The sequence below is a fragment of the Pantherophis guttatus genome, chromosome 3, assembly GCF_059756535.1.
Source record: "Pantherophis guttatus breed Tessera chromosome 3, ASM5975653v1, whole genome shotgun sequence".
NCBI classification, from domain to species: domain Eukaryota; kingdom Metazoa; phylum Chordata; class Lepidosauria; order Squamata; family Colubridae; genus Pantherophis; species Pantherophis guttatus.
In genome coordinates, this window is record NC_142065.1 from 4,268,765 (window position 1) to 4,405,881 (window position 137,117).

At 44.6% G+C, this 137,117-nt stretch overlaps 4 protein-coding genes, 1 long non-coding RNA gene and 2 other non-coding genes across 7 annotated transcripts; 4 read left to right on the forward strand and 3 right to left on the reverse strand.

Moving 5' to 3' along the window:
• The first annotated feature begins 19,813 nt into the window (after positions 1–19,813).
• CSNK2A1 (casein kinase 2 alpha 1) lies at positions 19,814–74,695 on the forward strand. The gene is made up of 13 exons (XM_087888986.1): positions 19,814–19,950; positions 44,073–44,286; positions 47,198–47,309; positions 52,389–52,490; positions 59,112–59,162; positions 60,453–60,512; positions 61,709–61,792; positions 63,039–63,149; positions 64,913–65,014; positions 66,734–66,834; positions 68,940–69,088; positions 70,589–70,675; positions 71,581–74,695. The coding sequence occupies exons 2-13, from the start codon at positions 44,186–44,188 to the stop codon at positions 71,694–71,696; spliced, it is 1,176 nt and encodes a 391-aa protein (XP_087745112.1). The 5' UTR covers positions 19,814–19,950; positions 44,073–44,185; the 3' UTR covers positions 71,697–74,695.
• Positions 74,696–76,051: 1,356 nt separating this feature from the next.
• Positions 76,052–86,092, forward strand: LOC117659385 (uncharacterized). Its single transcript, XR_015732948.1, has 4 exons — positions 76,052–76,160; positions 76,657–77,184; positions 81,034–81,280; positions 84,305–86,092. It is a non-coding gene; the product is annotated as an uncharacterized LOC117659385 (long non-coding RNA).
• On the forward strand, positions 80,053–80,185 carry LOC117659389 (small nucleolar RNA SNORA5). Its single transcript, XR_004589442.1, has one exon. It is a non-coding gene; the product is annotated as a small nucleolar RNA SNORA5 (small nucleolar RNA).
• On the forward strand, positions 82,950–83,084 carry LOC117659388 (small nucleolar RNA SNORA5). The gene has a single exon (XR_004589441.2). It is a non-coding gene; the product is annotated as a small nucleolar RNA SNORA5 (small nucleolar RNA).
• Positions 86,093–89,870: 3,778 nt separating the features above from the next.
• On the reverse strand, positions 89,871–100,463 carry LOC117659382 (immunoglobulin kappa light chain-like). Its single transcript, XM_087888864.1, has 4 exons — positions 100,335–100,463; positions 94,680–95,030; positions 92,491–92,805; positions 89,871–89,893 (listed from the first exon to the last, which is right to left on the reverse strand). The coding sequence occupies exons 1-4, from the start codon at positions 100,432–100,434 to the stop codon at positions 89,871–89,873; spliced, it is 789 nt and encodes a 262-aa protein (XP_087744990.1). The 5' UTR covers positions 100,435–100,463.
• A 2,214-nt stretch (positions 100,464–102,677) lies between these two features.
• Positions 102,678–116,820, reverse strand: LOC117659383 (signal-regulatory protein beta-1-like). The gene is made up of 4 exons (XM_087888988.1): positions 116,616–116,820; positions 108,251–108,574; positions 106,647–106,970; positions 102,678–103,692 (listed from the first exon to the last, which is right to left on the reverse strand). Exons 1-4 carry the CDS (start codon positions 116,713–116,715, stop codon positions 103,529–103,531), a joined length of 912 nt encoding a protein of 303 aa, XP_087745114.1. The 5' UTR covers positions 116,716–116,820; the 3' UTR covers positions 102,678–103,528.
• Positions 116,821–123,013: 6,193 nt separating this feature from the next.
• On the reverse strand, positions 123,014–131,099 carry LOC117659141 (signal-regulatory protein beta-1-like). The gene is made up of 5 exons (XM_087888865.1): positions 131,009–131,099; positions 127,350–127,691; positions 126,865–127,185; positions 125,462–125,849; positions 123,014–123,185 (listed from the first exon to the last, which is right to left on the reverse strand). The coding sequence occupies exons 1-5, from the start codon at positions 131,097–131,099 to the stop codon at positions 123,014–123,016; spliced, it is 1,314 nt and encodes a 437-aa protein (XP_087744991.1).
• Positions 131,100–137,117: the final 6,018 nt, after the last annotated feature.

Sequence of the window (137,117 nt, forward strand, 5' to 3'; positions counted from 1 at the left end):
CCGGGAGCATTTCACACCTGACTTATTCTCCAAAGCATCAGAAGGCAGGACAAGAAGCAACGGATGGAAATGAATCAAGGAGAGAAGCAACCTGGAACTAAGGAGAAATTTCCCGACAGTGAGGACAATTAATCACTGGAACAACTCGTCACCAGAAGTTGTGGCTACTCCAACACTGGAGATTTTTAAGAAGAGTGTCAACTTTAGAAGCCATATTAGCCCCGGAAGCTTCCATGCTGCCACCTTCAGCCGCCCTGAGTCTTTGGAGAGGGGCGGTATATAAATTGAATTAAATTTTAAATTAAATTCTCCTGTGTGGGAAAGTAGGAGGGGGGGATTTTCGTAGAGGGATTGGTTTTAGACAAAATAGCATTCTTCCTTTCGGTCAAGGTCAGGACGATCCTGCATCTGGAGAAGGGAGTGGATGGAGTGATGTCTCGAGATGGGACGGAGGGTGATTGGAGCATGTGATGGACTGAGGATTTGGGGGGTTTTGATTTACTGAGGGGAAAACCCGGAATTCTCAGATTCGGGTTTTTCCCAGATGTGCCAGTTTACCTACTCAATTGAAAAAAAACCTTGAGAAATGCTTGCTTCGGAGTTTTTAATTGGAGAGGGGTTGTTGACAAAGAGGCTGGACAACTATTTGTCGGAAATGGTATAAGGCAGTGATGGGCTAACCTTTTTGCTATCACGTGCCAAAAGTGGGGGGGGAGCGCAGAGTGGTCATGCGCGCGTGTGCCCATAACCATAATTCAATGCGCCTCACCCCACACACATGTGCGTGCGACCCCCCCCTCTCCCCGCTTTTGGCACATGATGGCACGGTGGGCCCAGGAGGCCCATTTTTCACTCTTTCCAGGCTCCAGAGCCTTTCTAGGAGCCTGGGGAGGACGAAAACAGCCTTCCCCACCTCCCGGAGGCCGAAAACAGCCCGTTTGCCAACTTCCGGTGGGCCCGGAAGGCCTGAAAATCAGCTAGTGGAGCTGAGCTCACGTGCCCACTGATACGGCTCCGCATGGCACCTGTGGCACGCGTGCCATAGGTTCGCCATCACGGGTATAGGGTCTCCTGCAGCGGGCTGGACTAGAAGACCTCTGAGATCCCTTCCAACTCTAATTCTGGAAGGGTCTCCTGCCTGAACAGGGGGTTGGACTAGAAGACCTCTAAGGTCCCTTCCAACTCTGTCATTCTGTTAAAAGCCCAAATAAAAGCTCAGGGAATCTGATAACGGGCTTCTCCTGATCTCTCTGAAAGTTCACTTGCGATTCTCCTTCCTCCTCCTCCTCCTCCTCCGTCCTTCTTCCAAATCCCAGAAGGGGACAGGGTGTGAAACCTACAGCTAGGGGTGAACATCAGGTTAATTTCCAACGGCAGCTTCCCTCGGAAAACAATAGGACAATGCGTTGCCTACGTAAACCAGAGCAAAAGAGGGGAAGTTGTAAGATCTGCATGCAGGGCTGGTGAAATGAAACCCGGAGAAAGGCCCCGCTTTGCGGAGACAATTAGTGGCCGACTTGGCCGCCGTCCTGCTCGAGCTGTCCAGGGAAGTCCCGGGGGCCCACTCCGGCTGGGCTTGAAGGTCACCTGGCCTGCCTTCTCTTCAAAAACAGCTTCTACCTTTGGGCCCAAGGAGACGAAAACAAGGGGAAGCTCATCTGCGAGGCCATCCCCAGCCTTGCAAGATGAGATGACACCCCCCCCCCCTCCTCCCTTCCGGGGATGGATGGAGGCCTTTCGCAACGCGCCCGAATGCGGAAAGCCAAGACGGGGAGAGGAGAGGAGAGAGAGCCAGGATGTGCAGTTGAGTTCATTGAGTTAACGAATTCTTCACTTAGTTCAGTTTCGGCGATTTGTGCCTTCCTTCCTTCCTTCCTTCCTTCCTTCCTTCCTTCCTTCTTCCCTCCCGCCTGTCCTCCCTCCCTCCCTCCCTTCCTTCCTTCCTTCCTTTCCTCCTCCCTCCCTCCCTTCCTTCCTTCCTTTCATCCTCCCTCCCTCCCTTCCTTCCTGTCTGCCTCTTCCTCCTCCTCCTCCTCCTCCTTCTTCTCCTTCTCCTCCTCCTCCACCTCATTCTTTCTTTTCTTTCTTTCCTTCCTTCCTTCCTTCCTTCCTGTCTGCCTTCTTCTTCTTCTCCTCCTCCTCCTCCACCTCATTCTTTCTTTCTTTTCTTTCCTTCCTTCCTGTCTGCCTTCTTCTTCTTCTCCTCCTCCTCCTCCACCTCATTCTTTCTTTTCTTTCTTTTCTTTCCTTCCTTCCTGTCTGCCTTCTTCTTCTCTTCCTCCACCTCCACTTCATTCTTTCTTTCCCATCCATCCATCCATCCTTCCTTCCTTATCTGCCTGCTTTCTTCTTCTTCTCCTCCTCCTCCACCTCATTCTTTCTTTCCCATCCATCCATCCTTCCTTCCTTCCTGCCTTCCTGCCTTCCTGCCTTCCTTCCTCCCTCCCTCCCTCCCTCCCTTCCTGTCTGCCTTCTTCTTCTTCTTCTTCTTCTTCTTCTTCTTCTTCTTCTTCTTCTTCTTCTTCTTCTTCTTCTTCTTCTTCTTCTTCTTCTTCTTCTTCTTCTTCTTCTTCTCCTCCACCTCCACCTTATTCTTTCTTTTCTTTCTTTCCTTTCTTCCTTCCTGTCTGCCTTCTTCTTCTCCTCCTCCTCCTCCACCTCATTCTTTCTTTCCCATCCATCCATCCATCCATCCATCCATCCATCCATCCATCCATCCATCCTTCCTTCCTTTCTATCTGCCTGCTTTCTTCTCCTCCTCCTCCTCCTCCTCCTTTCTTTTGTTTCCTTCCTTCCTTCCTTCCTTCCTTCCTTCCTTCCTTCCTTCCTCTCTCTCTCTTCTTTCTTTCTTTCTTTCTTTCTTTCTTTCTTTCTTTCTTTCTTTCTTTCTTTCTTTCTTTCTTTCTTTCTCTCTCTCTCCTCCTCCTCCTCTCCTTCCTTCCTTCTTCCCATCTGCCTCACATCTCTCCTCCTTCCCCTTCCCCTCCCTCCCTCCCGCCCTCCTTCCCTCCCTCCTTCCCTCCCTCCCTCCCATTGAATCCAACAGAGTCGCAACAGCTATTCATCCAAGGAAACATCCGTAGCAGCTACATATATCAGACAAACACAACCAACAATAAGTACGAAAATAACAACTGCTATAAGAATTCCAAAGTGGTCTTCCGTGTTTTCTGAAAGCCGGGGCCGTTTTGTCCCCAAATGGGCTGCGGCTTCATTGACCCCGGGCTCTCCTATGTTTTGCTGGGAACTGAAAACAGAGGCAAGCAAAGGTATCTCCGGGGCCAGCAGGAATTCAGCATCCAAGGGGTAGAAGGGGGACTCACCAAATTTGCAGATGACACCCAAACCGGAGGGAATGGCAAGCCCTTTGGAAGACAGGCCCAAGATTCAGAAGGACCTTGACAGACTTGAACACTGGAGCCTTTCGACCAAAGAGAGAAGCCACCGGGAATGAAGGAGAAATTTCCTAACAGTGAGGACAATTCATCAGTGGAACTGCTTGCCTCCAGAAGTTGCGGGTGCTCCGTCAACTGGAGGCTTTTAAGAAGAGTCATTTAAATTGGTATTTGGTCTCCTGTTTGAGCAGGGGGCTGGACTAGAAGACCTCCAAGGTCCCTTCCAGCTTCTATTCTATTCTATTCTATTCTATTCTATTCTATTCTATTCTATTCTATTCTATTCTATTCTATTCTCTCTCCTGTCCTGTCCTGTCCTGTCCTGTCTTATCCTATCCTATCCTATCCTATCCTATCCTATCCTATCCTATCCTATCCTATCCTATCCTATCCCTTATTCTTTTCTTTTCTTTTCTTTTCTTTTCTTTTCTTTTCTTTTCTTCTACTCTACTCTACTCTACTCTACTCTACTCTACTCTCTCCTGTCCTGTCCTGTCCTACCCTACCCTACCCTACCCAACCCTACCTTACCCTATCCTATCCTATCCATTATTCTATTCTATTCTGTCCTGTCCTGTCTTATCCTATCCTATCCCTTGTTCTGTTCTGTTCTGTTCTGTTCTTTTCTTTTCCACTCTACTCTACTCTACTCTACTCTACTCTACTCTACTCTACTCTACTCTACTCTACTCTACTCTACTCTATTCTTTCCTGTCCTGTCCTGTCCTACTCTACCCTACCCTACCCAACCCTACCTTACCCTATCCTATCCTATCCATTATTCTATTCTAGTCTGTCCTGTCTTATCCTATCCTATCCCTTATTCTGTTCTGTTCTGTTCTTTTCTTTTCTTTTCTTTTTTCTTTTCTTTTCTCTTTTCTTCTCTACTCTACTCTACTCTACTCTACTCTACTCTACTCTACTCTACTCTACTCTACTCTATTCTGTCCTGTCCTGTCCTACCCTACCCTACCCTACCCAACCCTACCTTACCCTATCCTATCCTATGCATTATTCTATTCTATCCTGTCCTGTCCTGTCCTGTCCTGTCCTGTCCTGTCCTATCCTATCCTATCCTATCCTATCCTATCCTATCCTATCCTATCCTATCCTATCCTATCCTATCCTATCCTATTAAGTGAAGCTCGGTGTAGAGAAAAGTGAGGTTCTACATTTAGGCAAGAAAAACCAAAAAGCCCAGGTGTAGTATCGGTAACACCTGGCTCAATGGCAGTAACTGTGAGAGGGACCTTGGAGTCCTAGTGGACCATCACTTAAATATGAGCCAGCTGTGTGTAGCAGCTGCTAAAAAAAGCCAACACAGTTCTAGGCTGCATCAACAGAGGAAGAGAATCAAGATCACATGAATTTATGTATTTTTACTGTTTGGCTCTTCAGTCCTTCAGGAGTATATTTAATATAAATTAAATTAATAATAATAATAATAATAATAATAATAATAATAATAATAATAATAATAATAATAATAATAATAATAATAATAAGTGTTAGTACTGTTTTAAACTCCACACTTCTGGTGCCCAGGTTACACAAAAGATGCTGAGAGACCCTGGAAAGTGTGCAGGAAATATGAAACACGGATGATCGGGAGTCTGGAGGCTAAACATATGATCAACGATTGAGGGAACTGGGTATGTGTAGCCTAACGAAGAGAAGGAATAGGGGGAGATGATAACTGCTCAATATTGGAGGGGCTGCCACAGAGAAGAGGGGGTCGACTTACTCTCCAAAGCATCTGAGACCAGGACAAACAGTGATGGGTGGAAGCTTGTCAAAGAGAGATCCAATCAGAGGTGGGTATCAGCAGGTTCTGGCCAGTTCTGGAGAACCGGTAGCGGAAATTTTGAGTAGTTCGGAGAGCCGGTAGTAAAAATTCTGACTGGCCCCACCCCCATCTATTCTCTGCCTCCCGAGTCCCAACTGATCGGGAGGAAATGGGGATTTTGCAGTAACCTTCCCCTGGAGTGGGGAGGAAAGGGAGATTTTACAGTATCCTTGCCCTGCCACACCCACCAAGCCATGCCACACCCACCAAGCCACGCCCACAGAACCGGTAGTAAAAAAAAACTGAAATTCGTCACTGGGCGGGAGATTTCGCCCACTGACCCGGATGTCATCATAGGTGATTTGCGCATGCAGAAGAGAGCACGCGGGCGTGATGCGAACCGGTAGTAAAGGTAAGTAGAACCCACCCCTGTTACCAAGGCTTTATAAAGTGGTATTAATACTTCATGTGGTTTTGAATCTATCCAGTTGTCCGAAAGCGGCTTTTTCAAGAGGCAACTGGATTGTCTTTATTTTTCCTTGAAGGCGAACCGAAGAAGCTTCTGGGATGAGAAGCAAAACCTTTTCAAGACAAAACAAAGACAGTCCTTGAAAAAAAGAAACCCTTTGGGACTCCAATGTTGGAGCACTCACAACTTCTGGAGTAGTGATGAAATCTAAAATTTCTTATTACTGGTTCTGTGGGCGTGGCTTGGTGGTGGTGGGGTAATGTGACTGGGTGGGCGTGGTCAACTTTTTTTAAACAAAAATTTTAAAACCATTTTTTCTACAACCTCTTCGGCAAAGAGGTTGTAAAAAAATGCTTTCAAAAGGCTCTGACGACCCCAGCTGAGTTGCCGGATCAGCAGAGGCTCTTTTTCTTTTAAATGCCTCTGACGATCCCAGATGAGTTGCCTGATCGGCAGAGGCTTCTTTTCTTTTAAATGCCTCTGACGATCCCAGCTGAGTTGCCTGATCGGCAGAGGCTTTTTTTCTTTTAAATGCCTCTGACGATCCCAGATGAGTTGCCTGATCGGCAGAGGCTTCTTTTCTTTTAAATGCCTCTGACGATCCCAGCTGAGTTGCCGGATCAGCAGAGGCTCTTTTTCTTTTAAATGCCTCTGACGATCCCAGATGAGTTGCCTGATCGGCAGAGGCTTCTTTTCTTTTAAATGCCTATGACGATCCCAGCTGAGTTGCCTGATCGGCAGAGGCTTTTTTTCTTTTAAATGCCTCTGACGATCCCAGATGAGTTGCCTGATCGGCAGAGGCTTCTTTTCTTTTAAATGCCTCTGACGATCCCAGCTGAGTTGCCGGATCAGCAGAGGCTCTTTTTCTTTTAAATGCCTCTGACGATCCCAGATGAGTTGCCTGATCGGCAGAGGCTTTTTTTCTTTTAAATGCCTCTGATGATCCCAGCTGAGTTGCCTGATCGGCAGAGGCTTTTTTTCTTTTAAATGCCTCTGATGATCCCAGCTGAGTTGCCTGATCGGCAGACGCTTTTTTTCTTTTAAATGCCTCTGACGATCCCAGATGAGTTGCCTGATCGGCAGAGGCTTCTTTTCTTTTAAATGCCTCTGACGATCCCAGCTGAGTTGCCGGATCAGCAGAGGCTCTTTTTCTTTTAAATGCCTCTGACGATCCCAGATGAGTTGCCTGATCGGCAGAGGCTTTTTTTCTTTTAAATGCCTCTGATGATCCCAGCTGAGTTGCCTGATCGGCAGAGGCTTTTTTTCTTTTAAATGCCTCTGACGATCCCAGCTGAGTTGCCTGATCGGCAGAGGCTTTTTTTCTTTTTAATGCCACTGACGATCCCAGATGAGTTGCCTGATCGGCAGAGGCTTTTTTTCTTTTAAGTGCCTCTGACGATCCAAGCTGAGTTGCCTGATCGGCAGAGGCTTTTTTTCTTTTAAATGCCTCTGACGATCCAGGCTGAGTTGCCTGATCGGCAGAGGCTTTTTTTCTTTTAAATGCCTCTGACGATCCAAGCTGAGTTGCCTGATCGGCAGAGGCTTTTTTTCTTTTAAATGCCTCTGACGATCCCAGATGAGTTGCCTGATCGGCAGAGGCTTTTTTTCTTTTAAGTGCCTCTGACGATCCAAGCTGAGTTGCCTGATCGGCAGAGGCTTTTTTTCTTTTAAATGCCTCTGACGATCCCAGCTGAGTTGCCTGATCGGCAGAGGCTTTTTTTCTTTTAAATGCCTCTGACGATCCCAGCTGAGTTGCCTGATCCGTAGAGGCTTTTTTTCTTTTAAATGCCTCTGACGATCCAGGCTGAGTTGCCTGATCGGCAGAGGCTTTTTTTCTTTTAAATGCCTCTGACGATCCCAGATGAGTTGCCTGATCGGCAGAGGCTTTTTTTCTTTTAAATGCCTCTGACGATCCAAGCTGAGTTGCCTGATCGGCAGAGGCTTTTTTTCTTTTAAATGCCTCTGACGATCCAAGCTGAGTTGCCTGATCGGCAGAGGCTTTTTTTCTTTTAAATGCCTCTGACGATCCAAGCTGAGTTGCCTGATCGGCAGAGGCTTTTTTTTCTTTTAAATGCCTCTGACGATCCAAGCTGAGTTGCCTGATCGGCAGAGGCTTTTTTTCTTTTAAATGCCTCTGATGATCCCAGCTGAGTTGCCTGATCGGCAGAGGCTTTTTTTCTTTTAAAAGCCTCTGCCGATCAGGCAAGTCAGCTTGGATCATCAGAGGCTTTTAAAAGAAAAAAACCTCTGCCGATCAGGCAACTCAGCTGGGATCCTCAGAGGCTTTTAAAGCATTTTTTCTACAACCTCTGAAGAGGTTGTAGAAAAAATGCTTTAAAAGCCTCTGAGGATCCCAGCTGAGCCGCACGATCATCAGAGGCTTATTTTTTTTTTACTTTTAAAAGCATTTTTTCGGCCAAAGAGGTTGTAGAAAAAATGCTTTTAAAAGTAAAAAAAAAAAAAAAGCCTCTGATGATTGTACAGCTCAGCTGGGTATGGGTGGCAGGGGGGCAGGGATTTTTGCTACCGGTTCTCCGAATCACCCGCTTCCATCGCTACCGGATCGGGCGATCCGGTCCAAACCGGTAGCATTTCACCCCTGTTCTGGAGGCAAGCCGTTCCACCGATTTAATTGTTCTCACTGTCGGGAAGTTTCTCCTTCGTTCTCAGGTTGCTTCTCTCCTTGACTGCAGAAAATACGACTTCAGCCACAGAGTGGTCAATGCCTGGAATGCACTCCCTGACTCTGTAGTTTCTTCCCCCAAAACCCCCAAAAATTTGACCTTAAACTGTCTGTTGACCTCACCCCATTCCTAAGAGGTCTGTAAGGGGCCGTGCATAAGCGCATCAGCTTGCCTTCCGTCCTTGTCAGGGTGGATTTGATTTAAATCGAGTTGATTTAAATCACAATTTAAATCATGATTTAAATCACTGGTAAAAAGGCTTAATTTAAATCAACTCGATTTAAATCATAATTTTTAAAGAGCGACTGTCATCTCTGCTACTCCTTTGACCCACTGTCGACTCACCGATAGTCCCAGTGTTGCAGAATATACAGCCTCGTGCTACATAACTAAGCTCCATTTCATGCTGAATAAACTAAATTATTCATGTATCTTAAATAGAAAACTGTCTTACGATAGATTTTTACCCCAAAAGTTTTTTATTAAAATAAATTCGATAAAAATAAAAAAAAATCCGATTTAAATCAAAAAAATCTGATTTAAATAAAAAAGATCTGATTTTTTTGATTTTTTTTTTAAAAAAAATCATTGATTTTTATCCACCCTGGTCACTGTCCTAATATTTTTTTTTTTAATTTGATTTATATGCTGCCCTTCTCCGGAGACTCAGGGCGGCTTACAATTACATATTTATACAAAGTCAGCTTATTGCCCCCACAAACTGGGTCCTCGATTTACGTACCTTAGAAAGGATGGAAGGCTGAGTCAACCTTGAGCCTTGGCGATATTCGAACCAGCAGTAAATTGCAGGCAGCTGTGTTAATAACAGGGTGCTTAGACCACTGTACTATCATGGCTCTTCTACTCTTACTCTTTTACTCTTACTCTTTTCATGCATTCAAATTCTGTTTATTACTTTTACCTGTTATCTTATATATGCTTGACAAATAAACTTATGATTACGATTATGATTGGTTACTTTCCATCCGTTGCCATCAATCTGGAAGGTTTTTTTCTTTTTCTTTTTTTTTTTTGTTATTAAAAATTCTGTCGAAGAATTCTCCGCGGCTCCCAGGACCCTCCTGGTTTTCCACGTCAAACCTCTTTGCTGGAGGTGTCCAAAACAATCCGCTTGATAAGGCGGTCTATTTTTAAAGCGAGGATATAGCCAGGATTCTGACAATGGGGGGAAGGGGGTTGGGCTTCTCCTTGGGGACCACTCGGTAGCTGTAAGGGGCCGCGAGGTTTCCTCAATGACTTAGAGCCATACAATGCAAGGAAGATGGAGCCGAGAAAGACACGGACCAGGCTGGCCGGAGATTATCTGCTCCTTTACCCAAAGCGGTGACCCCTGACCGGACCAGGGAAGCAGGCGCTGCCGTCAGAGGGTGGGCGAGGCGGCTGATGAGCCAGGAAAACAAGGTGAAACCAACTCAGCTTTTCCATCGGACTCCTCCAAGGTGGTTCGTCGGGTTAGCCAAGGAATTTTGCTGTTTTTATTGTCTTTCGATCGACCGATGCTACCTTCGGCTCCACCAGGAAGGACACCGGAGTCACGAGCGCTGCCTTTAGAATAAACAGGGAAAAAAAAAATGGAGCGGGAAGGGACCTTAGAGGTCTTCTAGTCTGACCCCTCGTCCTGCTGAAGCAGGACATGCTAGGCAGGTAGTCCTCGACTTTACGTTCGTTCAGTGACCGTTTGAAATGACGACGGCACTGAACAAAGGGATTAATGACTCTTTTCCCACACTTACGACCATTGCCGTATCCCCGTGGTTGCAGCAGGGCCTACATTCGGATGCTTGGCAGTGGGCTCGTATTTATGATGGTCGCAGCGTCTTGGCATCCTGTTTTGCAACCTTCTGACGAGCAAAATCAACCGGGAAGCCCTATTCACTTAATAAGCATGTTACTAAATGAGTCATCGCAGTGGGGTCCTTGGTGCAAGGGGGGGGGTTCTAAATTTTTTTACTACCGGTTCTGCAGGCATGGCTTATTTTGTGGGTGTGGCTTGGAGGTCATGTGACTAGGTGGGCGTGGCTAGCTGGTAAGAGTCATTTCTGGAAGGTCCTTGCACTTACGACCAATCCTCGCACTTACGACCCAACTCATTTGTTTGCTTTTAACACTGATCAGCTGTAGGACGGCCCTTTGAAGCCCCCCGGCAAGAGTTTAAACAGTTTTTTTCCCTCTAGCCATCAGCTGGGACTCAGGAGGCAGCAATAGATTGGGGGTGGGACCAAATAAAAGGTAAGAATAACGTGGGTGGGGGGGTGGGGGGGGAGGGCGGGGGGGGGGAGAACCGGTTCGGTGACATCATATCGTCACCGCTACCGGCTCAGCCGAACTGGACCGAACCGGGAGGAACCCACCACTGTCTTGGTGCTCTCTGAGCTTGGTTATTTTCTTGCAGACATTTCATTACCAAACTAGGTAATATCATCAGTGGCTAGCAAGGAGTTCAGTTTGCACAACCACTATGTAGGAAAAAAAAAAACACAGGCAGAAGGGATGATGCACGATTCACTTAACAACGCTTATGGTTCACTTAACAACTGCAGCTGAAAAGATTGTAAAATGGGGCACAGCTCCCTTCACAATTGTCTTGCTGAACAATGGACATGTTGCGTTCTACTGCGGTCGTAAGTGTAGGACTAATGCAATGCACACTTTCCGCCTCCAACATGGCCGAGAAGAATATTAAATGAAATGGACACATCTGGAATAGAATAGAATAGAATAGAATAGAATAGAATAGAATAGAATCAGGAAGAAGAGGAGGAGGAGGAGGAGGAGGAAGAAGAAGAGGAAGAGGAAGAGGAGGAGGAGGAGGAGGAGGAAGGGGAGAAGAGAAAATAATAGAATAGAATGGAATAGAATAGAATAGAATAGAACAGAATCAGGAAGAAGAAGAAGAGGAGGAGGAAGAAGAAGAAGAAGAAGAAGAAGAAGAAGAAGAAGAAGAAGAAGAAGAAGAAGAAGAAGAAGAAGAAGAAGAAGAAGAAGAAGAAGAAGAAGAAAAAGGGGAGACTAGACTAGACTAGACTAGACTAGACTAGAATAGAATAGAATAGAATCAGGAAGAAGAGGAGGCGGAGGAGGAGGAGGAAGAAGAAGAAGAAGAAGAAGAAGAAAAAGAAGAAGAATGGGAGAATAGAATAGAATAGAATAGAATAGAATAGAATAGAATAGAATAGAATAGAATAGAATAGAATAGAATAGAATAGAATAACAGAGTTGGAAGGGACCTTGGAGGTCTTCTAGTCCAACCCCCTGCTTAGGCAGGAAACCCTATATACCATTTCAGGCAAATGGTTCTCCAACATGGAGAACGGGGAAAAACTGAAAGAGAGATGGATTCTGTACAAATGTCCATGTAGGCTTTTTGACAACATTGTGGAATTCTGGGGCGGTTTGTCAGCTGTCTAATGTGGCAACAACAACCCTTGTGGATGTTTGAGGATTTCCCACACTTATCTTGCTTAGCGTGGGAACAATGGGGCTCAGAACATTGGGCCCTCTCTAAGGAAAAAATGAAATTCAATGTAGAGAATGTAGAGAAAAATAAGGTTTCACACTCTTTTTACTTAGGCAAGAAAAACCAAAGCTACAAGTACAGATTAGGCGAATGGCTCTAAATATTGTATATTTATGTTTTTAATCTTGGCTGTACACCGCCCCGAGTCCTTCGGGAGAAGGGCGGTATATAAATAAAATAATAATAATAATTAATTTATTATTATTATTATTATTATTATTATTATTATTATTATTATTATTATTTAATCTTTAGTGAGATTCACAGCCTTTGAGGCTGGTTAATAGCTCAGCAGCTCGAGTCCTAACCAAGGACCTAGGAACTGTTAAGGTATCGTCGGAGGATGTAAGTAAAGTGGTTTTTTTGTAGAGTCAAAATGTTCAAGTCCGGCAAATTTAGAATTTCTAAATAGCGGGGTAGCCCTTTGGGTATTGCTCCAAGGGCTCCAATTACAATCGGGACAACACACAATTTCTTTTTCCACAGTCGCTCAACTTCAATTTGCAAGTCCCGGTACTTTGTGATTTTTTTCTTGCTGCTTATCTTCAATTCGTGCATCACCAGGTATTGCAATGTCAATGAACCGTACTTTTTTCTTTTCAACTATTGTTACGTCAGGTGTGTTGTGGACCAAGTGCCTGTCAGTCTGAATCCTAAAGTCCCACAAGATCTTGAGTTTCTCATTCTCTAAAACTTTCTCAACCTGATGTTCCCAGTGGTTTTTGCTGTACTCAAATCCAAACTTCTGGCACAATTTCCAGTGAATGATTTTAGCAACGCGGTCATGGCGTTGTAGGTTGTCAGTTTGTGAAATTTTGCTGCACCCACTGATCAGGTGGTCAACTGTCTCTTCTTTTTCATTGCAGAGGCGGCATTTGCTGTTGGTGGTAACATGTTGAATTTTTGCCTTCATACAGTTTGTGGCTAGGGCTTGTTCTTGAGCTGCCAAAATAAAGCTTTCAGTTTCTTTTTTCAGTACTCCTGATCTTAACCAGTTCCAAGTTAGTTCCATTATTATTATTATTATTATTATTATTATTATTATTATTATTATTATTAAAACAGTAACTGGGTGAGGGACGTTGGAGTTCTAGTGGACGATTGCTTAAACATGAGCCAGCCGTGTGCGGCAGCAGCCAAAAAAGCTAATACAATCCTTAGTTGAATAAACAGAGGCCTAGAATTAAAATCACATGAAGTATTAGTACCACTCTATAAATCCTTAGTAAGGCCACACCTGGCATCCTGCGCCCAGTTTTGGTCCCCACATTACAAAAAAAAAAGATGTTGAGACTTTGGAAAAAGTGCAAAGGAGAGCAAGTTAGATGATTAGGGGACTGGAGGCTAAAACATACTGTAGGAAGTTAGCACCCACCCCTTTCCTAGAAGAATGAAATATTTTAGGAAATATTAAAAAGGCAGAATATTATGTTTTCCTGGATGAGAAATGGAGAAGCATGTTTTAAAGACAAAGCAGCTCCCATCTTCTTGCCGCCCCCCACCACCCTTTGTCAATGGGCCAGAGGCAGAAACTCAATCTTTGTCAAAGGATCATCATCTGCAACACAATAGGACCCATCTAGTAACAGAAACTAACACAATAGGACCCATCTAGCAACAGAAACTAACACAATAGGACCCATCTAGCAACAGAAACTAACACAATAGGACCCATCTAGCAACAGAAACTAACACAATAGGACCCATCTAGCAACAGAAACTAACACAATAGGACCCATCTAGCAACAGAAACTAACACAATAGGACCCATCTAGCAACAGAAACTAACACAATAGGACCCATCTAGCAACAGAAACTAACACAATAGGACCCATCTAGCAACAGAAACTAACACAATAGGACCCATCTAGCAACAGAAACTAACACAATAGGACCCATCTAGTAACAGAAACTAACACAATAGGACCCATCTAGCAACAGAAACTAACACAATAGGACCCATCTAGCAACAGAAACTAACACAATAGGACCCATCTAGCAACAGAAACTCACCACATGGCACCTGGGAAGATTACATCAGCCAGCAAGGCTAGGTAAGACCCCCACCCTCTGGGAGTCTGACAACCAATCAGGATACTCTTTCTGGGCCTCAGGAAGTTCAAACCCAGAGTGGGCATAAAATCCAGGGACTCATTGCGTCTTGGCCCTTTTCTGCTCAGGAACTCAAACCATGTGATCCTGTCCATCATTAAATCATCTTTCCAAGCAGTCCCCATGTTTCCAGTGTCTTTTTCCCCACTTGGAGCTGAACCCAGAAGGATATTTCTTCTTACAATACGATGAGCGGTTGCAAGAATTGGGTATGTCGAATCCAGGGGTGAAATCCAGCAGGTTCTGACAGGTTCTGATAGCAGAAAGTTTGAGCAGTTCGGAGAACCGGCAAATACCACCTCTGGCTGTGTCCAGAGTGGGGTGGGAATGAGGATTTTGCACTATCCTTCCCCTGGAGTGGGGTGGGAATGGAGTGGCCCCTGGAGTGGGGTGGGAATGGAGATTTTGCAGTATCCGTCCCCTGCCACGCCCACCAAGCCACACCATGCCCACCAAGTCACGCCCACAGAACCGGTAGTAAAAAAATTTGGATTTCAGCACTGGTCGAATCTAATGAAAAGAAGGACTAGGGGTGACAGCGTAGTAACCTTCCAATATCTGAGGGGCTACCACAAAGAAGAGGGGGTCAACCTATTCTCCAAAGCAGGGGTCACCAACCTTTTGGATCCTCAGAGACCACTAAATTCATAATTTTAAATCCCGCGGACCACGAATATGATTCTTTTAAAAAAGATAAATAGTATTTAGTGCAATATAAAAAATGCAAATAATTTTTCTGCGGACCACCCACCAAAATTTTCTCGCGGACCATCAGTGGTCCATGGGCCACCAGTTGGTGACTGCTGCTTCAAAGCCCCTGAGGGCAGGACAAGAAGCAACGGATGGAAACGAATCAAGGAGAGAAGCAACCTAGAAATAAGGAGACACTTCCTGACAGTGAGAACAATCAATCAGAGGAATGAGTTGCCTCCAGAAGTTGTGGTTGCTTCATCACTGGAGGTTTTTAAGAAGAGATTGGATAACCATCTGTCTAAAATGATATAAGGTTCTCGGCTGCATCAACAGAGGGACAGAATCAAGAACACATGAAGTGTTAATACCACTTTATAATGCTTTGGTAAGGCCACACTTGGAATATTGCATTCAGTTTTGGTCGCCACGATATAAAAAAGATGTGGAGACTCTAGAAAGAGTGCAGAGAAGAGCAACAAAGATGATGAGAAGATAAAACATACGAAGAACGGTTGCAGAAATTGGGTATGTCTAGTTTCATGAAAAGAAGGACTAGGGGAGACATGATAGCAGTCTTCCAATATCTCAGGAGTTGCCACAAAGAAGAGGGAGTCAAGCTATTCTCCAAAGCACCTGAGGGTAGAACAAAAAGCAATGGGTGGAAACTAATCAAGGAGAGAAGCAATTTAGAAATAAAGATAAATTTCGTGACAAAACAATTAATAAGTGGAACAACTTGCCTGCAGAAGTTGTGAATGCCCCAACACTGGAAGTTTTTAAGAAGATGTTGGATAACCCTTTGTCTGAAGTGGTGTAGGGTTTCCTGCCTGGGCAGGGGGTTGGACTAGAAGACCTCCAAGGTCCCTTCCAACTCTGTTATTCTGTAAGGGGAAAACTTGTTCTGTAACCAGCTTTTAATCTCAGTCTGTATGGCCCACTGCTGCCATCTAGCAGAGATAGAGGTTAAACTTGAAAGCTCTTGTTTAAAACTTCCAGCGTTGGAGCATTTACAACTTCTGGAGGCAAGTTGTTCCACTGATTAATTGTTCTTACTGTCAGGAAATTCTCCTGAGTTCTAGGTTGCTTCTCTCCTTGATTAGTTTCCACCCATTGCTTCTTGTCCTGTTTCTGATGCTTTGGAGAATAGTTTGACTCCCTCTTCTTTGTGGCAGCCCCTCAGATATTGGAAGACTGCTATCATGTCACCCCTAGTCCTCCTTTTCATTAAACGAGACATACCCAATTCCTGCAACCGTTCTTCGTATGTTTTATCTTCTCATCATCTTTGTTGCTCTTCTCTCCGTTGGCTATAGAGTGCAGAGAAGTGTGTGTTTTTCCAACAGAAATGTGCTTTGGGTTGAGTTTGAGGTGCATACCTTTTATGTATTTATATCAGAGGTGGGTTTCAGCAGGTTCTGACCAGTTCTGGAGAACCGGTAGCAGAAATTTTGAGTAGTTCGGAGAACCGGTAGTAAAAATTCTGACTGGCCCCACCCATATCTATTCTCTGCCTCCTGAGTCCCAGCTGATCAGGAGGAAATGGGGATTTTGCAGTATCCTTCCTCTGGAGTGGGGAGGGAATGGAGATTTCACAGTATCCTTCCCCTGCCACGCCCACCAAGCCACGCCCACCAAGCCACATCCACAGAGCCGGTAATAAAATTTTTGGAAACCCACCACTGATTTATATATTTATTCTCCTTTATGGATACGTTTTATCACAACACAGCACTTTTTGTTCAGCACCAGGAATTAATTCTGCATTGTGTAACTCCGCACTGCATAACATGCACGTTGTAGCGTAATTAGCATTGGCTGAGAATGCAGCGTGGCGAAGGGGCATGGGTAGAGTTCAAATGCCCTCTAGTGGAAAATGGTGATTGGGCGGTGATTGGATTTGCAAAATGCTAACCTGTTTGGTTTGTGAATTTAGGTCTTTCTCTTTCTCTCGGGCCTAGAAGGAGGCAAACCATTTCTGAAATCTTACTCAGAAAAGTTGAAAGATTTCTCCAGGCCGAGAGTGTGTTTCCCTCTGTTTGTGTGTGTATTGCGTTTTTTTTTTTTTTTAAATTTGATTTATATGCCGCCCTTCTCCGGAGACTCAGGGCGGCTTACAATGCGTTAAGCAATAGCCTTCATCCTTTTGTATATTTATACAAAGTCAGCTTATTGCCCCCACAAACTGGGTCCTCAATTTACCTACCTCAGAAAGGATGGAAGGCCGAGTCAATCTTGAGCCTGGTGGGATTCGAACTTACAGTAATTGCAGACAGCTGGTGTTAATCACAATGCTATCAGTCTGCTGAGCCACCAGGCCCTATATTGGGCCTGGTGGCTCAGTATATGAAATACCAGGCGTTTCCTTTCCACCTGTCCCACTCTTTTTAGCTTTTGTCGTTCATACAGGTCATCTTCAATTTACGGCCACAATGGAGCTCAAAATGTTTCCGTGGCTAAGCGAGACCGTTGTTAAGTGAAAAGCCACAGTGGTGCAGTGGTTAGACTGCAGTACTGCAGGCTATTTCTGCTGCCTGCCGGCCACAGCTGTTAAACGAATCACTGCAGTTGATAAGTTAGTCACAGGGTTGTTAAATGAATCTGGCTTCCCCATGGACTTTGCTTGTCAGAAGGTCGCAAAAGAGGATCACATGACCCCGGGACACTGCAACCCCGTCATAAATACGAGTCAGTTGCCAAGCCTCCGAATTTTGATCATGTGATCGTGGGGATGGTGCAGCAGTCATAAGTGTGAAACAGTCATTTTTTCAGTGCCATTGTAATGGTCACTGAATAAATGGTTTGTCAGTCAAGGTCTACCTGTATATAAATTTGTTTAATGAATAATTAAAACAAATAATAAACTTCCCATAGGTTTTGGGAATCAGGCGGCATCTATCTATCTATCTATCTATCTATCTATCTATCTATCTATCTATCTATCTATCTATCTATCTATCATCTATCTCTATGTAAGTTTTCACGGGTATATATGTGTGTACAGTTAATATTTCGGGTTTCTTCCCGTGTAATTGTGAACATATCCCTAAAAAGGTAGAAGCGACGTTTCGACAGAATCTCATCTGCCATCATCAGGCTTATGTGAGGGGTCTTTTGCAGTAACTGCCGTTAATGTAAATGAAGCGGGCTCTGATAGATGACCACTGGATAACTTTCTATTCACTCTATTCTAAAAAGCAATGCATCCGGTTGGAAAAAGTACAAACTCAGCCAAAATCCTTTTGGTTCCTCTAGGAGGCCTCTAAGTTGTCAGAAGAAAGGAACCTTCTAATGACATACAGCTTAAAGGTTGGTTAGGTCAAGGGGATCCACATGAGTTAAAAGTTGTCTATCGTCAGAAGATGATTTGAGTCTATGCTTCAGTAATCTACAAAAAGAATTATAACTGTTTTGCAAAGAAACTCAGTAATTAGGAAATGTCAATTAAAAATGACAAATGTATATGACCATATGAATTGCTGAGTTAACAGAATCCTTTGTCTAGAAGGGTATAAAACCATTGTACCTAATTTCTGTCTTTGTTCAAGGCTTCATGTACAGAGCTTTGAACCTATTGTGCAATATACAAATTGTCTCTGATTAACCCAAAAGTTGTGTTGGTCTTATTAAATCCACACCACCATTACTATTTCAAATCTGGTGCTGGTAGTCTGGGATGGCTCAATATATATATATATATTAATAATAATAATAACAAAATGCTGAATCCAGTTTGAACATCTGGCGGACTGTGCGATGAACCACAACCACAAAATTGAAGAATTGAGGAAGCTTCTTGGATGAGAAGAAGGGAAACATCTTCAAGGAAAACAAAGAAAGTCATCCCCATCGTTCCCAGCCAGACTGTCCCGAGGCCATGAAATGAAGTCTATGGAGAGGAGGAAGGGAGGGACAGAGAAATTGAGAGAGAAATTGGGAAAGAGAGAGACAGAGAAAAAGAGAGGGAAAGAGAAAGGGAGGGGGAGAGAGAAAGAAATTGAGAGAGAGAGAATTGAGAAAGAGAGAGACAAAGAGAGAGAGACACACACACACAGAGAAATTGCGAAAGAGAGAAAAAGAGAGACAGAAAGAGAAACTGAAAAAGAGAAAAAGAAAGAAAAAGAGAGAGGGAAAGAGAAAGGGAGTGAGGGAGAGAAAGAAATAGAGAGAGAGAATTGAGAAAGAGAGAGACAGAAAGAGAGAGGGAAAGAGAAAGAGAAAGAGAAAGACACACAAAGAAAGAAATTGAGAAAGAGACAAATTGAAGGAGAGAGAGAAAGAGAGGGAAAGTGGGGGGAGAGAGAGACAGAGAAACTGAGAGACAGAAAGAGAGGGAAAAGGGGAGAAAGAGAGGGAGAGAGAAAGAAAGAAAAAGAGAGAGAGAGAGAGAGAGATGGAATGGGGCGGAGAGACAGAGAGAGAGAGAAACTGAGATAGACAGAAAGAGAGGGAAAGGGGGGGGAGAGAGAGAGACAGACAGAAACTGAGAGATAGAAAGAGAGGGAAAGGGGGAGAGAGAGGGAGAAAGAAAGAAAGAGAGAGAGAGGGAATGGGGCGGAGAGACACATAGAGAGAGAAACTGAGAAAGACAGAAAGAGAGGGAAAGGGGGGGAGAGAGAGACAGAGAGAAACTGAGAGACAGAGAGGGAAAGGGGGAGAAAGAGAGGGAGAGAGAAAGAAAGAAAGAAAGAAAGAAAGAAAGAGAGAGAGAGAGAGAGAGACGGAATGGGGCGGAGAGACACATAGAGAGAGAGACTGAGAAAGACAGAAAGAGAGGGAAAGGGGGAGAAAGAGAGGGAGAGAGAAAGAAAGAGAGAGACAGAAAGAGAGAGGGAATGGGACAGAGAGACACAGAGAGAGAGAAATTGAGAAAGAGTGAGAAAGAGAGAGACAAAGAAAGAGAGAGATACTGAGAAAGACAGAAAGAGAGGGAAAGGGGGAGAAGGAGAGAGAGAGAGAAAGAAAGAGACAGAAAGAGAGAAAGAAACTGAGAAAGAGCGAGACAGAGAGAAAGATAAATTGAGGGTGGGGGGGGAAATAAGCCAGGCCGTGCCTCCCAACCAAACTCCATCTCCCAGCATCCAGCGCGGGCAGGCGGAGAAAGCATAGAGCGCGAGGGCGAGAGCGGCCAGGCGAGGAGGGAAAGCGAGCCGCTTCCGCTTCCGGCCAGCCTCGCTTTGGGCCCTGCGGTGGCGGCCGAGCCTTGTGCCGCCGCCATATTGTCTGTGTGAGGCCGGTGAGGCGGGTGGACGGTGGGGCGCCCGGCGGCTGCTGAGGTAACGGCGAGGCGGGGACGCTCCGAGGGGGGGGGCGAGCAGGGCGGTGGAGGGGGGAAACCCTTCCTGCAACCCCTTTGGCAGAGGGGCGGCGATGAATGGGGGGGGGCGCCGCTGTAGCCTCCAGGAAGGGAGGGGGAAAAAAAGGGGGGGGTCCGTGAATGGGGGCGCTGCTCCTGCCAACCCCTCCCCCCCCGCCCATGAGGCGAGGCTCCTTTGGGGTGGGCCTTTCCTCGCCCCCCCTCCCCCATTCCAGTGCTCCTTCCCCAACCTGGCGCCCTCTAGCTGCGCTACGTTCACCCCTCCCCCCACCACCAGAATGGGGTGGGGGGGGTGGATGGGAGCTTGGCAGGCGGGGCTGGGGAGGGAGGGAGGGAGGGTCTTCCACAAGGGGGAGAGGGACACACCCCTGTTTGCAAGGAAGTCTGGTTGGGGGGGCATTCTGGGGAAGGGGGGGACCAAGGACCCCTCCCCATATATCTAAACTAATGGGAGAGCAGGCAAGGGGACCCCCCCCCCAATAGGGAAGACTCATAGATTATGGGTTAAGATTCTCAACCGTGACCCCCCCCCCAATATATTTAAACTAATGGGGGAGGAGGCAGGGGGTCCCCCCCACGTAGGGAGGACCCTCAGATTCTGGGTTAAGATTCTCCCCCTCAACCAAGACCCCCCCTGCCCCATATATCTAAACTAATGGGGGAGCAGGCAGAGGGACACCCCTTCCCCCAAATAGCGAGGACCCTCAGATTCTGGATTGTCCACCACCAAGGACAACCCCTCCCCTAATCCTAGACCCTCTCCCCCCATATATCTAAACATTGGTGTTAGCATTAGATTTCCCCCCTCATGCTATGTAGCATATGGGGCAGGATCTGATGCTAATGCTACCACCAATATTTGGATATATGGAGGGGGGGGCTTGGTTTACATGGGGGGCTTAGTGGTGGAGAGTCTTAATTCAGAATCTCTATATGGGTGGGGGTGGGGGGTTATTTGCACCCCCATTCATTCATTCATTCCTCCCTCCCTCCCTCCTTCTAGGGCCAATTCGGGGAGGGGGGGTATGTCTTGGCTCCTGTTGAGATCCTGGCATCTGGCTGGAGGGGAAGGGAAAAAAAAAAGCTGCAACTCGTTGGCAGTGTGATATTGGCAGTGTGATATTGTCGTTGTGCGAACGGGGAGGGCGAAAGGGAGGCTGCCTGGGAGGTCTGCAGTGCTGCATCCTCCCAGCAATCTTTCTCGGGGTGGGGTGGGGGGGTGGCTGTGGGGTTACCAGCTGGGTTTCGTTGGAAGGGACTGTTAAATCCCAGTTTGCATCCTGGTTTATTATGACTGGGGCGCAGCAGGGCGTCCCAACACGTGTGTCATTTTGCTTGTGTGTTCAGGATCTCTTTCGTTGCTTTGAGGGATCTTTTTTCCCCCTCCTCTTTGATCAATTTTTATTTTCCTTCCCTGTGGTTTTCTGATAATTGAGCTGGGTGTCTGAGTGGGGCTCCAGTGTCTGGCAGCGGTAGAAATAATTATGGGTGGTTTAAATCATGCTTGTGGATCTCTTGAGTCAGAAGACCCTTTGCTCAGGAGTAGTTTCACTCTGAGGTTGTTTTCCTTTCCTGCTTTAAACTTTGTCGTCCCCTCACCCCCATCGCCCGGTTAAAAGAGAATATTTGTAACTCTGAACTGGGAGGTTCTTGGTGCTCTCCGAGCTTGCTTGTCTTCTTGCAGATGTTGCATTGCCAAACTTGGTAACATCATCAGGGTTGGAAGGGAGTGGGGTTTGTGGAAAGGAGGAGGAGCAGGACAGTAACAACAGAGGACTGTGGAGTCCTTGGTGCTCTCGGAGCTTGGTTGTTTTCTTGCAGACGTTTCGTGACCCAACTAGGGAACATCTTCAGTGCTACAAGGAAGTGGGGTTTGAGGAGGATTATGCTTGGTTTCATGACCCAACTAGGGAACATCTTCAGTGCTAAAAGGGAATGGGGTTTGCAGAGCAGAGGATGATAATTATGGGGTCACTGGTGCTCTCTGAACATAACAGTTCATGACCCAACTAGGTAATATCAGTGCTAATCTAACACTGATAATGTTATCTAGTTGGTTAACAAAACATCTTCAAGAAAATCCAGCTCAGAGAGCACCAAGGACCCCATAGTTTTCCTCCTCCACTCCACAAACCCCATTCCCTTATTTTTTTTTTTTAATTTGATTTATATGCCGCCCTTCTCCAGAGACTCAGGGCGGCTTACAATGCGCTAAGCAATAGCCTTCATCCTTTTGTATATTTATACAAAGTCAGCTTTTTGCCCCCACAAACTGGGTCCTCAATTTACCTACCTTAGAAAGGATGGAAGGCTGAGTCAACCTTGAGCCTGGGGAGATTCGAACTTACAGTAATTGCAGACAGCTGGTGTTAATCACAATGCTATCAGTCTGCTGAGCCACCAGGCCCTCCCTCTTTCCCTCCCTCCCTCCCTTCTTTTTCTTTCTTTCTTTCTCTCTCTTTCTTTCCCTCCCTCCCTTCTTTCTTTCCTTCTTTCTTTTTCCTCCCTCCCTCCCTTTTTTCTTTCTTTCTCTCTCTCTTTCTTTCTTTCTTTTTTTTAATTTGACTTATATGCCGCCCTTCTCCAGAGACTCAGGGTGGCTTACAGTGCGTTAAGCAATAGCCTTCATCCTTTTGTATATTTATACAAAGTCAGCTTATTGCCCCCACAAACCGGGTCCTCAATTTACCTACCTTAGAAAGGATGGAAGGCTGAGTCAACCTTGAGCCTTGGCAAGATTCGAACCTGCAGTAATTGCAGGCAGCTGGTCTTAATAAGCAGCTTAATAACAGGGTGCCTTAGACCACTGTACTACCAAGGCTCTTATAACACTGATGATGTTACCTAGTTGGGTAATGAAATGTCTGCAAAAAACCACCACCACCAAACTCAGAGAACATCAAGGGGCTTTTTCTCCTTACTACTGGTTGAATGTATTCAGGGCATCATTACTCCATCCCTCCGTCGGCAATCTTCAAGAGCCAGCTGGTGATTACTAAGCAATCCTGTGGGTTTAAAACAGTTAAGCAAAACTGTTTGGAAACTATTTCTTGTATTTAAAACTTGTTGAGGCTTTTCCAAGCCTGTTATTATAAGTAGAAATGTTATACAGGTAGTCCAGACTTTCTGTGGCTAAGCGAAACAGTGGTTAAGTGAGCATTGCCCCATTTTACGACTTCTGGCCACAGTTGTGAAATGAATCACTGCAGAAAGTTAAGTTAGCAACGGTTGTTAAGTGAATCTCCCTTCCCCATCGACTTGGCTTGTCAGAAGGTCGCAAAAGGGGATCACATGATCCCTGGACACTACAACCGTCTTAAAATATTGCCAAGCGTCTGAATCTTGATCACATGACCATGGGGACGCTGCAACGGTCGTAAGTGTGAAAAACGGTCCTAAGTCGCTTTTTTTCGGCGCCGTTGTAACTTCAAACGTTCACTAAACGAACTGTTGTAAGTGGAGGACTACCCGTAACGAAGATGGGGTGTTCCTGATCCTTGCAATTGAGGACGTAACATTTGCCTCTTACTCTCAATTTACTTCCGAAGGTGCATTTTTCCTGCATTTCCCAAAGTGTGTTGTATGTATCCTCCCTCTTTAATCATTGTGGGAAAACAGTCCTGGTTGCCAGGAATAACAGTGAAACTTGGGAGAGCCACATCCCACTGTTTTCCTAACAGGTGAGGGAGTGTGCCAAAAACATTGGTGCCAATAGTTCAGATATTGTGTAAGTTGTTCTTCCTACGATTCTGGAAGGATATGTAGAACATGCCTATATTTGTTGGATAGATTTGTTGATTTTATTATACCGTGTTTCCCTGAAAATAAGATCCCGTCTTATATTTTTTTGAACCCTGAAATAAGCGCTCGGCCTTATTGCCCTGCGCTCAAAAGCCCGATTGGGCTTATTATCAGGGGATAATGTCTTATTTTGGCGGAAACAGGGTAGATAGATAGATAGATAGACAGACAGACAGATGTAGTTAGGTAGGGGTAGGTAGATAGGTAGATAAGAGACAGATACGGAGATAGATAGATAGATAGATAGATAGATAGATAGATAGATAGATAGATAGATACTGTGTTTTCCTGAAAATAAGACCCTGTCTTATATTTTTTTGAACCCTGAAATAAGCACTCGGCCTTATTGCCATGTGCTAAAAACCCCGATTGGGCTTATTATCAGGGGATGCCTTATTTTGGGAGAAACAGGGTAGGTATCTATCAATCGATTGATCAGTCATTATTGTCTATCTGTCGTATTTCCATCTACCTATCTACCTACCCACCCACCCCTCTATTGTATATCTGCCTGTCTGTCTGTCTGTCTTTTTCCATCCATCCATCCATCCACCCCTCTATTGTATGTCAGGCTATTTCCTTCCTTCCATCCATTCATCTATCTCTCTAATCGTAACCATCCATCATCCATCTCTATTGTATATCTGTCTATTTCCATCTAGCTATCTACCGTGTTTCCCCAAAAATAAGACCCTGTCTTATATTTTTTTGAACCCTGAAATAAGTGCTTGGTATTGCCATGCGCTCAAAAGCCCAATTGGGCTTATCAGGGGATGTCTTATTTTGGGGAAAACAGGGTATTAATTTATTTTTTTAATAAAAAAAATAACCAAATGGATTTAACGAAACACAAATTGAACTTAATGGACAAAAAGAAGAACTAGCATGGGAAATTAAAAGTGCAAACAAACCAGGAAGATGGCTGGCATATAAATTAAAAAAAAGAGGAAAAAAAAAGAAAAATGAATTTATTATATGAATCTTCTTTTATTAGTTTTATTGTTTTTATATGAAGTTTTATATTCTGTAAGCCGCCTTGAGTCAGTCACCATGTGCGAATAGGCGGCAATATAAATTCTTTTAAATTAACTAACTAACTAACTAACTAACTGTGATAAATACAGGTAGTGCTGAACCTAGAATCACAACTGAGCCCAAAATTTCAGTGGCTAAGCGAGACAGTTGTTACATGAGTCTTGCCCCATTTTGCGCCCTTTCCTGCCACAGTCGTTAAGTGAATTGCCGCAGTTGTTAAGTTAGTCACACGGTTGTTAAGTGAATCTGGCTTCCCCATTGTCTTTGCTTGTCGGAAGGTCGCAAAAAGGGGATCGCGTAACCTTGGGACACTGCAACCGTCATAAGTACGAGTCAGTTGGCAAGCGTCTGAATTTTGATCATGGGGATGCTACAATGGTCGTACGTGTGAAAAATAGTCATAAGTTGCTTTTTAAAGTGTCATCGTAACTTTCAATGGTCACTAAGTGAACTGCTGTAAGTCGAGGACTACCTGTATAGGTAGTCCTCGACTTACAACCACAACTGAACCCAACATTTCTTTTGTTAAATGAGACAGCTGTTAAGTGAACTCTGTCCCATTTTAGTGCGTTCTTCGATTCTAAGTAACCGGTAGGGAAAGGGAAGGATTTACAGATAGTCCTCGAATTATGACCACAATTGAGCCCAACATTTCTGCTGCTAAGCGAGGCATTTATTAAGTGAGCCTTGCCCCATTTTACGACCTTTCTTGCCACAGTTGTTAAGTGAATCACTGCAGTTGTCACTTGGTTGTTAAATGAATCCGGCTTCCCCCATAGGCTTGCCAGAAAGTCACAAAAACTGATTGCATGACCCCAAGATACGGCAACTGTCATAAATATGAGGACCCAGTTGTGGGGGCAATAAGCTGACTTTGTATAAAATATACAAAAGGATGAAGGCTATTGCTTAGCACATTGTAAGCCGCCCTGAGTCTCCGGAGAAGGGCGGCATATAAATCAAATTTTTATATATATATATGTGTGTGTGTGTGTGTGTGTGTGTGTGTGTGTGTGTGTGTGTATATATGTATATATATATGTCAATTGCTAAGTGCCCAAATTTTGATCACGCGCCCATGGAGATGCTGCCAAGGTCATAAGTGTGAAAAACGGTCATAAGTCACTTTTTTCAGTGCACTTGTAACTTCGAACGTAAGTTGAAGACTACCTGTATGAGGAACCTGCCATATGTTTTGTGCTACTCAGATTTCTGAGGCGGGAGATTATAGAATCACAGAATCCCAGGGCTGGAAGGGACCTTGGAGGTCATCTAGTCCAACCCCCAGTCCTCATACCATCTCAGCTAAATGGTTGTCCAATCTTTTCTTGAAAACCTCCCGCGATGGAGCACCTGGAAGGCAAGCACTCCCACAGATTAATTGTTCTATAACTTTTTATACTACAATTTAATATATTCTTGATGATCTTGATGTTTTTCCCCCCTGTTTGTTTATAGGTATGGCTTCCAGGTCTCCATCAATACTGTGGAGAGAATGGTTCCTTCTCATACAGGTAGTCCTCAACTTACGACCTCAATTGAGCCCAACTAAGTGAGAAATATATTCAGTGAGTTTTGCCCCATTTTACGACTTTCCTTTGCCAGCGTTGTTAAGTGAACCACCGCCATTGTTAAGTGAATCTGATTTTCCCCTTGTCAGAAGGTCTCAAAAGGGGATCGCGTGACCCCTGGGAGACTGCAACTGTCGTAAATGCGAGTCTGTTAAGTGAATCACGTGGCCACGGGGATGTTGCAACGGTCGTAAGTGTGAAAAACGGCCATCGGTCACTTTTTTCAGTGCTGTCGTAACTTGGAACGGTTACTAAATGAACTGTTGTAAGTGGAGGACTGACTACCTGTATGAAGTTTTTGGTTTTTTTTTGGTAAACATCTGATCTTAGTGTCTTGGGAGGCTTTGTATCCTCTCCTCCTTAAAAATGACATGGATCTGAAGGCCCCACATTTAGCTGAATGTAGAAAGGTCTGTTTGAGTGGCATAAGGAATCTCCTAGTTTTTTTTTCCCCTTGTCTGTTTGATCATGGACTTTATACCGCGGCAAAAAGCTGTAAAATCGTGAATCAGCTGGAAACCTGTTTTACCTGCACGCAAAGGCATGTTGAATTGGCGAGTCCAAATTTGGTTGAAGAACTCAAAAAGAGTAGATTTGTTCATGGAATTCTTTGGATGGTTTATTTATTTATTTATTTATTTATTTATTTATTTATTTATGATTTGATTTGATTTGATTTGATTTGATTTGATTTGATTTGATTTGATTTGATTTGATTTGATTTGATTTGATTTGATTTGATTTGATTTATATGCCGCCCTTCTCCGAAGACTCAGGGCGGCTTACAATGTGCTCAGCAATAGCCTTCATCCTTTTGTATATTTATACAAAGTCAGCTTATTGCCCCGCGATTTGTTCATTCTTTGTGGTAGGAAAAAGCAAAATGGTAGTACAGACTTGGTAGTACAGTGGTCTAAAGCACCCTGTTATTAAGAACAGCTGCCTGCAATTACTGCAGGTTTGAATCTCGCCAAGGCTCAAGGTTGACTCAGCCTTCCATCCTTTCTAAGGTAGGTAAATTGAGGACCCAGATTGTGGGGGCAATAAGCTGACTTTGTATAAATATACAAAAGGATGAAGGCTATTGCTTAGCGCACTGTAAGCCGCCCTGAGTCTCCGGAGAAGAGCCGCATATAAATCAAATTAAAAAAAAAAAAATCACTGGCCTCTTTTATTTTATTTTATTTTATTTAGAAAATCCATATTGCTGCCATCTCGCACACGGCGACTCAAGGCGGCTTACAAGGATATAAAAACAGCCCATAAAAGAAATTAAACTAATAACACCCCTCCCCTATTAATGAAGTAATAGTTCTCGACTTACAACCACAAATGAGCCTAAATTGTTTGTTAAATCTTTGAGCCTAAGGCCAAGTTATCAAGTGACTTTTTACCCCACAGAGTCCCTCTGTGAGGGAGACGGACGGTTTAAAAACCTGACAGATAGATAAATAGATTTTATAAAAGCGCTATTGTATTCTAGAAACCTTCAAACTCAGACAAACAGGGAGAACTGAGACTTTCTGTGGGCTTATTTTCAAAGTAATCATAACCTTAATCTGTGCAGCCGAGCAAAGGAAAGTGTGAATAACAGGTAAATTCAGCTTCTTAATGTTATTTACAGAGAAGGTTAGCTCCCAAGCAGTTCTATTTTGTTGCCGTTGGGATGCCTACAGGTCAGGGTGGATAAAAATCAATGATTTTTTTAAAAAAATAAAAAAAATCAGATTTTTTTGATTTAAATCGGATTTTTTTTATTTTTATCAAATTTATTTTAACAAAAAACTTTTGGGGTAAAAATCTATCGTAAGATAGTTTTCTATTTAAGATACATAAATAATTTAGTTTATTCAGCATGAAATGAAGCTTAGTTCTGTAGCAGGAAGCTGTATATTCTGCAACACTGGGACTATCGGTGAGTCAGCAGTGGGTCAAAGGAGTAGCAGAGATGACAGTGGCTCTTTAAAAATTATGATTTAAATCGAGTTGATTTAAATCAAGCCTTTTACTAGTGATTTAAATCATGATTTAAATTGTGATTTAAATCAACTCGATTTAAATCAAATCCACCCTGCTACAGGTAGTCCTCGATTTATGACCACAATCGAGCCCTACATTTCTGTCGCTAAGCCAAACAGTTGTTAAGTGAACTTCGCCCCCTTTTGCAACCTGTCTTGCCACAGTTGTGAAATGAAACGCTGCAGTGGATATAAGCTAGTAACCCTGTTAAGCGACTCCAGCTTCCCTGTTGAGTTTGCTTGTCAAAAGGTCACAAAAGGGGATCAATCACATGACCTTGGAGCCCAGCAACCGTCATAAGTACGTGCCAGTTGCCAAGCGTCTGAATTTTGAAATCGTGTGGCCATGGGAATGCTGCAAGGGTGGTGTGAAAAACAGTCGTAAGTCACTTTTTTCAGTGCCGTAAAAACAGTCCCTAAACGAGCGGCCGTAAATTGAAAACTACCTGTATTTAGTTTTCTAACTTGAACCCAATGCCCTTCCAGTGGAGTTTCCTCAAACAATCCAGCTTTACAAGGTGAACCAATTAGTTGCCCATAAACCAAGTTTATTTAAACTTACCCTTAGTAAGAACTAGGAGGGGTTTTATAACATCTGTTAAACGCCGTTCCTGCTTTACCATTTTTTCTGAAAAGTTTTTCCACTGCAGCCAAGATTGGCATGGCGATGCCAACTAAATTTAAGAGCCGAGGTTGCCAATTGGGCATGTATTTCCCTGAAAATGGCTTCTTTTCATGAAATAACTATTATAGAATTTACTTCGTTTCTAACTCAGTTGTCTGTGTGCGTGTTTTTTTTTTTAAAAAGAACATCAAAAAGGCATACTTCAGTTAAAAGAACATTTGTGCCAAAAATGGGAGTTTGGGTGTCCAATAATATTGTGTTTCCTCGATAATAAGACCCTGTTATATATATATATATATATATTTTGCCACCAAAAAAAGGCACCAAAAGGTCTTATTTTTGGGGGGGATGGATGGGTGGAAATAGCAGTAGCATTTAGACTCATATATCGCTTCACAGTGCTTTACAGCCCACTCTAAGCGGTTTCCAGAGTCAACATATTTGCCCCCAACAATTTGGGGTCCTCATTTTACCAACCTCGGAAGGACAGAAGGCTGAGTCAACCTTGAGCCTGGTGAGATTTGAACTGCCAAATTACAGGTAGCCAGCAGTCAGCAGAAGTAGGCTGCAGTACTGCACTCTAACCACTGCACCACCGTGGCTCATAACACTGACACACCTCGCTCGTGTTGCCTGCAGCCTCCTTTTCACTGTCGGAGGCCTTCAGGAATTACTACTGCAGCTGGCAAGATTTTCCTGGAGGCTTCGGCAGCCGATAACAGAGCTCTGGATCGATCCGGAGCTCTGTTATCGGCTACAGAAGCCTTCCGGAAAGGCTTGTCGGCTGCAGAAGAAATGGGCTGGCAAGGGAGGTGTCAGGGTGTGCGAGGCCTGGCTGCAACTATCCAAAAGTAAGTAGTAGGGCAGCTCTCCCCACCCCCCATCCTCACCCTAGCTTAATTTTTACCCGTGCACCCTGGAGTAGGCAGGGTCTTAATTAGGGCTTATTCTCCAGCAGCGTGCCGAGAAAGGACATTCAGGTAAGACAACGTCCGTTTTCAGGATAGAGCTTATATTGTACACAGGTAAAAAAAAAATCAAGCTAGGACTTACTTTTGGAGTAGGTTGTATTTTCGGGAAAATACGGTAGGATAAGTGCAAAAAATGAAATTGTAGTAAAACAGAGATCCCAGGAACTTTCCCGGCTTTGTGGACTGGCGGGTGCGAGGGAAACGGTTACGCGTGAGCGGCGGGCGAGCACGTGGCAGCTCCATTTGCGCGAGGGACCTGGCCCACACTGCTCGCTGCTCACACAAATGGGAGCTTGCTCGCACACGCGGAGCTGTGTGCACAAGTGGAGTTGCATGCACGAATTCCTCAAATCCAATTTAAGTGTATCTCAACCATGGCGACTTTAAGATGGGCGGACTGCAACTCCCAGAATTCCCCAGCCAGCCATGGTTGACTGGGGAATTCTGGGAGTTGAAGTCCGTCCATCTTAAAAGCCACCAAGATTGAGAAATACTGTTTTAAAGATTTGAAATTAAGAGATGCAGAGAGTCTTTTTTTTTTTTTTTTTGCGCGATCACTTACGATATTTTTGTTGGAAACCGGTGCTTCTTCTTTCTGTCAAAAACCACTTATAGCAAATGGTGGGTTTGCTTAATGGCCATGCCATTCCCTTTATAATTGCCCTGTAGGCTTAGCAACCATTTCAAAAAGTTGAAAAATCAGTCATGACCACGTGGCAAATTTTTTTTTTTAAAAAAATTGATTTATATGCCGCCCTTCTCCGGAGACTCAGGGCAGCTTACAGTGCGCTAAGCAATAGCCTTCATACTTTTGTATATTTATACCAAGTCAGCTTATTGCCCCCATAATCTGGGTCCTCAATTTACCTACCTTAGAAAGGATGGAAGGCTGAGTCAACCTTGAGCCTTGGCGAGATTCGAACCTGCAGTAATTGCAGGCAGCTGGTCTTAATAACCAGCTTAATAACAGGGTGCCTTTAACCACTGTGCTACCAAGGCTTATTTCCCAATCCCTGACCGTAATAGCGGGCACAATTACTGTCATAAGGACAGACAAGGACTCCGTGTACAGCAACACGGGTAGTCCTCAACTTACGACCACAATTGAGCCCCAACATTTATGTTGCTAAGTGAGACATTTGTTAAGTGAGGTTTGCCTCCTTTTAGGACTTTCCTTGCCGCATTTGTGAAGTGAGTCACTGCAGTTGCAACTGTGCACTTTCTGGTTTTTGTTTGAAGACGTTTCGCTTCTCATCCAAGAAGCTTCTTCAGCTCTGAAAGGATGGTGGAGGATGGAAGGATTGATACTCCTTGCAGACAGTTGGTCCTTTGCATCCTTTTGGAGAGTCATTGAGGCCACTTGGAGGTTTAAGGACTACCTGTATACTGATTTTGGCCTTGGCCTCGCTAGTTGCGCCTCTGAATTATTTCTCTCCGCTGATCATAAAGTATGATGAGGGTGAGGGTGATATTTCCCCCTGGGATGAGTCAAGATGTTTTGCATCTTTGCAAGAGACGCTTCGAGAGATGACACAGCACACTCCTTGCACCCCCCCCCCCTTATTAATGGTGCAAATTCAGGAAAACTTGCTCACAGAGGTAGAATATTTGGGAGGAGAGTTTCTAAATATCTTGTGGAGTGTTTTTTTTTTTTTTTTGAACGTGGCTTTTATATTTAGTCGCTTTTCTCACGTCTTCCCTTCCAAAGGTGGGAGGTGATATCTTTTAAAACATAAGTGTCAGATAAATTGGGTACAGAAATATGGGTCTTCTTTTCGTGGAGACTTTTGCGTGGAAGGAGAAAAAGGAAGTTTTGTTTTCTACTGATCGCCCCTTTCCCTTTTTAGGAAAATCTAGGGGAGGCTTTCCGAGTCTTCAGCTTGCTCCTCCTTATGGGAGTGGTAGTCCCAACCATCTGAAGGAGGGGTCTCCAACCTTGGCAACTTTAAGCCTGGCAGACTTCAACTCCCAGAATTCCACAGCAAGCTTTGCTGGCTGTGGAATTCTGGGAGTTGAAGTCCGCCAGGCTTAAAGCTTTGCTGGCTGTGGAATTCTGGGAGTTGAAGTCCGCCAGGCTTAAAGCTTTGCCGGCTGTGGAATTCTGGGAGTTGAAGTCCGCCAGGCTTAAAGCTTTGCCGGCTGTGGAATTCTGGGAGTTGAAGTCTGCTAGGCTAAAAGCTTTGCCGGCTGTGGAATTCTGGGAGTTGAAGTCCGCCAGGCTTAAAGCTTTGCCGGCTGTGGAATTCTGGGAGTTGAAGTCTGCTAGGCTTAAAGCTTTGCCGGCTGTGGAATTCTGGGAGTTGAAGTCCGCCCGACTTAAAGCTTTGCTGGCTGTGGAATTCTGGGAGTTGAAGTCCGCCAGGCTTAAAGCTTTGCTGGCTGTGGAATTCTGGGAGTTGAAGTCCGCCAGGCTTAAAGCTTTGCCGGCTGTGGAATTCTGGGAGTTGAAGTCCGCCAGGCTTAAAGCTTTGCCGGCTGTGGAATTCTGGGAGTTGAAGTCTGCCAGGCTTAAAGCTTTGCTGGCTGTGGAATTCTGGGAGTTGAAGTCCGCCAGGCTTAAAGCTTTGCCGGCTGTGGAATTCTGGGAGTTGAAGTCTGCTAGGCTTAAAGCTTTGCTGGCTGTGGAATTCTGGGAGTTGAAGTCCGCTAGGCTTAAAGCTTTGCCGGCTGTGGAATTCTGGGAGTTGAAGTCCGCCCGACTTAAAGCTTTGCTGGCTGTGGAATTCTGGGAGTTGAAGTCTGCTAGGCTTAAAGCTTTGCTGGCTGTGGAATTCTGGGAGTTGAAGTCCGCCAGGCTTAAAGCTTTGCTGGCTGTGGAATTCTGGGAGTTGAAGTCCGCCAGGCTTAAAGCTTTGCCGGCTGTGGAATTCTGGGAGTTGAAGTCCGCCAGGCTTAAAGCTTTGCCGGCTGTGGAATTCTGGGAGTTGAAGTCCGCCAGGCTTAAAGCTTTGCCGGCTGTGGAATTCTGGGAGTTGAAGTCTGCTAGGCTTAAAGCTTTGCTGGCTGTGGAATTCTGGGAGTTGAAGTCCGCTAGGCTTAAAGCTTTGCCGGCTGTGGAATTCTGGGAGTTGAAGTCCGCCCGACTTAAAGCTTTGCTGGCTGTGGAATTCTGGGAGTTGAAGTCTGCTAGGCTTAAAGCTTTGCTGGCTGTGGAATTCTGGGAGTTGAAGTCCGCCAGGCTTAAAGCTTTGCTGGCTGTGGAATTCTGGGAGTTGAAGTCCGCCAGGCTTAAAGCTTTGCCGGCTGTGGAATTCTGGGAGTTGAAGTCCGCCAGGCTTAAAGCTTTGCCGGCTGTGGAATTCTGGGAGTTGAAGTCCGCCAGGCTTAAAGCTTTGCTGGCTGTGGAATTCTGGGAGTTGAAGTCCGCCAGGCTTAAAGTTGCCAAGGTTGGAGACTCCTGATATGAAGAATATAATTGGATTATTGATTATCATACTCTGATCTAAATTGAGGTATAGGTAGTCCTTGACTTACGACTACAATTGAGCCTCAAATTTATGTGGTTAATTAAGTGGGACAATAGAGCCCCAAACTTACGTTTGGTTGCAAACTTAGGTTAGGTCGCAAAAGGGGGTCATATTGAGCCCGGGACACTGCGACCATCATAAATATGAACCAATTACCAAGGGTCTGAAGTTTGATCATGTGACCACGGGAATGTTGCAATGTTCGTAAGTATGAAAAATGGCCTTAAGTCACATTTTTCAGTGCTGTTGTAACGGACACTAAACGAACCACTAAACGTAAGTCTATATTTGCAGAAATTAAAAGCTGAAAGCTGCATCTATTAGAAACGCAAGACGAAATCGACATGGCCTCCACGTTTCTGCCATTGCAGCACAAAACCATCCAGAATCTCCGAAACTATGGAGCATGTGTTTGATTTCCATTCTTTGGTTCCCTCTTTTTTTCTTTTTGCAGTCATGGCCTTTTTCTCTTTTCCTTGCAAATAATAGACCTCTGTGAAATAGGGAATATTCCACACACACTGCGGAATACTTTTAACATTTAAAAACAGCTCCGATGGAGGGCGTAACATATTTTGAGCTCTCTCAACTCAACACCAACACCTAGATTTGTAAAAAAAATCAAAAATTAAAAAAGGCTGAGAATCAGGGTGGATAAAAATCAATGATTTTTAAAAAAAATAATTTAAAAAATCAGATTTTTTTGATTTAAATCGGATTTTTTTGATTTTTATTGAATTTATTTTAATAAAAAACTTTTTGAGGTAAAAATCTATCGTAATATAGTTTTCTATTTAAGATGCATAAATGATTTAGTTTATTCAGCATGAAATGGAGCTGAGTTATGTAGCATGAGGCTGTATATTCTGCAACACTGGGACTATCGGTGAGTCAACAGTGGGTCAAAGGAGTAGCAGAGATGACAGTTGCTCTTTAAAAATTATGATTTAAATCGAGTTGATTTAAATCAAGCCTTTTTACTAGTGATTTAAATCATGATTTAAATCAATTCGATTTAAATCAAATCCACCCTGCTGAGAATAACTCCGAATTATTCCCCCCCCTTTTTATAAAGGATAATATTTGTAGCTCAGGGTTGAAATGAGGGTGCTCTCTGAACTGGGTTATTTTCTTGTGGACGTTTCATGACCCAGCTAGACAACATGATCAGTGTTAGAAGGGTTTGCAAAGGAGAGGAGGAGGGGGAGAGGTCCTTGGTGCTCTCTTAGCTTTGTCGTTTTCTTGCTTTCTTGCAGATATTTCATGACCCAGCCAGGTAGCGTCATCAGTGGATTGCAACAGGGTGGATTTGATTTCAATCAAGTCGATTTAAATCGTGATTTAAATCATTAGTAAAAAGCCTTGATTTAAATCGGCTCGATTTAAATCATCATTTTTAAAGAGCAACTGTCATCTCTGTCCCACAGCAGCTCCTCCTCTGACCCGCCGTTGACTCACCGATAGTCCCAGCCACTTTAATGGGACAGGTGATGATGCGGCAGAGACACAACAAGGTGAGGGACATGGCGGGCAGCAGCTGAGTGGATTACCCGCTAACAGGTGCTGCCATGATGGATCTGACATGACAGGTGCTCTTTAATATATTTATAAGCTGCTTAGAAGGTTTCACTTTCATTTTTATCGCTTGCCCTTCTTCCGTCACACTTAGAGCCTGGTGGTACAGATGCTTTTCTCTTCAAACAATCATACAGTTTATAGTGTACATAGATTTGTGAAAACAAGGGGATAAGGGAATATTCCTGAACTTTTGCGATTGCGTTTTGCGATTGATCTCATGGTTTCCTGTGAAATTGTGTGAATGCATCAATGCAGTGCAGGTTATCACAGCTTGCAGAGCTTGGATTCATTGAATGAGTTTACCAAAAAAGGTAAATATTGCAGAATATACAGCCTTATGCTGCATAACTAGGCTCCATGCTGAATAAAATAAATATTTATTGAATTTATATTGTCCCCTATTCGCCCATGGCGACTCAAGGCAGCTTACAGAATATAAAAGCTCATTTAAAACAATAAAACTAATAAAAAGAATCAAATAAATTAATATACTAATACTGTACTGTACTGTACTGTACTAATACTATACTATAATATACTATACTAATACTATAATATACAATACTAATACTAATACTAATACTAATACTATTATACTGCCATACTCTCCAGCCTCAGTAACAGCCGATCACACGAGCCATTGAATGGGCTCCATCCTGCTCTGGGTTCCCCAGGCCGCTGGCAGAACCAGATCTTCAGCGCCTTCCGGAAGAAGTGCTGAAGAAGAAGAGTGGGGGGGTCATTCTAATCTCTGGGGGGCGGGATGATGTTCCAGAGAGAGGGAGCCACCACGGAGAAGGCCCTTCTTCTGGGTCCCACCAGGTGTATCTCCCTCGGGGATAAATATATTTTTTTCCCCCTCCAAAAGCATTTTATGAAAATAAATTTGATGAACATCAAAAAAATCCGGTTTAAATAAAAAATTCGTTTTTTTTTAAAAAAAGAAATTGATTTTAATCCACTTTGGCTTGCAGAGAGAGGAGGGGAAAGACGATAAAGTTGTTGTTGTTGTTATTATTATTATTGTTATTACTACTGTGGGGTCCTTGGTGCTCTCTGAGTTTGGTTGTTTTCTTGCAGACCTTTCATGACCCAACTAGGGAATATCATCAGTGTCTGCTTTTGAACGAATGCCGTTCAAGAACGAAAATGGAACAGAAAGCATAGGGTTTATGCGTTTTGTGAGCAGAAGCATTTTACACACACACACACACACACACACACACACACACACACACACACACACACAGAGCATCCCCCCCCCCACCCTCCCAGCAGTGCACTTGCAGCTCTCTGGTCTAAGGACTTGCAATCTGACTGCTGGAACCTGCGTGAAAAGCTAAAGCAACGGTGTCAAATTCAAGGTGAGGTGGCGCAGTGGTTAGAGTGCAGTACTGCAGCTACTTCAGCTGACTGCTAGTTCAGCAGATCAGCGGATCAAATCTCACCGGCTCAAGGTTGACTCAGCCTTCCGTCCTTCCGAGGTGGGTAAAAAGAGGACCCAGATTGTTAGGGGGCAATATGCTATTTAGTATACTGTCTTTGGTGTAAGCCGCCCAGAGTCCTCGGGGAGAGGGCCGCATAGAAATATAAATAATAAAAATAAGGCCTGGGGCCCGGACCCGGCCTGCAGGGTCCTTTGATCTGACCCGTGGAGGGGGGCCCCTCGCTGGAAACAGTGAAGGACCGGCCTGCGGTGCTTCTGCCAGTGAAAACAAAGCTCGGGAGGGCCGCGTGCAGCCCCTCCAAGCTCCATTTTCGCTGGCAGAGGGTTGCAGGAGACCGTCGCAGCCAAAAACGGAGTCCGGGAGTCCGTTTTCACTGGCAGAGCGCTTGGTCCACCACGGGTGCCCCCCTCCCCCAACACGGGTGATGTTGAGCTGGCCACGGCCCCCCCTCCTCCCCCCACCCAAAGTCAACACAAACCTTGATGCGGCCCTCAATGAAATGGGAGTTTGACACCCCTGAGCTAACTCCTCCTCCGTCGGTCCCGGTTTCAACAATCCTAACTGCCCCAAAGGCGCTGGAGATGGGAAGAGCAGAATCGTGCTTTGGCGGGTAGGCCGAATAATGGATGATGGAACCGGCAGAAATTGGAATCAGGTGCTCCGTTTCAAGCCGGAGAACAGGAAATGGGAGTCAAATGGGAACAAAAGAGCAGGGCTGGGCAGTCTCTAATTGCTTAACAAATCTTAAAACAAAAACAACAATAACAAAAAAACCCAACAACATCCAGAGCCATCCAACGAAAAGAGAGAGAGAGAGAGAGATTCCTGGGGGATTGGCATGGGATCCAGAAACAGGAAGCCTTCTCACATCATCAGGGTGTCTCCCCAAACCCCCCTCGCCCCCCCCAAGAGTCAGTCGGTCAGTCTGTCTAATTTTAAAGAGATACCATCTTCTTCCCTCTATTTTTTAAGATACCATCTGTGCAGTTTTTAAAAGATATCCCCTTCTCTCTCTCTCCCTCTCTCTTGATATATCAATCAATCACTCTCTCCATCCATTATCCATCTATTTCCTTCCTTCCTTCCCCTCCCCTCCTCCTTCCCCTTCAGCTGCTTATCTTCCTCCTCCTCCGTCCCTCCCTCCTCCTCTCTTCCTTCCTTACCCCTCCATCTATTTCCTTCCTTCCCCTCTCCTCTTCCTTCCTTACGCTTATCCCTTCCTTCCTTCCTCCTCACCTCCTCTTCCTTCCTTACCCTTCCTTCCTCCTCCCTTCCCCTTCCTTCCTTCCCCTCCCCTGCTGTCTTCCTTCCTTCCCCTTCCCTTCCCCTTCCTTCCCCTCCCCTCCTGTCTTCCTTCCTTACTCTTATCCCTTCCTTTCTTCCTCCCCTCCTCTCTTCCTTCCTTACCCCTTCCTTTCTTCCTCCCCTCCCCTTCCCTCCCCTCCCCTCTCCTCTCTTCCTTCCTTACCCTTTACCTACCTTCCTTCCTCTGCTCTCTTCTTTCCTTACCCCTCCCTTCCCCTTCCTTCCCCTTCGCTCCTGTCTTCCTTCCTTACCCTTATCTCTTCCTTTCTTCCTCCCCACCTCTCTTCCTTCCTTACCCCTTCCTTCCTCCCCTCCCCTCCTCTCTTCCTTCCTTACCCCTTCCTTCCTCCCCTCCCCTCCTCTCTTCCTTCCTTACCCTTTACCTACCTTCCTTCCTTCCTCTGTTCTCTTCTTTCCTTACCCCGCCCTTCACCTTCCTTCCTAACTTCCGCCTCCCCCTCCCCTTCTTCCTGTTATTTCTTTCTTTCTTTCTTTCTTCCTGTTATTTCTTTCTTTCCTTCCTTCCTTCCTTCCTTCCTTCCTTCCTTCCTTCTTTTCTTCCTTTCTTTCTCTTTTCTTCCTTCCTTCCTTCCTTTCTCTTTCCTTCCTTCCTTCCTTCCTTCCTTCCTTCCTTCCTTTCTCTTTCTTTCCTTCCTTCCTTTCTTTCTTCCTTTCTCTTTCTTTCTTTCCTTCCTTCCTTCCTTTCTCTTTCCTTCCTTCCTTCCTTCCTTCCTTCCTTCCTTCCTTCCTTCCTTCCTTCCTTTCTTTTTCTTTCTTTCTTTCTTTCTTTCTTTCTTTCTTTCTTTCTTTCTTTCTTTCTTTCTTTCTTTCTTTCTTTCTTTCTTTCTTTCTTTTGTCTCATCTATATGTCTTATTGCTATAAGTGACATTCTGGTACATTTTGGTTCCTCTTTGGACTCTTTGGTTTTCTGTCGTATAACATAGTTATTTATTTCATTTTAGTTATTTATTAAATGTATTTGCCACCCATGTCGCCATGGATTACAGGGATGCCCTTCATGTACAGGTAGTCCTCGACTTAACAACACTTCGTTTAGTGACCGTTCAAAGTTACAGCGGCACTGGAGAAAATGATGGACCGTTTTTCATGGTTACGACCTTTGTGGCATCCCCAGGGTCACGGGATCAAAACTCCGATGTTTGGCAACTGATTCACACTTATAACCGTTGCTATATCCCAAGGTCCCATTTGGAGACCTTCTGGCCAGCAAAGTCAATGAGGAAGCTGGATTCACTTAACAACCGGGTTACTCACATCAACGGCAATGATTCACTTAACGACTGAGGCAACCAAGGATGGAAGGCTGAGTCAACCTTGAGCCTGGTGAGATTTGAACTTGCAGTAATTGCAGGCAGCTGGTGCTACTTAACAGCACTTTAGTCTGCTGCACCACCAAGGCTCTTTTTTTTCTTTTCTTGTGCTGATCAAGCTATGCTGAAAACGAAAATGAAAGTAAAGCAGGCTGTTTGCTGCAAAGGGGCAAAATTTTGCTCAGAGGCAGAGGGAGATTTCTTTTTCTTCTTTTCCTTACCAAAGAAGGTAGGTGCGTCTTATACTCCGAAAAATACGGTAGTTGTGTTTTTTATTGGTAGTCCTCGAGTTACGACCGTAATGGAACCTGCCATTACGATCGTAGGTCATGAAGGGTGCAAATCAGGTCATCCACATGACTGACCTGATTTTACAACCTTTTTTTTTTTTTTTGTGGCGGTCATGAAGTGAAACTGCAGTCATTAAGCGAACCAGCGGTTTGCTACAGGCCAGGTTTGCCGAAAACCGGAAGGAAAGGCTGTTTTTTCAGCAAAACATCATAAAATACGTAAAATGTCGTCATGGGATGGAACCTGATGGCTGCAGGTCTGGCTTGATTATCAAACACCCCCCCCCTCCCCGGAAGCGTGGTCACGTGACCCCGAGAGGGGTGGACATTGCAACTTCTTAGGTCAGGGACATCCGTCGTAACTTCGAGTGGCCGTTATGCGAGTGCTTGTAAGCCGTGGACTATCTGCATTATGCAAACTGGCACGGCTGGTCTAGTGAAGAGAAGGACCAGGGGAGACAGGATAGCATCTTCCAATAATTTGAGGGGCTGCCACAGAGAGGAGGAAGGGATCAAGCTGTTTTTACCAAAGCACCCGAAAGGCAGACAAGGAATAATGGGTGGAAACTGACCAGGGAGAGATTCAACCTAGAAATAAGGAGAAACAGTGAGAACAATCAACCCATGGAACAGCTTTTGCCTTCAGAAGTTGTGGGAGCTTCATCACTGGAAGCTTTCAAGAAGTGACTTGACTGCCAACTGGCAGAAATGGTGTAGGGTCTCCTGCTTGGCTGGTGGGTTGGACTAGATGACCTACAAGGTCCCTTCCAACTCTGTTAATCTGACTCTATTTAAAATGATCAAAGCAGACCTGGATGCTAAAACATACGATGAACGGTTGCAGGAACTGGGCCTGGCTAGTCTAGTGAAGAGAAGGACCAGGGGAGACAGGAGAGCATCTTCCAATATTTGAGGGGCTGCCACAGAGAGGAGGAAGGGGGTCAAGCTATTTTCTAAAGCACCTGAAGGCCAGACAAAGAATAATGTATGGAAACTGACCAAGGAGAGATTCAACCTAGAAATAAGGAGAAATTTTCTGACAGTGAGAGCAATCAACCCATGGAACAGAAGTTGCCTTCGGAAGTTGTGGGAGCTTCATCATTGGAAGCTTTCAAGAAGAGACTGGACTGCCATCTGTCAGAAACAGTGTAGGGTCTCCTGCTTGGGAGTGGGGTTAGACTAGATGACCTACAAGGGTCCCTTCCAACTCTGTTAATCTATAAACCTGTGCAGATAGTCGCGTTCTCGGGGTGGATCGTGCCACAAGCGAGAGCGATCCCTCCAGAGAACAGAAAGTGGGTCATTGGTTCTCAGAAAAATCTCTCGCCCTGCCCTCAAAGCACGCCAGTTCCGTGCGGCGTGCAAGGGAAAAAAAACCCAAAACAGAACATTTTGCACATCCCCGCTGAAGCTTCCCTACAGTTTACAACATCCTAGCCACCGAGTACGATGTGCTGCCAAAATTAACTTTGGTGGAGCTCTGGGTTATGGCGAAACGGGAACGGAGGTGTCCCCACACTGGTTAGAGGTAGGGATGGGTAAAATGCCCAGCTTTGGTGGGTGGGGGGATTGGGGTGGGATGGGGGGGGGGGAAGCCAGACCTTAAAGCATTACTATCTGTCTCATTGTGCCAGTGGGTGCACGAGTTATTGCAGTTCCTGCATAGGGCAGAGAGTGTCAAACTTGGATGGCTGCCACGGCTGAGAGATGGAAGATATATATAGATATATAGATAGATATATACACTGCTCAAAAAAATAAAGGGAAGACAAGCAGAAGACATCCGAGATCTGAATGAATGAAATAGCCTTATTAAATACTTTGTTCGTTACATACAGTAGTTTTGTGTTCCCTTTAGTTGTTTGAGCAATGTATAAACTACTATATGTAAAGAACAAAGTATTTAATAAGGCTATTTCATTCATTCAGATCTCGGATGTCTTCTGCTTGTCTTCCCTTTATTTTTTTGAGCAGGATAGATAGATAGATAGATAGATAGATAGATAGATAGATAGATAGATAGATAGATAGATCTGCAAATATCTTTATGTAACTCGGTGCTAATCTTTAGTCACTCAGAGACCAGTGAGTAGAATTACTGTGCAGAAATTACAGAAAACAGAAATAGTTAATGATAATAAAATGCAAAAGAAAGAAGATTGTGTACGTACACACACAGAGAGACATATCTATATACACATGCACATGTATATACATACATTATATATATGTATGTATATATGCGGTGGCTCAGCGGCTAAGATGCTGAGCTTGTCGATCGAAAGGTTGGCAGTTCAGCGGTTCGAATCCCTAGTGCCGCATATAACGGGGTGAGCTCCCGTGACTTGTCCCAGCTTCTGCCAACCTAGCAGTTCGAAAGCATGTAAAAAATGCAAGTAGAAAAATAGGGACCACCTTTGGTGGGAAGGGAACAGCGTTCCGTGCACCTTTGGCGTTGAGTCATGCTGGCCACATGACCACGGAGACGTCTTCGGATAGCGCTGGCTCTTCGGCTTTGAAACGGAGATGAGCACCGCCCCCTAGAGTCAGGAATGAGTAGCACATACGTGCAAGGGGAACCTTTACATATATGTATATGTAATAACACACGCATACACACAGACACATATATATTTATATATTCTAAAATATTTAAAATGTAGGTAGTCCTTGACTCCCAACAGTTCGTTTAGTGATCATTCAAAGTTACAACGGCACTGATAAAAGTGGCCTAGGACCATTTTTCACACTTATGACCATTGCTGCATTCCCAGGGTCAAGTAATCAAAACTCAAAAGCTTGACTCATATTTATGACGGTTGCAGTATTTCTGAGCTCACTGGATCCCCTTTTGCGACCTTCTGACCAGCAAAGTCAATGGGGGGGAAGCCAGTTGACAACTTAGCAACTTACTAACTTAACAACTGTGGCGATTCGCTTAACGTCTGTGGCAAGGAAGGTCGTATCTATCATCTGTCTTATCTTGATAGGAACTGGGTATGTCTAGTTTAATGAAGAGAAGGACTAGGGGAGACATGATAGCAGTCTTCCAATATCTCAGGGGCTGCCCCAAAGAAGAGGGAGTCAAGCTATTCTCCAAAGCACCTGAGGGCAGAACAAGAAGCAATGAATGGAAACGAATCAAGAAGACCTCCAAGGTCCCTTCCAACTCGGTTATTCTGTCCTCTCTCTCTCTCTCTCTCTCTTATCTATCGATCTATTTAATCTATCTAATCTAGCTATTGAACTGTCGATCTATCTAATCCTGAGGTCTTCAAACTTGGCAGCTTTAAGACTTGTGGACTTCAACTCCCAGAATTCCCCAACCACGCTGGGGAATTCTGGGAGCTGAAGTCCTCAGGTCTTAACAGTTGCCAAGGTTGGGCACTGCTGCTCTAAGTGGCAGAAATGTTTCACTTCCTTCCTGCCAAAAAAGCCAACACAGTTCTAGGCGTGAAGTGTTAATACCACTTTATAAGGCCTTGGTAAGGCCACACTTGGAATCCTGCACGCAGTTTTGGTCGCCACGATGTAAAAAAGATGCTGAGACTCTGGAAAGAGTGCAGAGAAGAGCAACTAAGACAATTAAGGGCCTGGAGGCTAAAACATACGAAGAACATAGCCTGACTAGATGGCTCAGTGACTAAGACAGAGAGCTTGTCGATCAGAAAGGTCGGCAGTTCGGCGGTTCGAATCCCTAGTACAGGTGGTCTGCATGGGCAGGGGGTTGGACTAGATGACCTCCAAGGTCCCTTCCAACTCTTGTTATTCTATTCTATTCCTTCTGCAGAAGTAAACCCTCCCTTTTAATAACAAGCTTTAGCCTAGCTCAGTGATGGCTAACCTTTTTGCCATCGCGTGCCAGGAGAGGGGGGGGCGGGGGAGGGTCACGCACGCACGTGCCCACTCGCATGCGTGCGCAACCCCCTCCCCGTCCCCCCCCCGCTCCTCGCACATGATGGCCTGGTAGGCCCGTTTTTCTTTCTTACCTGGTTCCAGATCCTCTCTCTGTATGTGGGAAGGGCGGAAACAGCCTTTCCCAGTCCCTTGGAGGCCCTACGGAGGCTGAAAGGGCCCATTTCCCCACTCCCGGTGGGACAGGAAGTGACGTTTTTTTCCTGTCCCCAGCCTCCAGAACCTCTCTAGGAGTCTCTAGGAGCCTCTCTAGGAGTCTGTAGGAGCCTCTCTAGGAGTCTCTGGAGGCTGGGGACAGGAAAAAAGTCACTTCCTGTCCCACCGGGAGTGGGGAAATGGGCCCTTTCAGCCTCCGTAGGGCCTCCAAGGGACTGGGAAAGGCTGTTTCCGCCCTTCCCACATACACAGAGAGGATCTGGAGCCAGGTAAGAAAGAAAAACGGGCCTTCCCCACCCCCCACCAGGCCCTCCAGAGGCAGGAAACAGCCTGTTTCCCTACTTCTGGTGGGCCCAGAGGGCCCGAAAATCAGCTGGCCGGCGCGCGCATGCGCCCCAGAGCTGAGCTGGCGTGCCCCCTAATATGGCTCCGCGTGCCACCGGTTCACCATCACGGGCCTAGCTCCTTGATACAGTTTTAATCCAAATATGGAACTGTTTCGTTACCTAGCTTGGGAGTGTCGATTCCTCTCTTTAGCATCCTTGCACTTTTTTTTTTTGTCTTCTCAGTGAAGAAGAATACTCAGATCCCCATCGGAGGCAATCCTGGGTGTTGATCCAGAAGCCGGAAGAAGCGCAAAGGACAGATCCGTAGCCCAGCTCCACCTGCCAGCCTATCCAGCATGTCGGGGCCTGTGCCAAGCAGGGCCAGAGTTTACACAGATGTAAATACACACAGACCACGGGAATACTGGGATTACGAGTCGCACGTGGTGGAGTGGGGGTAAGTGTCCCTGGCCTAGAAGTTGGCCTGTTTGGCTTTTTGGTGCCAAAGCTCTTGTAACACTGCTAGGTTTTATTCCGTTCTATAACTCTATTCTGTTCTATGGAGATTCACAGTCCTCCAGGTCATGGTTGTCCCAAAGGTGCTTTTTTCAGGAGGCCACTGGACTTTCTTATTTTTTTTCTTTTGAAGGCGTTTCGCTTCTCACCCAAGAAGCTTCTTCAGCTCTGACCGGATAGTGGGGAAGGGAAGGATTGATACTCCTTGCAGACAGCTGGTCATTTGCATCCTTTTAGACAGTCGTTGAGGCCACTTGGAGGTTTGTCTGTGTCCTCAGGCTCACCTGAGTAGTGCAGATGGGTGTGAACTTTCTTGGAACTGTTGAAAAGACTGTGGTGTAGTCTATTCTGTGTCTATTTTGTTCTGTTCCTTATTCTGTTCTATTTTCTGCTCTATTCTATTTTCTGCTCCATTTTATAATCTCCTCCTCTCCCCTCCCCTCCCCTCCCGTCCCCTCTCTTTTCTCTTTTCTGTTTTCTTCTCCCATTCTTCTTTTCTCTGTTTTCTTCTTCCATTTTTCTCTTCCCTCTCCTCTCTTTCCTCTTTTCTCCTTCCCATACCATGTGTGCCACCACACTCCACCACCAGGTGGAGCCAGAACTACTGGTGATTGGCCCAGAGTCACCTAACCGTCTTTCATGCCTAAGGTGGGACTAGAACTCACCCTCCCCTGGTGATTGGCCCAAAGTCACCCAGCCATCTTTCATGCTTAAGGCGGGACTAGAATTCACAATCTTCTGGTGATTGGCCCAAAGTCACCTAACCGTCTTTTATGCTGAAGGTGGGACTAGAACTCACCCTCCCCTGGTGATTGGCCCATCTTTCATGCTTAAGGCGGGACTAGAATTCACAATCTTCTGGTGATTGGCCCAAAGTCACCCAGCCATCTTTCATGCTTAAAGTGGGATTAGAATTCAAAAGATTTGGTAGTACAGTGGTCTAAGGCACCCTGTTATTAAGCTGGTTATTAAGACCAGCTGCCTGCAATTACTGCAGGTTCGAATCTCACCAGGCTCAAGGTTGACTCAGCCTTCCATCCCTTCTAAGGTAGGTAAATTGAGGACCCAGATTGTGGGGGCAATAAGCTGACTTTGTATAAATATACAAAAGGATGAAGGCTATTGCTGAGCACATTGTAAGCTGCCCTGAGTCTCCGGAGAAGGGCGGCATATAAATCAAAATTAAAAAAAAAAAAAAATCTTCTGGTGATTGGGCCAAAGTCACCCAGCTGGTGTCATTTCCCACAAACATTGAAAAGGATCCATCACATACTTAAAAGCTTTTATCCCTCTGTGGCTAAAACCATGGATGTGGTGGAGAAGCTGGGATCTTTCAAAGCCAGGAAATAAGAAAATAAAATTGGTCAGAGAATGACTTGGTGGCTGCTGCAAAATGAAAAAGAAAGAAGGATTGATTCACTGCTTCTCTATTAAAAGGGAGCCCTGATTGGCACATTATGTGTTAGGTATATCTTCTCTTCCTAGTAGGACTTCGAAGCAGCCTATATAGCACTCTCACCTCTATTTTGTATCACCTCCCCGCTGCAGTGCGAAGGAAATTTAGGCAGAGAGATTGTGAGAGTCTGCAAGTCAGCTTCCTTGGCTGAAGGTGGCCTTGTTCCTGTACTCTTGGGTCTCAAGCCTGTCATTTCTGAAGATTATTTAGAGAATTAGGGGACTAGAGGCTAAAACATAAGAGGAACAGTTGCAGGAACTGGATATTTCTAATATAATGAAAAGGAGGACTAGGGGTGACATGATAGCAACCTTCCAATATTTGAGGGGCTGCCACAGAGAGGAGGGGGTCAACCTATTTTCAAAGCACATGACAGGACAAAAAGCAACAGATGGAAACTAATGAAGGAGAGAAGCAACCTTGAATTTAGGAGAAATTTTCCTGACACTGACACTGAGAACTATTAACCAGTGGAACAGCTTGCCTCCAGAAGCTCCAACACTGGAGGTTTTTAAGAAGAGACTGGACAGTCACTTGTCTGGGATGGTATATAGGTCTCCTGCTTGAGCAGGGTGTTGGACTACGGTTTCATCTCTTGTTATAGGTAGTCCTCAACTTACAACAGTTCAGTCAGTGACCTAAGTTACAACAGCACTGGAAAAAGTGACTTATGACCATTTTTTCTGTGACTCTCTGTGAATTACTCTCTGAGTATTGGAGAAATTTGCCAGTATTGGTCTAGATTGACCAGTGGTCCATGGCACATGTTACTGGTCTAAATTTTGACAGTGGGAAGTATATATAAGATCTAGTGGTTAAGGGACCAGGTTAAAAATTGGACTGTGAGTTCTAATCCCATTTCAGGCATAAAAACTGGCTGGGTGATTTTACATCAGAAGACCCTGAATTTTGGGCCCATCGCCAGAAGATGATGAGTTCTAGTCCTGATTTAGGGGGAAAAGTCTATCTGATGATTCTGAGCCAGTCACCAGGAGACAGTGAGTTCTAGTTCTGCCTTCATCAGGAAAGGTGGCTGAGTGACTTTGGGCCAATCACCAGGAGATGATGAGTTCTAATCCTGCCTTAGGCACACACACAAAAAAAGACTCAGGCCAATCACCAGGAGAATTGAAGAAGCTTCTTAGATGAGAAACGAAACATCTTAAAGAAAGATCAGAAAATCCAGTTATCTTTAAAAGTTGGGGCAAGATATGTTAGTCAGAAAAGGAATGCTACCAGACTCCTGATTTTTCCCTCCTACAGACTGACAGTTCTCCTCCTACAGTGAGTTGATTTCTTTGAACACAAGAATGCTTTTGGGTGATGAATAATTTAATTCTCTTCCCTTGCATAATGCTCTCTCTCTCTCTCTCTTTTTTTTTTTTTGGTCTTACAGAAATCAAGACGACTATCAGCTAGTTCGGAAGTTAGGCCGGGGCAAATACAGCGAAGTCTTTGAAGCCATCAACATCACAAATAATGAAAAAGTAGTCGTTAAAATTCTGAAGGTGAGGCTGCTCTGCAGAGGGGAAAGATTTTACAAAATGCCCCTTTAGCTAATTTCAGACAAAATTTTTACGCCTCGCCATTAAAGAGTCACACAGGAGACCGTATGCAAGTTGCCAGCTTAGTTAATTGCTCTGTCCCTGTGGCGTTCCTGGGATAAATGTCTACAAAAGAGTAAGAAAACTCTTACTCTTTTGTAGAGTTAAAAACTTTTTAGCAATAGAAGAGAAGATTTGTAGCTCAGGGTTGAACTGCGGAGTCTTTGGTGCTCTCTGAGCTTGGTGGTTTTCTTGCGGACGTTTCATGACCAAACTAGGTAATATTATCAGTGCTACAAGGGAGTGGGTTTTGCAGAGGAGGAGGAGGACGATTGTGGGGTCCTTGGTGTTCTCTGAGTTTGGTTCTTTTTTTGCAGACGTTTCATTACCCAACTAGGTAACATCATCAGTGATCGAAGGGAGTTGGGTTTGGGAGGAGGTGGACTGGGATTCTTGGTGTTCTCCGCACTTGATTTCTTGCAGACCTTTTATTACCAAACTAGGTAGCATCATCAGTAGTGGTGTGTGCAAGAAAACCACCTGGCTCAGAAACCACCAAGGACAGTATAAAAAAAGGGATTTATTTACTTATTATGCTTGTAAGATGATTCTGGGTGGCTGTTTTACGGTCTGGGCAGCTCTGTTAATTGTGCCAGTATGCTAAGAATGGGACTTTTAAAGATAAAAATGTTATGGTGGTTAACAGCAGTGAAATACAGATGCGCATGCTATCTTAGCATGATCTTCCATGAGATCTTATACCATCCTGGTCAAATGGTTGTCCAGTCTCTTCTTGAAAACTTCCAGTGTTGGAGCATTCACAACTTCTGGAGGCAAGTTGTTCCACTGGTTAATTGTCCTCCATGTCTGGAAGTTTCTCCTTAAATCCAGGTTGCTTCTCTCCTTGATTAGTTTCCACCCATTGCTTCTTGTCTTGTTTTCAAGTGCTTTGGAGAATAGCTTGACTCCCTCCTCTTTGTGGCAACCCGTCAAATACTGGAAGATGCTATCATGTCTCCCCTAGTCCTTCTTTTCGTTAAACTAGACATACCCAATTCTTGAAACCATTCTTCAAATCAATCAATCAATCAATCAATCAATCAATCAATCAATCAATGAGAATAGACCTGGAAAGGACCTTGGAGGTTTTCTAGTCCAACCCCCTGCTCAAACAGGAGATCCAATGCCATTTGAGACAACTGGTGTTCCAGTCTCTTCTTGAAAACCTCCAGTGATGGAGCACCCACAACTTCTGGTGGCAAGCAGTTCCACTGGTTAATTGTTCTAACCGTCAGAAAATTTCTCCTTCGTTCTAGGTTGCTTCTCTCTTTGATTAGTTTTCATCCATTGCTTCTTTTCCTGCCCTCAGGTGCTTCGGAGAATAGCTTGACTCCCTCTTCTTTGTGGCAGCCCCTGTGATACTGGAACGTTGCTTTCATGTCTCCCCTGGTCCTTCTCTTCATTAAGTAACTAGACATACCCAGTTCCTGCAACCGTTCTTTATATGTTTTAGCCTCCAGTCCCCTAATCATCTTTGTTGCTCTTCTCTGCACTCTGGAATGTCTTTTTTTTTGGGTATCGTGGTGACCAAACCTGGATGTAGTATTTCCAAGTGTGGATTTATCAGTGCAGTATTAAGCGTTTTATTTTTTGCCTACGCTCAGGGGGAGGACATAACGGAGGATCTGGCCTACTTTTCCTTCCACATTTAAGAGCTGCCTGGAAGAAGGTTTTATAGTTGCCTTTTTGATTAGCTGAAAACTTCCTGTTCTTGTGACATGAATCCAGAAAGAAAAGTGCAGAGAAGAGCAGCAAAGAGGATTAGGGGGCTGGAGGCTAAAATATATGAAGAATGGTTACAGGAATTGGGTACATCTAATCTAATTGAAGAGAAGGACCAGGGGTGACATGATAGCAAGTCTTCCAATATCTCAGGGGCTGCCCCAAAGAAGAGGGAGTCAAGCTATTCTTCAAAGCACCTGAAGGCAGGACAAGAAGCAATGGGTGGAAACTCATCAAGGAGAGAAGCAACCTGGAACTAAGGAGAAATTTTCTGACAGTGAGAACAATTAACCCAGTGGAACTGCTTGCCACCAGAAGTTGTGGGTACTCCATCACTGGAAGTTTTTAAGAAGAGATTGGACAGCCATTTGTCTGAAATGATATAGGGCCGTGATGACGAACCTATGGCACGCGTGCCAGAGGTGGCATGCAGACTCCTCTCTTGGGCACACGGACTGTTGCCAGCTGCTCTTTCGGTTTCTGGGGCCTGCATGCACGCCGGGCAGTTGGTCTTCCGCGCGTGCCAAAGTGCCAGGAATCCGAAGATCAGCTGGCCGGAGTGTGTGCGCGTGCCAACCAGCTGGTCTTTGGATTTACGGCATTCCGGCGCATGCATGCACGCACGTTCCGGTTTGGGCACTCAGTGCCGAACAGGTTCGCCATCACTGGTATAGGGTCTCCTGGGGGTTGGACTAGAAGACCTCCAAGGTCCCCTCCAATTCTGTTATTTTGGTCTGTTATATAACTTACATATTTGCATATGTAATATGCATATCCAGGAGCCTGGATAGCTCAACAGACTAATAGCCTGTTATTAACATTCAGCTGTCTGCAATTATTGCATGTTCGAATCTCGCCAGGCTCAAGGCTGACTCAGCCTTCCATCCTTTCTAAGGTGGATAAATTGAGGACCCAGTTTGTGGGGGCAATAAGCTGACTTTGCATAAATATACAAAAGGATGAAGGCTATTGCTGAGCACATTGTAAGCCGCCCTGAGTCTCCAGAGAAGGGTGGCATATAAATCTAATATGCAAGTTTGTTTTTTTTTTTAAAAGAGTTACGGTGGCCTGTCCTGTTCTACTGGGAAGGAAGTCTAGGGAGCAGTTCCCCAAATCGCATTTGCGCAGAAGTAAACAGATCTTTTTTGAGTTCTTTGGAGGAAAAGACACTTGTTTTGCACTTCTTTTGCCTTCGTTAATTAGGGATTATGGGATAATTAACTCCTAAGGGCCCAGTTCCAAAGAGCTCAGTGAGGGTTCCAGGGGCAGTGGGGTTTTTTTCCCCCCTTGTTTTTCTCTCAAAATAACAAAGACTTCCAGAATCTTGCAAACCTGTTTTTGAATTCCCACTCATTTCATTATTCTATTGCCATGGGAAGTACTGTTTTTGAGTGAGGAAGACTCAACAATCCCCCAAAGTCATTGAATTGTTTTACGGATAATTCTTGGTTTATTAGTTTCAGAATTAATGGAGTGCGAGCTTTGGAATTCTCCTTTCTGTATCGTACTTTTCGGAGTATAAGACGCACTTTTTTCCCCCTTAAAAGATGGTGGAAATGTTGGTGCGTCTTATACACTGAATACTGTCATTTTTGCCTTCTTGAAACCCCGCCCCGCGTGTCCCATTTTTGCCAAAAACAGTCCCGTTTTTGGCCTCCCAAACTCCCCACAGTCGCGTTTTTGCCCTCCCCGGCCCCCGGGAGCACTTTGCAGGCCTCCCAAACCCTCTGCGCGTCCCATTTTTGCGAAAAACGGGCTCGTTTTTCACAAAAATGGGACGCGCAGAGTGCTTGGGAGGCCTGCAAAGTGTTCCTGGGGGCCCGGGAGGGCAAAAACCAGATGCACGGAGGGCAAAACCTATTTTTTTTCTTGTTTTCCTCTTCGAAATCTTGCTGAGTCTTATACTCCGGTGCGTCTTATAGTCTAAAAAATACGGTATGTTTGCTAGATGGTCATGTGGGATCCTGGGTGCTCTCTAAGCTTGGTTGTTGGGTTTTTTTTGCAGACGTTTCGTGACCCACCTGAATAATATCAGGGCTAGAAGTGTGTGGGGTTTGCAGAGAGGAAGAGGAGGAGGAGGGAGAGGGAGGAGGATTGTAGGGTCCTTAGTGCTCACTCAGCTTGGTTATTTTCTTGCAAACGTTTCATGACCCAGTTATGTAATATCATCAGTGCTAGAAAAAATAGGGGGTTTGCAGAGGGAGGAGGACGAAGAGAGGGTCCTTGGTGCTCTCTGAGGTCCATTGTCTTCTTGCAGACATTTCATTGCCAAACTAGGTAACATCATCAGTGCTTGAAGGCAGTGGGGTTTTCAGGGAGAAGGAGGACTGGGCTCCTTGGTGCTCTCTGTGCTTGGTTGATTTCTTACAGACGTTTCATGATCCAACTAGGGAACACCTTCAGGGCTAGGAGGGAGTGGGGTTTGCTGTCTGTTTATACACAGTGGTTGTCCCTGTCAGTGTTGGTAGGGATGTTTTTGGTGGTTCTTTGATTGGGCTGTTTGTTGTTTGCTGTTGTTGGTCTGAGCTGGTAGTTCCTTGGTTGTCCTGGCAAAATGGAAGGAGGAAGGCACTTGCATGTAAACAGAGAGCAAAACTCCACTCCCATTGCGCCGATGATGTTCCCTAGTTGGGTCATAAAACATCTGCAAGAAAACAACCAAGCTCAGAAAGCACCAAGGAGCCTGCAGTCATTGTTCTCTTCCTCTCCGCAAACCCTACTCTATTCTAGCACTGATGATGTTCCCTAGTTGGGTCATGAAACGCCTGCAGGAAAACAATTAAGCTCAAAGAGCAACAAGGACTCCACATTCCTCCTTCTCTTCCTCCTCTTCCTCCCCACAAACCCCACTTCCTTGATGATGTTACCTAGTTGGGTCATGAGATGCCTGTAAGAAAAAAACTCAGTTCCGAGAGTACCAAGGACCCCCAGTTTAATCCTAAAATAGAAATAGTCTCTTCTATTGATTTTAGCATCCTCTGTCTAACAACCCGTCTACAGTCTCCTGTTCATCTCTCCTCTGAATTTATATACACTTTCTTTTTCAAATGACACAATATTTGCTTCCACAAACTCCCACAATTCAGTCACCACTTTTCTGCTGCAAAATTAAATGCAGCCTCATTTTTTTTTTTTTTGGGTTACCCAAATATATTCAATAAGCAGAACCAGTAAGAAATGCTGGTTGCAGCTATAGTGGTCTCCCCCCGGTCTCTTGGAGCTTTGCCTATCCCAGCTAACTGATTCTTTTCCTTTGGCCAGCCGGTGAAAAAGAAGAAAATTAAACGAGAAATCAAAATCCTGGAGAACCTGCGAGGTGGCCCCAACATCATCACCCTTGCCGACATAGTGAAAGATCCAGTGGTGAGTAATTTTGATGGGTGGCAAGCAGATGGGCTGAGGGAATACTCAGGGGTCCAAAGGGGTTGGCTTTTTTTTTGAATTTTTTTTTTTTATTTAAAACAAAAACAAAACATAAAACCACCATCCTTCTAATACAATCACAGAAAGTGTTGTCGATCGGTTAAAATTCTTTTGTGCGCAATCCCATATCCAAAATTACCAATTATTTAATTTCTCTTATTTAACAGTATACTCATTTAGCCATTATTTAACAGAGGCTTACCTCCCGTAAGAAAAGCATTTCATATATTTTATCATTACATTAATTTCATATTTCAAACTTCATCTCCATGCTTTATTATCTAGCCATTGGTAAAACAAATCCCATATAAATAGTATTGTTTATCTTCCTGTTCTCTAAGTTCAAATGTCAATTTACTCATTTCTGCACAGTCTATAATTTTCTTAATAATTTCATCATCAGTAGGTATCTTCTCACCTTTCCAGTTTTTAGCAAACACAATTCTAGCTGCTGTTAGAACATTCACAATTAAATACCTCAGTTCTTTATTATACATTTCTGGTACAATCCCTAATAAAAATACCTCTGGTTTAAAGTCAATGTGCTTTTTTGTCATTTTTTCTTGCCTTCTTTCCCTGCCAAATATCTTTTAACACCATTTTGTTCAATTCTTCGAAGAAGTCTTTCCCCAATCTAGTTGGAATTGTCTGAAACAAATATAAAATTCTAGGCAAAATATTCATCTTAATAGTTGATATCCTTCCAATCAAAGAAAGCTGTAGATTTTCCCATTTCGCCAAATCTGTCCCTATCTGTTGTTTAAGTTTATTATAATTATTTTCTTTAAGCGTACTACATCTTGCTGTTAAATATATCCCCAAATATTTAACTTTATTTGTGACCTGCATTTTTGATATATCCACCAATTCTTCTTTTTGCTTTACCAACATATTTTTGGTCATCATATTTTTGATAAAGACTAGGTCATCTGCGAATGCTTGCAATTTGTGTTCTTCTTTTCGAATGTTCTTTTCTTTATGTCTTTTTCTTCTCCTAAACTTCTATTTAGCACCTCTTAAGGTTAATATAAACAACAGAGGGGACAGTGGACAACCTTGTCTAGTACCTTTTTTTATCTCAATAGAATCTGTCAATTCTCGATTTATCATTATGTTTGTTTATAATATATAGCTTCTATTGCTTGAATAAATTTTCTGCCAAAGCCCATCTTTTCCATTTGCAGCAACGTAAAACACCAATTTACATTATCAAAAGCTTTCTGTGCGTCTAGAAATATCAAAGTCATTTGTTTTTCAGAATGGGCTTCATAGTATTCCAAAGTGTCCAGAATTATTCTCATATTGTCTCTAATTTGTCTTTTTGGCAGAAACCCATTTTGGTGGTGAATGTATAAAGTTATTTAAATATCTTTTGAGTCTTTCTGCCAATATTGGAGCAAAAATTTTATAATCTGAATTTAGCAGGGATATAGGTCTATAACTTTTTATTTGTTGTGGGTCTGTATCCTCCTTCGGAATCAGTGTAATATATGCCTCAGACCATGACTTGGGTATTTCCTTCTTTGTCATCACTTCATTCATAACCTCTAAAAGTGGGAGACTCAAAGATTCCTGCAATGTCCTATAATATTCCGCTGGCAAACCATCTGGCCCTGGTGCCTTTCCATTCCTTTGTTTCTTAATTGCCTCAGTTAGTTCCATCATCGTTATATTTCCCTCTAGCATCTCCTCAATATCTTTAGGAATCCTAGGTAAATTTGCATTTTGAAGATATCGTATCACATTTTCCTCCTCTATGTTTTCTTTCTCATACAATTGTCTATAGTAGTCCTGTATAATTTTTTTCTTCTCTTTATTTCCAAATTTACTTTGTCCTTGGCCATCGATTAGTTGTATTATTTTTTTTGATTTCTCTCTCTTTTTTCAATTTATATGCTAACCCTCTTCCTGGTTTATTAGCATTCTCAAAGTAGTTCTGCTTAGTACTTCTAATTTTTTGAGCTAGTTCTTCTTTTTTCCAGTAAGTCCATTTTATGTTATATTGTATCCATTTTCCCTTTAACGTCTTTTTTATGTGAACATTTCTGAAGCTCTTTTTCAAATCTCTTATAGTCCTCTTCCAATATTTTGTATGCTTGTCTTTTCTTCGCATTTCTCTTCCTTGTATAATCCATTATCAAACCTCTAGCATAGGCCTTCATCGTATCCCAAAGATTTTGCGTCGAAGTATCTTCTTTCCTATTCTCCTTAAAAAAGAACGCCAATTCTCTCTCCATTTTCTGTACAAAGTCCTTTTCTTTTAATATAGTATTATTTAAAGTCCATCTAAATCTTCTCCTTTGTCCTTTCCATTTCACTGTCACTGGATTATGATCTGCCCAGGTATTTGCTTCTATCTCAATTTGTTCTATGTTTAAGGTCAATTCCATTGTTTGTCCATATCATATCTAATCTAGACCAAGATGAATGTCTATCAGAATAAAAAGTATATTGTCTGTTTTTTCCATTTCTATCTCTCCATGCATCTTTTAAGTTTATTTCCTCAGTCATCTTAAAAAAAGATTTCGGTAGTATCTTTCTACTATGTCTTATTGTTTTATGTGTTTTATAGTCCAAGTCTCCATCCAATATACCATTAAAATCTCCCATCATACAAATATTATCATATTCCAATTCAATTATTTTCGTATGCAGTTTTTTATAAAAGTCACTTTGATTATTATTTGGAGCATATATTGCAACTAAAAGAATTTTCATATTATTATCCATTATCTCCACCATCATTCTTCCTTCTTCGTCTGCATATATTTGTTCAGCTGGTATTTTGTTTCTAATATATAAAATCACTCCTCTTTTTTTACATTGTGGCAATGATGTGAAGATTTTCCCTAATTTTGAATGTACCAATAACTGTTCATGTTGCTTTTTAATATGTACTTCTTGTAAGCAAATTATATCAAATTTTAATTTTCCTAATTTGTGAAATATCTTCTTTTAACAGCTGAATTAAGTCCATTTATGTTTATTGAAATCAATTTTCTCTCTTCCATATTCATACTTTATATGCAGGCTTTACTGCTCTAGTTGATCTTAATTCACACTGTTCTTTGTGTTCCACAATCCCTCCTACTGTGCCTTCTGCTTTTTCAATCATTGCTAGTTCTTCTTGGAATTCTATGGTGCTACTGTCGTTTGAAATTCCATTTCCATTTCCTTCTCTTTAAAAAATTCTGCATGAAATGCTCTCGCTTTGTCTATTGAATCAATTCTGTATCTTTGGAGTTGCCACGTTAACACTAATCCCTCTGGTACTAGCCATCTATAGTTCACTCCTTTTTGAAGTAATATTTTAGTCAGAAATTGATATTCTCTCCTCATCTCTCACTTTTCTTGGTATTTGCTTCAAAACCACAATTTCTTTCTCCTTATACTTCAATGTTTTTTCTCTGACAATCTGCAGTATTTGTGCTTTGATTGATTTCTTAGTAAATCTTATATGCACCTCTCGTGGCAACTTATTACACATTGCATATCTAGTATAGATTCGATATATCTCATCCACACCATCCATCATCTTCTCCTTAGTAATTTTAGTGCTTCAGCCAGCATTCCTATCATTATTTCTGCTAAATTCTCTCCTTTCTCTTCTTCCACATTTTGAAATCTGAGATAAAATTCTGATTTGTCCATCTCACATCCAATTAGTCCACTCCTGTCACATTCAACTTCTCCCAGTCTGTTATCTATATCTTTAATTTTTTCCTCTTTTTGCTCCTCATTTTTCTCAAGCTTTTGCAGTCTCTCTTCATATTTCAACATCATTTGCTGTATACTCACCACTTTTTCAACTGTCTTGAGTAGTTGTTGTTCCATCCTCTGGACTGTTTGAAAAATCATTTGTAATGTCGTATCTTTCTCCCTCTCTTTTTCTTTATCCTTCTCCTGCTGAAGCATCGTCTGAATTGATCGCTGTCCTCCAGATGGCGACGAGGAGGGTGTAGTTGAAGCAGATCCAACTGTTGCTACTTTTCTACTCATTCTGTCCAGTAGTCACCAAAGGCCAAGAACAAAAAAGAAAAAGCCCAAAAAAGTAAAAAGTGTAAAAAAGAAGGGGGGAAAAGAAAAAACAAACAATTTTTCAGGTTCTTCAAAACCCTAATCCACTTTGAGAGAGAAGAAAAAAAAAAAGGGAAAAAAAAGGAAAAAAAATGAGTAGTCCCACTGACAATGGAAATACACTAAAGGAAGGTCAAATTCAAAAAAGGAGAAATAATAATAAAACAGAGGAAGACCAAATAACCAATTAGAGAGGAAAATGAAAATCAAGAATCAATCTTCAGGCTCTTGTATACCTTAATCCAACATGATTATTTAAAAACAAAGAAAGGAAAGTCCATCAAAAATATTTAAGCAGGGGAAATGTACAGCGAGTTATCATTTAACATGAACAAAAAGAAAAAGTAATAAAAAATAAAAGAAAATTTCAATTTCTTCTGCAATACTTCTGCCCAGGCATTAACAAATCTCTCTCCTTTGCCTCAGACTCCTACTTCTGATAGTTTCCCGAAGAGCACCTGAATAAACAAAGCAGATAGTTCCAAACTCTCTCAGATGTCCTTCCAACAATCTTATCAGCAAAGTTCAGAGTCCTTGGGTTATAGCAACAATGCTATACAATTGCTTCAACTTGCTGTTTTAATAGAAAAGAATAACAAAGTTTCCAATCCAGTAGACTCCTATTTTCCCCGCTATTATAGTCCAAAATTTTTTTGTCAGTAAAAGAAAACAAAAAAAGAAAAATTAGAACAATCTTCAAAAAAGAAAAAAGAAAAATTAAGTCCAGAAGGAAAAGTATAAGGCACAAGGGCTTACAGGTATTAAACTCTCAGTTCTATCAATCCTTTTCAATCCAGTCCCGGTCAAAAGCAAAAAAAAATTTTTTAAACTCCACCAATGTAAATAATTTGAGAATAAAAAATGACTCCTGCTTACTTTCGCCGCTTGATTTCCTTTTAACTCCAATTTAATTCCAACTTCAATCTCGGGGTGTTCTTTACATTTATTTAAATTGAAAGTCTCTCACCGCATCGACTCACAGTACTTCTATTCTTCTTTCGGAGCTGTCCCAACTTCAGTAGCAACTATGGCTGCCACCCTGCTGCTAGAAAAAGGGCTCCTCCTGGATCAACCAGGGACTTTGCGGTGTCCTTGGAATCGTCAGGATGTGCCCTCCACTATCACAGCCAAAACAAGACTGTGAGGTCCAAAAAGGACCGTCCAGCAGCGGGGCTTTCGGCGGCAATCCTGGAGCCCAGGAATCCTCCGTCTGTTCCGTCGCGACGTCATCTCTTCCCCCGGCCTTTTTTTTAAAAAATTGATTTATGAAAAGATAGAGGATAACAGTATTATCCCCCCTCTCTCATCTATATCTATATATGTCTACCTATATGCATCTGTAATTCTATATCATTAGTCTATCATCTACATAATTCTCTGTTTTGTCTGTCTTATCATTTCTATATCTATTATCTATATATACCATATCTATCTACCATCTATTTATCTATCTTATCTATCTATCTATCTATCATCTATCTATCTATCTATCTATCTATCTATCTATCTATCTATCTATCATCTATCTATCTATCTATCTATCTATCTATCTATCTATCTATCTCTATCTTCTATCCATCCATCCATCTGTCACCTATCATCTATCTATATCTATCTATTCTGTCTATCTATCTATCTCCATCCATCCGTCTATCTATCTATCTATCTATCTATCTATCTATCTATCTATCTATCTCCATCCACCCATGTCTGTCTGTCTGTCTGTCTGTCTTCTATCTATCATCTATCTAATCATCTTTCTGTCTCCATCCATCCATATGTATATCTGTCTGTCTGCCTGTCACATTTTAAAACTGACCATCTCCTTCATAGACGGGATTCTGGGCAGTGTTTATTTTGTCTTTGTATTGTTGTTAGCTATCCAGTGTCTCGACACGGAGATGGGCAGCATATAAATTGAATAAATCCTAGATTTTTTTTTTAAAAAAAATAAAAACTAGTTCACCAGAGGCACAGAGTCTAGCTCACAAGTTGCAGACCGATCTCCTGTCACTTGATTTAGGCAAATAGCACATTTTAAGCCGGGTCTGGGGACGACAGGTAAAATTGCTTACAAATGCCTGTTGTCTTTTTCATTTCGAATAATAACCCCACCAGACAACCTCCCGGACTATATAATCATCAGGTAGCTCAGCATTTCAGGTGTTTTTGGTCACTGGATTCTAAAATAGTAAAAGTGATATTTTATTTCCTGTTTTTGCCTCTGGTTCCCGCCTCCCCCTCCCCCCAAGCTTATTCTGAAAGATTTGATCAGATCAGGCCTCAGAATTAATTCAGCTTTCTACAAAATGCAGCCTTCTCCTTCTAAGCTTTTCCTGGACTCTAGAAATGTCGGCCGGCAGTCAGTCTGTCAGTCAATCTCTGAGCAGCCTTTAATGCAGCCTAATAAATCATGCATTGGAAGAACAGGAACCCCAGGTGACTGACCTTCTCTCTTCCTTCCTTCCTTCTTTCCTCTCCTAGTCACGGACCCCTGCCTTGGTGTTTGAACATGTGAACAACACAGATTTTAAGGTACGGTTTTCCATCCGTCGGGAGAGGGCAGCGTTTTTAATTTCTTGCCTTAAGTGAGGGGTGGGGGGGGAGGTGGGGGAGAGAAAGCTTTGATGGGGACATGGAAGCAAAGGGATGACGATGAAGCGGGAAGCGCCTTAGTGATCTGATTTTTTTGGAGGAACTCCTGCGTTCCGTTTTTGAGTGGCTGCCAATGGATTTGGGTGAAAATGTGTGTTGAATGATGGAAGACGTAAATGCTTAAAAAGCCATCCACATCCAGAGAAGCAGAGATCAGCATCAAGATTAATACTAGATAAACGAGCAGTAAACCACAGGAACCATTTATTTATTTATTTGTTTGTTTGTTTGTTTGTTTATTTGTTTATTAGTTTATTAGTTTATTAGTTTGATTTATATATGCTGCCCTTCTCCGGAGACTCAGGGCGGCTTACAATGCTTTTAAGCAATAGCCTTCATACTTTTGTATATACCTGCTTAGTAGGGCTTTTTGGGCCCCCCTGAGCAGTGTTCTATTTTATACAAAGTCAGCTTATTGCCCCCACAATCCAGGTCCTCATTTTACCTACCTCGGAAGGATGGAAGGCTGAGTCAACCTTGAGCCTGGTGAGAATTGAACTTGCAGTAATTGCAGGCAGCTGGCAGCTAAGTGCTATTTTAACAGCACTTTAGTCTGCTGCTCCACCAGGCACCATTAAGAACGTTCCACCAACACTGGCAGGGCAAGCACCTTTGTATCTAGAGAGCAAACCTTACACCCTTCTGGCCCTGATGAGGTTGTCTAGTTTGGTAATGAAATGTCTGTGCAAAAAAATGGCCTAGCTCAAGAGAGCCCTAAGGACCCCAGAGTCGTTGTCGTCCTCCTCACAAATCCCACTCCCTTCTAGCACTGATGATGTTCCCTAGTTGGTTAATGAAACATCTGCTAGAAAACAACCAAGCTCAGAGAGCACCAGAACTCCCACAATCCTCCTCCTCTCTATCAACCCCACTCCCTTCTAATACAAGATGCCATCTAATTGGATAATGAAACATCTGCCCTATGGACACACACCCCTGCCCCCCCCCCTCCCCCCCCCCCCCCCCGGTTCAACCCTGAGCTACAAAGAGTCTCTTTCATTAGCTTCTGTTTTATTTCTCTCATTGGTTGTCCCACTCTGGCCTGTGGGAATATTTTCCTAACCAAGAAACAGGGTGAGATTGAGCGCAGTTAAAGTCCTTGTTGGGTTAGAAATGGGAAGGTTGCCACTTTATTCATCTGGACCGTGTCGTTGTGTTCATTTCCCACAGCAATTATACCAGACGTTAACGGACTATGACATTCGGTTCTACATGTATGAAATCTTGAAGGTGAGTTGCCTTTTGTGAAGTCTTTTGAGACAGTCCGGAAATAAAGAGTTTGGGAAATGAGAGGCCGGCTCATTTTAGAGCGGATAATGTCTTATTTTTCTTTCGCTGAGGGCTTGAGCAAGTTTCTTTGGGTTAAGACAGACCAGGAGAGATGAATCATATCTCTCTTAATTCAGAAGTGTTTTTCCTTTTCTTTCCTTTCCTTTCCTTTCCTTTCCTTTCCTTTCCTTTCTTTTCCTTTCCTTTCCTTTCCCTTCCCTCCCCTCCCCTCCCCTCCTCTTTCCTTTTTCTCCTTTCCTTTTTTTCCTCTCCTTTTTCTCCTTTCCTTTCCTTTTTTCCTCTCCTCTCCTCTTTCCCCTCCCCTCCCTCCTCTCCTCTCCTCCATTTCATTTTTCTCCTTTCTTTTTTTTCTCTCCTCTCCTCTCCTCCCCTCCCTTTCCTTTTCCTCTCCTCTCCTCCCCTTCCTTTCCCTTCTCTCTCCCTTCCTCTTCCCCTTCTCTATTTTCTTTCTCTCTCCCCTCCCCTCCTTCTTCTCTATTTTCTTTCTCCCTCCCCTCCCCTACTTCTTAATAGCATTGTAACCAGTAGAATCTCAGAGTAGTAAGATTGCTTTCTCTTCAATGTTGCCATTAGTTGATAGTCTCACCTTTCTTACCTTGAATCAATTGCTTAAGAAAATGTCTCTCAACCTGGACATGTCTAAGACAGGTGGGCTTCAAACTCCCAGAATTCCGCGCGCTGGCTGAGGAATTCTGGAAGTCGAAGTCCGCAGGATTAAAGTTGAGAAACACTGGTTTGAGGTTTTATTTTATGGCCTGGTTCTTCCAGGCCCTGCCTCACAAAGTGTCCCCCGTCCCCCACAAGACACCTTATGCTTTGCTTCCCACCTTCCGGGGTCCCCACAGGCCTTTGGCTGCATCCCACCCCACCGTGCCACACACCCTCCTCTCACCCCCCACATCAGCGATTGTACACTTTCAAAGATGTCCGGAGCTCAGTTTAGGGAAGGAAGATAGGCCATGCTCTTGCTGGGTGACGTGGCAACCTCGGAAGCGGCTGCCATTTTCTGAGCAGCTACAGTGAATTGTGGCCCTTCGCAAAATGGACTCCCTATAATTTGTTCTGCTTTGGACGTGATGCGACTTTCATATATGAAACCCTCCTTTCTGATGTTGGGGCGTCTCTTTCTTCTCCAGGCCCTGGATTACTGCCACAGTATGGGAATCATGCACAGAGACGTCAAACCTCACAACGTCATGATTGACCACGAGCATCGAAAGGTGAGGGTTCCTTCTCTCCCTGTCCTTCAGCGAGCTGATAACTTTTGGCTGTGTACATTGTGGGTCAGGTCTTGCTAAAAAAAGATTAGGAAAAGAAAAAGAGAAATTTGGTATATTTAGCCGGTGCAAAAATGGTTCAGCTTCTGGACTTTGGCATCCAGGTGGTCCTTCCCTTTCCCTTCCTTTCCCTTCGTTCGAATTAGAATTGAATAGTTCTCACCCAACACATCCACATTGCTTCTTGATTTTTTGCCTTCCTGCCTCTTGTCTAGCTGTCACAGCTTCAGATCAGCCATACTGGCCGTCTTCTCTGCCATCGGCACCAAGGGATTTCCCTTCACTCTAGCGGGAGATCGCCTTTCTCCACGCTGTCTTTGGGGCTTCCCCTCTGCCTTTGCTTACCTCTCTGGAGTTCGCAATGCCCAATAAGGGTCACCAAATAGGAGAAATCGGGTGAGGATAACGGAGTCCCGTTTCTCCGCTCCGCTGTGACATCACTACCGGAAATCTGTTTCTGATTTTGTTATTCCCTTCTGGCAGGGGGGCTGCCGAGTGCCTGAGTGTTGCGAACCTGTTGTGACCTAAGCCCAAGTAGTTATTACCAGACACAATCAGTCCTAAACAAACATATTTTATTAGATCAGCTGAGAATTACTTCATTCTCAGCTTAGTCCAAACTAATTCCAAAACAAATCCTTCATAAACAGTCCTTCGGCCTTATCACCAACCTTTGTCTTTTTTGGCACCCTGCCAAAGGCTTTTCTTGGCAAAAGTTCAGAAGCAAGAGATGCTGACGAGAAACAAATGTAGCAACGTTGCTTTCCTACAAAGAGCCCAAAAGCCTTTGCTGCTCTTTTAAGCCTTCTGGGAGGGGTCAATAGTCTCCTGGCCTTACTCCCGAGTTGTCCTTTTTGCTTTAGCTGCTCTTGCCTTCTGGCAGCTCTGCGCATGCGTGCACTAGGAACAGGCTCCTCCTGTTCCTCTGCCTCGCTGACGTCAGACTCTGGAGGGTCCGGAGTCAGCACATAACTCCCAGATGGCCCTGACCCCATCTCTGCCTCCGACACAGAGCCCTCGTCCGAGCCTTCCCCAGACTCCAGGACTGGCCCATGTTCCTCCCCAGCCTCCTCACTGTCCGACTCCGCTGCCAGCTCTGCAGGCTGCTGGCGGACCACAACAGAACCAAAGAAAAATATTTCACCTTCCACCTTAATCTCTGCTCTTTTTTTTTTTTTTCCCCCCCCAGCTGAGGCTAATAGATTGGGGTTTGGCTGAATTCTACCATCCGGGTCAGGAATATAACGTCCGAGTAGCTTCCAGATACTTCAAAGGACCGGAACTCCTCGTAGATTATCAGGTATTTGTGCTCTTGATGTGGAATGACCACAAACCTGGGAAAAGGGGATGGACGGAACCAGCAATTGGGCTACTGTCCCAGTAGAACCTAGGTCCTAGGAGCAAAAAGGAAGCACAATGAAATGAAGAAAGAACGATATTTAGAGCCAGTTTGGTCTAGCGGTTAAGGCACCAGGCTGGAAAGCAGGAGACGGTGAGTTCTAGTCCCGCCTTAGGTAGGAAAACCAGCTGGGTGATTTTTGATCGGTCACCAGGAAGCCGTGAATTCTAGTCCCGCTTTAGGCATGAAAGCTGACTGGTTGACTTTGGGCCAATCACCAGGAGATGGTGAGTTCTAGTTACACCTTAGGCGTGAATTGGGTGACTTTGGGCATTGGCCGAACTCACCAGGAGACAATGAGTTCTAGTTCCACCGTAGGCACAAAGGTTGACTGGGTAATAGATACAGATAGAGAGATGATAACAGATACAGATATGTGATAAGTTGATCAGATGGATGGATGGATCCACAACTTCCGAAGCTCCCAGAACTTCCGAAAGCAACTTCTGTTCCATTGGTTGATGGTTCTCACTGTCAGAAAATGTTTCCGTATTTCCAGGCTGAATCTCTCCTTGATCAGTTTCCATCCATTGTTCCTTGTCTGTGTCAACTTGCAAAGCTTTCAAGTTGCCATGAGCAGGAGGGAGGGAGAACTGAAGTGCATTCCATACATTCTTCCTGACCGCAATCAGAAGGAGAGTGTTAGGTTTCATAGCCAGCCAAAGTGGTTAATTGGAGAATGTGATTTATGACATGGCCAGAGAGGAGGGGAGAGACAGGGTCATAGGGGAACGTAAATCTACGTAGGATCAGTCCTAACTGCATCCCAGTATTGCCGGAATGGTGCTCCTAATCAATGAATACATTTCCTTTGAAGTTTGGATCATGGCTCATGAATTAATTAGGGCATCTTTCGGAAACTTGACAGTTTGGCCTTCACGTGATTTGGAAAATAGCTTGACTCCCCTCCTCTCTGGGGCAGCCCCTCAAATATTGGAAGACTGCTCTCATGTCTCCCCTGGTCCTTCTTTTCATTAAGACCTACCCAGTTCCTGCAACCGTTCATCGTATGTTTTAGCCTCCCGTCCCCTCATCATCTTGGTTGCTCTTCTCAGCACTCTTTCTAGAGTCTCCACATTTTTTTTGATAGTGTGGTTAGACAGAGAGACAGGCAGACAAACATAATAGATGGGTGGATGGCTGGATAGATAGATAGAGGAAGGGAGGAAGGAAGGAAAAAAGAAAGAAAGAAAAAGGAAGAAAGAAAGAAAGAAGAACCTTGGTAGTACAGTGGTCTAAGGCACCCTGTTATTAAGCTGGTTATTAAGACCAGCTGCCTGCAATTACTGCAGGTTCGAATCTCGCCAAGGCTCAAGGTTGACTCAGCCTTCCATCCTTTCTAAGGTAGGTTAAATGAGGACCCGGATTGTGGGGGCAATAAGCTGACTTTGTATAAATAATACAAAAGGATGAAGGCGATTGCTTAACGCATTGTAAACCACCCTGAGTCTCCGGAGAAGGGCGGCATGTAAATCAAATTAAAAAAAAAAAAAGAATATCACTGGACATTCATTGTATTGAATTATATTTCTGAGTAAGCGTAAGAGTCATGGAGTGATGCAGTCCTTCCAACCTCTCCATGAGCATTGCCCATGCTGGTTGAGTTTTTTCCATGTCAATCTATGAGTGAGCCATGCTAATGAGTTTCCTTCCCTTTCTCGTAGATGTACGACTACAGCCTGGACATGTGGAGTTTGGGGTGCATGCTCGCCAGCATGATCTTCCGAAAGGAGCCCTTTTTCCACGGTCACGACAATTACGATCAGGTGAGAAGAGTGCGGGGAGCAAAACCTCGTAGCCTGCACATTCGGCATGTGGTCAGCCAGGTCTGCCAGGTATGGACAGAGAGGTAGATGCTCAGGTAGACCCATGGAACGTCCTCTCAGTAGGTTGTTTCATCCCCCCTTTGTCTGCGCAGTGTTTGAATGGGGGTCTTCATATCCTTTGTAGTCAAAAATGCTCATTTCAGGGTGCTGTTTTGGGGTCCCTTCAAATTCACAATTCCAGCTCCTGGCCATTGAAGCGATGAGAATTGGCATAGTGGCCTGGCTCACACAGGCAGGAATGTTGCAGGATCCAATCTGGGTTGGTTGCTGGGACCGGAGGTTTTGACTTCTGAGCTTTCGGACTTGTGCTGGAGCCCATTTTCATGAGGATGGATGGATGGATGGATAGATGGATGGATGGATAGATGGATGATAGATACTGTTCTGTCCCCGTCTCACACACACACTCAAACAGACAGCTGGGGGTTAAATAAACTGGCAGACAACCAAATTCTTTCGATAAGAGGATTGGCAGCAACTCAGTAGCTGCTTGCCAAGAACTTTACTCATAAACAAGATACACACAGTTCAAGAATTGTCAAGTCCAGTCCGTAATTAAATCCAAGGCAGATAATGTTGTTTCCAAAGATGCAATGTGACTCGATAGTAGTTAGTTTTGTCCGTCACAGAGTCTGAATGGCCACCTCACCCCCTTATATCCCCTGTGGGGTGTGGTCCAATGACTCAGCTTAATCTCTGGCACGCCTCCTTTTCTGTTGCGTGCGCTTGTCTCTCCGACGCTGGCGTGGATCCAGCCAAGACTTACCTCCTTCAGTGTCTGACTGTGAGGAGATATCTGGCTCCTGGCCAATCTCCTCTTCTACGGGAGATGCCTGAGGCATTGCCAGAGAGGAGGGTCCTGGAGAGGGAGGCCTGGCCAACTCCTCTCCTTCATGTTCGGAGCCTTCTCCCTCCGATAAGTCGGCCTCGGGGGTCGGAGCCACAACAGATACATAGATAGACAAATAGATATAAATAGCTGATAGATAGCTGATATAGCTGATAGAAAAAGATAGATGATAGATAGATAGATAGAGCTGAATAGTGATGGATGGATGGATGATAGATACATAGATAGAAAGACAGGTGATTAATACATGATAGATGGCTGATAGATGGTAGGTAGGATAGATAGATAGATAGATAGATAGATAGATAGATAGATAGATAGATAGATAGATAGATAGATGGATGAATAGAGAAAGGTGAATATGGATGGATGGATGGATGATAGATACATAGATAAACTGACAGGTGATTGATATACATAGCTGATAGCTGGTAGGTAGAATAGATAGATAGATAGATAGATAGATAGATAGATAGATATAGATAGATGAATAGAGATAGATGGATGCATGCATCCATATACAGTAGCAGGGTCATAGGATCACAATAGCTATAACACACACACAAACTGCTAGAGAGAAGTTTCCAGAAGATGGGCTCTTGTATGAGTTGCCAAGCGCCTGAATTTTGATCACGTGACCAAGGGGATGCTGCAACAGTTGTGTGAAAAAGAGTCATAAGTCACTTTCTTTCAGTGCGTCTGGTACCTCAAAACAGTCACTAAATGAACTGTTGTAAGTCGAGGACGATCTGTATTGAATTTTTTTTTTTTTATCATTACATCCACAATCTCCCGTTGTCTCTTCGCAGTTGGTGAGAATAGCTAAAGTGTTGGGAACAGAAGACCTATACGACTATATTGACAAATACAACATTGAGCTGGACCCCCGTTTCAACGACATCCTGGGCAGGTAGGATTGAATTGATTGAAAGCCAAACACAGAGGGCAGCCCACGTTCCACAAATTGTGTCTCTGGGTGGGTGGGTGTGTTTGAGGAAGGGAGGGGAATGGAAAATCCAAGGAAGTCCAATTGCTGTAGGAGATAACCAGGCTGAGCCCAAGGGGAAGGGGGGGGGGGAGGTCTAACGTGTTATAAGCAATGAGTCCCTGCGTGCTCACAAGAGATCTAAATCCATCTTGCCTGAATGCCTTCTTAGTTCCCGCTCAATTCCCTTGACTGTTAGTAGCTCAGATTCCTGTAGAAAACTTAAGCTTGCAATAATTCTTTATACTCATTTGAACTGCCCAAATATCCTGATTGACAGTTGACTTTTGGAACAGGGTTTCTTTGGGACCCTGAAGACCTGGTTTTTGCCAATGGGCCTGGGGACCCTAGGGGGATACAGAGCAGTGGTGGGTTCTTCCTGGTTCTGTCCGGTTCGGCCGAGCTGGTAGCGGTGACGATATGACGTCACCGAACCGGTTCTTCCCCCACCCCCTGCCCTCCGCCCCACCCCCCCACGTTATTCTTACCTTTTATTTGGTCCCACCCCCAATCTATTGCTGCCTCCTGAGTCCCAGCTGGTGACTAGAGGGAAAAAAACTGTTTAAACTCTTGCCGCGGGGCTTCAAAGGGCCGCCCTACAGCAGATCAGTGTTAAAAGCAAACAAATGAGTCGGGTCGTAAGTGCGAGGACTGGTCGTAAGTGCGAGGACCTTCCAGAAATGACTCTTGACCAGCTAGCCACGCCCACCTAGTCACATGACCTCCAAGCCACACCCACAAAATAAGCCACGCCTGCAGAACCGGTAGTAAAAAAATTTAGAACCCACCCCTGATACAGAGGTCATCAAGTGACCTGTTTGATTGTCACCGGGGTGTGTGTCTGGTGATTTATTGGGTTTGCAAAATTTGGGGGTTTATTTTTTTGTAAATATTCTGCCCAAAATACCAACAAAAGAGAATATTTGCAACCGAGGGTTGAAACGAGGGTTCCTTGGCTTGGTTATTTTCTTGCAGACATTTCATGACCCAACTAGGAAACATCATCAGTGCTATAAGGGAGTGGGTTTTGTGGGGAAGAAGAAAAAATGGGGAGGACTTTTTGTGGGGTCCTTGGTGAACTCTTTGAGTTGCAGACATTTCGTCACCCAACTAGGTAACATCATCAGTGCCAGAAGAAAATGGGGTTTGCTGTCAGTCCCTTTTAACACTAATGCAAGAAAACAAACAAGCTTAGAGAGCTCCAAGGACCCCACAATCCTCCTCCTCTTCCTCCTCTTCCTCCTTCCCACAATCCCCTTCTAGCAGTACTAATGAAATGTCTGCAAGAAAACAAACAGGCTCAGAGAGCTCCAAGGACCCCACAATCCTCCTCCCCTTCCTCCTTCTCCTCCTCCTCCCTGCAAACCCCACTTCCTTGTAGCACTGATAATGTTCTCTAGTTGGGTCATGAAATGTCTGCCATGAAACAGCCAAGCTCAGAGTGCACCAGATTCCCCAAACAACTACTACTACTACTACTACTACTACTACTACTACTACTACTACTCCCTGCAAACCCCACTCCCTTCTAGCACTGATAATGTTCTCTAGTTGGGTCATGAAATGTCTGCCATGAAACAGCCAAGCTCAGAGTGCACCAGATTCCCCAAACAACTACTACTACTACTACTACTACTACTACTACTACTACTACTACTCCCTGCAAACCCCACTCCCTTCTAGCACTGATGATGTTACCTAGTTAGGGTAATGAAACGCCTGCAAGAAAACCCCCAAGCTCAGAAACCACCAAGGACCTTGAGTGAGTTGGGCGGTCACATAAATTTCCTTAAATAATAAGATGGTTTATAGACCAGAGGTCTTCAAACTTGGCCGCTTTAAGACTTGTGGACTTCCAACTCCCAGAATTCTCCAGCCAGCATAGCATATCTGGCTGGAGAATTCTGATTAGAGTTGAAGTCCATAAATCTTAAAGCGGCCAAGTTTGAAGACTCTTGTTATAGACGAACAGACGGATGTGCCTACCGGAGTTAAAATAGTTGCATTTTTTCCTTCCCTCTCTCGCGCAGGCATTCACGGAAACGATGGGAACGTTTTGTCCACAGTGAGAATCAGCACTTGGTCAGTCCCGAAGCCTTAGATTTCTTGGACAAGTTGTTGCGATACGATCACCAGTCCCGACTGACCGCCCGAGAAGCCATGGAGCACCCTTACTTCTGTGAGTCTGGTTCTCGGGAAGCCCAGTCAAGTGTCCTTCGGCAGGACAAAGACTCGGCCGGAAATATTACTTAACGTGCTTTCAGAATAACCCTGGAGAATGCTAGGTGCTGCACTAACTGACTTAATGACTCTTTACAGTGACGGGGTTGCGTCCTTTCCTTATGACAAAGCTGATGTTGGCCAAATATTGCAAAATGCGAAAATCGGACCTGGAGTTGATAGCTGAGCTATGAAAAAATAAAGCTTTGTATATAGAACAATGTTATTCAAGCGTGGGAACTTTAAGAGCTGTGGGGGTGGACTTCAACTCCCAGAATTCCCTGGGGAATGGCTAGCCGGGGAATTCTGGGAAGTGAAGTCCATTCCTCTTAAAGCTGGCTGCGGAATTCTGAATGTTGAATTCTGACCAGGCTCCTAAAAACGACAAACCCTCTCTAGTTAAATGTTCCCTTTTATTAGGAGCGCCAGCAGCCCTGGCAAAAGGTTTCTCTCTCACCGCAGGCTAACAAGTCTGTCCGGCAGGGAGATGAATAGTTGTGTGCCACATCTATTCATCTCTGCCCCCTGCCTTTTATCCCCAGAACTAGGGTGGGGCTTCTCTAGCAGCAGTGGCTTTTCCTTCCCAAGGACCAGCCCATAGATTTCCACTGCTCTCCTCTCCTCTGCCTTCTGAGCATCAGGCACTGGGCCCAGCTGTTCCTCCTCCTCCTCATCAGCCACCTCCAGACCTCCTGGGGACTGCTGACTCTCCATCTGAGGGCTGATAGATGGCCAAGGCTCCACCTCCATCTCTCTCTTGGCCACCTCCATTCCCTCTTCCCCCTCGGAGTTCTCAGGTTGCCTTGATGCTGACCCTGACTCCCATATCTCCTCCTCCTCTGATTCGGGTTGCTGGAGGAGCCGGTGGCCAACAGGCCATAACAGTTGAGGAGCTGGCTGGGTAATTCTGGGAGTTGAGGTCCACCTATCTTAAACATTGCCAAGGTTGGGAAAAACAAGAGTTAGGGCCTTCTAAATGTGTTAGACTACAGAATCATTTTAATGTTGGTGACTGGCTAAGGATGTTGGCATTTGTAGTCCCGCATTTTTGGAGGGTTCTGGAACGCTGCACTAAATACAGGTAGTCCTCATCTTAACAACAGTACATTCAGTGACTGTTCAAAGTTACAACGACCCTGCCAAAAAAAAAAAAAAAGGACTTATGACCATTTTTTCACATTTCCGACCTTGGTCTTGTGATCAAAATTCAGGTTTTTGGCAACTGAGACTCTGATTTATGATCTCCCTTTTGCGACCTCCTGACCAGCAAAGTCAGAAGGACTTTGGGGTGGGGAAATCCAGATTCACTCAACAATCGGGTTTCTAAATTGATTTATCTGCAGTGATTCACTTAACAACGGGGGCAGGACAGGTCGTAAAATGGGGGCAAAGCTCAGTTAACAAATGTCGGAAGCCCACGCAAGGGGTCATCGCCTTCCTTCTTTTCTCGTCTTTCCAGACCCAATTGTGAAGGACCAGGCTCGGATGAACTCGGCCAGCCTGCCAGGAAGCAGCACACCTGTAAGCAGCGCTGGGATGCTGTCAGGTGAGTCCCTCACCTGGGATGCTGAGATAGGAAAGGGGCTGGTTCTCCCGAAAGCCCTCCTGTCGTGCTGCTTGGGCTCTCTGACAGGGAAAGACACTGCATAGGGCACAGACGGTGTTCCCCAGTTTGTAAGCCACTTTGAGTCGCCATGGGCGGAATAGGTGGCAATATAAATTTCCTAAACACCATATTTTTCGGCGTATAAGACCATCTTTCCTCCCCCTAAAAGGGGGTGAAAATTTGGGTGCGTCTTATACACCCAATGTAGCCCCACCCACCCGTCGGCCTCTGCCTCCCAGCAATTTACCTCCTTGCAAGCACAAACAGCAAGAAGAAACAGCTCCTTTCAGCTTCAGCAAAGCCTAATTAGCACAAGTTGATTGGCTCGGCCTCCCGACTCTCAGCTGTTTTGCGCGGGCCTCTGCTGCTTGCTGCAAGGCGGTAAATTGCTGGGAGCAGATTTTTTCTTCTTCTTGTGCTAATCAAGCTATGCTGAAAACGAAAATGAAAGCAAAGCAGGCTGTTTGCTGCAAAGAGGCAAAATTGCTGGGAGGCAGATTTCTTTTTCTTGCTTTCCTCACCAAAAAAGGTAGGGGCGTCTTATACTTTGGAAAATACGGTAAATAAATAATAATTGGCTCATCAAATTTCTGCCAGGAAACATCCAAGCTCAAAGAGCACCAGAGACCCCCATCTCCATCTCCCTCTCTTCCTCAATCCCCACTCCCTTCCAGCACTGATGATGTTCCCTAGTTGGGTCATGAAACATCTACAAGAAAACAACCAAGCTCAGAGAGCACCAAGCACACCAGAGGCCATTCTCACTTGACGGGTGGGTGTGGGGGAATTTGCCCTCTCCGGGTCACTAATTTTGTTCTTTTCTCTGCCCCCTTTCCCCTCCCCAGGAATTTCTTCAGTGGCGACGTCTTCCCCCCTCGGACCTCTAGCCGGCTCCCCCGTGATTGCCGCTGCCAATCCGCTGGGAATGCCAGTACCTGCTGCCGCAGGGGCTCAGCAATAAAGGACACCCCCCTCCCCCTCGTCTCTCAGACGCCGGACTGGAGCCACCATAGGGCTGAGGGTCCTCCTCCACTCACACCACCCCTCCGCAGCCTCTTGTAGCCAACGTGGGGAGGAGGGGAAAGAGAGAGAGAGACAGGAGGAGCCATGTCGGAACCGTTGCTTGTGGATTGATCGTCCTTCTGTCACATCATCCCTATGTATCTCTCTCTCTCTCCCTCTCCCCTCTGGATATATATATATATATATAGAGAGAGAGAGAGAGAGAGATGGATGGATCGTCTGACGCCGAATCTCTTCCCCCATTCCCCCCCAGGCCTGCCTTTTTTTTTTACTTGAACGTTTTGTAACTCAGAGGAACCCCTGGCAAAAAAAAAAAAAAATCTACCCACGGGGCGTTTCACGGACCCTTTCTCGTCTGTTCCCGCTCGCCCCGTCCCCAGGTCCTCCTCAAAGACTCTCTCCAAAGTGAGGACGCCGGTTCTTCCTCATCTCGGTTTCTCTCGTCGTTACGACTCGCCGATGCCTCTTCTCCCCTCCTGCCCGCCCTTGCAGGGGGAACATAATGTCTCCATTGCCCGCCCGCACCCTTGTTGAATTCCAGCCTTGGAAAGCCGGTAAGAATGGGAGACCCAACGGGGCGTCTCGGAAGCCACATCGACCGTGTCCTGCAGCGGCTCGGAACGGACTCGGTTTGCAGAAAAGGAAGGACAAAACGGTCCATTATCCCATGGGATTGTCTTCTCCTCATCTTAATCCAAAGCCTCCAGGCCTCGCCATCCAATCCGTACCTCCCCAAAAAGATAACATCCGGCCCCACCGCCAAGCTCTCCCCGTAACGTCTTTTGGACTTCTGGAAAAATCCAATTTTTTTTGCCTGTTTTTCTTGGAAAAATCCAATTTTTCATCTGTTTTTCCTGGAAAAATCCAATTTTTCACCCGTTTTTCCTTTCCTTTTCCTTTTCCTTTTATTTTTTTTTTTTTTAAAAAAAAACACCTTCTCAAACTTCTAACAGGTTAGATCTTGGAAAGAACCCCCCTCCCCCCTGAACAGATCTAGGGGTGCTCGCTTGCCCTGCCTACCTTCCCGTATTTTTTTTTCTCCATGTGCCATGTGGTGAAAGGTGTGTATGTGTATGTGTGATACTTAGAGGAAGCTGGCGGAGAGAAAATTTTCGAGGAAACAAAAAGCGCGTGTGAAAAACATCGAAAAAGAGGTCAGCTTGTAATGAAGCGTCCTGGGGAAGGACGGTGTCCACTCCCTGTGTGATTGTGTGTCTGTCTACTACACACAAACCTCGCCGAAACCCAGAGGCCTCTGTAAGGTAAATCGGTCTCGCTCTTCCTTATGCTGAAATACCCTACGTCGGAATTCCCGGCTGTAAATAAAAACTATTTTCTTTTTTAAATTTATCAAAGGTTAGGCTTAACGTCGCCTGCGCGGAGGCTCTCCCTGGGTCAGTATCAATACGTTTTACATTATGCGCAGCCTCTTGACCCCCGGAATTGGGGCTTCAGACCAGGAGGCTGGGCTCTGTGTGTGTTTGGGGTGTGTATGTATGTGTGTGTGTGTGTGTGTCCCGAAACTGGTTCTCCCCATTCCCGTTTCGGCACCTCGCCAGGATTCGGTGGCCACCGCCACGACCCTGTGTTCGGAAGCCTTACAAGAAGCGTGCTCACAAGCCAAAATGTCGCCGGATTTCGGGGTTTGGGAGAGCCTGCGTTTTCCTTTTGCCACACCGGAATGTCAGGACGGCCACAGCGAAGGGCAGGGTGGAAACCCCTTCCCCATCTCTTTCTGAACCAACGGGGTCCGTAGCTCGCTGCCGGAACCTTGGAAGCCCCATCAGATCCTTCGTGGAAAATTATTCATTGGGGGGCGGGGGCATTGCTACGCATGGCCTGCTAACCATCTCGGGGTGGCTTCGAGTTTCATAATATGCAACTTTCGGAAACGTGGAATTGGGGGGGGGGCATGTTTGCGTTCGTCCAGGGCGGGAAAGCAGGTAGCACGAGATCCTCCTCGGCGGTTCCCTCTCCCTCCATCTTGGCGGATGAGAAAGGACTTCCGGATGCCTGCCGGCAGGAAATTTTCCGACGGCGCCTGTGAGGAATTGGGAAAGGCAGCATAGGTGTGCCTAGATTTTGCACTAGGCCAGCTCCCCTCTGGAGCTGGGGATCGACTCAACCCTTCGCTTTCTTCTTTTGATCTTCGAATTTGGCATGCAGGGCAACAGGTGGGATTTGTTGCGTGCTTCCTAGGAATCAAGGGTGCCGGGTGTGAGTTGATGAGGATTTAAGGTGGGGGTGGGGGAGAGCAATATCCATCCAAGCTAACCCAAGATGGAAATAATTGAGGTTGAGGAGTTGATGTAAACCGGGTATTTCTCCATTTTGACCCCTTTTAAGATGTGTGGACTTCCAACTCCTAGAAATCCCCGGTGGAAGTTGGAAGTCCACGCATTTTAAAAGGGCAGGAGTCGAGAAAAACGCCGTTCTCAACTTCCTTCCCGGTGCTTATCCTGGCCTTGCAGCCCAAAAACCTGCAGATTGTAACAACGTCTGTGTTGTAAATTACCTCATCTGTATACGTCGTATCAGAACACTTTTTTTAAATTACTCAGCACTTCCTGGGGATATATATATACTTTCCCCTTTTTCTCGGGAAACGGGGAGGGGGCTGGCATTGTGCGAGATGGCAGGAAAAGGAAGGAAAAAAAAAATAAGGAAAGGCCAGTATAAATAGTCCTGTTTGCAAATTTGAATTTTTTTTAAAAAAGAAAGATCTTGTTTGAAGTGATCTTTTTTTTATTATTTTGTTGAAATTTAGATTGGTTTTTTTCTCTTCTCTCTTTCTCTCTTTCTTTCTTTCTTTCTCTTTCTCTGGATTTACCTGAATGGAGTTGTAGTGTCACTATTGGAACTAACCCTTAATTGTGCTGAGAAGTTGTGCCATGGAGGTCTTTAATTTTTTTAAAAATAAAATAATTGAAACAAAGAGTCTGGTGAGTTGGTATTCTTTTTTTTTAAAAATGTAGCCTTGGGAATAGATTTTAACTCCCAGGATTTGAAAAGCTGCTTTTAGATGTTTTTCCTTGCTGGTTGCTGGTACATATTTTGCTTATTACATATTTAGAGTCTTTGACTTAACAACAGTTTTGCTTAGTGACCGTTCGAAGTTACGGCAATGAAAAAAGTGACTTATGACTGTTCTTCAGTTATGACCTTTGCAGCATCCCCCTGGTCACGTAATCAAAATTCAGACGCTGGGCAAAATGACTCATATTTATGACGGTTCCACTGCCCTGGGGTCATGTGGTCCCCTTTTGCGACCTTTTGACAAGCAAAGTCAATGCGGGAAGCCAGATTCGCTTAACGACTGCATGATTCACTTTTAACAATTGCAGTGATTCGCTTAATGACTATGGCAAGAAAGGTCATAAAATGGGGCAAAAGTCACCTAACAACTGCCTTGCTCGGCAAGGGAAATGCTGGCCTCCCATTATGCTCATAAATCGAGGACTCCCTGTATTGCATGAAATACAGGCAGTCCTTGACTTAGAACCGATTCACTTAGCGACCGCTCGAAGTTACAACGCCGCTAGAAAAAAGCGACTTAGGACCGTTTTTCAAAGTCCCAACTTTTGCACCGCGATCATGTGATCAAAATTCAGACGCTTGGCAACTGACTCCTATTTACGACGGTCAGTGTCCTGGGGTTACATGATTGATCCCTCTTTTGCTACCTTCTAACAAAGCAAAAGTCAATGAATGGGGAAGCCGGATTCACTTTTAACAATTTATCAACCCGCAGGGATTCGCTTAACAACGGTGGCAAGCAAGGTCGTAAAATGGGACAAAGCTCACTTTAACCCACGTCTCATTTAACAATGGGAATTTTGGGCTCCATTGCGGTCCTAAATCGAGGACTAACTCTTACCTTCGTGGCATTTTCTGCGTTTTAAAAAAAAATGCCCCTTTCTGGCATTCCTTCAGAGCCAAGAAAGGCACCCAAATATTCCACCTTTTGGCCCTGAAACTTTTGCATTGTTGGAAATTCAAATTTTATGTTCCATCCAGAGCCCCTTTTTCTATGGAAAAGACCATAGAGATACGAAAAGGGAAAGAGCGGCTCGTATCTCATCGAATCCTGGCAAAGATTGAGGTTAACGAGCCCCTTCAAGAGAGCAGAGCCACTTCCTGGTAAAAGGATAGAGAGGAGACGCGAGTTCCGCTCCCTTCGTCGGAAACGGATGGCTCCCTCAACAAAGATGGCGTCGGGGGCATTTCCGGTCGTTTCCTTGTCATCGGCCGTGTGAGAAATCGAAACGATTTCCGTTAGAGGAGGAGGAGGAAATGACGTCACGGCGCTTTCCGGCATTTGGAGAGCGCGTGGCTGGAGGAGCATCATGGCGGCTGAGGGAGTCGAGGAGCGACGGCGGAGACAAGGCAGAGGGAGGCCCCAGTAAGCGCGGGGACAGGGCAGGGCCGCCGGTTGGGTCGGGGTCGCCCACGAGGCAGGGTTTCTGGGGTCCTTCACGCGGGGACCGACTTCATCCCGCAGACCCCAGATGGTTGGGGGCAAATAGGCTGACTCTGTAAACCGGGGGGGCTCCAACCTTGGCCACTTTAAGCCTGGAGGACTTCAACTCCCCAGAATTCCCCTAGAATTGTGGAATGGTATTCCCCCCCCACCCCCAACACGGTATATTAATTAGAATAGAAAAACAGAGTTGGAAGGGACCTTAGAGGTCTTCTAGTCCAACCCCCACCCTACACCACTTCAGACAAATGGTTATCCAACATCATCTTAAAAACTTCCAATGTTGCAGCATTCACAACTTCTGGAGGCAAGTTGTTCCACTGGTTAATTATCCTCCATGTCTGGAAGTTTCTTCTTAAATCCAGGTTGCTTCTCTCCTTGATGAGTTTCCACCCATTGCTTCTTGTCCTGCCTTCAGGTGCTTTGGAGAACAGCTTGACTCCCTCTTCTTCGGGGCACCCCCTGAGATATTGGAAGACTGCTCTGATGTCACCCCTGGTCTGCGATGACCCGTAACTGGGCACGGAAACAGCACAGCCAGAACGAAGACTGAACTCCCCTTTATTGCTCCAACTTTCCTCCAAAAAATCCCACCGTTCACTGCAGATCCAGGAGCAAAAGCTCTGAAGATGCACTTCTAAATAGTTCCTGCCTGTTATTAGTCCAGAGGAGCAGTTCAGTTCTGAGAGCAGCCACAGTTCAGGGAAGTTGTTTCCAAGGCGTCCTCGCCACAGAAAGAATTCACTGGTACTGCACCCACCATCCGGAGGATAACTGTGTCACTGCGACCTCGCATGGAGCCACACCAGCATGGCAAACAAGGCGAAGGAGACAACGCCAGCAAAGTATCCAGATGTCGGTAACAGCACGTGAGGCTGTAAAAAGACACAGTTCGTTCCCGACAAACGCCCCTCCCAACAGTGTCTCTTTAAAGCTCATTCCCCAGGTGAGCCTTATGAAGAGGGGTGGGGCGTCCTCCTCCCGAGTCATTTGGTTGCCCTGCGCTGATCCCGCCTCCTCTCTATTTTCCGTGCTCGGGGAGGGGGAGGTAATTGCTCTGCTGCCTGTCCTGCCCTCCCCCCTCGCCTGGTCTTCCTGCACCCCTTCTCCCTCGCTGGCTATCCTTCCCAGGCCCGAGGGACCAGGGACTGCCTCGTCCTGCTCCTCCGGTCGTTCTTCCATTGGCCCTAGCTCCGTCTCATCCTCGGACTCAGGCTCTCCCCTAGTCCTCCTTTTCATTAAACTAGACATCCCCAATTCCAGCAACCGTTCTTTATATATTTTAGCCTCCGGTCTCGTAATCATCTTTATTGCTCTTTTCTGCACTCTTTCTAGAGTCTCCACATCATTTTTTTTTTTTTTTTACATCCTGGCAACCAAAACTGGATCCATTATTCCAAGTGTGGCATTATAAAGTTCTCATTATTATGAGCCACGGTGGTGCAGTGGTGAGAGTGCAGTACTGCAGGCTACTTCTTCTGACTGCCGGCTGCCTGCAATTTGGCAGTTCAAATCTCATCAGGCTCAAGGTTGACTCAGCCTTCTGTCTTTCCGAGGTCGGTAAAATGAGGACCCCAGATTGTTGGGGGGAAATATGCTGACTCTGTAAACCGCTTAGAGAAGGCTGTAAAGCACTATGAAGCGGTATATAAGTCTAAGTGCTCTTCCTTCCTTCCTTCCTTCCTTCCTTCCCTCCCTCCCTCCCTCCTTCCTTCCTTCCTTTCCTCCCTCCCTCCCTCCCTCCCTCCCTCCCTCCTTCCTTCCTTCCTTCCTTCCTTCCCTCCCTCCCTCCTTCATTCCTTCCTTCCCTCCCTCCCTCCCTCCCAGTGGTTAGAATGCAGTATTGCAGGCTAACTCTGCCCACTGCCAGCAGTTCAATCCTGACCGACTGGCTCAAGGTCGACTCAGCCTTCCGTCCTTCTGAGGTCAGTAAAATGAGGATCCCAGATTATTGGGGGGCAAGAGGCTGACTCTGTAAACCGCTTAGAGAGGGCTATAAAAGCACTGTGAATCGGTATATAAGTCTAAGTGCTCTTCCTTCCTTCCTTCCTTCCTTCCTTCCTTCCTTCCTTCCTTCCTTCCTTCCTTCCTTCCTTCCTTCCTTCCTTCCTTCCTTCCTTCCCTCCCTCCCTCCCTCCCTCCCTCCTTCATTCCTTCCTTCCCTCCCTCCCTCCCTCCCAGTGGTTAGAATGCAGTATTGCAGGCTAACTCTGCCCACTGCCAGCAGTTCAATCCTGACCGACTGGCTCAAGGTCGACTCAGCCTTCCGTCCTTCTGAGGTCAGTAAAATGAGGATCCCAGATTATTGGGGGGCAAGAGGCTGACTCTGTAAACCGCTTAGAGAGGGCTATAAAAGCACTGTGAATCGGTATATAAGTCTAAGTGCCCTTCCTTCCTTCCTTCCTTCCTTCCTTCCTTCCTTCCTTCCTTCCTTCCTTCCTTCCTTCCCTCCCTCCCTCCCTCCCTCCCTCCTTCATTCCTTCCTTCCCTCCCTCCCAGTGGTTAGAATGCAGTATTGCAGGCTAACTCTGCCCACTGCCAGCAGTTCAATCCTGACCGACTGGCTCAAGGTCGACTCAGCCTTCCGTCCTTCTGAGGTCGGTAAAATGAGGACCCCAGATTATTGCGGGGCAAGAGTAAACCGCTTAGAGAGGGCTATAAAAGCACTGTGAATCGGTATATAAGTCTAAGTGCTCTTCCTTCCTTCTCTCCCTCCCTCCCTTCTTCCCTCCCTCCCTCCTTCCTTCCCTCCCTCCCTCCCTCCCAGTGGTTAGAATGCAGTATTGCAGGCTAACTCTGCCCACTGCCAGCAGTTCAATCCTGACCAACTGGCTCAAGGTCGATTCAGCCTTCCGTCCTTCCTTCCTTCCTTCCTTCCTTCCTTCCTTCCTTCCTTCCTTCCTTCCCTCCCTCCTTCATTCCTTCCTTCCCTCCCTCCCTCCCAGTGGTTAGAATGCAGTATTGCAGGCTAACTCTGCCCACTGCCAGCAGTTCAATCCTGACCAACTGGCTCAAGGTCGACTCAGCCTTCCGTCCTTCTGAGGTCAGTAAAATGAGGATCCCAGATTATTGGGGGGCAAGAGGCTGACTCTGTAAACCGCTTAGAGAGGGCTATAAAAGCACTGTGAATCGGTATATAAGTCTAAGTGCCCTTCCTTCCTTCCTTCCTTCCTTCCTTCCCTCCCTCCCTCCCTCCCTCCCTCCCTCCCTCCCTCCCTCCCTCCCTCCCTCCTTCATTCCTTCCTTCCCTCCCTCCCTCCCTCCCTTCCTCCCAATGGTTAGAATGCAGTATTGCAGGCTAACTCTGCCCACTGCCAGCAGTTCAATCCTGACCGATTGGCTCAAGGTCGACTCAGCCTTCCGTCCTTCCGAGGTCGGTAAAATGAGGACCCCAGATTTTTGGGGGCAAGAGGCTGACTCTGTAAACCGCTTAGAGAGGGCTGTAAAGCACTGTGAAGCAGTATATAAGTCTATTGCTATTGCTATTTCACGTGACCTTGATTCTGTCTGTCTGTTAATGCAGCCTAGAACTCTGTTGGCTTTTTTGGCAGCTGCCACACACGGCCGGCTCATACTTTTTAAATGCTTATCTTCTAGCATTTTAACATGCGGCCAGAGCAAGTTCTTAAATAGATGCTTGTCTTCCAGACCTACTTGGGGCAGAGATTGAAGACGAGAACACGATACAAACCAAGGCAGAGAGCTAAGCAAATTGTAACAAGGGGTTTTTCTTGCATCAGAATTCTCTTCCAGCCTGTCCTGTTTCCTCACTGCTCCCTCAACTATGTCTGCTCCTTTGTCCGGGAGAAGTTTCTGCAGTTGTGTCAAATTCATTGCCTACCTTTTCGTGGTGGGCAATGGTCCAAACAGCTGCCAAAGTAATACCTGTAGTTCATGGGCCTCGGAATTCCTTGTGGGTTCTGGGGATAGTTTTTCTGCAGACACCTGTATCTGTTGTGCCCGTCAGCGGCCTGTGCGGATTGTAGCTGATTCTGACAATGAGGCTGGTGTGCTACGCCAGCAACCTGTGCAGCTGGTGCTCGAGTCGGACAGTGAGGAGGCTGGAGAAGATGTGCCAGAGGTGGGGATTCAGCCAGGGCCTTCAGAACCTCCAGAAGCTCCCTTAAGTGAAGAGGATGAAGAGGAGGAGCCTCTTCTCGATGCACGGGCACGCAGAGCTGCCAAAAGGCAGGAGTGGCTCCTCGGGAGGAGGTCTCCTCGAGAGTAAGGCTTGGGGCTAATTGGCCACTCCCTTAGCCTATTTAAGGAGGAACGCCGACTGAAGCAAGTTGTAGGGAACAACTTTAGTTCACTCTCCTTTGTGTCTGGATTCTCTGCAAATTGCTTCTGGGCTTTCTGCCAACTCTAGTAAGACTGTGATTACCTCATCTTAGAATTCTGGTAGGCTGTTAAGACAGTTTATTAACAGCCTTTGGTTGATAAAGACTTGAGTTATTTGAGTAAAATAAGCTTTGTATAGAGTTTGTGTGTGCTGCGTTCTTTGGGGTCCGTAGCTGGGGCAGAACAGTATCTGTGTGCGTGGCATTATGCAAACAAGGAGAAAGCATTGATAATATTTGTAGCTCGGGGTTGAAATGAGTCCTTGATGCTCTTTGAGCTTGGTGGTTTTCTTAACTCAACTGGATAACATCATCAGTTCAAACCCCACTCCCTTCTAGCACTGATGATGATACCTAGTTGGGTAATGAAATGTCTGCATGAAAGTCATCCCAAAAATGTTTTTTTTCAAAAGGCAACTGGACTTACTTGGTTCTTCCCTGCTTTTTTCTTTCAGGAATCCCAAAACACACACCCATTTGCATTCTGGCTCAGGTACCCTGAGGGTACAGATAAATTCCCAAATTAGTTCCCTCATTGGAGCCCAAGTCCGAGGATGGGACGGAGCTAGGGCCAATGGAAGAACGACCGGAGGAGCAGGACGAGGCAGTCCTTGGTCTCTCGGGCCTAGAAGATTTCAGATTAAGATGGCGGATGTCCTGCCCGTCACATGACTGGATGGCTCCCCTTTAATCTTTGCAGAGGTGAGTAGCAAGGAAACAAGGAAAGCTTTGCTTGGGAACAATCTCCTGTATGGTTACAGGTGGTCCTCGACTTAACAATGGTTCTTTAGTGAAATTACGACAGCTCTGAAAAAAGTGGCTTATGACCGTTTTTCACGCTTAACGACCGTTTTTCACGCTTAACGACCTGGTCACGTGAATAAAATTCAGACATTTGCCAACTGACTCGTATTTATGACGACCACGATTGCACCCAAAATTTCTGTTCTTAGGTGAGAAATTCATTTGAGTTCATAAGAGTGAAACGCAATCATAAGTAAGTTTTTTCTGTGCCGTTGTAACTTGGAACGGTCACTAAATGAACTGTTAACTTGAGGACTGCCTATCTACATGCATAAATATTACTGAGTCCATTTATGATATATTTCAGAATATGGGTTCTACACTCTCTTTATATATATATGTATATGTATACGTATATGTATATGTATATGTATATGTATATGTACATGTACATGTACATGTATATGTATATGTATATACATATACAACCAAGCCCCCACCCAAACAGAACACAACCCCAGCCAATCAGAGCACAACCAACCCCCCATCCAATCAGAGCACAGCCAAGCCCCTAACCAATCAGAACACACCTCCACCCAATCAGAACACAGCCAAGTTCCCACCCAATCAGCTCACACCCCCACTAGCAGTTAAAAGGAAGAGACAGCTGCGATCTCACATTGCTCCTGGAAGCACGAAGCCGAGAACACCAGCCTGAAGATGACGAATGAGACTTCGTCGAAACGTCGCCAAGACACTTCCAATTTTACGTGGGAGAAGACCCGAATAACCAAAGACCTACATATATATATATATATATATATAAATTTTATTCATAAATATTTTTGAATATTTGAATATTGTCAGGGTATACCATTTACAAGAGAGAAAAAAAAGGCCAAATAGAAAATAGTAATAAATATTAACTTATTTATTTATTTATTTATTTATGTATTTATATGCCGCCATTCTCCTGAAGGACTCAGGGCGGCGAACACAAGTTAAGAAACAAGTACAATAAAATCATAATTTAATCCAAATAATTAATTAGTAGTAAATAGTAAAGCCCGGAATCAGTCTCAGCCTATTTGTTTGAAAAGCCAAGTCTTCAAGTCCCGACGGAAGGAGCGGAGATCCTGAATGCATGAAGTAATAACAGTAATAATAATACAGCACATGTACTGAGAATGATAGTAATAATATAGCCAACTAATGTTAACTAAGTTTCTTTTTATATTGGCTTATTTACATTTTTGTTAATTATGATTGTAGTCATACATCTTCTCTGTCGTTAATACAAACTTTCATAGTCTTTTCTTCCTCTAATTCCTACCTCTTGTCTCTAACCACTCATAAAATCTATTCCATATCAAGTAATATTCTGTGTCTTCCTTCTCTTTTATTGTTAAAGTTAGCCTGTCCATCATTTCAGCACAGTCTAAATTTCTTTGAATTACTTCCTCATCTGGCGGGGTTTCCTCATTTTTCCGGTATTTAGCAAATATAATCCTTGCTGCTGTCAATATATGTAAAACTAAATATGGGCTCTACTCTCTGAAGCTCCAGCTTCCAGGTTAAAATTGTCACAGGAAGCGCTTCCTTTTCTCTTTGAACCGGTGCCTCCAAGTGCAGCCATGTCAAATTCGGTCCCTGCCTGCTTCGTGGTAGGAACCGGCCCTGCGGCTGCCACATCAGAACTGTGGTTCATGGGCCCCTGGTTCACGTACTTGGACCCGGGGATAAAAATATGCTACAGACATGTATAAGGTCTGGACCAGAGGTGGGTTTTAGCAGGTCCTGACCAGTTCTGGAGAACCGGTAGCGGAAATTTAGAGTAGTTCGGAGAACCGGTAAATACCACCTCTGACTGGCCCCGCCCCCATCTATTCTCTGCCTCCCGAGTCCCAGCTGATTGGGAGGAAATGGGGATTTTGCAGTATCCTTCCCCTGGAGTGGGGCGGGAATGGAGATTTTGCAGTATCCTTTCCCTGAAGTGGGGAGGGAATGGAGATTTTGCAGTATCCTTCCCCTGGAGTGGGGCGGGAATGGAGATTTTGCAGTATCCTTCCCCTGGAGTGGGGTGGGAATTGAGTTTTTGCAGTATCCTTCCCTTGGAGTGGGGTGGGAATGGAGTTTTTGCAGTATCCTTCTCCTGGAGTGTTGAGGGAATGGAGATTTTGCAGTATCCTTTCCCTGGAGTGGGGAGGGAATGGAGATTTTACAGTATCCTTCCCCTGAAGTGGGGAATGGAATGGAGATTTTGCAGTATCCTTCCCCTGGAGTGGGGCGGGAATGGAGATTTTGCAGTATCCTTCCCCTGGAGTGTTGAGGGAATGGAGTTTTTGCAGTATCCTTCCCCTGGAGTGGAGTGGGAATGGAGATTTTGCAGTATCCTTCCCCTGGAGTGGGGAGGGAATGGAGATTTTGCAGTAAACTTCCCCTGCTATGGCCACAAGACCTTTCTTTGCCACAGTTGTTAAGCGAATCACTGCAGCTGTTAGTCACACGGTTGTTAGGTGAATCTGGATTCCCCGTTGACTTTGCTTGTCCGAAGGTCACAAAAGGGGGTCGCGTGGTCCCAGGACCCCGGCCATCATCATCAAACACGAGTCAATTGCCAATTATCTGGATTTTGATAACATGACAATGGGGATTGCTGCAACGGCTGTAAGTATGGAAAACGGTCGTAATTCACTTTTTGCAGTGACGTCGTAACTTTGAACTGTCACTAAATGAGCTGCTGTAAATCGAGGACTACCTATAATTCAACTTGTTTTTTTAAAGTATTTAAATATTTTAAGATGGGTTCATTTAATTTTGGAATCCCGGGCGTGACTAAAGAATAGAAAGTTGATTTTCTCTTTCTCTCTCTCTTAGTTTTATTCATTTTATTCATGTGTTAACGATACGGATGGTTACAGAACGAAGCATTGTACATTTTTTTAAAAAATAATAATAGAATTCTTATTGTTTTCCTGGCAGATCTTCTCTCATCCAGAATGTCGTCGGGAATAAGTTGTTAAATCGGAATTTTTACCCTTGGGAAGACGGGGCAAAATGTCTCGGAACGCAACATCCATGCGTTTTTATTTTGAAAAGACTCACGAAGAAAAGAACCAGACCTGCCAATACGAATTAGATAAAATTTTACAAGGATCACAGGACAAATTGATAAAAAGAAGTTTATAATTATTTACGGGGATATAAATTAGAGGAAGAGGTGGTTAAAGAAAACATGATAATCTGGGCAAAGAATTTTGGCTATAATATTGAATTAGACAAATGGGAAAAATTATGGACAATAAATTATAAATTAACAATGTCTGTACCCTATAAAGAAAATCTGTACAAAATGTTTTATAGGTGGCACCTTCCACCGGCCAGATTGGCAAGAATGTTCCCCAACACCTCCCCAACATGCTGGAAATGCAGACTACAAAAAGGAACCTACTATCACATGTGGTGGACCTGCCCAAAGGCAAAACAATACTGGCAAACGATTAGAACACAAATAGAAGAAATTACACAACAAAGAATAGAAATGAAGCCAGAAACCTTTCTACTAGGTATAATAAATGGACAATACGAAAAGGAAATAAAATATTCAATCATTCATATAATAACAGCAGCACAAATAATTTTTGCACAAAATTGGAAGAGTAACGACATACCAACAGGAGATAGAGTAATTAGTAAAATCATGGAATGTGCAGAAATGGACAGACTCACAAAGGAATTACAAGATAAAGAGGAACATGACTACTATCTAGTATGGGAAAAGCGGTATACTTGGTTGGAAGGCAGAAAAGGAAGAAAAAAAGGCTAGGAACTAATTGGTGTGACCTCATATACAAATAGGAACATAAACCATTAATGCAGGTTAACAGTGAATTACAAAGATAAGATATAAGAGAAAGACCAAAATGAGGAGTCAAAAGCACAAATAAGAACATAGATTACAGTTGCAACAACTTTGATAAGATGTATATTTGTTTACATGTTCTGTATGTTTTGTTGTTTTGTTGTTTTGTTCTGTTTGTATTTTAAAATAAATTTAAAAAAAAAATTCAATAAAAAAGAAGAACCAGACCTATTTTGTTCAGGAAAAGACCCAAATAGAGGCCCATCATGGATTGTTGCAGTGAGCCTGTTGGGAAAAGACAGCGGATCATTTTAATTGATTTGTAATAAAGCTGGAAGGACACACACTGAACAGCTTCCTCTCTTGATTGGAAACAAAAATATTGTATTTTGAAACACATTTCCTCGCCCCCCACCCACCGCTTTTGGCACACCGGCAAAAAGTTTACCAGAAGGCCCGTTTTTCACCCTCCCCAGGCTCCAGAGCCTTTCTTGGAATCTGGGGAGGGCAAAAACAGCCTTCCCCACCCTCCCAGAAGCCAGAAACGGCCCGTTTCCCAACTTCCGGTGGGCCCAGAAGGCCTGAAAATCAGCTGGCGTGCTGGAGCTGAGCTAGGGCAACATTTGTGTGCCCACAGATGAGGCTCCGGGTGTCATCACAGCTCTGCTCCTTCATTTCCGTACAACTTGCAATATTTCACTTCTTTTTTCTCCTGTTGTTTTCCCCCAATGCCTGGATCTTAGATGAATTAACAGATCCACACTCTTCATTTCATTATACAAGGTTATCTTAATACTGGCTTCAAGTCTTGAGTAATGGGAAAACGACACGTGGCAAAAATCTGGTTTCCCCACACCTTTTGCTCACCCGGTCTGCATTTCTGTAATAAATAAATGTTACCACTCACAGCTTGTTGGTCAGATTTCTTCCAAATAGTATCCAATATTATTCATTTACTGGATTGTTATCCTGCCTGTATTACTTTATAAGCAACTCAAGGCGGTGAACATACCTAATACTCCTTCCTCCTCCTATTTTCCCCATAACAAAAACCCTGTAGGGTGGATTGCACTGAGAGAGAATGACGCTCAGTTACCCAGCCCACCTTTCATGGCTAAAATGGACTACAATTCACCATCTCCTAGTGATTCAAAGTCTGGACAATGACTAGCCCAAAGTCACCCAGCTTTCATGCTTAAGGTGGAACTAGAACTCACAGTCTCCTGGTGACTGGCCCAAAGTCACCCAACTAGCTTTCATGCTTAAGGTGGAACTAGAACTCACAGTCTCCTGGTGATTGGCCCAAAGTCACCCAACTAGCTTTCATGCTTAAGGTGGAACTAGAACTCACAGTCTCCTGGTGATTGGCCCAAAGTCACCCAACTAGCTTTCATGCTTAAGGTGGGACTAGAACTCACAGTCTCCTGGTGATTGGCCCAAAGTCACCCAACTACCTTTCATGCCTAACATGGACTAGAACTCACCGTCTCCTGGTGATTGGCCCAAAGTCACCCAACTAGCTTTCATGCCTAAGGTGGGACTAGAACTCACAGTCTCCTAGTGATTGGCCCAAAGTCACCCAACTAGCTTTCATGCTTAAGGTGGGACTAGAACTCACCGTCTCCTGGTGATTAGCCCAAAGTCACCCAACTAGCTTTCATGCCTAAGGTGGGACTAGAACTCACAGTCTCCTAGTGATTGGCCCAAAGTCACCCAACTAGCTTTCATGCTTAAGGTGGGACTAGAACTCACCGTCTCCTGGTGATTGGCCCAAAGTCACCCAACTAGCTTTCATGCCTAAGGTGGGACTAGAACTCACAGTCTCCTAGTGATTGGCCCAAAGTCACCTGATTAGCTTTCATGCTTAAGGTGGGACTAGAACTCACAGTCTCCTAGTGATTGGCCCAAAGTCACCCGAGTAGCTTTCATGCTTAAGGTGGGACTAGAACTCACCGTCTCCTGGTGATTGGCCCAAAGTCACCCAACTAGCTTTCATGCTTAAGGTGGGACTAGAACTCACAGTCTCCTAGTGATTGGCCCAAAGTCACCTGATTAGCTTTCATGCTTAAGGTGGGACTAGAACTCACAGTCTCCTGGTGATTGGCCTAAAGTCACCTGATTAGCTTTCATGCTTAAGATGGGACTAGAACTCACAGTCTCCTAGTGATTGGCCCAAAGTCACCCGAGTAGCTTTCATGCTTAAGGTGGGACTAGAACTCACCGTCTCCTGGTGATTGGCCCAAAGTCACCCGAGTAGCTTTCATGCTTAAGGTGGGACTAGAACTCACAGTCTCCTGGTGATTGGCCTAAAGTCACCTGATTAGCTTTCATGCTTAAGATGGGACTAGAACTCACAGTCTCCTAGTGATTGGCCCAAAGTCACCCGAGTAGCTTTCATGCTTAAGGTGGGACTAGAACTCACCGTCTCCTGGTGATTGGCCCAAAGTCACCCAACTAGCTTTCATGCTTAAGGTGGGACTAGAACTCACCGTCTCCTGGTGATTGGCCCAAAGTCACCCAACTAGCTTTCATGCCTAAGGTGGGACTAGAACTCACAGTCTCCTAGTGATTGGCCCAAAGTCACCTGATTAGCTTTCATGCTTAAGGTGGGACTAGAACTCACAGTCTCCTAGTGATTGGCCCAAAGTCACCCGAGTAGCTTTCATGCTTAAGGTGGGACTAGAACTCACCGTCTCCTGGTGATTGGCCCAAAGTCACCCAACTAGCTTTCATGCTTAAGGTGGGACTAGAACTCACAGTCTCCTAGTGATTGGCCCAAAGTCACCTGATTAGCTTTCATGCTTAAGGTGGGACTAGAACTCACAGTCTCCTGGTGATTGGCCTAAAGTCACCTGATTAGCTTTCATGCTTAAGATGGGACTAGAACTCACAGTCTCCTAGTGATTGGCCCAAAGTCACCCGAGTAGCTTTCATGCTTAAGGTGGGACTAGAACTCACCGTCTCCTGGTGATTGGCCCAAAGTCACCCAACTAGCTTTCATGCTTAAGGTGGGACTAGAACTCACAGTCTCCTAGTGATTGGCCCAAAGTCACCTGATTAGCTTTCATGCTTAAGGTGGGACTAGAACTCACAGTCTCCTAGTGATTGGCCCAAAGTCACCTGATTAGCTTTCATGCTTAAGGTGGGACTAGAACTCACAGTCTCCTGGTGATTGGCCCAAAGTCACCCAACTGAGTTTAATGCCTAAGATGGAACTAGAAGTCTACCCCCTGGTAATTGGCTCAAGGTCATCCAGCTGGCTTTCATGCCTAAGGCAGGACTAGAACTCACAGCCTTCTGATGATTGGCCCAACTAGCTTTCATGCTTAAGGTGGGACTAGAACTCACAGCCTCCTGGTGATTGGCTCAGTCACCCAATTGAGTTTCATGCCTAAGGCAGGACTAGAACTCACAGCCTTCTGATGATTGGCGCCAAGTCAACCATCGTTTTTTTTTTCAACATTACAGCATTCATGACTGATTTTTTTAAATTTTCTTTACTATTATCAATAAATCTTAAATTCTGAGCCGGGCCACTTATTTGTTTACTCTTAAATCTCAAAATCTCATTTATGAAAGCCTGAAGCTCGGATGATAAGTGTCCACCAGTGTATTTTTGAGTTTTAAGGAATCCCTGCAAGATCCAATGTGTCCTTTAAAAAAAAAAAAAAAAAAAATCTCAACAAAATTTAATAAATAAAACGACAGAACAAAATTCCAGCCTTGCCGGTCTGAATAAACGGATAGCAGAAGGGATCTTAAGTCGTTGATTGCAACCAACTTCCCAGAAAGAAAATTTCTAAACAATTTTTGAGGAAGTAATGCAGCTGAAACTGCATGTTTTCAAAAAAATTGCGTACTACTCGAGCAGCGGGAAAACCCCCTTGATTATTTAGGGAACAAACAATGCAGTTAAAAGTTGTCCTCTTGTTTTCCACAGTGAAATAAACCTTTGCTGTTTTGTTTTCTTTATTACTAGCTGTACCCGGCCACAGGTTGCTGTGGCCCAGTCTTGTGGGTATACAATATTTTTTGACCGAGTGCCAATAATGTCCCTCTATAGCTCAGGTCACGCCTACTTTGCCTCCGTCCCAATTTGCCGCGGGTGTAAGAGCTGGTGTCAATTTGCAAAGCTTTCAAGTTGCCATGAGCAGGAGGGAGGGAGAACTGATAGAGCTGATTGATTTCCCTAACTGAAGCTGCATTCCATACATTCTTCCTGACCGCAATCAGAAGGAGGGTGTTGGGTTTCACAGCCAGACAAAGTGGTTAATTGGAGAATGTGATTTATGACATGGCCAGAGAGGAGAGGAGAGACAGCGTCATAGGGGAACGTAAATCTACGTAGGATTAGTTCTAACTGCATCCGAACATTGCCGGAATGTTGCTCCTAATAAATGACTGTATTTCTTTTGAAGTTCGGCTCATGGCTCATGAATTAATTAGGGCATCTTTCGGAAACTTCACAGACAAATCAATCAGCTCTATCAGTTCTCCCTCCCTCTTGCTCATGGCAACTTGAAAGCTTTGCAAGTTGACAGCTGGTTTCCCGGCTTGCCGGTATAACCGCCTTCACCTTCGCAGCTCTCCGCACCACAGGCGGCATCGGGGTCCCTGCCAAAGGTACGGCATACTCCGTTAGTTGGGAGGACGCTTGGCGGCGGTTGACATTTCCTGCCATTTTGCTTATGGGTTTGGCGGCGGCGGCGCTGAGGGGAAAAGACCCAGCTCACGCCTGCCATTGTGCTGCGACGTTAAAGTCCAAAAAGAGAGTATAGCGTGTGTTGCTTTTACGTCCAACAGATGGCGCTGTTTTTCAAAAAAGCATGTTTCTAACCTGTCACAGGTGTGACATCTATATAATATAGGTATATAAAAACACAGCGCGTATTCGGATGCAACGTTGTGTCCAAATTTCAAAGCAATCGGTGAAGAACTTTTGGAGATTTACGATTTTGAAGAAACGAACATTTACATTTTTATTTATATTATTTACATATTTTATTTATATATTTATGCAGAGAGGACTCTGCATGCCACTTCTAGCACGTGTGTTCTGTGGCTTTCCGGACCGCAAATGGCCTTCAAGATTTAAACCCTTTCATATTTATGCTTCTGACACGAGTCCAAAATGGCTTTTTGATCAGTGCTTTCTCAACCCCGGCGGCTTTAAAGTGTTGTGGACTTCAATTCCCAGAATTCCCCAGCCAGATAAAATGCATGCTGGTTGGGGGAATTCTGGGAGTTGAAGTCCACAAGTCTTAAAAGTTGGCAAGGTAAGGACATCACTGCCTGAAAGCAATATAACTTAACTCCATTACAGGTAGTCCTCGACTTACAACGGTTCAATTAGTGACGGTCCAAAGTTGCAATGGCACTGGAAAAAGGGACTTATTTTTCACACTTATGACCGTGACAGCATCCTCGTGGTCACAGGATCCAAATTTAGCTGTTTATTTATTATTTATTTATTAATCAAATTTCTATACCGCCCTACTCCCGAAGGACTCAGGGCGGTGAACAGCCAAGATAAAATACAGATAATACAAATATTAAAAAAAATCCCTTAAAATTATTAAATATTTCGGCCGAAACACAGTTTAAAACACCCAATTTATAAAATCACACGAATTAAAAATTTAAAAGAGGAGAGTTAGGCCAGGCCAGCCTGCTGAAATAAAAAAGTTTGGAGAGCACGACGAAACGTGCACAGGTCCGGGATCCTCCGTATCTCTGGGGGGAGCTCGTTCCAGATGGTAGGTGCAACTCGACTCGACTCATATTTATTGGCAACTCGACTCATATTTATGACCGATGCTGTATCGCAAAGTCCTGTGGTCCTCTTTTGTTGACCTGACGAGCAAAGTGAATGGGGAAGACATATTCACTTAATCGGGTTACTCACTTAACAATGGTGGCAAGCAAAGTCGTAAAATAGGGAGAAATGAACTGAACAACTGACTTCATTTAGCAATAGAAATTTTGGGCTCAACTGTACAGGTAGTCCTCAACTTATGACCACAATGGAGCCCAACATTTCAGTTGTTAGGTGAGTTATGCTCCATTTTACGACTTTTCTTGTCACCGTTGTTAAATGAATCACCACAGCAGATAAGTCAGTTAAGGGAATCTGTTTTCTCTGGATTCTCCGGACAGCTGCCTGTCACAAATGGTGTAGTGTCTCCTCCTTGGTCAGCAGGGGTGGGGGTGGACTAGATGACCTACAAGGTCCCTTCCAACTCTGTTCTTCTGTATTCTCCATTGACTTGACTCGTCATAAGGTCACAAAAGATGATTGACAAGCATCTGAATTCTGATCAGACGATTATGGGGATGCTGCGAAGTTCGTAACTCTGAAAAACCATTCCACGCCAGTTTTTTCAGTGCCATCGCAACTTTGAATGGTCACTAAATGAACTGTTGTAAGTCGAGGACTACCTGCATTAACTGTGCGCACAAGTCAACCACGATGTTCTAACCCAGCTCTCCAAACACGACAAACCGTCTGAAGTGAACTCAAAGATTCCTTTAATTAGGAGCGCCGGCAGCCCCGGCAAAAAGTTTCTCTCTCACCGCAGGCTAACAAGTCCGTCCGTCCGTCCGGAAGTTAAATAGTTGTCTGCCACATCTACTCATCTCCTCCCCCTGCCTTTTATCCCCAGAGCTAGCAGCGGTGGCTCTTCCTTCCCAAAGACCGGCGTATAGATTTCCACTGCTCTCCTCTCCTCTGCCTTCTGTGCATCCATGCATCAGGCACTGGACCCAGCTGTTCCTCCTCTTCCTCATCAGCCACCTCCACATCTGGGGGCTGTTGACTCTCCCTCTGAAGGCTGACAGACAGCCCAGGCTCCTCCTCCTCTGATTCGGTTGCTGGAGGGGCCAGTGGCCAACAGACCACAACACTCCCTTTCACCTCCTCCTCCATTCCACAAATCTCACTCCCTTCTTGCACTGATGATGCTATCTAGTTGGGTCATGAAACATCTTCAGGAAAACAACGATCCCAAAGTTGTTGTCGTCATCATCCGTAAGAGCCGCGGTGGCGCAGTGGTTAGAGTGCAGTACTGCAGGCTACTTCTGCTGCCTGCCGGCTGCCTGCAATTTGTCAGTTCAAATCTCACCAGGCTGAAGGTTGACTCAGCCTTCCGTCCTTCCGAGGTTGGTAAAATGAGGACCTGCTGGAGGGGCCTGTGGCCGACAGGCCACAACACACAATTTAGACTCAACCTGGACTGAGACGGGGAAGGAGAAAATGGAAGAAAAACTCATGAAATCCCCTCCCCTCCTCCGACACAAACACACTTACCTTCTCCCAGTTCTGTAGTAATAACCAGACTTGCTGTAGCCTTAAATACTGTCAAGTTATGTTTAACCAGACAAGTGAACAGCGAGGAGTTCCAATTATTGGTGGCCGTGATCTTCAGGGAGCTCTGGCGGGAGTACGTCCTGTTTGAATTAAAAGTTGCCCCAGTAGACTTTCCTTTACCACTGGGGTTCTTGCAAAACAAGTCCACTTTGGCTACGTTCGGATAAAAATATTCTGCTTTGCAAGTGACCGTCACCGAGGCATTCAGCTGGACGGGAGAAGGCGGATTGGTCTCAAGACTCACCGTGGGAGGAACTGAACAAAGAAAAGCAAAGATGGTCAGTCAAAAGAGGTCGGGATTCATGGTTCCTGCACTCAGATGCGGCTGGAAGACTACCGTATTTTTCGGAGTATAAGACGCACCTTTCCCCCCTCCTAAAAGAGGCTGAAAATTTGGGTGCATCTCGTACTCCAAATGTAGCTTTTTCAAAGCTTTTTTTTTTCAGTCCTAACGAGCTGCTAACGAGGCACTAGCGATCTTCCCAGCTTTGCCTGCTCCCTCGACTCGCCGCTGTGCTTTAACGAGGCGCTAGCAAGTGAAGTGATCTCCATGCTTTGCTCCAACTCTCAGCTGTTGTTTAGAAGCTTTTTTCAGCCCTAACTAGGCGCTAGTGAGTGAAGCAATTGCCATGCTTTGCTCCGACTCTCAGCTGTTCTTTAGAAGCTTTTTTCAGCCCTAACTAGGCGCTAGCAAGTGAAGCAATCTCCATGCTTTGCTCCGACTCTCAGCTGTTCTTTAGAAGCTTTTTTCAGCCCTAACTAGGCGCTAGGGAGTGAAGCAATCTCCATGCTTTGCTCCGACTCTCAGCTGTTCTTTAGAAGCTTTTTTCAGCCCTAACGAGGCACTAGCGAGTGAAGCGATCTCCCCCCCCGTGCTTTGCCTGCTTTTCTCATTGCTGCTTCCACTCAGCTGTGCCTTAGAAGCTGTTTTTTATCCCCAAGCAAGGGATAAAAAAACCAGCAAATTAACGTGCTGAAGCTGACCAGACTAAAGAGGGGGAGTGGGGGGGTGGGCGGGGTGGGGTGGGCGGGGGCAGGCAGAATCGGTTCGGTGACATCATATCGTCACCGCTACCGGCTCGGCGGAACTGGGAGGAATCCACCACTGCTGGAAACAGTGAAGGATTGGCCTTCGGTGCTCTGCTGAGCTCTGTTTTCACTGGCAGAGGGTTGCAGGAGGCCGTTGCAGCTGAAAACGGAGCTTGTTTTTGCTGGCAGAGCATTTGGGCTACCACAGGTGTCCCTGACACAAGTGACATCGAGCTGGCCACGCCCACCCCGGCCACACCCACCCCGGTCCCCTGAGGTCAAACACAACCCTGATGCGGCCCTCAATGAAATCAAGTTTGACACCCCTGAGAGAAAGCTTCATGGATCCTGGGTGTAAGTAAAGCTTATGCTGCAGTTGTGACCAAGGCCCAAACACAATTCAGTCCTCAACAAACTTATTTTATTAAAACAGCTGAGAATTCATTCATTCTCAGCTTAGTCCAAAACAAAATTCTTCATAACCAGTCCCTCGGCCTTATCTCCAACCTTTGATGTCTTTGGCAACTGGGCAAAAGCTTTTCTTGGCAAAACCCCCACAAAGTTCAAGAGACCCTGACAAAAAGCACTGGAATCAATATTGCTTTTCTACAAAGAACCCGATGGCTGGTTGGTCTTTTAAGCCTTATGGGAGTGGCCAATCATCTTCTGGCCTTACTCCCTAGTTGTCCTTTTTTCTTCAAGTGCTCTTGCCTTCTGGCAGCTCTTCACATGCGTGCGCTAGGAACAGGCTCCTCCTGTTCCTCTGCCTCTCTGCTGTCCGACTCTGGAGGCTCCGGAGTCCGCGTATCACTCCCAGATGGCCCTGGCCCCATCTCTGCCTCCGACGCAGAGCCCTCGTCCGAGCCTTCCCCAGCCTCCAGGACTGGCCCATGTTCCTCCCCAGCCTCCTCACTGTCCAACTCCGCTGCCAGGTCTGCAGGCTGCTGGTGGACCACAACAGCTGCTTGCAACTATGTAAGGATGCCAAGCTAGTTCCCTGCTCAACCCCTCCTTCCATCCTGGCAGTTTCCCAACAGATTCACTCCACAACGCTTCAGTTGACAAGAGCGGATCTCCCTCCCTCTCCGAACGGCACCTACCTCTCACGTAGACCTCAACCTGTTTCTTTATATTAAATTGTCCCAGTTGGAGAAATTTATTGATCATTTGGCAGCGGTAGGTCCCATTATCCTTAGGGCCCATGTTGCTGAGGCTGATGCTGAAGTCGGTTTTTGATCCTGGAACGAGCCTCACCCCGCGAGAATTTTGGTCACTCTCCTTGTAAATTAACTTCCAGACGTTGTTGCTCGATTCTTTGTACCATCTTGCACTTGTTGGCAGATCCATCTGAGTCAGGGTACAGTTGAGAGTGAGGGTCCTGCCTCCTGTGACCTGCACGAAGGTGGACTCGGGTTTCTGAGGTTCAGTGCTTAGACCGGTACCACCAACCCCTGAAATGGAAGATAGCTTCTGTTTATTCTGGAGATCCAAAATGGCCATCATTTGAGCGAGGCAATACATGGCAGGATTATTTGAACTTCTGGGCCTGCCTCCATCTTACATTAACACTAGATTTTCTCTTCTGCACACTCAGCACAAGTAACAGAGAGATTCAATCAAGATCAAGTGGATAACCCTGGCGATCAATGGGGTGACAGATGTCGCAGCCAGATCGCCCTCAAATTTGGGATATTCGATTGAACTTGAAAAATGGGAAGAAATTTGGGGGGAAACCTTAAAATTAACAATGTCGGTTTCCTATAAGGAAAATATATACAAAATGCTGTATAGATGGCACCTGCCTCCAGATAGATTATCGAAGATGTTCCCGGGAACCTCTCTGGTTTGTTGGAAATGCAACGCCGCTATGGGAACTTACTTTCATAGTTGGTGGACCTGTCCCTGAGCAAAAGAATATTGGGCTAGAATTCAAAAATGGATTTTAGAAATCATAGGATGTAGGATAGAATTGAACCCGGAAACGTTTTTACTAGGCATGAAACCAGAGAATTTAAACAACTCTAATTGGTATCTTGCTCTCCACATCATCATTGCAGCCAGGATCTCGTTTGCGCAAGAATGGAAATCCAAAAATACGCCATCGGAGGCTACATTAACCACAAAGATCATGGACTGTGCAGAAGCAGACAAGTTTACTGGACTTTTGCGAGATAGACAAGAATCGGGGTTATATAGGAGCTGGGACAGATGGTATGCTTGGCTGCAAAAAAAGAAATCTTAAGAAGAATGTAAAATATTAACCTTAGTGTGAACGTGGGTAAATATTTATAGGAGCATTGCATGGCAGTTGAGAATTTTTTCTTCTGGATAAACTTTTCTTTCTTTTGATGAGTTGGTTTAATGGAGGTTTGTACTATCTCTAGGTGAAAATTGATACTTTAAAACTCTATATGTATTACATTACTCTCTGCAATTCTATCCATATTGTTATACTTTTTTTTCTGTATTTTTTAAATAATTTTCAATAAAAAATTTAAAATAAAAAAAAAAAGATCAAGTGGATAGATAGCTTTACCACCAGATGGATTTGCGACTGGCTGACAAACCGTACTCAACGAGTAGTCCTTAATGGGTCTACGTCAAGTGGTGACCAGTCGTTAAGCGAGTCAGTCTTATAATATACTTAGACTTCAACAAGGCATTTGACAAAGTAGACCACAACCTACTCCTTGGTAAGCTAGAAAAAAGTGGGATAGATAGCATCACCACCAGATGGATTCGCGACTGGCTGACAAACCATACTCAACAAGTAACCCTTAATGGGTCTAAGTCTACATGGAGAGAAGTAATCCGGTCTCCTGGTAATCGGCCTGAAGTCACCCAGCTGGTTTTCATGCCTAAGGCGGGACTAGAACTCCCAATCTCCTGTTTTTTTGACTACACTTTCACCACTAACCTGAACTGGCTCCTCCTTATGATGATTGCTGTATCGTTTTAGACGTTGAGTTCTTATCAGTAGTGGGTTTCAAACCCCATCACTGCTGGTTTGCTCATGGGCGCATGAGCACGCAGAAACTTTTACATATGCACAGAGACATGCGGGCGGGTGGGCAGAGTCTCCCGCTGCCGCTACCGGTTCGCCTGATCTGTGGCGAACTGGTAGCAACCCGCCACTGGTTCTTATGCTGCATGAGTTTGAGTCCCCACTGAAGAATTGTCTCCGATTACAGAGAAATGACCTATACGGACCAGGGATGGGATTCAGCCGCTTCAGATGAACCGTAGTTGCGACCTACCTGCTTGGGCACAATCCCGTCCTATATCGCTGTTGTGACCCAGGCCCAAGTAGTTAGTATTAAATACAAACAGTTCGAAAACAAACAGACTTTATTAGAACAGCTGAGAATTAACTCATTCTCAGCGTAGTCCAAACTAAATTAAAGCAAATTCTTCAAAACACCATTCCTCAGTTTATCACCGACCTTGGGATAATTAGGCAAACCGCCAAAGGCTTTTCTTGGCAAAAGTTCAAAAGCAGAAGACGCCGACAAGAAATAAATGCAGAAAGACAAGAAACAAATCTATCAACGTTGTTTTCCGACAAAGAGCCCAAGAGCCGTTGCTGGTCTTTTAAGCCTTATGGGAAGGGCCAGTCATCTCTTGGCCTTACTCCTGAGTCATCCTTTTTGCTTTAGCTGCTCTTCCCTTCTGGCAACTCTTCTCATGTGTGCACTAGGAACAGGCTCCTCCTGTTCTTCTGCCTCTCTACTGTCAGCCTCTGGAGGCTCTGAAGTCCGTACATCACTTCCTGATGGCCCTGGCCCCATCTCTGCCTCCGACACAGAGCCCTCATCCGGGCCTTTCCCAGCCTCTAGGACTGGCCCCTGTTCTTCCTCAGCCTCATCGCTGTCCGACTCCACTTCCAGCTCCACAGGCTGCTGGCGGACCACAACAATCGCTGTGTTTTTTGACGCCGCATGTATGCAGATGGCACATGCGTGAGCAAAGCTATCTCATCCTATCTCATCCTATACAATCACTGTGTTTTTGACGCAACACGCATGGGCGAACCGGTTGTTCAATGATGTGAAAACCCACCTCTGGCTAAATGTGAACTCCGTCCTGGAAAACACAACAGGTGAGAAAGAAACTCAAGATCCCCTCCTTTGATTCTCTTTGGTATAAGAAGAACAGATGGGAAAACGTTTTCATGGTTCTGTTATTATAACCTAGGTCAGCAAAGTTGAGTTTCTGTATTTTTGTGTTGTCAGTTCCCCAATCTAGCTGACCTCAAAGGACTGACGGATGTGAAGCAACAGAGCTAACCACTCCTTGGCCACATATTGCCACAAAAGTGGCTCGTCCATCAAAAGAAAGCAGTTCATCTGACTTTGAGGGAGTCAGCTCTAACCCACAATTCGTTTAAAGCACTTCCCACTCCTGAGCTAGCAGAAAACGTGGCATAAAATTTAGAATAGAATAGAATTCTTTATTGGCCAAATGTTTTTGGACGCACAAGGAATTTGTCTTCCGCGCATAAGCTCTCAGTGTACATAAAAGTTATAAGTGATAAATCAGGACCTTAGTCATCATAAAAATGATGAGCCTGGTGGTGCAGCAGACTAAAGCACTGTTATTAACATCAAGCTGTCTGCAATTACTGTAAGTTAAAATCTCACCAGGCTCAAGGTCGACTCAGCCTTCCATCCTTTCTAAGGTAGGTAAAATGAGGACCCAGATTGTGGGGGCAATAAACTGACTTTGTATAAATATACAAAAGGATGAAGGCTGTTGCTTAACGCATTGTAAGCCGCCCTGAGTCTCCGGAGAAGGGCGGCATATAAATCAATTTTTTAAAAAAATACATTAAATCATAAGATACAACACTTAGTGATAGTCATAGGACACTTAACAATCATATCATACTAGGAAACTAAATAAAACAATATAAATAGTAAAGATACAAGCAACAAAGTTATAGTCATAAGTAGTAGAAAAGAAGGTAAGTAATAAAAAAGATGAGATATTAGTAGTAGTATTATATTATTAATATTAATATTAGTAGATATTAATAGTATTAATATTAATAATATTAATAGTAATACAATCTTACTAAGGTTAGAATATTTCGGACATGTGATGCAACACCCAAAAAAAGTACGGCATCCTTCACTTAATCCTCCAGGGAAAGATTGAAGGCAAACGAGGTCCAGGCAGAAGAAGAAATTCATGGCTTCAAAACCTAAGGGACTGAATTTGGACAAAACTCAACAGCACTTTTTCATGCGGCTGTGACAAAAATAGGATTGGCAACATGATAGCACAACATCCGTTGACGGATATGGAAGAAGAAGAAGAAGAAGAAGAAGAAGAAGAAGAAGAAGAAGAAGATAGAAGGAGGAGGAGGAGGAGAAGGAGGAGGAGGAGGAGGAGGAGGAGAAGAAGAAGAAGAAGAAGAAGAAGAAGAAGAAGAAGAAGAAGAAGAAGAAGAAGGAGGAGGAGGAGGAGGAGGAGGAGGAGGAGGAGGAGGAGAAGGAGGAGAAGGAGGAGGAGGAGGAGGAGGAGGAGGAGGAGAAGAAGAAATCTTAGTAAATAGTTTGACAGTGTTGAGGGAATTAGTTGTTTAGCAGAGTGATGGCATTTGGGAAAAAACTGTTCTTGTGTCTAGTTGTTCTGGTGTGCAGTTCCCTATAGTGTCGTTTTGAGGGTAGGAGTTGAAATAGTTTATGTCCAGGATATGAGGGGTCTGTAGGTATTTTCTTTTTGACTCGTATTTGAGAGCATTCACCGAGGTTGCCGTTGGTGGCGCCATCTTCTAATCTCTTATTTATTATGTATTTATTTTACTGATTATCTCGCCAGCTTCTAGCCTAACTCCTTTGTCTCGTGTTTTCTGTCCTGAAATCCTGTAACTTCCCACAAAAGGAATAAGAGGGAAAATTCTCAGCCAATTTCATTCCCCTGGAGGTTGCCTTAAATGGGGACTGGAGGCTAAAACATACGAAGAACGGTTGCAGGAACTGGGCATGGCTGATCTAATGAAGAGAAGGACCAGGGGAGACCTGATAGCAGTCTTCCAATATTTGAGGGGCTGCCCCAGAGAGGAGGGGGAGGTGTCAAGCTGTTTTCCAAAGCACCTGAAGGCCAGAGAAGGAATAATGGATGGAAACTGATCAGGGAGAGATTCAACCTGGCAATAAGGAAAAACAGGGAGAACCATCAACCAATGGAAGAGAAGTTGCCTTCAGAAGTTGTGGGAGCTTCATCACTGGAAGCTTTCAAGAAGAGACTGGACTGCCATCGGTCAGAAATGGTGTAGGGTCTCCTGCTTGGCCGGGGGTTTAGACTAGATGACCTACAAAGTCCCTTCCAACTCTCTTAATCTGTATCTGATGGTGTTGGGAACAAGAGAGAAAATGCTACGTGAAAATCAAGATAGCCAAGGAGGACAGAAGGCTGAAGGGGCCACACTTCTAGAATTGGAGATGAGGTGAAAGCAACCTCAAAGGGACATGATGATGATGATGATGATGAAGAAGATCATGCAAGGACATGTCTTTGGGGCAGGTATTAATGTGGGCAGCCTTTAAAGCAGGGGTCTCCAACCTTGGCAACTTTAAGACTTGTGGACTTCAACTCCCAGAATTCCTCTGGCTGAGGAATTCTGGGAGTTGAAGTCCACAAGTCTTAAAGTTGCCAAGGTTGGAGACCCCTGCTTTAAACAACATCTGAAGAAATCTTTAAATAACAATCTCCTAATCTTCCTGTCTGGAAATCTGAATAACAACGCTCACCTATTTCCTGAAACGAACACACCCTCAGGTCTCGGACAAGCAGGAGGAATGACAGCTGAAATGGAGCCAGTATGGTCCAGGAGGACCTGAAGGAAGCCATGCCAGCAGGAGAAACATCTGGAGCTACTTCATCTCTTGATCCACCCAAAACGTTTTCTTTTCGAGACAGAACCAAAAGGGGAACTGGCGTTTCCTGCTGTTAAATTTGAACCAATTGCCTCGTTTGGGATGGTGGCTCCGTGAAGAGAGTGACTAAGGAGAGATTCCGGCGTTCTAAATTTATAATCGGCAAAGACGACGCGGAATTAAACCAAGATGGAGACCTCAGCAGGGATTTCTGTTTTGTTTCACCTAGTTGGGCCAGGAAAGGTCTGCAAGAAAACCACCAAGCTCAGAGAGCTCCCTAAGGACCCTACAATTCTCCTCTTCCCCCTCCCCCTTCTCTCTCCCCCCCCCCACAAATCCCATTCCCTTGTGACACTGATGGTGTTAGCTAGTTTGGTCATGAAACATCTTCAAGAAAGCAACTATGCTCAGAGAGCCCCAGGACCCCGCAATCCTCCTCCTCCTCCTTTTCCTCCTTCTCCTGCTCCTTCTCCTCTCCTCCTCCTCCTCCTCCTCCTCCTCCTCCTCCTCCTCCTCCTCCTCCTCCTCCTCCTCCCACTCCTCCCCGCCTCCACAAATCCCATTCCCTTGTGACACTGATGATGTTAGCTAGTTTGGTCATGAAACATCTGCAAGAAAGCAATCAAGCTCAGAGAGCTCCCTAAGGACCCCACAATCCTCCTCCTCCTCCTCCTACTTTTCCCCACTCTCCTCCTCCTCCCACTCCCACTCCCACTCCTCCCCCTCTCCACAAATCCCATTCCCTTGTGACACTGATGATGCTCCCTAGTTGGGTCATTGAAACATCTGCAAGAAATCAACCAAGCTCAGAGAGCTCCCTAAAGATCCCACAATCCTCCTCCTCCTCTTCCTTTTCCTCCTCCTCCTCCTCCTCCTCCTCCTCCCACTCCCACTCCCACTCCTCCCCCCCTCCACAAATCCCATTCCCTTGTGACACTGATGATGTTCCCTAGTTGGGTCATTGAAACATCTGCAAGAAATCAACCAAGCTCAGAGAGCTCCCTAAAGATTCCCACAATCCTCCTCCAGAGCAAATCGCTCCATTCCCAAGCATCCCATAGGCGTACCAAACACTTTTCACCCAGACGGAGAAATGACGGACGCTCAAAACTTTGCGTGCTTGGAAAAAGGACGGGTTTGAAACGGAGAGCACACGTAGCTTCGTCTCCTTTTGGGCGAAAAGTGCGCAGCCGAGCCAGGCGGAGGCAGAGGTGACCCCAATGCACCGCCCACTCCGTCCCACCATCAAACAACCACCCACACAGGGCATCAGGATTGCCTGCCTCTCCCATCCCCCATCCTTCTGCCTCCGCCTGCTGCCGCTGCCGCCGTGCAAGCCCCCTGTGAGCCTCCCATGAGACAGGCAGCTGCTCAGCATGTCCAGATCACCTGCCTTCTCCCCCTGGCCTCTGCCACCATGTGTTGTGGCATGTCGGCTGCCGGCCCCTCCAGCAGCTGAATCAGAGGAGGAGGAGGAGGCGTGGGAGTCAGGATCAGCATCAAGGCAACCTGATAGCTCAGAGGCAGAAGAAGGAATGGAGCTGTGTGTGTGTGTGAGAGAGAGAGAGGCGGAGCCTGGGCCGTCCGTCAGCCCTCAGATGGAGAGTCAACAGCCCCCAGGTCTGGAGGTGGCTCATGGGGAAGAGGAGGAACGGCTGGGTCCAGTGCCTGACGCGTGGATGCACAGAAGGCAGAGGAGAGGAGAGCAGTGGAAATCTATGGGCCGGTCCTTGGGACGGAAGAGCCACCGCTGCTAGCGAAGCCCCACCCTAGCTCTGGGGATAAAAGGCAGAGGGCGGAGTGTCAGGTTTCGCTGTCGTCTCAAATAAAATAAATTGCATTTCCAAACAAATAGTCTTTGATGAAATCTTTCATTTATTTAGCACGACAATCTGTCCCCAATTATGGCCTAGCCAACATTTAATTTGGATTTATATGCCGCCCTTCTCCGGAGACTCAGGGCGGCTTACAATGTGTTAAGCAATAGCCTTCATCCTTTTGTATATTTATACAAAGTCAGCTTATTCCCCCCACAATCCGGGTCCTCATTTCACCTACCTTAGAAAGGATGGAAGGCTGAGTCAACCTTGAGCCTGGCGAGATTCGAACTTACAGTAATTGCAGACAGCTGGTGTTAATTACAATGCTATCAGTCTGCTGAGCCGCCAGGCTCAACTCCCCGTAGGCCAACCATGAATAAATCCAAGGAAAAAAAAGTTTCAGAAGAAAACAGAACGTTTAATTCAACTACATATGCTAGTTTTGTGGCTGCTCAAGAAATAGTCAGGCACGGGAAGGGTTTTGTGGCTCCCGGTGTTTTCTTTTCTGTGGGAAACGGGTCCAAATGGCTCTTTGAGTGTTTAAGGTTGCAGACCTCTGTGCTGGCTGATCCATGATCATTTGGTATGCTTTTTTTCTGATCTTGATTTAGAAGTGGCTTCTTGTCCACAATATATGCACTAAGTTGTTCGATGTTATAGTTCTTTTCTCGTATGTAATCTGCGTGAAGTACATCGTGTTGGTCTCGTAGTGGTGTAGGCAGGCTGAGTTGCAGTAATGTTTTATTGATCATGGCCATACATTTGCCCTCAAGAATAATCAAAGCCTTTGTTGAAAATGTCCGGACCAAATGTAATTTCTAATCTTGGATTTTCCCCCTTACCAGAGGGAGCTCCCTTGTGGAGTACTGTGAAACCATTACCATGGCAACTCCACTGTGCTGTACAGTAGAAGCCATTTTAAGGCAGTACGGTAGAAGCCATTTTAAGGCACAACAGGCTGTATTTTAACAGAACACACACCCTGAGGTGTGTTAGGGGTGTCTTACCCCCACAGTATTTGTTTCCAGGGAGTAAGTCATCTGTGTACCAAGTTTGGTTGAAATTACTCAAGGCGTTCCAGAGTTATGCTGGAACATACACACACACAGCCATTTTTATAGAGAGAGATAATGTGATGGGGTTGCAAGGATGAAGCATTATACAAAGCATTTTAGCAACGATATGGTTGATTCCCTAAACAGATCCTTTCTCATCCTGAAAGTCTGTCAGGAATAGGAGCTCTTAACTTCACTTTCCAGACTGTCTCGCTTCCTGGGATAATCTGAAGTCATTTCTTGCACAATTGCATTTGCACACTTTAATTAGGAAGAGGAAGGAGACAAGAAGAAGGACGGCTGCTTTGTTCAGAAAAAGGGCAATCCAGAGATTGATGGGAGTATTCTGTGTTGAGTCTGTGGAGAAAAAACAGTGGATGATTTTGATTTAATCCTAATAAAGTCTGCTCCAGGGATGGGAGAGGTCTTGGGGGGGAGGGGCAGGGGGCAGATGGGTAGGTGCCTGTGCTGGGTCATCCAGGATCTCCCCCACTCTAAGGCACCCCAACTGAGATGATTAAGAGAGAGAAAGAGAGAGAGAGAGAGAGAGAGAGAGAGAAAGAAAGAAAGAAAGAAAGAAAGAAAGAAAGAAAGAAAGAAAGAAAGAAAGAAAGAAAGAAAGAAAGAAAAGAGAGGGAGGGAGGGAGAGAGGGAAGGAAGTTGAGAGGTTGAGGAGAGAAGAAGGAAAGAAGGAAGGGAGGAGAGAAAGTGAGGAGGGAAGGTGGAGAGGGAGGGAGGAAGGGAGAGAGGGAGGAAGGAAGGGAGGGAGGGAGGATGATAGATAAATAGATGATAGAAGAAAGAACGAAAGAACGAAAGAAAGAAAGAAAGAAAGAAAAGAGGGAGGGAGGAAGGAGGGAAGGAAGTTGAGAGGTTGAGGAGAGAAGAAGGAAAGAAGGAAGGGAGAAGGATAGATAGAAAGATAGATGATAAAAAAAAGAAAGAGAGAGAGAAGAAGGAAAAGAAGGAAGGGAGAAGAGAAAGTGAGGACGGAAGGTGGAGAGGGAGGGAGGAAGGGAGAGAGGGAGGAAGGAAGGGAGGGAGGGAGGATGATAGATAAATAGATGATAGAAGAAAGAAAGAAAGAAAGAAAAGAGAGAGAGGGAGGGAGGAAGGAGGGAAGGAAGTTGAGAGGTTGAGGAGAAGAAGGAAACAAGGAAGGGTGAAGGATAGATAGAAAGATAGATAGTTGATAGAAAAGAGAGAGAGAAGGAAAAGAAGGGAGGGAAGAAAGAAAGTGAGGAGAGAAGGTGGAGAGAGGGAGGAAGGGAGAGAGGAGGAAGGAAGGGAGGGAGGGAGGATGATAGACAGATAAATAGATGATAGAAGAAAGAAAGAAAGAAAGAAAGAAAGTAAGAAAGAAAGAAAGAAAAAAGAAAAAAGAAAGAAAGAAAGAAAAAGAGAAAGAAAGAAAGACAAAGAGAGGAAGGAAGCAGGGGTGGGTTCTAAAATTTTTTACTACTGGTTCTGTGGGTACAGCTTATTTTGTGGGCGTGGTTTGGTGGGGGGAGTAATGTGACTGGGCGTGGCCAACTTTTTTTTTTTTTAACTTTTAAAAGCATTTTTTTCTACAACCTTAAGAGGTTGCAGGAAAAAATGCTCTTAAAAGCCTCTGATGATCAGGCAACTCAGCTGGGATCGCCAGAGGCTTTTAAAGGCATTTTTTTTCCTACAACCTCTTTGGCTGAAAAGGTTGTAGAAAAAATGCTTTTAATAGTAAAAAAAAAAAAGCCTCTGATGAGGTGGGCGGGGTAAGCAACCAGCAACTGGGCTGGGGACGGGTTCTGGGGCGTGGCCAGCCAATGTTATTACCGGTTCTCCGAACTACTACAAATTTTTACTACCGGTTCTTGTGAACCGGTGCGAACCGGGAGCAACCCACCATTGGAAAGAAGGAAGGAAGGAAGGGAGGGAGGGAGGGAGGGAGGGAGGGAGGAAGGAAGGAAGGAAGGAAGGAAGGAAGGAAGAAAGAAAGAAAGAAAGAAAGAAAGAAAGAAAGAAAGAAAGAAGAAAGAAAGAAAGAAAGAAAGAAAGAAAGAAAGAGAAAGAAAGAAAGAAAGAAAGAAAGAAAGAAAGAAAGAAAGAAAGAAAGAAAGAAAGAAAGAAAGAAAGAAAGGCAAAGGTAATACCAATAGTCATAGGTGCCTTAGGTGCAATCCCAAAACATCTGGACCACAACTTGAACACCATCATCGGCATTGACAAATTCACCTTCGGTCAACTGCAAAAGGCAGCTTCACTCAGAAGAGCTTATATCCAGTGACAATATCTGTGAACACCTCCTCTGCCTATCCTGGCTCTTTCAGGAGGACAAATCATGCCAAATCTACTCTGAACATCTGGCTGGGCAGTACAACAGACCATCATAATACACACCACTACAGCAAACTGAAACAACTCTGGGATAATCAGGATTAAATTATATCTCACCAACTGGGAACTCTACTCATCTTGACCCACGTCCCTAGGGAAACAGCCAGAGGTCTTTTGGAAGACCTACTCCTCAAAACCACAGCCCTGTGAGGTAGCATGGGTTGAGAAAGTGTGGTTGGTCTCAGTGGGCTTCCGTGGGATGAGAACCTGGATCTGCCTGGTACCTTAACTCTGCCATGGAGGGTGTTGTGGCTCTGTTACCTGAGCCTGTGTCATCGGCAGGAGAGGACTCCAAGAGTGAAGAAGAGGAGTTGGCAAGGCCTCCCTCTCCAGGACCCTCCTCTCTGGCAATGCCTTCGGTGCCCGCCGAAGGGCAAGAGATAGGGCCGGGGCCAAGCATGTCCACGCAGCCACAGGTGGACAGTGATGAGGGTAATGAGTCTTGTCTGGATCCACGCCAGCGTCGCAGAGATAAGCGCGCACAACAGAAGAAAAGGTGTGCCCGAGATTAGGCTGAGTCACTGGACCACACCCCACAGGTTATAAAAGGGAGCGTGGTGGCCAGTCAAACCTTGTGACGAACAAAGCTGAAAGCTTCCACGCCATTCTGCATTGCCGGACTTTTTGCTATAGACTTTGCTGGATTATTTCTGGACTTGATTAACTCCGTAATTATTGAGCTGTTTCTTTTGATGTATCAGAAGTGGGGAGAAGTTATCTCTCCTCTTCGTAAATAATAAACTCTTGGCAGGCAGCCACTAGGTTGTTGCCCAGTTCCGTTATCTTAAGGAAAAGGATTTTGCCAGCTGGTTTGGTCTTTAACTCTTGAACGTCTGTTGGTGTGTGTGCGTGTGGTTGGGGACAGAACAGAGGGCCCCTCTTATACCAGGCCCAAACTTCATGACCTCGTCCCTTCCTGCAACCCAGAGCTCACCTACCTCTTACGACTTCACCGAGTAGTAGAAAGTCCTGCTGTAAGGGATCCTCCAAGGAGCTGTGTTGAACCTGGCATGACAGCACTGACCCCATATCTTCTTGTCTGAGCAAAATGTCCACTGTGCTCTCCACGCCGTATAGGATGCCCTTCTCTGCAGTATAATTCAGGAAGTTGATCCTGGCAGGCTGTATTTCATTCCTATCCTTTAACCAGATGACTGTGATTTCTTGGGTGGGGAATTCTTTTGCAGAACAATTGAAAGAAACCTGGGACCCCACTGCGATGCTGTCTGAGGGGCCACGAAGCAAAGGTTGGGATGGATGGGCTGAGAAAGGAAGCATGAAGGCATCAGTTAATGTTCCCTCCTACCTCGTGTTGTGGTCCACCGGCAGCCTGCAGAGCTGGCAGCAGAGTCGGACAGTGAGGAGGCTGGGGAGGAACATGGGTCAGTCTTGGAGGCTGGGGAAGGCTCAGACGAGGGCTCTGCATCGGAGGCAGAGATGGGGCCAGGGCCATCTGGGAGTTAAGTGCTGACTCCAGAGCCTCCAGAGTCTGACGTCAGCGAGGCAGATGAACAGGGGTAACGTGTTCCCAGTGCGCGCGTGCGCAGAGCTGCCAGAAGGCAAGAACAATTAAGACAAAAGGGGCGACTCTGGACTAAGGCTTGGAGATGATTGACCCTTCCTATAAGACATAAAGGAGAAGAAAAGGCACAAGAGCTTTTGCAGGAAGCAGCTTTGTTTGTGCCGGTCGGTTTAAATTCTGAAGCTCCATTTTGACTAGAATAACAATATGAATTAGAATTAGAATTAGAATAGAACAGAACAGAACAGAAAATAATTAGAATCAGAATCAGAGTTAGAATTGGAATGGAATGGAATAGAGAACAGAACAGAATAGCAATTATAGAATAGGATAGGATAGGATAGGATAGGATAGGATAGGATAGGATAGGATAGGATAGGATAGGACAGGACAGGACAGGACAGGACAGGACAGGACAGGACAGGACAGGACAGGACAGGACAGGACAGAACAGAACAGAATAGAACAGAAACTTTATTGTCACTTTAAATGTACACTCACCAGCATACATTAAAACGAAATTTCATTGCATTCAGCTTTCAAAAGATAACCATTAGGCATATACTTACATATCCACACATATATACACTGCCATAATTTTAAACTGCTTTTAATAGGGTCACTGATTTTAATTTTATTTCATTGTGATTTGTATTGGAGTTTGTCATTTTGTAAGCCGCCTTGAGTCCCCAGGGAGAAAGGCGGCATATAAATCGCAATAATAAATAAATAAATAAATAAATAAATAAATAAATAAATAAATGACACAGAGAAACATCACAGTCTAGTTCGAATGTATACCTATACATGGCAGGGGAAAAAAAAAAAAAGAAACCTGTGAATTTACAAGACCGATGGCATAAGGAACAAAACTGCCTTTTGCCTCTTGTGACTGTGCAAGGACTCCAAGCTAGGTCCCTGCTTGACTCCTCCTTCCAGCCTGATGGGCAGTTTCCCATCAGATTCACTCCCAAATGTCTCAGAATTGACGAGAGTCGATCCCACCTGAATAGCACCTACCAATCACAGAGACCACCGATTTTGTCTTTATAAATTTTCTGCTTTGGGGACCTTCCTTGACTACTGAGCAACAGTAGGTCCCGCTATCTTCGGGGCCGATGTCGTTGAGTCTGACACTGAAGTCAATTGGCGATCCTTGCACGAGCCTCACCCCACGAGAAGATGTGTCATTTTCCCTCAAAATTATCTTCCGGTCATTGCCCAGGTCTTTGTACCATTCGGCGCTTCCTGGCAGATCCCTCTGACTCAGGATACAGGTGAGAATGAGGGTCTTGCCTGCTGTGATTGTCACAGCTTCGTGGCTCGGACTGGGGCGCCCACCAACTGAAAAGGAAAATGGCATCTGATTATTATTATTATTATTTTGTATTAGTTAATCTTTAGTGAGATTCACAGCCTTTGAGGCTGGTTAATAGCTCAGCAGCTCGAGTCCTAACCAAGGACCTAGGAACTGTTAAGGTATCGTCGGAGGATGTAAGCTGTTCCGAGTAAGGTGGTTTTTTGTAGTCAAAATTATTATTAATTATTTATTTATTATTATTATTATTATTATTATTATTATTATTATTATTATTACTATTATTATTTAATCTTTAGTGAGATTCACAGCCTTTGAGGCTGGTTAATAGCTCAGCAGCTCGAGTCCTAACCAAGGACCTAGGAACTGTTAAGGTATCGTCGGAGGATGTAAGCTGTTCCGAGTAAGGTGGTTTTTTGTAGACTTATTATTATTATTATTATTATTATTATTATTAAATCTTTGGTGAGATTCACAGCCTTTGAGGCTGGTTAATAGCTCAGCAGCTCGAGTCCTAACCACCTAGGAACTGTTAAGGTATCGTCGGAGGATGTAAGCTGTTCCGAGTAAGGTGGTTTTTTGTAGTCAAAATTATTATTAATTATTTATTTTTTATTATTATTATTATTATTATTATTATTATTATTATTATTACTATTATTATTTAATCTTTAGTGAGATTCACAGCCTTTGAGGCTGGTTAATAGCTCAGCAGCTCGAGTCCTAACCAAGGACCTAGGAACTGTTAAGGTATCGTCGGAGGATGTAAGCTGTTCCGAGTAAGGTGGTTTTTTGTAGACTTATTATTATTATTATTATTATTATTATTATTATTATTATTATTATTATTATTATTATTAAATCTTTGGTGAGATTCACAGCCTTTGAGGCTGGTTAATAGCTCAGCAGCTCGAGTCCTAACCAAGGACCTAGGAACTGTTAAGGTATCATCGGAGGATGTAAGCTGTTCCGAGTAAGGTGGTTTTTTGTAAAGTCAAAATGTTCAAGTCTGGCAAATTTAGAATTTCTAAATAGCGGGGTAGCCCTTTGGGTATTGCTCCAAAGGCTCCAATAATTATTATTTAATTATAATAATATTGTAATATTTATTATAATTATATAATATTTATATAATATTTATAATTTATATAATAATTATATTATTATTATTATTATTATTATTATTATTATTATTATTATTATTATTATTATTATTATTATTATTATTATTATATATGAATGGCCACAGTCTACGCCGCATTAAAAGAGGGATAGATCCAAGATCGCGTGAAGTGTTAATTCCACTTTATAAGGCCTTGGTAAGGCCACACTTGGAATCCTGCATCCAGTTTTGGTCGCCACTTTATAAAATAGATGTGGAGACTCTGGAAAGAGTGCAGAGAAGAGCAACAAAGAGGAATAGGGGACTGGAGGCTAAAACATACGAAGAACGGTTGCAGGAACTGGGTATGTCTAGTTTAATGAAAAGAAGGAGTAGGGGAGACATGATAGCAGTCTTCCAATATCTCAGGGGCTGCCCCAAAGAAGGGGGAGTCAAGCTATTCTCCAAAGCACCTGAAGGCAGGACGAGAAGCAACGGATGGAAACTAATCCAGGAGAGAAGCAACCTAGAACTAAGGAGAAATTTCCTGATAGTTAGAACAATTAACCAGTGGAACAACTTGCCTCCAGAAGCTGTGAATGCTCCAACACTGGAAGTTTTTAAGAAGAGGTTCGACAACCATGTGATGGCTAACCTTTTTGCCATTGCATGCCAAAAGCGGGGGGAGTGCGGGGGGTCATGCATGTGCGTGCCCGCACCCATAATTCAATGTGCTCCGCCTCCCCGTGCATGCATGCACAACCCACCCCCCCACGCTCCCCACGCTTTTGGCACGCAATGGCACAGTGGGCCAGGTAGGCCCGTTTTTTGTCCTCCCCAAGGTTCAGAGGCTTTCTTGGAGCCTTGGGGGGCGAAAACGGCCTTCCCCACACCCCCGGAGGCCCTCCAGAGGCCGGAAACAGCCCGTTTCCCGACTTCTGGTGGAACCGGAGTGTGGTGGGTTGCTCCTGGTTCGCACCGGTTCGCAAGAATCGGTAGTAAAAATTTGTAGTAGTTCAGAGAACTGGTAATAACATTGGCCACGCCCCAGAACCAGGTCCCCGGCCTGGTCACCGCTCGTTTACCCCGCCCACCTCATCCGAGGCTTTTTTTTTTTTTACTTTTAAAAGCTTTTTTTTTTTAACTTTTTTTTTAAATTTGATTTATATGCCGCCCTTCTCCGGAGACTCAGGGCGGCTTACAATGCGCTAAGCAATAGCCTTCATCCTTTTGTATATTTATACAAGTCAGCTTATTGCCCCCACAAACTGGGTCCTCATTTCACCTACCTTAGAAAGGATGGAAGGCTGAGTCAACCTTGGGCCTTGGAGAGATTCGAACCAGCAGTAATTGCAGGCAGCTGTGTTAATAACAGGGTGCACTAAACCACTGTACTATCAAGGCTCAGCCAAAGAGCTTGTAGGAAAAAAAAATGCCTTTAAAAGCCTCTCTGGCGATCCCAGCTGAGTTGCCTGATTGCCAGAGAGGCTTTTAAAAGCATTTTTTTCCTGCAACCTCTTAAGGTTGTAGAAAAAATGCTTTTAAAAGTTAAAAAAAAAAAAAAGTTGGCCACGCCCACCCAGTCACATTTACTCCCACCAAGCCACGCCTACAAAATAAGCCACGCCCACAGAACCGGTACTAAACAATGTTAGAACCCACCCCTGGACCGGAAGGCCTGAAAATCAGCTGGCCGGCGCGCGCATGTGCACTGGAGCTGAGCTAGGGCAATGCTCGTGTGCCCACAGATATGGCTCCGTGGTGCCACCTGTGGCACGCGCGCCATAGGTTCGCCATCATGGATATAGGGTCTCCTGGGGGTTGGACTAGAAGACCTCCAAGGTCCCTTCCAACTCTCGTTATTCTGTATCCTGTAGAAGTTGTGGGTGCTCTAACACTGGACTTTTTCAAAAAATAAATTGGACAGCCATTTCAGACAAATGGTATCAGGTTTTCTGCCTTGAGCAGGAAATTAGAATAGAATAGAATAACAGAGTTGGAAGGGACCTTGGAGGTCTTCTAGTCCAACCCCCTGCCCAGGCAGGAAACCCTACACCACTTCAGACAAATGGTTATCCTAATCTCTTCTTAAAAACTTCCAGTGTTGGAGCATTCACAACTTCTGGTGGCAAGCAGTTCCACTGATTAATTGTTCTCACTGTCAGGAAATTTTTCCTTAGTTCTAAGTTGCTTCTCTCCTTGATTCGTTTCCACCCATTGCTTCTTGTCCTGCCTTCAGGTGCTTTGGAGAATAGCTTGACTCCCTCTTCTTTGGGGCAGCCCCTGAGATATTGGAACACTGTTATCATGTCTCCCCTAATCCTTCTCTTCATTAAACTAGACATACCCAGTTCCTGCAACTGTTCTTCATGCGTTTTAGCCTCCAGTCCCCTAATCATCTTTGTTGCTCTTTGTACTAGAAGATTTCTGATGTCCCTTTCAGCAATATGTTCTATATTCTTCTAGAACTGCTCTGGGTCATTTGGCCTGTATATAAAAACAATTCCCTTAATTTAAGTGTTCGGCTTGTTTGTTTTTTAACTTTCTTTCTTGAAAACCGTGCAGAAGAGCACAGTCTCTTCACAGGCTTCCCAAGGACCCAGGGAGCGTTTGTGAGGTACTCAAGTCAGGTACTAATGCCACTCCATAAAGCCTTAGTAAGACCACACTTAGAGTCCTGCATCCAGTTTTGGTCACCACACTATAAATAAAGATGTTGAGACTCTAGAAAAAGTGCAGAAAAGAGCAACCAGGATGATGTGGGGACTGGAGGATGAAACATACGCAGAACGGTTGCAGGAACTGGGCCTGGCTAGTCTAGTGAAGAGAAGGACCAGGGGAGACAGGAGAGCATCTTCCAATATTTGAGATGCTGCCCCAGAGAGGAGGAAGGGGGTCAAGCTATTTTCCAAAGCACTCGAAGGCCAGACAAGGAATAACGGATGGAAACTGATCAAGGAGAAATTCAACCTGGAAATAAGGAGAAGTTTTCTGACAGTGAGAACCATCAACCCATGGAACAGAAGTTTCTTCAGAAGTTGTGGGAGCTTCATCCCTGGAGGCTTTCAAGAAAAGCTTGAATTGCCATCTGTCAGCAATGGTGTAGGGTCTCTGCTTGGGCAGGGGGTTGGACTAGATGACCTACAAGGTCCCTTCCAACTCTGTTAATCTGTTAAATCTGTTTTCAGGAACAGCTACCGAATTCTCCAAGCACCTTTGCAGAAGCTAAAAAGCCAGCAGCATCCCCTCCAGATAAGTACGCTTGTGTGTGTGTGTGTGTGTGTGTGTGTGTGTGTGTGTGTGTGTGTGTGTGGATCTTCCCTGTGTCGGCTGCCTTGTGGCTGTGTGTCTCAGGGTCCGTGTCTCAGTTTGAAATGGAAAATTAAAAAGGAAACAGGACAGATGTGTAGGAAACGATGGACGGCGTACAAATTCAGAACGGAGAGAGGTTGTTTTTATCTTCCACAAAAAAGTTGCGCAAGTTAAACCGCTCTGGTGATTTGTTACTTGTGGTACAATGTGGTATCAAGTGACAGCAAAACCGCCGGCTCTATTTCCAAGGCTGAAAGTTGTTTTGTTAGATCAAGGTAGATAATTCCGAACATGATCAAGATCACGTAGGGAGAAAAGTGGGGCGGGGTGGGGAGGAATAGACCATAGAATGATAGGCCTGGAAGGGATTTTGAAGGTCTTCTAAGTTCCAACCCAGGACTCTTCAATATACATTTAATAAAGAATTACAATACTTAATTGTGAACATTTTAACAGCGGCTAGAATTGTATTTGCCAAAAACTGGAAAGGAGAGAAGATAATTACCGATGAAGAAATTATTGTGAAAATGTTGGACTGTGCTGAAATGAGTAGATTGACATTTGAAATAAGAGAACAGGAAGATAAACAATACTATTTGATATGGGAGATATTTTATCGATGGTTTGATAAAAAAGTATGGAGATGAGATAGCGTATATGAAATGTTTAAATATGTATTTTTAGTTTAAGTAAAGAATAATTGTTATATGAGGAGATTTGGAGAATTGTAAGCACGAAATGATTTTAATCGATTGAGATGCTGTCTATGATCGTTTGTAAGGATGATATTTTTATGCTATTGTTGTTGGGTTGTTTTTTTTTTTAATCTAAAATAAAACTTTTTTTCAAAAAAAAAAAGAAAAAAAAGAAATGACTTAGATGAGGGAATAGAAGAGGAACGAATTTTCAGATGAGACTAAGCTGGTCGGAATAGCCAACACCCAAGATGGTAGAGATTCTCAGTCATCTAGATCATGGTTATTCCCAAGGTGCTTTTTTTTCAAGAGGCAAAATGGACTTTCTGGTTTTTCCTTTGAAGGCGTTTCGCTTCTCATTCAAGAAGCTTCTTCAGCTCTGATTGGAAGGTGGGGAATGGAAGGATTTATATTCCTTGCAGACAGCTGGTCATTTGCATCCTTTTAGAGAGACATTGAGGCCACTTGGAGGTTTGTCTGTGTCCTCAGGGTCACCTGAGTGGTGCAAATAGGTATGGAGCCTTCTTGGAACTGCTGAAAGGATTGTGTTGTAGACTGGAGATAGATGATGTTGCATCCCTCTCCCTCTGTTGAGAGAGGACTGTTCAATTTCGGCATAGATGGCCTCTTTGACCCCTCTTTCAAACCAGCAATCCTCTCTGTCCAAAATGTAGACTTTGCTGTCTTCAAAAGAGCGGCCTTTGTCTTTTAAATGCAGATGGACGGGCTGAATCTAGGCCCGATGAGAAACAAAACATCTTCAAAGAAAAACCAGAAAGTCCAGTTGCCTCTTGAAGAAAAGCACCTTTGGGTTGAGTTCCAGAGTTTTGGTGTTAATCATTGCCCAATCTAGCTGACCTCAAATTGTGATGGAGGTGGTGTGAAGCAACAGAGTTAACCCCCTCCCTGCCCACATATTTGCAGCAAAGACGGCTTGTCCATGAGTGGGAAGCATCTAGCCGGGAAGAAGGACCTCAAAATGAGGATTGAGTCCTGCTGAGGACTTTCCCCACAATTTATCCGAAGCACGTCCCATTCCTTCAGAGCTGGCAGAAAAACTGGGCGTAAAATTGGTTATCTACATGTCCAGCCTCTACCCTACCTCATTTATCTCTGTTCCCTGTCCTGGAATCCCATCACTTCACCACACCTTGGAGGTCTTCCAGTCCAACCCCCTACTCAACCAGGAGACCTTATGCCGTTTCAGACAAATGGTTGTCCAATCTAATAATAATAATAATAATAATAATAATAATAATAATAATAATAATAATAATAATAATAATAATTTTATTTCTATACCGCCCTTCTCCCGAAGGACTCAGGGCGGTGTACAGCCAATTTAAAAACACAGGACACAACAATAATTAAAAATTAAAATAATTAAATAAATTTGGCCGATTTAAAACCCCAAAAATTTTAAATACCCCAATTTAAAATTATTATGTTGATAGCCCTGCCTGGCGGAACAACAGGGTCTTCAGTGCGCAGCGAAACACCCGGAGGTCGGAGATCTTACGTATTTCTGGGGGCAGTTCATTCCACAGGGCTGGGGCTCCCACAGAGAAGGCCCTCCCCCTGGGTGTCGCCAGCCGACATAATTTGGCTGATGGCACCCTGAGGAGACCCTCTCTGTGGGAACGGACTGGTCGGTGGGAGGCTATTGGTGGCAGAAGACGGTCTCGAAGGTACCCGGGTCCTATGCCAAAACTTCCAGTGTTGGACAGTGGTGAAATCCAATTTTTTTTACAATCAGTTCTGTGGGCGTGGCTTGGTGGGCGTGGCAGGGGAAGGATACTGCCAAATCTCCATTCCCACCCCACTCTGGGGCCAGCCAGAGGTCGTATTTGCCGGTTCTCCGAACTATTCAAAATTTCTGCTACCGGTTCTCCAGAACCTGCTGGATTTCACCCCTGGTGTTGGAGCATTCATAACTTCTGGAGGCAAGTTGTTCCACTGATTAATCATTCTAACTGTCAGGAAATTTCTCCTTAGTTCTAGGTTGCTTCTCTCCTTCGTTAGTTTCCATCCTTTGCTTCTTTTCCTGCCTTCAGCTGCTTTGGAGAATAGATTGACTCCCCCTTCTTTGGGGCAGCCCCTGAGATATTGGAACACTGCCATCATATCTCCCCTAGTCCTTCTTTTCATTAGACTGGACATACCCAGTTCCTGCAACCATTCTTCATATGTTTTATTCTCCAGACCCTTTAATCATCTTATCTGCTCTTCTCTGCACTCTTTCTAGAGTCTCCGCATCTCTTTTACGTTGTGGCATCCAAAACTAGTTGCAATATTCCAAATATTTACCAAGGCATTATAAAGCGGTACTAACACTTTACATGATCTTTTTTTTTTAAATTTGATTTTATATGCCGCCCTTCTCCGGAGACTCAGGGCGGCTTACAATGTGCTCAGCAATAGCCTTCATCCTTTTATATATTTTATACAAAGTCAGCTTATTGCCCCCACAAACTGGGTCCTCATTTTACCCACCTTAGAAAGGATGGAAGGCTGAGTCGACCTTGAGCCTGGCGAGATTCGAACCTGCAGTAATTGCAGGCAGCTGGTCTTAATAACAGGGTGCTTTAGACCACTGTACTACCAAGGCTCCTAGGATGATAAGACAGTGTTTCTTTGCATTGAGATGAAATTTAATACAACGAATAAACAAACGAATAAACAAACCATCATCAGAAGCATTGAAGCTGCTGCCCAAAATGCAAGAGTGTCCACATGTTCTTTTCCTCAAAGCTTCCTAAGACCCCCCCCCTCCCCCACTAAACCAGAGACCATTCTTGACCGCCGGCCACAAATCTCAGCCCTCTTCCTGGCCATTCCTACTTGGTCACTTGGCCCATGGAAGAAACTTTCGCCTCAAAGGATCCAGCATCTGGAACCTGCTGAGGAGTCTACTAATCTCCATGTCTTCCAGCTAGAAATCAGAGCAAAAATACTCACCTATTCTCTCAAACGAACACTCCGTCAGGTGTCGCAGAAGCAGGGGGAACCACAGTTGAAGTGAACTCAGGATTGTGAAGGAGGACCTCAAGGCAGCCATGCCAGCGACAGCGGCAGGAGAAACATCTGGGGCTACTCCTCACCCCTTCCAAAAATGCTTCCTTTTAAAGACAGAGCAAAAGAGGAACTGGCGTTTCCTGTTTCTAAGTTTGAGCCAATTGCTTTCTTTGGCACAACTGTTCCATGGAAGAGTGATGACGGAGGTATTCTGGTGTTCAAGATCGATAATGTCCCAAAGTAGAAGATAACAGATGGAGGTGTATGCAAGAAGAGCCTTGGTAGCACAGTGGACTAAAGCACTGTTATTAACATCTGCTGCTTGCAATTACTGCAAGTTCAAATCCCACCAGGCTCAAGGTTGACTCAGCCTTCCATTCCTTTCAAAGGTAGGTAAAATGAGGACCCAGATTGTGGGGGGCAATAAACTGACTTTGTATAAATATACAAAAGTATGAAGGCTATTGCTTAACGCATTGTAAGCCGCCCTGAGTCTCCGGAGAAGGGCGGCATATAAATTAAAGAAAAGAAAAAAAAAAGAAGAGGGTGGAATAAACCAAGATGCAAGCAATGATTTCTCTTCTGTTTCACTGAGAATGAGAGCCATCAACCGATGGAACAGAAGTTGCCTTCGGAAGTTGTGGGAGCTTCATCACTGGAGGCTTTCAAGAAGAGACTGGATTACCATCTGTCAGAAACAGTACAGAGTCTCCTCCTTGGATGGGGGGGGTTGGACTAGATGACCTACAAGGTCCCTTCCAACTGTTGATTTGTAATCTTCTTCTCCTGCTCCTTTCTAGCACTGATGATGTTACCTTGTTGGGTAATGGAACGTCTGCAAGAAAACCACCAAGGTCCAAGAGAATCAGGGACCCCACAGTTCTCCTCCTCCTCCTCCTCCTCCTCCTCCTCCTCCTCCTCCTCCTCCTCCTCCTCCTCCTCCTCCTCCTCTCCTCTATTCTTTCACTGTTGTTGCTTTGAGGACTGGAGGACTGTGGTTGCCTTTTAAGTACCATATTTTTCAGAGTATAAAACGCTCCGGACTATAAGATGCACCTACCTTTTTTTGGGGAAAAAAATCTGCCTCTGCCTCCCAGCAATTTGCCTCCTTGCAGCAAACAGCAAACAGCCCGTTTCAGTTTCAGCTTCAGCACAGCCTGATTAGCAAAAGCAGCTGATTATCGGCCTCCCGAGGATCAGCTGTTTCAGGCTGCAGGAATTGCCATAGCCTATTGCCGCCCCATTTTCGGCAATCCCTGCAGCCTGAAACAGCTGATCCTCGGGAGGCCGATAATCAGCTGCTTGTGCTAATCAGGCTGTGCTGAAGCTGAAGCTGAAACGGGCTGTTTGCTGCAAGGAGGCAAATTGCTGGAGGGAAAGGCCAAATGTTGGGTGGGTGGGGCTACATTCGGTGTATAGGACGCACCCAAATTTTCACCCTCTTTTTGGGGGGGTGGAGTGGATCTTACACTCTGAAAAAATACAGTATTTTAAAATGTTTTTTCACCATGCTTGTACTGATCTTCTTTGTAGGTACTTTGCAAAGATAAAGGGTTCCTTTTTTTTTCATTCCTGTGCCTGTTTGCATTGTGGAACTACTTCCCAGCATCAACTGGAAGCCGGTTTAGTACCATAAAGTTCCTTTGCATTCTGCTGTACAGTTTGTTTGCACATAGTTTAGGACTGCTTGCAGAAACAGCCTTTGCATTCTATCGCTGGGGCCCCGAACCGGCACCCGTTCGCGGCATGGCAGAAACTGGGCCACGCAAACAAGCAAAGCCCCATCCGTGGGATGCAAGCAGCACGCGAAACTATGGCTCCTCCGGTCCACGGAAAAACTTCTCTCCACGGAACCGGTCCCTGGTGCCCAAAAGGTGGGTGGGGGGGCTGCTCTTCTAATGTACTGTGTTTGTTTGCTTTTGCTTTGTGGATTAGTATGTACTACTGTACCTCTACAGTAGATGCTGAACTTTTCAACTGGAAAGCTGGCAGCCCAAGTTTGAGACCCGAACACTGTGCAATGGGGTGAGCTCCCATCCTTGCCTCAGCTCCTGCCCATCTAGCAGTTTGAAAGCATGTAAATGTGAGTAGATAAATAGGTAAAAGAAGGACAAGTGACACGATAGCAGTGTTCCAGTATTTGAGGGTCTGCCACAAAATAAATAAATAACTTTATTGTCATTGGATGTGTATACACAATATACCCATACAACGAAATTCACTTAACACCCAAAGACCAGGTCCAACACACATAACAATCCCCAAACACACTCCCACCCACCACAATTCTCCACCCCTAAACCACCCAAACATCCACACAACAGACCAAGTAATGCTGTCCAACAGCTCACGGATGGTGGCCCTTTAGTTCATGGTTGAGTGCCATTATAGCTCTGGGATTAAAACTATTCAGAAAACTTGTGGTCCGAGTTCTAATTGTTCTGTATCTTCTGCCAGAAGGCAACAGTCCACAAAGATGGAAAGCAGGATGGGAAGAGTCTCTGAGAATGTTATGCAACTTCCTCAAACAGCGAGATTCGAAGATGTCGTCCAGGGCTGGTAGCTGGAGTCTGATGATATTCTGGGCAGTTTTAATGATTCTCTGTAGAGCTTTTTTGTCCGCTACAGAGCTGCTCCCATACCATGCAAGAATGCGGTATGTCAGGACACTCTCAATGGTGCTGCGATAGTAGGACAGAAGTAGATGCTGAGATAGATTTATCTTCCTGAGAGGGGGGCAAGCTATTCTCCAAAGCACCTTTCCTTCCTTCCTTCCTTCCTTCCTTCCTTCCTTCCTTCCTTCCTTCCTTCCTTCCTTCCTTCCTTCCTTCCTTCCTTCCTTCCTTCCTTCTTTCTTTCTTTCTTTCTTTCTTTCTTTCTTTCTTTCTTTCTTTTATTAGATTTATATACCGCCCTACTCCCGAAGGACTCAGGGCGGTGAACAGGCACAAAATAAAATACATAAATACAAAAGTTAAAAGATATAATTAAAACCAAATTAAATAATTTAGCCCAAGACAATTAAAAAATCCCAATAATTTAAAACAAATTAAAATTTCAATGTAAAAGAATTTTAAAACAGGGGAGAAAATTAGGCCAGGCCGGCTTGCTGGAATAGAAGAATCTTAAGAGCACGGCGGAAAGTGCGTAGATCCGGGATTCTCCGTATCTCTGGGGGGAGCTCGTTCCAGATAGTGGGTGCCCCCACAGAGAAGGGCCTCCCCCTGAGGGCCGCCAGTCGACATTGTTTAGTTGACAGCACCCGGAGAAGCCCCTCTCTATGGGAGCGTACCGGCCGCACCTGAAGCAGTACTGGGATTCAGCCAGTTCTCACCATTTCAGGAGAACCGGTTGTTAACTTTCTGAGCAGTTTGGTGAACTGGTTGTTGGAAGAAATCATTAGGGCAGAGAACCAGTTGTTAAATTATTTGAATCCCACCACTGACCTGAAGGCAGGAGAAGAAGCAATGGGTGGAAACTCATCAAGGAGAGAAACAACCTAGAACTAAGGAGAAATTTTCTGACGGTGAGAACAATTCATCCGTGGAACTGCTTGCCACCAGAAATTGCAACTGGTCCAACAGCATTCTATGCACCTTTAGCATATAGCCATGCTGGCCACATGACCATGGGTTATGCCAATTAGATAGATTTGTTGTTATAGAAATGGCTAGTTTAAAAAGTAAAAAGTTGAGCTTTGATGTTAATGCCTTATTGTACTGTACCGAAGGGAGTCGGAAGTCAATGCCTTTTCTTTCTTTTCCCCCACTTCTTTCCTTCACTTTTCCCTTTATCCTTCCCTATTTTTTCCCATTATTTGCTTTTCTATTTTCTTTGTATGCCTTCATTATAAACTAATAAACAAATTCTGTAAAAAAAAAAAAAAAACTGAAGCAAACATCAAGCCAGATCATTGTTCATTTCACAACCTGCTTGATGTGCATAACAAACTTGGTACAAAGAGCCTGTTGCAATATTTTCAGGATCAGACTCAATAATTAAAGTAAGAATAGTATATTTAAATAAAGCTCTGTTTAATCACAGATGGCATTCTATATTCACTGAATATTCACAAATAGAAGCACTGGAAAATGGCATACAGCTCCTTATATATACAAGGGGAGGAGCTAGATATGGGAGTGGTTATATATATATACATACATTAAGCAGTGGAAATAAATTAACTCTTGGTATGCTGTACAGATACTATTTACATGATGGAGAATAAAGCATTTACTTGTGACAGAGCCACAGTGGCGCAGTGGTTAGAGTGCAGTACTGCAGGGTCCTTCTGCTGCCTGCCGGCTGCCTGCAATTTGGCAGATGGAATCTCACCAGGCTCCAGGTTGACTCAGCCTTCCATCCTTCCAAGGTGGGTAAAATGAGGACCCAGATTGTTGGGGGCAAGAGGCTGACTCTGTAAACCCCTTAGAGAAGGCTGGAAAGCACTGGGAAGTCTAAGTGCTATTGCTATTGCTATCTGTCTGTCTCATTTCTCTCTCTGTCTCAATCTCTTTCTCTGCCTCTCTTCCATGTCTGTCTGTCTGTCTGTCTGTCTGTTTCAGCACTCTCTCTCTCTGTTTCTCTGTCTCTTTATCATCTATCATCTATCTATCTATCTATCTATCTATCTATCTATCTATCTATCTATTTATTTATTATTTATCTCTATTATCTATCTATATCTATCTATCATCTATCTATATCTATCATCTATCTATCTATCTACTATCTATCTATCTTCTATCTATCTTCTATCTATCTTCTATCTATCTATCTATCTATCATCTATCATCTCTATCTATCTATCTATCTATCTATCATCTATCTATCTATCTACTATCTATATCTATCTATATCTATCTATCTATCTATCTATCTATCTATCTATTTCTATCTGTCTGTCTGTCTATCTATATCTATCTATCTATCTATCTATCTATCTATCTATCTATCTATCTATCTATCTATCTCTATTATCTATCTCTATTCTCTATCTATCTATCTATCTATCTATCTATCTCTATTATCTCTATTATATCTCTATCTATCTATCTATCTATCTATCTCTATTATCTATCTCTATTATATCTATCTATCTATCTATCTATCTATCTATCTATCTATCTATCTCTATTATCTATCTCTATTATCTATCTCTATTATCTCTATTATCTCTATCTATCTATCTATCTATCTATCTATCTATCTATCTATCTATCTATCTCTATTATCTATCTCTATTATCTCTATCTGTATCTATCTATCTATCTATCTATCTATCTATCTATCTATCTATCTATCTATCTATCTCTAGTATCTCTCTATTATACCTATCTATCTATCTATCTATCTATCTATTTATTTATTATTTATCTCTATTATCTATCTTTATCTATCATCTATCTATATCTATCATCTATCTATCTACTATCTATCTATCTTCTATCTATCTTCTATCTATCTATCTATCATCTATTACCTATCTATATCTATCTATCTATCTATCTATCTATCTATCTATCTATCTACTATCTATATCTATCTATATCTATCTATCTATCTATTTATTTCTATCTGTCTGTCTATTTCTATCTATCTATCTATCTATCTATCTATCTATCATCTATCTATCTATCTATCTATCTCTATTATCTATCTCAATTCTCTATCTATCTATCTATCTATCTATCTATCTATCTATCTATCTCTATTATCTCTCTAATCTATCTATCTATCTATCTATCTATCTATCTATCTATCTATCTATTTATCTATCTATTAGAATGCAGTATTGCAGGCTAACTCACTGCTCACTGACAGGAGTTCTATCACGACTGGCTCAAAGTTGACTCAGCCTTCCATCCTTCCGAGGTGGGTAAAACAAGGACCCAGATTGTTGGGGGGCAATAGGCTGACTCTGTAAAATCATTTAGAGAGGGCTGTAGAACACCGTGAAGTGGTATATAATTCTAAGTGCTATTGCTATTGCTAAGAAGGCGGTAAAAATGAGTCTGATTCATTTTACATAGTTTTGACTCACGACCCTAAATGGACAGGTTCCTTTATTATACCTGAAGGACTACCTGTGTAGACAACAAGTACTGAACATTGGACGTTGTCGCTTCTTCATATTTCAAAAGCATACCTACACCCCTACGTTATATGATTTTTAAAAATCTTTGCTCCTTTATAACTTCTGTAAACAAACAGTTGCCATTTTTATTTCTTTCCTAATCATTTCAATGCAGGTCAAAACGATTTATTATTTCAGGTTTGTTTTTCCCCACCCCAGTTTTCCCCCACCCCTCAGCCTGAAAAGCTGTCAGAACTAGAATTTCCTAATCCGAATTCCAGATCGTTGCATTCCCTGGGATGTTCTGGAATGATATTTTGCCTTTTTGAATCTGCGCGCCTTCGTTAGGAAAAGGCAAGAGGTGCAAATGAAGATGGCTGCTTTGATCAGGAAAAGCGGGATCCAAAGAACGAGGAGAGATTGCTGTGATGGTGAGCCTGTGGAGAAAAAAAACAGTGGATGGTTTTGATTTAATCCTCTTAAATCCTGCTCCATCGGGGTCTAGGACATCTCACCGCAAGTCAACTCACTATGGCAGTGATGGCGAACCTATGGCATGCGTACCACAGGTGGCACACGTAGCCATATCAGTGGGCATGTCAACTCAGCTCTGGCACGCATACGTGCGCCGTTCAGCTGATTTTCAGGCCTTTTGGGCCCACCAGAAGTAGGGAAACAGGCTGTTTCCTGCCTCCAGAGGGCCTGGGAGGTGGGGTTGGGGAAGGCCCATTTTTCTTTCTCACCTGGCTCCAGATCCTCTCTATGCATCTGGGGAGGGCAAAAACAGCCTTCCCCACCCCCTCAGAAGCCTGAAACGGCCCATTTCCCAACTCCCGGTTGGACAGGAAGTGACGATTTTTGCTGTCCCCAGCCTCCAGAGCAGGAGGGTGGAGCGGGGGTTGTGCATGCATGCACAGGGCGGGATGCATAGAATTATGGGTGTGGGCACACATGAACCTTCCTCCCCCCACTCTTGGCACGCGATGGCAAAAAGGTTAGCCATCACTGCACTATGGCCAACTCGCCATGGGACAAGAGTTACACGAATATCGAAGAAATGGTGGAACAGAATCATTAAAGAAAGGATGCCAAAGGAAGGACAGAATGGAAGGCGGATGAGAAAAATTGAAATCATTTCTTAATTTTTTTTTTAAATAATTAAATTGAATTATTGAAAGGTCCTGCGGCAAGTTGGCAGGTGGAGATGGGTTGGCCGTAACAAGTTGTTCCATTCCGATGCCATCATAACCGTTCTGGGTTGGCAGCAGGGTACAGCCAAAAAAGTCAAGATGGCAGACATTTTCACTCCATAGAATAGAATAGAATAGAATAGAATAGAATAGAATAGAATAGAACAGAATAGGGAATAGGGAATAGAATAGAATAAGAAATAATAGAATGGAATGGAATGGAATGGAATGGAATGGAATGGAATGGAATAGAATAGAATAGAATAGAATAGAATAGAATAGAATAGAATAGAATAGAATAGAATAGAATAGAATAGATGGAGTGGAGTGGAGTGGAGTGGAATGGAATGGAATAGAATAGAATAGAATAGAATAGAATAGAATAGAATAGAATAGAATAGAATAGAATAGAACAGAACAGAATAAGGAATAGGGAATAGAATAGAATAAGAAATAATAGAATGGAATGAATAGAATAGAATAGAATAGAATAGAATAGAATAGGGAATAGGGAATAGAATAGAATAAGAAATAATAGAATAGATGGAGTAGAGTAGAGTAGAGTAGAGTAGAGTAGAGTAGAATAGAATAGAATAGAATAGAATAGAATAGAATAGAATAGAATAGAATAGACATTGGAATGAAGAACAGAACAGAACAGAACAGAACAGAACGGAACAGAATAGTTGGAAAGGACCTTGGAGGTCTTCTAGTCCAACCCCCTTTAATATATACCATTTCAGACAAATGGCAATCCAGTCTCTTCTTGAAAGCTTCCAGATAGATAAATAGATAGATAGATAGATAGATAGATAGATAGATAGATAGATAGATAGATAGACAGATAGATGATAGAATAGAGACAGATATTTTCACTCCCCCAGATAGAATAGGGTAGAGTAGAGTAGGATAGGATAGGATAGGATTATTAGGATAGGATAGGATAGGATGGAATAGAATAGAATAGAATAGAATAGAATAGAATAGAATAGAATAGAATAGAATAGAATAGAATAGAATAGAATAGAATAGAATAGAATAGAATAGAATAGAATAGAATAGAATCCAGAGCTGCAGAAGCGGAGGCCAATGTTTACATCGGCCTGCTATAAATATCGGTCTCCACTTCTGCAGCTCTCTCTCCATCAGGCTCTTCTTCCCCCCCATCACTTTCTGCCAGGGCGAGGACCCCGCCCCCTAGGCTGCCGCATGAGATGCCTGATCCCACCGGGCCTGCCCCCATCGGTGAATTCTGGCGAACTCTGTGCTGGGGTGACGGCGCCCGTGCCCACAGAGAGGGTTCCAAGTGCCCTTTCTGGCACGCGTGCCATACGTTCGCCACCACTGGTATAGGGGTCTCCTGCCGGAGCAGGGGGTTGGACTAGAAGACCTCCAAGGGTCCCTTCCAACTCTCCTCTTATTCTGTTTCAGAAGCAGGAGATATTGATGGCTAACTTCATTAGTGCAAGAAAAAACAGCTAAGTAAGAAAGGGAAAAGCTGCAGGGTGTGTGTGTCACCCAACCCTCGGAAGAAACGTTTCGAAGGATTTAAGAAGAGCTCACTTGGTGGAGCCCTGCCCAAACATCTGTCGTCTTCGGATTCCATCACAGTGACAAGCTTTATTATTAGAGTGAGTAGAGTTTGGGTATTTTGCTGAACCACACAACTGAATTGTGAGTTGTTCCCATCTTTGGTGGCCATCACCTCCAGGTAAGTCTTCAGGGAAAAGGTCCCATCAGGATTCAAGATCCTCCGGCCAACCGTTCCTTTCCTGCGTGGGGCATTGTTAATAAACAATTCCAAGTTTGAATCATCTGGATAAAACTCTTCCATGCTGCAGGTGATCGTCACCAAGGTGTTCAGCTGGACGGGAGAAAGTGGGTTGGTCGTGAGCCGCACCTTGGGAGGAACTGAGCAAAGAAAGTCAAAGAGATTGGTCAACAGAGGTTGGGATTCGTGGCTCCTGTGCTCAGATGCAGCTGGAAGACTAACTGGGTTTGGTCTCTGATTGTGGTATGGGGGGGGGGACAACCCTCGTACGAACCTGGTTTGCAGGAAGCCCAAGATCAAAACTTAACACCACGAACAAAGAAAGAAATAAGGAACCTGTCCAGTGGTGAAATCCAATTTTTTTTACTACCGGTTCTGTGGGCGTGGCTTGGTGGGCATGGCAAGGGAAGGATACTGCAAAATCCCCATTCCCTCCCCACTCCAGGGGACGGATACTGCAAAATCTCCATTCCTATCTCACTCCAGGAGAAGGATACTGCAAAATCCCCATTCCCTCCCCACTCCAGGGGAAGGATACTGCAAAATCTCCATTCCCATCCCACTCCAGGGGAAGGATACTGCAAACTTCCCATTCCCTCCCCACTCCAGGGGAAGGATACTGCAAACTTCCCATTCCCTCCCCACTCCAGGAGAAGGATACTGCAAAATCCCCATTCCCTCCCCACTCCAGGGGAAGGATACTACAAAATCTCCATTCCCATCCCACTCCAGGGGAAGGATATTGCAAAATTCCCGTTCCCTCCCCACTCCTGAAGGAAGGATATTACAAGATCTCCATTCCCACCCCACTCTGGGTCCAGCCAGAGGTGGTATTTGCTGGTTCTCCGAACTACTCAAAATTTCCGCTACCGGTTCGTCAGAACCTGTCAGAACCTGCTGGATTTCACCCCTGAACCTGTCCTGACCCAGCTCCCCAAACACAACAAACCCTCTGAAGTGATCTCAAAGACCACAAGCCTCCCGTGAGCCAGGTAGCAACGCAGCACATCTGGATTGCCTGCCTCTTTCCCCCCCACCCCCACATGCCTCTGCCTCCATGCTCGGACTTACAGGTATCTGCGCTGTATCAAGGGGCCACACCCATTTGCTGGGCTTATTTTCAGGGTAGGTCATATTTTCAGGGAAATATGGTACCTCTTAGGACATTAACCAGTGCGAAGGTCTTCCTGAGACGACCATCCAATGATCTGTGTTGGATCTGACAGGTCAGCTGAGACTTCACATCTCTTTGCTCCAGCCAGATTTCCACCGTGCTCTCCGCTCTGTACAAGAAGCTCTGCCTTCCACCAGAGTCCAGGATGCTCGTCGAGGCAGCCTGTATTTCTCTCCCATCCTTCAACCAGCTGACTGTGATCTCTCTGGGGAAGAATCCCTCTGTGGAGCAGATGAAGGAGGCCCAAGTCCCTGGGGTGATTCTTCTTCTGGGGCCATGAATCACAGGTGGGGATGGCTTGGCTGAGGGAGAAAGTAGAGAGAGACATCAGTTGATGTTCCTCAGGGACGCTCCAAGATCTATTTTGGTCAGAGAGACTCAACTTTGAACATGGGATTTATACCCCCATGTCTCTTGGTTGAACATCTCCCTCCATCTCTGGAAATCAATATTGGGGACCACCTACCAATTACAGAGACCAGAGTGCCTTTCCCCGATGCCAGTTCCTCCTCTGGGTACCAGTTAGAGAACTTCACACAATAGTAAGTCCCGGCATCTTCAGGGCAGACATTTTGAATGTCGATGCTGAAGTCTGTGTATGATCCTGAGGTGATCCTCACCCCCCGATTGAAAGGTCCTTGACTATTACTGTAAATGGGGGGCTGGTATCTGTCCAGCCCTTTGTACCACCGCACGTCTGCGGTCACATCCAACTCAGTCAATTTACATTGTAGAGTGATGGACTCTCCAGGTGCCACCGATATGGTTTCTGGAAGTTGTGTTATCTCCGTATACTGTCCTCTAACAACTGAAACACAAAGAGACACATTTGTAATTACCGTACTTTTCAGAGTATAAGATGCACTCCCCACCCCCCACCAATAAAGTGGGTGGAAATGTCTGTGTGTCTTATACAGTGAATGTTGCTGAAGCCCCGCCCACCCACCGGCCCCCACCCTTTGGCCTCTGCCTCCCAGCAATTTACTTCCTTGCAGCAAACAGCAAACAGCGTGGTCAGCTTCAGCACAAACAGCTGATTGGCGGTTGGATCTGCCTCTTGGAATATTGCCTATCAGCTGTTCCAGGCTGCAGGAATTGCCCCCACCCATCGCCGCTGTCCCCACCCATTGCCATTGCCACCTATCGCCACCCCTGCATGTCCCGTTTTTGGCCTCTGTGCGCTCCATTTTTGGATCCGTGTGTCCATTTTTGGCCTGTCCCAGGTGGCGGGGATAGGCGGTGGCGGGAAACTGGGCCTAGCAAGTCTAGTGAAGAGAAGGACCAGGGGAGACATGATAGCATCTTCCAATATTTGAGGGGCTGCTACAGAGAGGAGGGGGTCAAGCTATTTTCCAAAGCACCCGAAGACCAGACAAGGAATAATGGATGGAAACTGATCAAGGAGAAATTCAACCTAGAAATAAGGAGGAACTTTCTGACAGTGAGAACCATCAACCGATGGAACAGAAGTTGCCTTCGGAAGATATTCTCTTTTGGTTCCCCTTTTCTACCTGCGTGGGAAAGCCACTTTGCTGACTCCAAATTATTTTTTGTATGCATCCATGGGTTTTGTATCTTCCAGGGCTGTCCGTGTGAAAATTTGTAGGGGTCTGAGAAAGGAACGTAGGGGAGAAGAGAGCTTAAGAAGCGGAAGATGAGACAATTGACTAGTCATCTCATGAAGGTCAATGTAAGAGGGAAGGAAGGAAGGAAGGAAGGAAGGAAGGAAGGAAGGAAGGAGGGAGGGAGGGAGGGAGGGAGGGAGGGAGGGAGGGAAGGAAGGAAGGAAGGAAGGAAAGAAGGAGGAAGGAAAGAAAGGAAGGAAGGAAGAAAGGAAGGAAGGAAGGAAGAAAGAAAGAAAAGAAAAAGAGAGGGAGGGAGGGAAGAAGAAAGGAAGGAAGGAAGGAATAAAGGGAGGAGGAAGGAAGGAAGGAAGGAAGGAAGGAAGAAACGAAAGAAGGAGGAAAGAAGGAATCAAACACCCAGGGAGGTGGGAACAGGCCATACAAATGATATAGGGTTTCCTGCTTGAGTGGGGGTTGGACTAGAAGATCTTCAATGTCCCTTCCAACTTTGTTATTCTGTTAAAACCTTCCAGGAGATTTTGTTTGAAGGAAATCGTGTTTTAGGAGGCTGGGAAGTTCTCAAGATGTTTGTATTTACAAGTTTGTATGTACAAGAAGTTTGGGCAGCAACTTGTCTGGAATGGTATAGGGTCTCCTGCTTGAGTGGGGGGGTTGGACTAGAAGACCTCCAAGGTCCCTTCCAACTCTAGAGGGAGTCAAGCTATTCTCCGAAGCCCCTGAGGGCAGGACAAGAAGCAACGGGTGGAAGCTAATCAAGGAGAGATCCAACTTGGAACTAAGGAGAAATTTCCTGACAGAGAGAACAATTAACCAGTGGAACTGCTTGCCTCCAGAATATTGTGGGTGCTCCATCCCTGGAGATTTTTAAGAAGAGACTGGATGGCCATCTGAACTGGTATAAGGTCTCCTGCTTGGACTAGAAGACCTTCAAGTCCCTTCCACCTCGATTGTTCTGTATGTTCTGCATTTCTGTATATCAGCTGAAGCCAAAGGTCATTGAGGTCAGGAGGAGGACTTCCCTAAGAGTGAGAACTATTCATCAATGTGGTTGCTCCATCACTGAGGTTTTCAAGGAAAAAAAATGATCAACCATTTTGTTTTGTTTTTTTGAGATGGTGTAAGGACTCCTGCCTTGAACAAGAAACTTCAAGTTTCTTCCAACCCAGATTGTATGAGTTATGGAAGGTGTGGTCCCAATTTATTTATTTATTTTATTTTATTTTATTAGTCCTATTTCTATGCCGCCCACTCTCCGAGGACTCTGGGCAGCTTACACCAAAGACAGTCTACTAAATAGCATATTGCCCACTAACAATCTGGGTCCTCATTTTACCCACCTCGGAAGGATGGAAGGCTGAGTCAACCTTGAGCCGGTGAGATTTGATCCGCTGATCTGCTGAACTAGCAGCCAGCTGAAGTAGCTGCAGTACTGTACTCTAACCACTGCGCCACCTCGGCTCCTCTTGAAGTCCCCAGCCCAAGGACCAAATTAAACCAGGTGGCCCCAGTTGGTCTCCAGAACTCCAGAGCTCTGATGTTCTTCCTCTCATGTTCCTCACTTGACTTTGTAGATGACCCTCACTCTGTCAAGGACCTTGGAGTACTCATTTCTAAAGATCTAAGTGCCCGAGCCCCCTGTAACAACATTGCCAAAAAGGCATTAAGAGTTGTTAAACTAATCTTGCGTAGCTTCTTCTCTGGTAATGTTGTACTACTAACTGGAGCATACAAAACATTTGCTAGACCAATTCTTGAATACAGCTCATCTGTCTGGAACCCGCACTGCATATCGGACATGAATACAATCGAGAGAGTCCAGAGATATTTTACGAGAAGAGTCCTCCATTCCTCTAACCGCAATAAAATACCTGATGCCACCAGACTCCAAATTTTGGGCTTAGACAACTTAGAACTACGCCGACTTCAGTCATAGTACATAAAATTATCTGCCACAATGTCCTTACCTGTCAATGACTACTTCAGCTTCAACCACAACAATACATGAGCACACTATAGATACAAACTCAAGGTAAACCGCTCCAAACTCGATTGCAGAAAATACGACTTCAGTAACAGAGTGGTCAACTACCTGACTCTGTAGTTTCTTCCCCAAACCCCCAAAACTTTCACCTTAGACTGTCTACTGTAGACCTCACCCCATTCCTAAGAGGTCTGTAAGGGGCCGTGCGTAAGTGCACCAGTGTGCCTTCCGTCCCTGTCCTAATATTCCTTTTTACTCTTACTCTTTTCATGTATTCAAATTATGCTTATATTTTTACCTGTTATTTTATATATGCTTGACAAATAAATAAAACTTAAACTTAAACTTAACCACTTGGGGTGGAACCAACGAAAGAAATGTCCACCTGATTCCCCCCCAAAATTTAACATCTGGAATTGGCTTTTTCAGGGAATTCTGATCTCCTCACTGTAGAGCACAGGAGGTTTGAAGCAGCCTTAATACTCATCTCGCACCGGATTTTACTCCAGTTGTAAATCTGAGAACGGAGCCTGCCTGATCTCAGCTGTCAACACTCACTCAGATCTTGCGGAAGGAGGAGCATCAACAAAAGCAGCAGCTGAAGAGGACCAGTAAGAGGGATTGTCTTGAAGGACTTCAAGGCAGCCATGCCGATAGCAGCAGGAGAAACATCTGGGGTGACTTTAGGGTCTAGTCCACTGGATCTTTTCCTCCTCTTGAAATAGCAAAAGAGGAACTCCCATTTCCTCCTTCTAAATTTGGACAAGTTTCTAAAGTTTGAGTTATTGCATCAGTCACAGTAAATGAAGTCACAGAAGTTGTGCTGCCTTCTCAGAAGGACTAAAAATCAATCTCTAAATTGGCAGTATTCAGCCGCTGGTCTTCCCTCAATTAGAACTGTATCATTATTATTATTATTATTATTATTATTATTATTATTATTATTATTATTATTTAATCTTTGGTGAGATTCACAGCCTTTGAGGCTGGTTAATAGCTCAGCAGCTCGAGTCCTAACCAAGGACCTAGGAACTGTTAAGGTATCGTCGGAGGATGTAAGCTGTTCCGAGTAAGGTGGTTTTTTGTAGAGTCAAAATATTCAAGTCTGGCAAATTTAGAATTTCTAAATAGCGGGGTAGCCCTTTGGGTATTGCTCCAAGGGCTCCAATTACAATCGGGACAACACACGATTTCTTTTTCCACAGTCGCTCAACTTCAATTTGCAAATCCCGGTACTTTGTGATTTTTTCTTGCTGCTTATCTTCAATCCGTGCATCACCAGGTATTGCAATGTCAATGAAGCATACTTTTTTCTTTTCAACTATTGTTATGTCAGGTGTGTTGTGGACCAAGTGCCTGTCAGTCTGAATCCTAAAGTCCCACAAGATCTTGAGTTTCTCATTCTCTAAAATTTTCTCAACTTGATGTTCCCAGTGGTTTTTGCTGTACTCAAATCCAAACTTCTGGCACAATTTCCAGTGAATGATCTTAGCAACACGGTCATGGCGTTGTAGGTAGTCAGTTTGTGAAATTTTGCTGCACCCACTGATCAGGTGGTCGACTGTCTCATCTTTCTCATTGCAGAGGCGGCATTTGCTGTTGGTGGTAACATGTTGAATTTTTGCCTTCATGCAGTTTGTGGCTAGGGCTTGTTCTTGAGCTGCCAAAATAAAGCTTTCTGTTTCTTTTTTCAGTACTCCTGATCTTAACCAGTTCCAAGTTAGTTTCTGGTCAGCTTTGCCTTCAATACTTTTCAAGTATTGGCCATGCAGAGCTTTGTGTTTCCAATTTTCAGCTCGCTGCTCAATTACTTCTTTCTTATATTCTGCTTTTGTTCTAGTTGTCTTTAAAAGGCCTCCTTTATTTACTTCCTTAATCATTGGTTCTTCACTTTTCTGGATGTAATCATTCAAGCTGCATTTTTCTTCTTCCAAAGTCTGCTTTACTTGTAGGAGTCCTCGACCACCCTCTGCTCTTGGTAAATATAATCGGTCAACATCACTTTTAGGGTGCAAGGCATGATTCATTGTCATAAGCTTCCTTGTTTTTCTGTCCAAATTGTCTAACTCCATCTGGGTCCAGTCAATTATTCCTGCAGAGTATCTAATCACAGGTATAGCCCAGGTATTTATGGCTTTTATGATGTTTCCTCCACTCAATTTGGACATTAATATCTTACGAATTCGCCGAATGTACTTGGCTGAAGTTAATTCCTTGACTTTATTATGCATTATGTCAGAGGCTTCTAAAATCCCCAAGTACTTGTACTACTACTACTACTACTACTACTACTACTACTACTACTACTACTACTTCTTCTTCTTCTTCTTCTTCTTCTTCTTCTTCTTCTTCTTATTATTATTATTATTATTATTATTATTATTATTATTATTTACTTTATTTACCAAATATGAAGCTCAATCAACCAAACATTCAAAAATGCATCACAAATACCATTGACTGGCGCTAATGGTTGATAGGGGTTGCTGCCAGCATCCCAGGTATCAACCGAGTACCTTCTTAAAATGTACGATGTTCCAAGTAGCGCAGTTTTTTGCAGTTCCACTGGTGTTATTGCAGGAAGCTGCAATTTGCTGATGTATCTTATAAAATCCTTGGACATGGTACCAAGTGCCCCAATGACAATGGGTATCACTGTGACATGTTTCATCCATAGCCGTGTAGTTTCGATGGCCAGGTCACAATATTTCGTGATTTTTTTCCAGTTATTTTTCTTCGACTCTGGTGTCTCCTGGTACCGCGATGTCAATAAATTGTACGTTTCGGTTTTCGACAACTGTGATATCTGGCGTGTTGTGTTCCAAGTGACGATCCGTCTGTATTCGGAAGTCCCACAGGAACTTCACCTTCTCATTTTCTATATTATTATTATTATTATTATTATTATTATTATTATTATTATTATTATTATTATTAATATATAGTAGAACTGTATTATATATTAGAACTGGTCTTCCCTCTATTAGAACTGAATCAACCCAAACAGGAGCTGCTGATCCAGTTCTACAGAGGAATTATTGAGTCTGTCATCTGCACCTCTATAACTGTCTGGTTTGGCTCTGCAACCCAACATAATTTGGTTAATTGATAATTAATGGCCTGGCTCTCCCGAGTTCCGTTTTCACTGGCCGAGGGTTGCAGGAGCTCTGGAGCCCGTTTTCACTGGCTGAGCTCTCGGGCCATCACAGGTGCCCCCGACAGGAGTGACTTCGAGCTGGCCACGCCCCCCCAGCCACGCCCCCTGCCCCCCCGAGGTCAAACACAACCCTGATGCGGCCCTCAATGAAATCGAGTTTGACGCCCCTGTTGTAGATTAACCTGAAGCAAATCTTCACCTATTAAATTTTTCTTCGCTAAAATGACTATCATATCTTTTTTTTGTCAAAGAATGCTCGACCTTGTTAGTATCCATGAAGAAAAAGTTACGAGTTTACTTGGCTTGTTTCTTGTTTCAATTGCACTGGGAGGTTCAAACATTCAAACCATCATCATAATAAAAGGTGGTGTCAGATTTATATTCCAAATATAGGGTTATTTGCCTTGTTCAGCATTTTGTAGAGTTGACACGGTGAGTTGATAATTTTCTACACCTAACTGTGTCACTTGTTCTTTTTTAAGACCCTCTGCTGTGGGGGGGGGATTCAATTTTTTTTACTACCGGTTCTGTGGGCGTGGCTTGCTTGGTGGGCGTGGCTGGGTTGTCATGTGACTGGGCATGTGACTGGCTTGGTGGTCATGTGACTGGGTGGGACTGGCTTGGTGGTCATGTGACTAGGTGGTCATGTGACTGGGTCGGAGTGGTTTGGTGGTCATGTGACTGGTGGGCGTGGCTGGTTGGTTATGTGACTGAGTGGGCGTGGCTGGGTGATCATGCGGCTGGGGTGCACAGCAAACTCGGGGGGTGGGGAGCTAGCGTGACTTACCGTATTTTTCGGAGTATAAGATGCAGCTTAGTTTTTGGGGAGGAAAATAGGGGGGGAAAATCTGCTAGTGTTCTTAGTCTGGTCAGCTTCAGCACATTAATTTGCTGGTTTTTTATCCCCTACTTGGGGATAAAAAAAACAGCTTCTAAAGCACAACTGAGAGGATGCAGCAATGAGAAAAGCAGGCAAAGCACGGACGGGAGATCGCTTCACTCGGCTAGCACCTAGTTAGGGCTGGAAAAAAAGCTTCTAAAGAACAGCTGAGAGTCGGAGCAAAGCATGGAGATCACTTCACTCGCTAGCGCCTCGTTAGGGCTGAAAAAAGCTTCGAAAAAGCTACATTTGGAGTATAAGATGCACCCAAATTTTCAGCCTCTTTTGGGGGGGGGAAGGTGCGTCTTATACTCTGAAAAATACGGTACCTGTAGGCAGGAGGAGGCAGCTCAGTTGGGGCACAGGGCAGGCACCACGTGGGAAGGCAGCTTAGGCAGGCAAGCCGCCCAGGAGGTGAGGAGAGACTGGGCGGAGCAGGTAGGTGGGGCGAGCGAGCGGGTGGTGACCAGGCGGACGGGTTGAGCGAGCAGCGACTGGGTGACTGGTTCGGGGGTGTGGCCAGCCAGCAGTTGCTACCAGTTCGGCGACCCAGGCCAAATTACCGCTACTGGTTATTAGCGATATTATAATGATATTATAATTAGCATATTTTACCATATTTGGACACGGAAAGCAACATGAGATAGACAATTCGATTAGGTAATAGAATAACAGAATAACAGAGCTGGAAGGGACTTTGGAGGTCTCCTAGTCCAACCTCAAGCTCAAGCAGGACACCCTGTACCATTTCAGACAAATAGTTGTCCAATCTCTTCTTGAAAACCTTCGGTGTTCACAAGCATTCACAACTTCTGGAGGCAGGCTGTTTCACCGATGAATTGTTCTCACTGACAGGAAATTTCTCCTTAATCCCAGGTTGCTTTCGTTGTTTAGTTTCCATCCATTGCTTCTTGTCCTGCCCTCAGGTGCTTTGGAGAATAGGTTGACCCCCTCTTCTTTGTGGCAGCCCCTCAAATATTGGGACATGATTATCATGTCACTCTTAGTCCTTCTTTTCATTAAGCTAGACCTACCCAATTCCAGCAAGCTTATAGTGGACTATAGAAGGAATAGATCAGGCATCCAGCCCTTGCTTATCAATGGAGACTGAGTGGAGCAAATGGTCAGTTTTATGTCTCTGGGTGTTGTCATAAAAGAGGACCTGATGTTGCAGCATTGGTCAAAAGGGCCCAGCAGAGATTATACTACCTGAGACTTCTCAGGAAACAACAACTGAATGGAAAACTGCTGATGACCTTCTACCACTATACCATAGAGAGTATTTTAACCTCCTGCACCTGTGTATGGTTTGCCAATTGCACAGTGGCAGATAGGACAACCCTCCAGAGGGTCAACGTCATTGCCCAGAGGATTATTGGTTGCCCACTCTCCTCCTTGGAAGAGCTTTATAGCTCCCCCTGCATTAAGAAAGTTCAAAACATCCTTAAAGAGCCATCTCATCCTGGGCACTCTTTTTTTTTTTTTTTTTGAACTATTACCATCTGGCAGACGGTACAGGATAATTAAAAAAAAGGACAAATAGGCTGAAAAACAGCTTCTATCAGTGGTGGGTTCCTCCCGTTCAGCCTGGTTCCACCAAGCTGGTAGCGGTGACGATATGACGTCACCGAACCGGTTCTGCCCCCCCTGCCCCCCGCCCCCCCCATGTTATTTTTACATTTTATTTGGCTCCACCCCCAATCTATTGCTGCCTCCTGAGCCCCAGCTGATCGGCTAGAAGGAAAAAAACTGTTTAAACTCTTGCCGCGGGGCTTCAAAGGGCCGCCCTATAGCTGATCAGTGTTAAAAGGCAGTGTGGTGGTAGACTGGTGCCTCCAAAAACGAATGAGTAGACCGGTGCCTGAAAAAATAAATGAGTAAATCAGTGCCTGAAAAAACAAATGAGTAGACCAGTGCCTGCAAAAATAAACGAGTAGACCAGTGCCTGCAAAAATAAATGGGTAGATGAGTGCCTGAAAAAATAAATGAGTAAATCAGTGCCTGAAAACACAAATGAGTAGACCAGTGCCTGCAAAAATAAACGAGTAGACCAGTGCCTGCAAAAATAAATGGGTAGACCAGTGCCTGCAAAAATAAATGGGTAGACCGGTACAGCTCTGCAAGCAGTTAAAAGTCTTGTAGACCAGTACCTCTGCTAAATCCTAAAGAATTGTCACATAACCATCAAGCCACGCCCACAAAATAAGCCACACCCACAGAACCTGGCTTCTATCCCAGGGCAATAACCATATTGAATTCTACGGTATAGTGCAATATCAGGTTTTCAATCTCAATTATGTAGAATGTAAAGGATGTATGTTTGTGTTTTTATTTTTATAGTTATAATGTACACTGAAGACGGCATTTAATTTCGTTGTACCATGTGCAATGACAATAAAGTAAAGTAAAGAGTAAAGTAAAGTAAACTAAATTAAAAACTAAACTGACTAAACTAAACTAAACTAAACTAAACTAAACTAAAAGCATTCTTTATATGTTTTAGCCTCCAGCCCCCTAATCATGTTTGTTGCTCTTCTCTGCACTCCTTCCAGAGTCTCAATGTCTTTCTTATATCATAGAGATCAAGTGACACCATACCATTCTTTCCACCCATAAATGTATCGTGTGAT

Excerpts from the sequence above, each read along its gene's own strand:
- CSNK2A1 (XM_087888986.1), top strand. The coding sequence starts at position 44,186 with ATGTCGGGGCCTGTGCCAAGCAGGGCCAGAGTTTACACAGATGTAAAT. Across the intron at positions 65,015-66,733 it reads GTCACGACAATTACGATCAG|TTGGTGAGAATAGCTAAAGT; the intron begins GTGAGAAGAGTG and ends GTCTCTTCGCAG. Across the intron at positions 70,676-71,580 it reads CAGCGCTGGGATGCTGTCAG|GAATTTCTTCAGTGGCGACG; the intron begins GTGAGTCCCTCA and ends TCCCCTCCCCAG.
- LOC117659382 (XM_087888864.1), bottom strand. The coding sequence starts at position 100,434 with ATGGCTTCCTTCAGGTCCTCCTGGACCATACTGGCTCCATTTCAGCTG. Across the intron at positions 95,031-100,334 it reads GTGTTCGTTTCAGGAAATAG|GGGTTGGTGGTACCGGTCTA; the intron begins GTGAGCGTTGTT and ends CTTCCATTTCAG. Across the intron at positions 92,806-94,679 it reads GGTTGAGGTCTACGTGAGAG|TTCCTCCCACGGTGAGTCTT; the intron begins GTAGGTGCCGTT and ends TTCTTTGTTCAG.
- LOC117659383 (XM_087888988.1), bottom strand. The coding sequence starts at position 116,715 with ATGGCTGCCTTGAGGTCCTCCTTCACAATCCTGAGTTCACTTCAACTG. Across the intron at positions 106,971-108,250 it reads ATCGGTGGTCTCTGTGATTG|CCCATCCATCCCAACCTTTG; the intron begins GTAGGTGCTATT and ends TTCCTTTCTCAG. Across the intron at positions 103,693-106,646 it reads ACTCGGTGAAGTCGTAAGAG|ACTCAACACAGAATACTCCC; the intron begins GTAGGTGAGCTC and ends TTTTCTCCACAG.
- LOC117659141 (XM_087888865.1), bottom strand. The coding sequence starts at position 131,099 with ATGGCTGCCTTGAAGTCCTTCAAGACAATCCCTCTTACTGGTCCTCTT. Across the intron at positions 127,692-131,008 it reads CCTCCTTCCGCAAGATCTGA|TTGTTAGAGGACAGTATACG; the intron begins GTGAGTGTTGAC and ends TTTGTGTTTCAG. Across the intron at positions 127,186-127,349 it reads CACTCTGGTCTCTGTAATTG|CCAAGCCATCCCCACCTGTG; the intron begins GTAGGTGGTCCC and ends TTTCTCCCTCAG.